The 144,179-nt window shown below is 36.6% G+C and overlaps 1 pseudogene; it reads left to right on the top strand.

Moving 5' to 3' along the window:
* Window positions 1-36,969: 36,969 nt before the first annotated feature.
* LOC118010787 lies at window positions 36,970-118,684 on the top strand (annotated as a pseudogene).
* Window positions 118,685-144,179: the final 25,495 nt, after the last annotated feature.

The raw sequence follows: 144,179 nt of genomic DNA, 5'->3' as shown, positions 1-144,179 counted from the left end.
TTGTGAAAATGCATTGTTTTTTTAAAATCAGTATTTGTCAATAACTTCATTATAATGCTAATAAAGGTATAATCTGATAGCTTAATACCAACTTGTTTATTTGAATTATAAATAGATTCTAACTCATGATTCTACTAGTTAGATTCTGCTTAGCCAAAATTCTGTCCTTATCTGTTATGCAGTCTTATTTGTTTTCAAATTTCCAGATATTTGCTCTCCTAGGAAAAACTATATCAAAAGACAAATAAATTAGTAGGTTACTGCTAATAGCACAGTACCTGTAAATTGCATTTGGTTTGCTCTTCCATTTTCTTGTTTCTTAAAATATTGCCAAAGCCTTCTCTATAATGGAGTTTCAAAAGTAAATAAACTCAATACCAATTAGCTCAACAATGCTAAAGGTCAATGCAGGGAATAGAAAATAAACAAATGCCATTTTAGTTCATAAATATAAAAATGTTCACCTAATAACATTTTAGTGGATTTTAAAAATACCTCTTGTACATATAGATTTGTTTTCCAAAATAAGGAATAAGCTACAAGGAAATGTTTCCATTTATTGTAAATTGTGAAACTGTAAATCAGAGAGAGGAGGAGCAAACATATAAGAAAGGTAAGTACTTCTCAATGCACACTACTCCCCATATTAATAAGCATTAAAAGTAAAGCAAACATTACAACAAGCAAATGTATTAGTAGTGCTTGGTTACAGAACTTTGAGCAATGCTATTTGTACTGAATTCCACAGATAGTAAAAAAAATCTTTTTCATTAAGGGTTAATATGGTATTATTAGACCTGAAAACATGTGACCAAAAAACCTTAAGTATCCTTACTTTTTAAGTACAGGACAAGACCTTCATTCACTATCTCTCTAGCCCTCATATTTATTCTCTGCTTTTGCTATAACCTTAAAGTAGCATTCTTTCTACAGCCTGTTCATAGGAAAAAAGATGGGTAAAAGAAGAGTGGGTTGCTGATAGTAAATGGAAGGGTAGGTAGGTATAAGGTCAGTATTAGAAGAGACAGAGGAGAGACAAGTTACAGACTTTGTCCAACTTCAATTTAGTGCACAATTGAGTACTCAGGATATTTCTAGTGTACGCTTAATAGGTGTTTGTTGAATGAACAAAGATATAATTTGTGGTGAAAGTCCTAAGATTGGGTATTTATGGGTTATCTACATCTTTAAGACCAACAGAGAGATCACAGCTGAAACTTCGAAGCCTGATTTCAATCCCCTTTGCATAAATAGTATTACATTAACTGGCATTCTATTAAAGTACACCAATCCTGACCACTGCCATTTTTGTTTTACTTCTGCCTTCCCTGTGGAGGAAAGTAAACTTTTTCCTTAAGTCAGATATATCAAGGTATGATTTCCATAAGGAAAAATTCAATCTTTTTAGGTGTTCAGAATTGAGTTGAATTCAATTCTATTGTAAAATGTGAATGAATTGTGAAAGATGGGTAAAGCTGAATAACCATGACCACAATCAACATATAGATTATTTCTGTTGCTTTCAGACTCTTTTTGTACATGCTTGTCGAGTTCCCTCCTCCATCACAAGCCCCTAGCAGCTACTGATCTGTTCTCGGTCCCTATAGTTCTGCTTTTATTTAGAACATCCTAAAAATGTAATCATATAATGTATAGCCTTTTTAAGTCTGGCTCTCTTCACTTAGCATAATGCTTTTGCGATTGATCCATGTAATTGCTTATTTCAGTAGGTCTTTCTTTTTATTGCTGAGCAGTATTCCTTTCTACAAATGTACCACACATTGTTCAGCCAGTTACCAGTTAATGAATAGTTGGGGCTATTTCTAGTTTTTTTTTTGTGATCGTGAATTAAGCTGTTACATATATTCATGTACAAGTTTTAGTGAGGACACTGTCTTCATTTCTATTGGGTAAATATCTAAGAGGAGGATTGCTGACTCATATGACAAGCATATGGCTAGCTTTATCAGAAACTATAAAACTATGTTCCCAAATGACGTTTTTAGTTTGCACTGAGTTCTAATTGCTCAGTATCCTTGCTACTATTACCTTTTCCCTCATTCCAACAGATGTATTTGTTGTTTCAATTTGCATTTCTCTAGCCACTAACGATGTTGATCATCTTTTCATGTGCTTATTTGCTATTTGTATCTCTGCTATAATGAAGGGTCCTTATCAAGGAAAATACTCTGTAACTGAAAAGGGAATGATGTATTTGGTGCATGTTGGGATTCCTGTGCAGCCTATTCTCCTCTTCTCTGAGACTACTCTCCTTGAAGCGATGGCTCCTGGCAGCACGTTTGCATTATGTGCTCTCACTCTTCTCTTATCACAGATGATTGGACCTAACTCAAGGGAAACCAATCCAATGGCTGGGCTGGATAAATCAGAGCAATCTGTAGGAGCTGGATCATTTAGCTACAGATGCTGAATTTGGAAGAGTGCTAAATACATTATTTTGAGACTGCTATTAGAGCCCATGTATAAATGGAGCCAGCCTGAAGAGAGACAGAGGGAAAATAAAAAACAGCTGCACAGGGAAAATCATAATCGAGACTATGTGGCCCCAGAAAGAGAGAGAGAGAGAGAGAGAGAGGGAGGGAGGGAGATGGTTTCTGGTAGCTTTTCAGTTTTAAAAAGTCTTTCATGTGTCTAGCTAGATTCACTTCCTATTGTTGATTCTCTGTGAGATAACCCTATATCCTTCCCATAAATTTCCCCTTTTGATTAAACTAACATAGATTAGCTTGGTTGTGTTTCTTTTCCTTGCCATCAAATGACCCTTGACTAAAATAACAAAATGATGGTTCTGAATGAATCAAAAGCAAAACCTAGAACAATTAAAATTCAAAAGAATTTCAAGTTTTATAGGTAATAAAGTGCTTATTAGACAAAAATGTTTCAAAGAATTAAAAGCTGCCTGGCCTACAACTCCTTTCTGAGCATTTCCCTGTATAATATGTTGCCCCACGGGCTTGCAACACTAAGCAACAGCTGGTTGGACCCAATACTGATGTCTAAAACAATGGCAACAATCTAAAAACTGGACAGCAATCTATAGGGTAGCTGTAATCATAAAATATGAACCAGTAAAGATTCACTAATGTTGTACAATGATTGGCTAAACTAATATGTTCATCTGGATAAGTCTAAATACGAAAACAGAAAGAAAGCTAGCTAAGAGCTGCAGGATCAGTGAAAGCAGAGACAGAATAGTTGAGTCACCATTATACTGAAACACTAGCATTTAGCTATAAATAATGTAATCTATAAGGCATGTTATTTTACCAACCTATGTGCGGGAAAAAAAGAGGGTATATTGAAATGACTCTAAGCTCAAATAACATAGTAATGGGAAGTGGTGTGCAAATTAAAAAAAAAAGAAAAAAGAAAAAACTTTTGTTACGTAAGATTGCATCCATAGAAAGATGGTGTGGAGAACCACGGAGGTAATGAGACTCCTTTACTCTAATTGGTCAGGATGGTTCAGGAGCACCGTTTTAAGCTCTGAATTATATATTTTAAGAAAACTCTTGACATATTTCAGGCATATTCAGAGAAAGATGACCAAAATTGGTGAATGATCAAGAAATCATGCACTTGAAAAAGAACTGAGGGGTGATTAGCTTGGGAAAGAGAAGCTTAGAAGAGTATAAGGCTGGTGTCTTCATATACATAAATAGAATATATTTGTTCTAGAATATTATTATAGAATAATTATAGAATATATATATGTTTGTATATATATGTATATATATGATAAAATATATTTCATATTCCTCCAGAGGAAAGAGGTCAGGTATAGATTAAAATTTTAAGTAGATTTCACATCAATAGAATGTATTTAATAACTAGAAGGGCTAAAAAATGGAACTGAAATGGCTTCTGATGTTATAACATTGCCAAACAACAAATCCCAAGAGAAGTCAGACAGGAATAAGTCCGACATATTTGGAAAAGAAATTTCCTTCCAGCCCTGACATCCTCATTTAAGTAAATATTACCCTTGGAACCAATTTTCTCTCCTCCTAGATGCTTAGCTCCTTGAGGGCAATAACTTGGCCTTTACTGTATATTAAAAAGTATCCAAATTCTGAATGTAATCCTTGTAAAAATATTCATTAACATCTTAAAATGACCTTTCATATTTGTGTCCTCTGTTTCCTCTTTCATCTACCAAACAAACACATCATATAAAAATGCCAATGAACAGCAAATACTGATATCTGTTCTTTTGAAAGAATACATTATTTCTGTCATATTTTCCTTGAGGGCTTCTTAACATTCTTGCTTCTTCAAAGAGGTCTAGTGAGAGCCTGTGGACCAATCAGTGGAATGTCATTGCTATAACACATCATAAGACATTCTGCTGGCAGGAGCAGGAGGTCAGGAACTGCCCTTTTCAAAAACTTTAATGAAAAATAATATACCAATCAACTTTATGTTAAACAGGCTCAGAGGCAAAGCTAGGTCCCCACCTATGAATGAAAGATTTTTTTGTTTTGATACCTCTACAAATCGGTGGAGGGAAGGAAGAAATCATCCGGAAATAAGCACAGGATTGGGAGTCAAGAGACTCTGGACTTAACCTCAGCAATGACTCTAAAATACAGGTGCCATTTCAGGCAAATTGCTTCATTTCTCTGCGCCTTAGTTTATTTATCAGCTAACGGCCCTCTAATACCTGATCTCACACACTGATAGATTCCCCAGTGCCACAACCTCCTAACTGTGAAAAAGAGGTTTCCCCCAAAAAAGAAACCCTGGTTCCATTTATAGAGACTCATCAACTCCTTTTTTAAAGATGTTATTTATTTATTTGAGAGAGAGAAAGAGTGAGCATGCACAAGTGGGTGGAGGGGCAGAGGGAGAAGGAGAAGCAGACTCCCTGCTGAGCAGGGAGCCCGATGCGGGGCTCCATCCCAGGACCCTGGGATCATGACCTGAGCCAAAGGTAGAGGCTTAACCAACTGAGCCACCCAGGCTCCCCTACCAACTCTTATCTCCTTTAGCAGTATTTCATTTCTTTCTTCTTGTCCACTATAATGCCCCATACCATACTATACTATACTATACACAGATTGGGCAAATAATAAGGCTTAATTAAAATCTAAAGGAACATCAACAAACTACATATCATAGAGGGCTAAAGGCTTATTCAAGCCATGTGCTGTTTGGCAATCCTATATTCAGCAATATAAATAACAGTTATTAAACACTTTTGCTGTCACATCCCTGGAGTCCCTGGAATTTTTACTGCCTCATTACAAGATCCTCTTAATTTCATACACATTAGCTGTGCAAGCTTTGGTAAATTATTTCACTTCCCTGACTCTCAGTTTGTTCTCTGTAAAATGGGTATACTAAGGCCCAATTCACAGGTATGTAAAATACCTAGCACAGGCTTTGGTACTTGATAGGTCCTCTCTGAGTGCTACTTCCATTCCCCTTCTCTTACCTTTGAGACCTTGGATCCTCTATGTACTGCTAGTCCTCTGTGACCCCTCTAAGGCCTTCTCGTCTTCCTCAGGCTTCTCTTCTTAAATACATTCCTAGCTTTACTATACCTCCTCCAGACTACTTTACCCTGGGCCTGGACTAGACAGCATTTTAATGCACTTTTTAAAGGCAGTCCTCTGAATTTCTAATTCCCTTTTAAGATCTTTGGGGGCCATTTAAAATTTTGAAATAAAAGACACATCCCAGAACCGCTCTACCAAGATTCAACATCAGTCCCTTGGGGGAAGAGAAACATGTTCTCCCAAGGAAAAATGCTACCTACCCTTCCAACACGAAAAGGCAGCTGTGAGGATACAAAAGGTAATAGAAGTGAAGCTTTGAATAACTTCCAGGAGTAGAGAAGAATTATTATTTAAAGGGAAAGATCTGCTCTTCAATCAACTGGGAAACTGTTTTTCTGACAATGAGTGTGAAACCTCATAGCAATTAAAATTATCTTTCTAGCTTGCCACATCAGTGTCCCTTCCATTGTACCTCTGTAAAGCTCATTCTGGTTATATTCACTATCAGCAGCTAGTGATTACCGAAGCAGTCACTGCAGGAGGAAACCCTTCCTAAGCTTCACAGGAATGTAATAGCATGTTCTTCGTTACACAGAGCAAATTCTGATCCTGAATAAGATAATACCACAGTGAAAATACATTTAATGGGGAAGAAACAACAGTGATTGCTCTGTCCTCTTTCTCTGCAGATATGGCTGTGACAGGATTTCAGGCAAGAGACAGTGGATGTTTGGTTCCTATTCCAATGAGGTACTCAAATAGGAATGATGATTATATCAGTGATAAACCGTTTTATTGCTAAAAACTGCCTTGCAAAGTGCCAGGGGATCTCATCACCCCACATTTAATATGCAGTACATATATGGAGATGCCCTTGCTAACTCAGTGACAGTAGGGTGTGCAGTTTGAGCACTATCTTCAGTTGTGACACTGGGCTGGTGAGCCATCAACCTACTCTGTCTCCAGTTTCATTCCTTACTTTAATGAATTTTCAGATCCCAGAATTAGGAAAGAGGGCAGTGGCAGAGAAAAAAAAAAGTGACAATCTCTGAGATGTAAAGTCACTTTGATTCTATTCATTCACCGCTCATCAAACTTATATTAAATACTTATTATGTGCTATGCTTTATACTAAATGTTAGGATACAAAGATGAACTTGGTACCCCCAAGATATCACTTCTTAAGGAAGATACAGACATTTAATCAGTTCGCTATGTGGTCTAAGTCTATAAACAACATTAATATACCTAAATATATAGAAAGTGCAATGAAAGTTCAAAAGGAGCAGCAACTAAGTTGGCACTATGAGAATCAGATGGGGCTTAAAAGAACAGAGAATTGTCGGGGTGCCTGGGTGACTCAGTTGGTTAAGTATCTGCCTTGAGCTCAGGTCATGATCCCAGAGTCCCGGGATTGAGCCCCATGTAGAGCCCCATGTCAGACTCCCTGCTCATCAGGGAGTCTGCTTCTCCCTTTCCCTCTGCCCCTTCCCCTGCTCATTCTCTCTCTCTCTCTCAAATAAGTAAATAAAATCTTTTTTTAAAAAAGAATAAAGAATTGTCAGGTAAGTATCTGGGACAGGAAGGAGGAGTAGATCATTTTAGCAGAGATGAAACAGAAAGTACAGAGGCAGGGAAGCCCAAGAAAACAGTGCATTTATGTAACTTTATATAGTTTCTATTCCCATAGTATCGCATGGTCCATGCTCTCACCAAACAAGTCAAATTAAGTATACATATATTGTCAGCCATGCAGAGTGATTCTGGCATGGTTCTTAGCTTTAAAAAGTTGGGTTCAGTTCAAATGAAATCCAACTACAGATGAAGAGGAATTTTAATGACTCTCAGACCTGAGAGAGCTCAGGCTACTGATGTTTACCTTCCACAGGTGCCCTGGCACTGCCATATCTATCAAGATGGAAACGAGTGGGTAAAACTGTTCAAAGATGGTTAGTAAGAAATAATACTTAAAGTTTCTTTTAGCCCTGAGAGTCTGTATGTTACAAAATGGAATTTTATGAATTTAAACCAAAAAAAAAAAAAAAAAATCATGGTCAAGAGATAGAAGAGAATGAAATCACAAAATTTAAATCTCAATTGAAAATGTCATTTCTCCTTCTCCAAAGGTATAAAGCTACCTCTTGGAAGCAAAGATAATGACTATTGAATCACTGTTAGGTACATTAGATATTTTCAGTTGTTTTTCTTTGGTAAGGTGCATTTGATAGGTTTGTTATCTCCACCATTTGTGGTCAACAGCAAATATTTACAGGGAAATATAAATTGAATTAAGTTCATTCTCTGTTAGGGTATGTATATTATGTATGTACGTATCATTTACTTCTCACAGTAACCCTAGGAGATAGATGCTACCATTTGCTTATTGTTGTTGTCAGTTGCGTGTGTGTGTGTGTGTGTGTGTGCGCTTTTGTTTTAGAAAATGGAGGCAGAGGGGAGGAGGAGCAAGATAGCGGAGGAATAGGAGATCTAAATTTTGTCTGGTCCCAGGAATTCAGCTAGATAGGGATCAAACCATTCTGAACACCTACAAACTCAACAGGAGATCAAAGAAACGAATAGCAACAACTCTCTGAACAGAAAAGCGACCACTTTCTGGAAGGTAGGATGTGCGGAGAAGTGAATCCGATCCCATATTCAGGAAGATAGATGGCGGGGGAGGGGGCCTCCGTCAGCTGCTACTGGCAAGTGATAGAGCCCCAGAGCACAAAATCGGAACTTTTAGAAGTCGGCTCTGCTGAGGGACGTCGCTCCGGTGGCTAAGTGGGGGGTGGAACCCTCATGGGACAGTGTGGTCTCAGGGCCCTCGGGGTCACAGGAAGACTGGGGGTGCCTGAGTGCGGCAGAGCTCCCAGGTATTGGAGCAGGGAAGCCGGCTGCAGAGACGGAGCCTAGGAGCGGGCTCTCAGCTCAGGGTTGCCATAAACCGTGATCCGCGTCACAGTCGGGCCACTGCTCCTCCAGCAGGGACCCAACAAGTGGCAGATCCGGGGAGACTCCCCTTCCTCCCCCAGGAAGAGTGGCGCGGTAGTGCACCACAGGGATCTGCTGGGTTTGGAGACTCCACATGGGGTCGGGCACCAGAGATAGAAATGTGCGGTCACAGGCCGGGTGAGCACGGAGTGCGGCTGGAGACTGGGGAGACGGGAGTGAGTGACTGCTTTTCTCTGGGGGCTCACTGAGGAGTGGGACCCCGAGTTCTCGGCCCCTCCAGAGCAGAGATTGGGAGGCCACCATTTCACTCTCATCCTCCAAAGCTGTATGGAAAGTTTGCAGGGAACAAAAGCTCCCGAGAGCAAACCCGAGCAGATTACTTAGCCGGACCCAGCAAGGCTGGGGCAATTCCACCTCCTTCAAAGACATTTGGGAACCATGGCAACAGGCCCTTCCCCCAGAAGATCAGCGAGAACAGCCAGCCAAGACCAAGTTTACCGATCAATGAGAATGGCAGAACTCCAGCGCTAGGGGAATACTGCACATAGAATTCATGGCTTTTGTCCCATGATTCTTTAGTCTTTCAAAGTTAATTTTTTTAAAACTTTCTTTCTTTTTTTTTTAAATTTTTCTTTTTCTTGTTTTCAACCAACATCTTATCAATCCCTTTTTTAAAAAATCTTTTTTTATTTTTCATTTTAGAGTCATATTCTATCCCTTCATAGTACTTACCCTTATTTTTGGCACATATATATAAGTTGTTCTCTCTTTAAATTTTTGGGATACAGTTTCTTCTAACAGACCAAAATATACCCTAAACCTCTAGTGTATGGCTTTGTTCTAGTCTCCTGCCTGATCACATTCTCTCCCTTTTTTTTTTAAATCCTCTTCTTTCTTTTTTCAAACAACTTCTTATCTTATCCATTCCTTTTATAAAATCTTTTATAATTTTCATCTTTTCAGTCATATTCCATCCCTTCATCATATTAACCCTTATTTTTGTACCTATATAAGTTTTTCTTTCTTTAAAATTTTGGGAGGCACTTTCTTCTAACAAACCAAAATACACCCCAAATCTAGTGTGTGGCACTGATCGATGCACCAGCCTGATCATATTTGATCATATTCTGGTGTTTTGGTTTTGTTTGTTTGTTTGTTTGTTTTTATCTTTATCTTTATCTTTTTCTTTTTTTTTTCTTTTTTCTTTCTTTCCCTTTCTTTTCCCCCAGTTTCAGGTTTCTTCTGATTTGTTTAGTGTATATTTTTCTGGGGATGTTGTTACCCTGTTAGCATTTTGTTCTCTCATTCATCTATTCTCCTCTGGACAAAATGACAAGATGGAAAAACTCACCTCAAAAAAAAGAACAAGAGGCAGTACCGACTGCCAGGGACCTAACCAATACTGACATTAGTAAGATGTCGGAACTAGAGTTCAGAATGATGATTTTAAACTTACTAGCTGGGCTTGAAAAAAGCATGGAAGATATTAGAGAAACCCTTTCTGGAGAAATAAAACAATTAAAATCTAACCAAGTTGAAATCAAAAAGGCTATTAATGAGGTGCAATAAGAAATGGAGGCTCTAACTGCTAGGATAAATGAAGCAGAAGAGAGAATTAGTGACATATAAGAGCAAATGATGGAAAATAAAGAAGCTGAGAAAAAGAGAGATAAACAACTACTGGATCACGAGGGCAGAATTCGAGAGATAAGCAATACCATAAGACAAAACAACATTAGAATAATTGGGATCCCAGAAGAAGAAGAAGAAAGAGAGAGAGGGGCAGAAGGTATAATGGAGCAAATTATAGCAGAGAACTTCCCTAATTTGGGGAAGGAAACAGGCATCAAAATCCAGGAGGCACAGAGAAAACACCTCAAAATCAATAAAAATAGGTCAACACCCTGACATCTAATAGTAAAACTTACGATCTCAGAGACAAAGAGAAAATCCTGAAAGCAGCTCGGGAGAAGACATATGTAACCTACAAGGGTAGAAACATTAGACTGGCAACAGAACTATCCACAGAGACCTGGCAGGCCAGAAAGGACTGGCAGGATATATTCAGAGCACTAAATGAGAAAAATATGCAGCCAAGAATACTGTATCCAGCTAGGCTGTCATTGAAAATAGAAGGAGAGATAAAAAGCTTCCAGGAAAAACAAAAACTAAAGGAATTTGCAAACACAAAACCAGCCCTACAAGAAATATTGAAAGGGGTCCTCTAAGCAAAGAGAGAGCCTAAAAGTAACATAGACCAGAAAGGAACACAGACAATATACAGTAACAGCCACCTTACAGGCAATACAATGGCACTAAATTCCTATCTTTCAATAGTTACTCTGAATGTAAATGGGCTAAATGCCCCAATCAAAAGACACAGGCTATCAGATTGGATAAAAAAACAAGACCCAGGGCGCCTGGGTGGCTCAGTTGGTTAAGCGACTGCCTTTGGCTCAGGTCATGATCCTGAAGTCCCGGGATCGAGTCCCGCATCGGGCTCCCTGCTCAGCGGGGAGTCTGCTTCTCCCTCTCCCACTCCCCGTTTGTGTTCCCTCTCTCGCTGTGTCTTTCTCTGTCAAATAAATAAATAAAATCCTTAAAAAAAAATAAGACCCATTGATATGCTATCTGCAAGAGACTCATTTTAGACCCAAAGACACCCCCAGATTGAAAGTGAGGGGGTGGAAAACCATTTACCATGCTCATGGACACCAAAAGAAAGCTGGGGTGGCAATCCTTATATCAGACAAATTAGATTTTAAACCAAAGATTGTAATAAGAGATGAGGAAGGACACTCTATCCTACTTAAAGGGTCTATCCAACAAGAAGATCTAACAATTGTAAATATCTATGTCCCTAACATGGGAGCAGCCAATTATATAAGCCAATTAATAACAAAAGCAAAGAAACACATCAACAACAATACAATAATAGTAGGGGACTTTAACACCCTCCTCACTGAAATGGACAGATCATCTAAGCAAAAGATCAACAAGGAAATAAAGACTTTAAATGAACACTGGACCCAATGTTCTTCACAGATATATTCAGAACATTCCATCCCAAAGCAACAGGATACACATTCTTCTCTAGTGCCCATGGAACATTCTCCAGAATAGATCACATCCTAGGTCACAAATCAGGTCTCAACAGGTACCAAAAGATTGGGATCATTCCTTGCCTATTTTCAGACCACAGTGCTTTGAAACTAGATCTCAAACACAAGAAGAAAGTCGGAAAGAACTCAAATACATGGAGGCTAAAGAGCATCTTATTAAAGAATGAATGGGTCAACCAGGAAATTAAAGAAGAATTTTAAAAAATTTCATGGAAACGAATGAAAATGAAAACACAACTGTTCAAAATCTTTGGGATGCAGCAAAGGCGGTCCTAAGAGGAAAGTATATAGCAATACAAGCCTTTCTCAAGAAACAAGAAAGGTCTCAAATACACAACTTAACCCTATACCTAAAGGAGCTGGAGAAAGAACAGCAAATAAAGCCTAAACCCAGCAGGAGAAGAGAAATAATAAAGATCAGAGCAGAAATCAATGAAATAGAAACCAAAAGAACAGTAGATCAGATCAACGAAACTAGGAGCTGGTTCTTTGAAAGAATTAACAAGATTGATCAACCCCTGGCCAGACTTCTTGAAAATAAAAGAGAAATGACCCAAATCAACAAAATCATGAATGAAAGAGGAGAGATCACAACCAACACCAAAGAAATAATACACCAAAGAAATACAAACAATTATAAGAACATATGATGAGCAACTCTATGCCAGCAAATTAGATAATCTGGAAGAAATGGATGCATTCCTAGAGATGTATCAACTACCAAAACTGAACCAGGAAGAAATAGAAAACCTGAACAGACCTATAACAACTAAGGAAATTGAAGCAGTCATCAAAAATCTCCCAAAAAACAAAAGCCCAGGGCCAGATGGCTTCCTAGGGGATTTCTACCAAACATTTCAAGAAGACTTAATACCTATTCTTCTGAAACTGTTCCAAAAAATAGAAATGGAAGGAAAACTTCCAAACTCATTTTATGAGGCCACCATCACCTTGATCCTAAAACCAGACAAAGACCCCATCAAAAAGGAGCATTACAGACCAATATCCCTGATGAACACAGATGCAAAAATTCTCATCAAAATACTAGCCAATAGGATCCAACAGTACATTAAAAGGATTATTCACCATGACCCAGTGGGATTTATCCCTGGGCTGCAAGGTTGTTTCAACATCCACAAATTAATCCATGTGATACAATACATTAACAAAAGAAAGAACAAGAACCCTATGATCCTCTCAATAGATGCAGAAAAAGCATTTGACAAAATACAGCATCCTTTCTTGATCAAAACTCTTCAGAGTATAGGCATAGAGGGTACATACCTCAATATCATAAAAGCCATCTGTGAAAAATCCACAGCGAATATCATTCTCAATGGGGAAAAACTGAGAGCTTGCCCTCTAAGTTCAGGAACGCAGCAGGGATGTCCACTATCACCACTGCTATTCAACATAGTATTAGAAGTCCTAGCCACAGTAATCAGACAACAAAAAGAAATAAAAGGCATCCTAATCAGCAAAGAAGAAGTCAAACTCTCACTCTTTGCAGATGATATGATACTTTATGTGGAAAACCCCAAAGACCCTACTCCAAAACTGCTAGAACTCATACAGGAATTCAGTCAAGTGGCAGGATATAAAATCAATGCACAGAAATCAGTGGCATTCCTATACATCAACAACAAAACAGAAGAAAGAGAAATTAAGGAGTTGATCCCATGTACAATTGCACCCAAAACCATAAGATACCTAGGAATAAATCTAACCAAAGAGGCAAAGAATCTGTACTCAGAAAACTATAAAATACTCATGAAAGAAATTGAGGAAGACACAAAGAAATGGAAAAACGTTCCATGCTCATGGATTGGAAGAACAAATATTGTGAAGATGTCAATGCTACCTAGAGCAATCTACACATTCAATGCAATCCCCATCAAAATACCATCCACTTTTTTCAAAGAAATGGAACAAATAATCCTAAAATTTGTATGGAACCCGAAAAGACCCCGAATAGACAGAGGAAGGTTGAAAAAGAAAAGCAAAGCTGGTGGCATCACCATTCCGGACTTCCAGCTCTATTACAAAGCTGTCATCATCAAGACAGTATGGTACTGGCATAGAAACAGACACATAAGTCAATGGAACAGAATAGAGAGCCCAGAAATGGACCCTCAACTCTACGGTCAACTAATCTTCGACAAAGCAGGAAAGAATGTCCAGTGGAAAAAAGACAGTCTCTTCAACAAATGGTGTTGGGAAAACTAGACAGCCACATGCAGAAGAATGAAACTGGACCATTTCCTTACACCACACACAAAAATAGACTCAAAATGGTTGAAAGACCTAAATGTGAGACAGGAATCCATCAAAATCCTAAAAGAGAACACAGGCAGCAACCTCTTCGACCTCAGCCGCAGCAACTTCTTCCTAGAAACATCACCAAAGGCAAGGGAAGCAGGGGCAAGAATGAACTATTGGGACTTCATCAAGATAAAAAGGTTTGCACAGCAAAAGAAACAGTCAACAAAACCAAAAGACAACCAACAGGATGGTAGGAGATATTTGCAAATGACATATCAGATAAAGGGCTAGTATCCACAATCTATAAAGAACTTATCAAACTCAACACCCAAAGAACAAATGATCCAATCAAGAAATGGGCAGAAGACATGAACAGACATTTTTCCAAAGAAGACATCCAAATGGCCAACAGACACATGAAAAAGTGCACAACATTGCTTGGCATCAGGGAAATCCAAATCAAAACCTCAATGAGATACCACCTCATACCAATCAGAATGGCTAAAATTAACAAGTCAGGAAACGACAGATGTTGGCAAGGATGCGGAGAAAGGGGAACCCTCCTACACTGTTGGTGGGAATGCAAGCTGGTGCAGCCAGTCTGGAAAACAGTATGGAGGTTCCTCAAAAAGTTGAAAAAAAAAAAAGTTGAAAATAGAGCTACCCTATGATCCAGCAATTGCACTACTGGGTATTTACCCCAAAGATACAAAGGTAGTGATCCGAAGGGGTACATGCGCCCCGATATTTATAGCAGCAATGTCCACAATAGCCAAACTATGGAAAGGGCCAAGATGTCCATCAACAGATGAATGGGTAAAGAAGAGGTGGTATATATATACAATGGAATATTATGCAGCAATCAAAAGGAATGAAATCTTGCCATTTGCAATGACATGGATGGAACTGAGTGAAATAAGTCAATCAGAGAAAGACATGTATCATATGACTTCACTGATATGAGGAATTGTTAATCTCAGGAAACAAACTGAAGGTTGCTCAAGTGGTGGGGGTGGGAGGGATGGGGTGGCTGGGTGATAGACATCGGGGAGGGTATGTGCTATGGTGAGTGCTGTGAATTGTGTAAGACTTGAATCACAAACCTGTACCTCTGAAACAAATAACACATTCTATGTTTAAAAAAAAATAGAAGAAGATAGTAGGAGGGGAAGAATGAAAGGGGGGAAATCGGAGGGGGAGACGAACCATGAGAGACTATGGACTCTGAGAAACAAACTGAGGGTTCTAGAGGGGAGGGGGGGGAGGCATTAGCCTGGTGATGGGTATTAAAGAGGGAACGTATTGAATGGAGCACTGGGTGTTATACGCAAACAATGTATCATGGAACACTACATCAAAAACTAATGATGTAATGTATGTGATTAACATAACATAATAATAATAAAAAAAAGAAAATCGAGGCAGAGAGAGGTTCAGTGACTCTAGTATTGAAGAATCAGAATTTAACTTTAAGGCTTGTGCTCTCACCTGACATATCATGCTATCAAGCTCTAATGAAAAAGAGAGTTGACCAGGATCAGGGATATAGACAACTTCTTTACATTAATGCTTCTGTGAGTCATATTCATTCAAAACATGACATGCATAGTCTTTGTTGTGTTTTTTTTTATTGCTCTGATCTGTTATATCTCCTCCATATAATCAACTTATCTAAGTAACATAAGTTCTTTAAATATGCCCTACGTCCTCCCAGAAATATTGAGTCAACCCAATCATCTCTTTGCCTTCAGAATTCTGGTAGCACTTATTTGTTGTCTGTGCTGCCAACTTGGCACTTACTATGTGTAAAGATACTTATCATATTATTTGTACAGACTGTATGTACATGTCTTGTATAATCTGCATTCCCTATGTCTAGTCTAGTCCAGTGATTTATAGAGGTAAATATTCAGCATGTTTTCTCATGATTATGGCAATTAGAGAATATTTAATTGGACATTGACTTCCTTAGCACCAGGTACTAATTTAGAAACAAAAACCTTTTACTCTAGTGTTTATTTCTTTATGTAGTTCTCAAAAATGATATGCCATACAAGTTTAATGTAGAACTACAATTAAGCACAAGAAAACAGCTTGAGGTATCAATGCTAAAATGTAAGTAAAACTGGCCCAAAGACAATAGTTTTAATTATTTTAGAATCACACTGAATTGTTATTTAACAGAGGGTTTATTTGCTTTTCCAGTTTCTTTTTGCATTTTCTTTGTTAACTTTTCTGACAATTTTGCAAAGGGGCTGAGGTCCAAATGTGGCAGATGCTGTGTGTCTGATTAGTTTGTTAGATGAGGAAAGGTATTCAGACTCTGTCTATAGATAGTACATGAACCAGACTGTGACATTGCTGGCATGTTCATTTAGACTGCCGACATGATGGATGCTGATGACCACAGCTAAATTCATTGAGAAAACTGCCAAACTGAAGTAATCACCAGGATCTGGGCCATTTGGAGGTCGTGGATGTTTACCTTTTTTTTGGTAGCTTTAGAGAATTTAGCTCTTCTTTTGGCTCTACCATTCTAACTTTTCCAGTTTGAGAACTCTCTTGATTACAAAACTCATGTAAATAGTCAGAATAATTAGTGTAAGGGGTAATATACAAATACATACATTTTTATATGTAGGAGTTGCTTTTCCTGAATGCTTTTATCAAAAGTGACTATTGACAGTCAGTTAATGAATCTAAGTCTATAGGAAAAGTTTCTCAAATATATGGCTTGACCAAAACTATTTTTCTCCTACTATGTCCCTTGCTTTATGTTAAAAAATGTTCTTAAAGAAAAGGCCAGATAAGAACTTGGCTTGTGGATAGCCAAACAACAGATTATTTTTCTTCTGTAAAACTTCCTTCATACAACAGGAGACAAAATGAAAAACATCTCACTTATAACATGATTTTCTCTAAATCCTGATTCAATTAAATCCTTACTCTCAAGTAGAGACAATAGTAAGCCTTCATATGGAACAGAAGTAGTTAACTTTTATTTCCAAGGATATCCCAGTCAGCCAGGGAGTGACAAGGCTCATCAACCTTTGTGCTTGACATGATTATAGGCTGTTTTGACAAGGCTATCTAGGCCCTAAACTTATATGAACTTCCCATACTTTAACTTGCTTGCTCCTTCTCAAGCCCAGATCTATACTCATGTGCAAACATGGCCTGCCTCAATTTTCTGGTTATTGCAACAGTTGATGTAATTTTTAAGCTTCAGGATTCCTCTAGCAGTTTTAGCAAATCTGCTTCCTCTTTCCCAGCCACCTATCCAATAGTCTGCTTATTTGCTTTCCTTGGCTTGGTCTTTGAGTATCTCCCTGCTGCAATAGTCCCCCCATCCCTATTGCAATAGACCCCATTTAATAAAGTCTTTCCTTACAAATGTCCAGAGCTCTGTGTGTGTGTATGTGCGTGTGCATGCGCGCGCAGACACGCAAGTGTGTAGGGGAAGTTTCGAGTTTGGGGAGGCAGAACTTAGACAAGAGAAACTACCATATTCTCGAATTTCTTAACAAATAATCATATAAACCAGGCCTCAGTTTCTCAACTCTAAAATGAGGATAATGATTTCTTCCTGTCCCTACCAGACATATTCAGGTGACACATGAGAAGTCATATTTTGCTATGAGCCATTTGAAAGTATGGTACTGTGTTATATAATTAGAAGTCCTTTGTATTATCCCCATTAATATCAATGATGTCTTTTTTTTTAATCCAGTGATTTTCCAAGTGTGGTCTTTGGAGGTTCTTGGTCCAGCAGCACCAGAATCACTTGGAAACTTATTAGAAATGCAAATACTTGATTCCCACTTCAGACCCATCAAATCAAAAATTCTGAGACTAAGGCCCAGTAATCGGTGTTTTAATAAGTCTTTCAGGTAATTAAGGAGCATGCTCAAATTTGAGAACTTAATAATCAAAATATATTAGTGAGTTTGAAAAAGAATACATTTTGCTGAGAGCTTTGAAGACATTTGTATAAGGCACCAGTTGCATTTATCCACACCTAAAAATAATGCCTAAATCCCTGGAAAGTCATTCATTTTCAAGCATTCATTATAAATATTCTTTCTGATGGACAATGTGGATGTTTGACTCATTTCTTATTCTTTATTCATTTCCTTGCTTCTTGAAGAAATGTGAATGAACACAAGAGGCAAATTGTGTAAAACAGGGCCCTAAAATTCCTCTCACATCCTCCTCTCATCATGATAAAAAATTCACTATTGATGAATGACTCCTGTACTCTGTGAGATATCAAGCCCTATTAGTCACTCATTTATGCCATTTAAATGCTGGATTTTGTTTTTCAGTGCTGCAGACCCATTACCAAAGAGGACCCAGCTGTTACTTTTTTGCTTCAGGGACATTCTCTGCAAATTCAATGGGTTTTGCTTCAATTCAGAAAATGGAAAGCATTAGGTTTGTAACAATAATTATATATCTCTCCAGGGCTCTTACACTATCAAGCCAGAGAGGAGAGTAGTAGTAATTGGTTAGATTCATCAAAAGAGCAAATTTATTCTTACATCTTTTTGCAGTGGGCAAGGGTCCATTGAACAGATGGGCCAACAGGCACAATGTTAGAATTCTATGGATATCTAATATTTGGGTGACACTGTTGAAAATACATTCAGTAACTATCTTTTCCATATTTATGTTCACAAAAACTCTTGGGTTAGGTAAGACTGGTGATCCAGAGTTTGAGCAAATAATATCCATTTCTTTTGACTCAGTATTTACCTCTTAGAGTAAAGGCAGTGGGAAGACTTACGCAATTGACAATGGAGAACAAATTCTCATCTTTTCTTCTTAAAGAGACAGTACTTCTTTGGCACATTTAATTCCTTCTAACACTTTTCTAAGCACTCTAACTTTTATTTTTAGCAAATGAGATTTTTCACTCCTCTTCAACTGCTCCAAGTCTACAGAATAGCTAGACTCCACTCCTACCATCAAGCAACGTGGCCTGACATGGTGTTAAAATAAGAACGTGGAGGAAATGTTTGCATATTAGGAGTAGATGGGGGATACCTAAGGGATAAAAGTACACTAGTCAAAATATGAAAAGGAAAGACAAGAGCTCAAAGCTCCTGGCCCTTTTTAATGTCTCAGTTTTGAACACTTTTTTTTTTACTTTTTAGAAGTCATACCTAACATTAAGGGGTAGTTCTCCAACTTTTTTTGCGGTTGTGGTAGGAGTTACTTTTTCTGAAAGCTTTAAGATCACTGAGGGATTTAGTGTGTGTGTATGGACAGGACTGGTGGGGCAGGTGAGAGGGCACATAACACCAACACCTATGGCTAAGAATAAAATTATTGACATCATGGGATGTGGATGCCGTTGCTGGCATGCTCCTTTTGGAAGCTGGCAAACTGGAGCATGAGTTGGGAGCAACATAAAGATACAGAGAATATCTATTAAATTATTTTTCTGAGGTAGGTTTATTTAGCAATTTCAACAAGAAGGCAGAGCCGATTGTTAAAAGGCAACAGACTTCTCTACAGAATTCAAACCTTTCAATAAGGAAGTCCATTAAGATATGGAGTCCATAACTTAATTGCTTGGACAAATCCATTGGGCATGCCACAGGAGACACATGATGTTTGAGCAAATGTGAAACCAACCAACAACCTTCCTGCCTTTCTCCAGGTAGCTATTGGGATTTTCTTTTCAACTTGCAATAGAGTCTGACATTTCCAAATGTCAAATAGTAGCTTAACAAGAAAAAAAAATTACATTTAAATGACTGAAGTTCAAGGCCAATTTCTCACAGTGTTAGGAAGCATTTAATGATGAATAATGTATACCTAAAGACATATTTTATCCAAGAAGTTCTAGTTTATTCTCACCTATTACTTTAAGCACAGTTCTTACAAGGGTAAAAAACCTGGCTTTACTGTTTAATTCCTTCCTTTGTTCTATGGCACACACTAAGCATCTTCTCTGAACTCACATAGCACACATCTCTGACACTTGGATCATCATTTTATCCTAGTGGTGAAGAGTTGAAAGACTATTGCTTACTACTCATGGTCAAGTTACTTAAACTCTCTGAGCCTCAGTTTCATTGTTTGAAAAAAGTGACTTAGAGTCAGATCAACCTAAACTCAAATCTTGGCTCTGCCTTTTTAGGGTGGAGAAAAAGGAACCTTTGTACATTGTTGGTGGGAAAGTAAATTGGTACAGCCACTGTGGAAGACAGTATGGAGTTTCCTCAAGAAATTAAAAATAGAAATACCATATGATCCAATAGTTCCACTACTGGGTATTTACCCAAAGAAAATGAAAACACCAATTTGGAAAGATATATGCACCCCTATGTCTATTGCAACATTATTTACAATAGCCAATGGAAGCAGCCTAAGCATCCAGCAATAGGCAAATGGATAAGGAAGATGTGGTGTGTACACACACACACAGGAATATTAAACAGCTATACAAAAGGATGAGATTGTGCCACTGAGACAACATGGAGGGACCTAGAGGGTATTATGCTAAGTGAAATAAGTCAGAGTGAATCACATGACTTTTATGAGCATCAGTTCATAATACCACCTACTATATATGGAGGATTTTTAAGATTAAATAAGATAATATACGTGACACACTTAGCACTTAGCATAAAATAAATGCTCATTTAATGTTAGTTGCTTCTATCATGCTGATTGATGGTAAAGATGATGATAAAAGATGATGAAGAGATGATTATGAGGATGATGATATGTGTCTTACTTACCTCACTAGAAAGTGGAATGCACTATGCAAAAATAAACGAGGGTCAGTAATGATTTGCCAAGCAGTATAGAAGCTCTTCCAATGGAAGAAGCCTATCTTTAACTTGGAGTAAAGATATTCTCACGCCTTCTATCGCTGGACTGGACACAAGGTATATGCTCATTGTGTAGCCAACTATATAACAATTATATAGCAAGTTATATGCTGCTGGGTAAAACCCATTAGAAAAGGAAGCTTATGGTGAAGGTGAGAAGTGCTGGATCCATGTCCTTAAATAGGGAAGAGGGAAGGGGATTTAATGTACAAATGGAGGCGGTGACCTCATCTAGAAGTACTGACAGTTTTTCTAGGCTAAAATGAGGGCAAATGGAGTATATGAACATAAATGCAACTAGGTGTGCAGATGTGACAGAGTGAGCCTACAGAAGTTGTCTTCTGGTGGCTTCACAGGAAGATTTAAAGATGATGGAGGAGGTTCAAATAGAGAGATGAAAATATGACATAATCTCCAATTAGGACTGAACCAACAACTGGAGTTGAATATCAAGTTCTGGGAAAATCCTGTTTTAGGATTATAAAGAGGGTTATTTCCATTTGTTGACACTCCAATGGGAACTGAAGAATGAATATTTGTTGAGAACCAAATAAATGGTCTGTGCACTGTACCCAATCGTATACTGAGTGAGAATCCCATCTCATGTTCCTCATTAAAGAAGTGAGAACAGTAAAGCCCAAAGGAAGCCTTTTTTTTTTTTTAAGATTTTATTTATTTATTTGACAGAGAGAGAGACAGCTAGGGAGGGAACACAAGCAGGGGGAGTGGGAGAGGGAGAGGGAGAAGCAGGCTTCCCGCGGAGCAAGGAGCCCTATGTGGGACTCAATCCCAGGACCCCCGGATCATGACCTGAGCTGAAGGCAGACACTTAACGACTGAGCCACCCAGGCGCCCTGGAAGCCTTTTACAAAGTGTTAATTTTACATAGTCTTTTTTCTAATGTTTATCTTCTCAGTGACACATGGCTTTTGAAAGGTTCTTGGAGGTTTCAACTTATTCAGCTTCTCTATTTTTTTTCCTTAGCAGGGGTGAGAAGGAAGGATGTAATACATCAAACAGTAGCTAAAACAAACTTATCCCATGCAACTTAAGCTATCGAGGTGATAGGAGGGATGCTGTCTGTGTGCAATGTTACGCTTCTGTGTTAGAAATTGGATTTTTGTTTCTGAAATGAAAATTGTGTTCTAGTTTCCCACCACTTAAAGAGGAAAATGGCCATCTGGGGTCAGTATATCAGACTGAGTGGTGATAGGGAGGAGAATAAAAATGTTTTCAGTGAAACAATATATGTACTTGTACTGTGACATAAAGAATTTATAAATGCCATGGCTTCAAAACATTTTATCCATTATAAGTTTTGGTTATACTGAACTGGGCAACAGTTTTATTAAGTGACTATTTCCTTATGCCATTATATTCACTCTTCATATAGGCATATTTTGTCATTATTTACCCATCTGGCTGTTTTTCACTAATATTGTTTTATATTTAATTTCAAAGTTTATCTTTATTAATATCTTCCTCTTTCTTTTGGTTCATTTTATTATTCTTTTACTTGTTTTTGAAGCTCAATATTTAGTTCATTGTGGTCAATCTTTGTTTTAAATAACTAAAATAGAAAAATAAATACTTTCCTCAGCTGACTCTGTATGCCACAGATTGATACAAAGTATCCCTATTTTAATCATTTTGTAAATAATTTATCATTTATGGTTTTTTACCTCAATTTAGAGCTTATTTAACAAAATGTTTTTAAATGTTTAAGGTTGGGAGTATCTCTCCTTAATGTTGACTTCTAAATTTATTAAATTGTGGTCGAGAGAATGATTTAATACAATCTCTATTCCATGAAATAGCTGTTCATAATAAATAGAATAATAATTTTTAATCATTATTATTATTAACATCTTTAAGGCCAAATGCCTGGGCAATTTCTTTCTATGTATCACGACTATTTGTATTCTCTATTTCTAGTGTTCAAAGTTGTATACCAAGCTTACTGAGGTTATATAAAAATTCCATTTTCTCTATTTTTTTAACTCATTTAGTAGACCAAAAACTGAAAGACATATACTAACACCTCTACTCTAACTATGGTTTTATCCATTTCTCCTTGCATAATATATTTTTCTATTTTGTTTTTTGTTACTATGTTTTTACATTAAATGGTTAAAACTGTCACATCTTCTTCATTATTTTTGTCCCACAGTCATTAATAAGGCCTCATAAAAGTCTCCCATTTGGATGAAAACTACATAATCACCTTAATTATACTATTATCATTCCACTCTTCATCTTACTTGCTGCATTTGATCTTAAATTCTAGTATCTCCAATATTAATACTGCCAATCTCATTCTTTTATTGTTTGCATTTGCCTGGTATCTTTTTGCCTTTGCCTTTATTTTTAACTTTTTTGTCACTTTATTTCATGAGCTTTTCTTATAGAACATACTTTTTACACAATCTGAAGGATTTTCTTTTTTTGCTATCACAATTGAGCACATTAACATCCAAATTAACAGGTGAGATATATCTTATACATTATTTTCAGTATCTGCTATATTTTGTAGATTCTTTCCCCTCTACTTCAGCTTCTTTAATTTGGTTGGATTGACCAAATTTCCTTTCAGTACGGCCCCCACACACCAACTGCCATAATAATTTAGAAGTTCTTTTATGAATCTTAAATATATACCTTCTAGCTCAGATGGGATTCTACACATGCTCACTGACTGCCTGCAAGTCCTTACAGGGTAAGAGGAATTTGCTGATGTCCAAATTGCTGGGTCTTTAACTGGCCCTGTAGTTAAAAACAACAACATCTCCAAATCTGCACATTCTTCTGGACTCACAGTCTCAGCTGTATCTGAACTCATCTGCCAGTCCCAACAATCAGACAGGGTTATTTTAGTGGTTAGCTATCTAAGCAGTGAGAGAGGAAGGGGAAAGTACTAGAAATATATTCTCAGGCTACCATTTTCTTTATTCATTTTAAGTTATATTGGATTGTCATGTCCTTAGACCTCCAGCACTGAAATTGTACATTTCAGCTTCCCCATGATCCAATTTCACAGAAAACAAAAATAGTGATTTCTTCTCAATTCTAAATGATGTGGAGGGACAGAAAATGGACTCAACTCTTTTCTGTGTCTTTGCTTTTTCAAAATCAAAACAATGTGGCCACTCCTATCAAGAAAACATTTTTATTCAGAATATCAAAATAATTTTAAGTCCCCGAATTTATATAATGGTCTATAGCGAGGTTTATAGACATTCATTATTTTAGTTGTGTTCTCAGAGTAACTCTGTGAGAAGAGAGAGAATCATCATCTCCACTTTACAGGTGATGAAACTAAGGCCGAGTGATATTAAACAACTTGTCCAAGTTCATATAACTAGCAAGAAGCAGGTCCTATTCGGGTATTGTTATGCTAAAGTTACTGCTCTTTTCTCGAGACAACCTGTACCCTTAAATATAAAGCCACTCAGGTCCAATGTCAGATTTACGGTTCATCACTCCCCACCCTTGTTTCTGAGAATCTAGAAAGAAAAGCAGAAAAAAGCAAAAAAGGGTAATAGCTGACTAGGATGGTTTAAGACGAAGCAATCAGACTTGCAATCTCTCTCAAACACGAACACTTGAAATAAGTCTTTTCTATGGGACACACATTATTTTCATACTAAGAAACTGACAACTGCATCTTACTTTACTCATTTCCTAATCATTTGTTTGTAAGATAGACACCATGTGAGTATCAACTGATTATTAAAGGCCCCAAGTCTTCCCAGGCTCACAAGACCCTTTGTTTTCAATTGGTAAAATCGTTTCTCCACAATTTGTTGCCTTCAAGAATATAACATATGTGGAAAGCACGAAGAAAGACAGTTTCACTGGAGGAATGTAGAAAATTTCAGAGCAAAATAAAACTTCCAGAGAGCATGTCATGGCCAAAAATGAGCTCAGGTAGGCTTGGGGAAATGACTAATTGACCTACATTTGCTATGGCACATCTTCCTACATTCCTCAGTCAGGCCCAATGTGATAGCTGCCACTACCTCTTACCCACAAGGCAGAACTAATGCCTAGCATTTATAAGATAATGGAACTCTTCTTAGCACATCCCCATATGTTAACTTACTTGAGACTCACAACAACCTTATGTGATATGCCAAATAATAATTACGCTAATTTTACAGCGGCACAAAGAAGTAATGTGATTTTCCAAAGTTGTGTAGTTACTTTAATGCCAAGGTTAAATGTCCAGTGATTTTTTCCGCTATGCTGCTTTCTGTGATTATAAAAACTTTATATTCAACAAGCGCAACATTTTAATGCATAATAAGGTTTTCAATACATATGAAAATAGCTAAAATTAAAATTCATGTTGATTTGTGGCCAATTTTAAAAAGAAAACACCTTTTTGAGGTATAATTGAATGCACAAAGTTTACATATTTAATGTATATGACTTAATGAGTTTGGGAATTGTGTACACCCTTGAAATCATCACCACAATCAATGCCATTAATTGTTATGGGAAGAGGTGGTGTCTGAAATATTCTCGTAGAATTCTACAGCTCAAATCCAGGCCTCCCCCAATATTTGACTCTAATTTGTTTATTAAAATATTTTGGAATATAAGTTCATGACGGTAGACATCTGTATTTCATTATTTTAGGTAGGAAAGCTAACAATGCATTCTCAGCTCTTCTCTGAAACTCTAGTTTCCTTAAATATCACTAAAAAGCTTAAAAATGCCTAAATTACTAGCTATCAAGGATTTCTGCATAATATACAGCAGTTAAAATACCAAATACATATTTGGAGGTGGAGGCTTTCGGGGTAATTAGGTTTACATGAGGTCATGAAAGTGGGATCCCCATGATGAGATTAGTGTCCTTATAGGAAGAGACCAGAAAGCTAGCTGTCTCTCCTTCTCTACCATGCGAGGGCACAGCATGAAGCAGGTCATCTGCAAGCCTAGATGAGGGCCTTTACCAAAAACTCAACCATGCTGGAAACTTGATCTTGGACTTCCTAGCTTCCAGAACTGTGAAAAATAAACATCTGTTGTCTGACCCCACCCTTAAATACTAAATACATAATCCTTTAATACTGGATGAACTCATTAGTGGGTGTGTTTTGGGCAATATCCCATGATATTGAACAGTATTCAATACTAATCACATTTCCTTCTACATTGCAAAGAACAGGTACTATGAGCCAACACTGGGACTGACAAAGGGTGAAACCCTCCAGGAATGGGTGGGAAGAGTTGAGATACTGTTGTAGTATATTCTGTATCCTCTGGACAGGACTCCTGTGCAAGGTAATCATTTTTGTTGGAGTACCTAAGAGATCCTAACAGTAAGTTTACACTTTAGGTAGTAAATTTTGAGTAGACATGTTTTGCAAATGACTAGACCGAATATTTAGATAGCGGGACTTCAAATATTGAGTGCTATGTATGTTGTAAATAGTATTTAACTGATTTGCTTTCTTCGCCTAACAGTGAATCTTGTTTTACTCATCTTTGTGTTCCCAGAAACTAACAGAGTTCCCAGTACATTCAATTTGTAATCAATACATGATGAATGAATGAAGAATGTGGTGATTTGACCAATTACTTCTGCACATGGCATACCTTCTGAATCTTTTGTCAAACTATTATGCTTACTTATTTGAATGTGTTTTCCAACACTTTTCAGTGTCAGTAGAGACAAGTCTATTCTCAGTTAAAACATTTAAAACACTGGTTATATGCAACGGATGAATCAATGAACTCTACCTCTGAAACTAATAAGACACTATATGTTAATTAATTGAATTTAAATTAAAAAAAGGAAAACAAAATACAATGAAACCAAAGTCCCTCTAAATTATAAAAATATATAAAACATTAATAAAATTGAGATGGAAGACCATGGAAATTTTTCTAAATATTCTCAGGTTAGCAGGAGAATGCACAAGAAATAAAATGGCTCAGTATTAAGTAATGAGAGCTACATTTTTATAGAACAAATCCTATTATAGATTAACATGTACCACAGTGAATATTTATAGAATATTTATTTCAGGACCATTAAAATCATCCCTACCTATGGTCGAATAGCTGTATATGAACTAAATAAGGAAAACAAAACCAAAAGGGAAGCATATCTACTAAACCAGTCTTCAAATATATCAAGAAAAGAAGAAGATTCAAGAAAATGTTGAAGAACAAGGGGCAGCTTGTGTTAGAGGAGAGTGGAAGGTTTCAAATACAGAGAGGAATCACTTAGGGAAAAAAAAAACAGGTAAAGATGACATTGGGAAACAAAATGAGGATCAATTCACAAGGCTTGCAGCTAACTACTTGGCTATATAAAGAATTGGTAAATATTAGAAAGCTGCTATTAATAATTTGAGATATCATTGAGTAGAAATGATCTTCAGGATTGGGAAAGAAAAACAAATGTGTACATAGCTAAAAGTTAAAGAAAAGACCCTTCAGGGGTGCCTGGGTGGCTCAGTTGTTTAAGCGACTGCCTTCGGCTCAGGTCATGATCTCAGGGTCCTGGGATCGAGCCCCGCATCGGGCTCCCTGCTCGGCAGGAAGCCTGCTTCTCCCTCTCCCACTCCCCCTGCTTGTGTTCCCTCTCTCGCTGTCTCTCTCTCTGTCAAATAAATAAATTAAAAATCTTTAAAAAAAAAAGACCCTTCAAATAATAGACTGATTACTTTTACATTGTTATTTTCAAAATATATTAGGAAAAGATGATCTAACAACCAGTTATAAAGCATATAGGAACAAACAATCATGAACAGCAATTAATGTAGATTTGGAAAAGGGAAATCATAGGCTTAGTGGGTTTCACCGACAAAAGGAAAACATATTTAATCAACTTAATTCATGCAAGGCCATTGATTCTTTCTCACGTGACATTTTCAAAATGAGAAGTACAGACTTGACTTTGGGGGCATTGATTGGACACCTCCCATGTGCTGAACATGAGCAAGGCACTATTATATAACTGTGTCAACACAATCCTCTGAATTATCATTATTAACCACATTCAACTAACGCATAAACTGAGGCATAAAGGTTTAAATAGCTTATCCAAAATTATACAATTATTAAAGAAATTGCCTTCAGATTCTATGTCTCTGGTTTTTCCAATTATTCTTTATTTATGAATTAATCATACATAGGGGAAGAGCCTGTGTTGGTTGGGCAACTTGCCATCTCCTCTCTGTCACCAGTTTTGACATCACTATTATGTCATCATCTCTGCCATTGTTATTGCTGTTGTAAGAATCCCTGCCAATAAGACTTTTACTCTGCTGCCCAAACTACCACTACAGAGCTGTTATCCCTATCCTCATCATACCAGGGAAGGCCAAGAAGGTTCTCTCTTTCACTGCTGGGGCCATGCTGGGAGATATTTGCTGCTCCTCTTTCTAAAGGAGCAGGAACAGGTTTCCATTGACTCCCAGTATTAATTAAAGTAGAGGTAGGAAAAGAGATGTGCCCTGAGTGTACTAAATGTATTTTTCTTAATACAGGTAAGTATTTAACTAACCATCTTTGTTTAAAAGGTGGTTAGGATTACAATACAATTAATAATATAGGTCAGCTACATTGTGGATTAAAGAGATTTTTTTTGTGGGCTAACATGGGACCTGATCTTCATTTGTAATGTTGTTCCTATAGGAAAATTCCTTCTGATTTCAAAATAACTTACTTTTAAATGAACTTCATTTTTACACACACAAAAAATAGTAAGTAGCAATATGCAAACCTATGACAGTATGTTTAATTTGCTGATTAAGATGAATATATAACACTCAGAATATTCTAATGCTATAATATTGATGCACAAATCAGTTTCAGTTCAAGTATAAAGTTTAAAAAAAGTATTAAAAATAGACATTGGGGAGGGTATGTGCTATGGTGAGCCCTGTGAATTGTGTAAGACTGTTGAATCACAGACCTGTACCTCTGAAACAAATAATACATTATATGTTAAAAAAAGAAGAAGATAGTAGGAAGGGGAAAATTAAGGGGGGAAATTGGAGGGGGAGACGAACCATGAGAGACTATGGACTCTGAGAAACAAAACAAACTGAGGGTTCTAGAGGGGAGGGGGGTGGGGGGATGGGTTAGCCTGGTGATGGGTATTAAGGAGGGCACGTACTGAATGGAGCACTGGGTGTTATATGCAAACAATGCATCATGGAACACTACATCAAAAACTAATGACTAATGGTGACTAACATAACATAATAAAATAAAAAATGCAAAAAAATAAATAAACTACAGCTACAATAATCTGTTAATGGATACACAACATACAAAGATGTAAAGTGTGACATCAGCGTCATAAAATGGGGGGGAGGAGTAAAAGTGTAGAGTTTTTGTACGTGATTCAAGTTAAATTGTTATCACCTTAAAATAGAGTGTTATAACTATAAGATGTTTTGCGTAACAAGAAAGAAAAAATGCTCTAACAGGAACACAAAAAATAAAGAGAAAGAAATCAAAGTATACCACTAAAAAAAGAAACTCAACAAATTACAAAGGAGAACACCAAAAGAGGAAGAAAGGAACAAAGGAACTAGAAAAGAGTCACAAAACAATTTAAAAATGGCAACAATAAATCCTTACCTATAATTAGTTTAAATTAAAATAGATTAAATTATCCAAACAAAAGACACAGTAACTGAATGAAGAAAAAGAAAAGAAAAGAAAAGAAAAGAAAAGAAAAGAAAAGAAAAGAAAAGAAAAAAGAAAATCCCTTAACTTTGAGCCTATGTGTATCCTTAAAGCTGAAGGCAGCATACTTTTGGATCGATCTTCTTTCCTTTTCTTTTTTAATAAAAAACCTCCTAACAAAGAAAATCCCAGGACCAGATGGCTTCGCTAGTAAATTCTTCCAAACATTAAAAAAAAAAAAAAAGAAAGAAAAAAAAAGAAAAAGAATTAATGCCAATCCTTTCAAACTCTTCCAAAAAAACTGAAGAGGAGGGAACACTTCCAATCTCCTTTTGAAGGCCAGGATTACCCTGATACCAAAAGCAGACAAGGACATTACAAAAAAATAAATAAATAACTATAAGCCAATATCCCTGAAGAACATAGATAGAAAAAATCCTAAAGAAATATTAGCAAACTGAATTCAACAGCACATTAAAAAGATCATACACAATGATCAAGTGGGATTTATCCCTGGCATGCAAGCATGGTTCAACACATACAAATCAATAAGCATAATATATCCCCTTAACAGAATAAAGGATAAAAATCACATGATCATCTCAATAGATGAAGAAAATTACAAGCAGTATGGAAAGTAGTAGTATGGAGGCTTCTCAACAAATTAAAAATTGAACTACCAGATGATCCAGCAATCCCACTAGTGGGTATATATCAGAAGGAAATAAAATCATTATCTCAAAGAGATACCTGTATCCCTGTGGTCACTGCAGCATTATTCACACTAACCAAGACATGGAAACAATCTAAATGTCCATCAACAGATGAATGGATTTTATATATATATATGGATAACATATTAGTCATAAAAAAGAAGAAAGTCCTGTCATTTTGGCAACATGAGTGGACCTGAGGATATTATGCTAAGTGAAAAAAGTCGGACCTAAGACAAATACTGTACAATCTCCCTTATATGGGGAGTCTAAAAAAAAAAATGAACCCACACAGAAACAGAACAGATTGATTGGTGGTTGCCAGAGGAGTGGGGTGGTCAAATGATGAAAGTGGTCAAAATTTTAAAAAGAAAAAAATAAGTAAAATTAACAAAACAGCCCCAACAAAATCTACATACAAAATTTTAAGTCAAACTCACAGAAGCAGAGAGTAGAATGGAGGTGGTTGGGGCTGGGGAAATGAGAAGATGTTTGTCAAACAGTACAAATTTTCAGTCATAAGACCAATAACATCTAGAGATCTAATGTAGAGCATAGTGACTATAGTTAATAATATATATTGTATACCTGAAAGTTGCTAAGAGAGTAGATCTTAGGTCTTCTCACTACACACCTACACAAATGGTAACTATGTGAGGTGATGGATGTGTTAAATAGCTTAATTGCCGTAATGATTTCGCAGTGTGTGTGTATGTGCATATATATATATATATATATATATATATATATATATATATACATAAAATCATCACATTGTACACTTTATTTTTTTTTAAAGATTTTTATTTATTTATTTATTTGACAGAGAGAGACACAACGAGAAAGGGAACACAAGCAGGGGGAGTGGGAGAGGGAGAAGCAGGCTTCCCGCGGAGCAGTGAGCCCGATGCGGTGCTCAATCCCAGGACCCTGGGATCATGACCTGAGCTGAAGGCAGACGCTTAACCATCTGAGCCACCCAGGTTCCCCACATTGCACACTTTAAATACAACATTTCTTTGTCAATACTACCTCAATAAAGCTGGGAAAAACCCAGTTCATATGGTAAATCTTAAAAAAAAAATACAAGACCTTCTTGATGGGGGGGAAAACACTGGACAATTCACTGGAGATTATACACATCATTGGTTTTCCACTCTTAAGCAGAGGACCAGACTTTGATGTAAATATCTTAGACATTAACCAGAGTGCAAAGAAGAAACCAGAATCAGTAATTTCTTAAGGTCTCCTCCAATTCTGGCATCCTGAATTTCTGTACTAAAACCATCTATTTGTCTGTTAGGACTTCTGGAATAGAATACCACAGGGTAGGTGGCCTAGACAACATAAATTTATTGTCTCACAGGTGCTGAAGCCTGGAAGTTTAAAATTTGGGCATCTGCAGGGTTGCTTCCTTCTGAGGGCTATGAGGGAAGGATCTCTCTCAGTCCTCCCTCCTTGGCTTGTAGATGTCCATCTTTTCCCTATGTGTCTTCACATTACCTTCTCTCTATGCATGTCTGCTTTCGGGCCAAATTTCTCAGTTTCATAAGGACGCCAGTCATATTGGATCAGGGCCCATCCTAGTGACCTCATTTTAACTTGATTACCTCTGTAAAAATCTATCTCCAAATAAGGTCATATCCTGAAGTATTGTGGGTAATGACTCCAACATATACTTTTTGTGTGTGTTTTAAAGATTTTATTTATTTATAAATAAATAAATAAATTTATAAATAAATAAATAAATAAATAAATAAATAAATTTATAAATAAATAAATGGAGCGAGCATGAGCAGGGGGGAGGGGCAGAGAGAGAGGGAGAAGCAGGCTCCTGGCTTAGCAGGGAGCCCAATGCGGAGCTCCATCCCTGGACCCTGGGATCATGACCTAAGCCGAAGGCAGATGCTTAGCTGACTGAGCCACCCAGGTGCCCAGGACTCCAACATATCTTTTTTGGAGGGACACACTTCAACCCATAACAAAGAGTCTCACATATGTACAGTTACATTGCCACTAACTAGTATTATCCAATGACACAGACTGTTATCCATAGAACTATAGATTTTCTTGTTTCTGGGGAACCTCGAACTGATCTTTAGTCTTATTTCACCTGTCACCTAGGCTTCTGAGGTAGAATGATGGATTCTAAGCAATTATACATGCTGCACTTTTACATAAAAATGGGAGAAAAGTTTCCTCTCCTCGCAATTTTGGCTTTTGCTGAGGTCTCAGATATGTTTGGAAGTTTTAAAATTAGAAGTTCACATTGCTCTCCTCATTCATAATGTGAATAACTGGGAACAAGGAGAAAATACCCTGCGTAGTTGCTAATATACCCCAGATAACCAAGTCCGCATTTTTTGCTATATGCCATATATTTTCATAAATCCAACAGCATCTATAAGACAGCAGGAAGGTAGACTTAGCCAAAAATACAATAGGGCCTGGTGGGTTAGGTTGGTCTCCCAGAATGTACAGCACTCTTTAATTTGGCAGAACATTAGTGTCTTGGGAAACTAAGTTTTTAGTTCAAGATTACATTGAGCCCAAAGAAGGAATTTGAACAGCTTCCTGAATTTGACAAGATTGATTCATTCAATGATTATGCACTGCGCACCTCTTTTGTGTTCTGTGCTCTGCTAGGCACTCTGAGGATATTCACTAAGGGATGCAGCTTCTATTCACAAGGAATTTAAGTTAACAGGGAAGATAAACAAGTACACAGCTAACCTGAAAGCAAAGCAACATGAAATAAGTACTTTAATAGAGCTAGAAACAGAGTGCCGTGGGGCCCAGAGAAGAGAGACATTGATCACGTCCGGATTTCTTCTTAGGAATGTACATTAACACCAGTGTTTGTGCTTTTGCTTTTACTTAAAAATCTGGAAGGTGAACTTGGGAAAACTTTGCAGTCACATTTTGAGAACTCATCCTTGAAACCAGAAGGGTAAAGCTGAATCCTGCTGCTGATAAACACAAAGTTATATATATGCGTCAAAGGAAAAAGCTGCTGCATTAGTTTGGCCGTTCAATCAAATGTACCTAATCCTACCTCAATCTAAATAGAACACAGCCATACCTTTTCCAGTCCAAGCATACAAATAAGCCCCCCAAAACCTGCCCAGAGGACGGAAAAGTGAAATTACTGCCGTTTCGTAAAATTTATGCTGCCAAAAATGCCATTTAACTTAAGCCGCTGCTAGAGAAAAACATACTTAATTAAATGCGTGGCAGAATCATCATGGTTTCCTTTGTGGGATGGAGAGGTGTTCACTCTATGCTACCCGTTATGGTTGCCAACAGTTCCTCTTGGTGAATAAAACATTTAAGATGAAAGCAAGAAAGAAAGAGAACATGATGCTTTTCCTCCTTGAAAAAGAGAAAATTATTCAAAAGTTAGGAAGATTCTAAAAGAAACTTCAACGTGCTTTTATGGTAATCAAAATCAGCAGCAGGTACTTATTATATATTCCAAAGCTCAAATGAACTTATACCTCCCACTGAAATTGTATAGTTACTAAAAAGAGGATTAGAATGCTTGTTATCTAAATCACATGAAGGGTTTCCTGAGTAAACACAAAATAAAATTCTGAATAACCTTAAAAATTATTAATTCTTACAATGTTTGATAGAAACAGAATTGAAAAGGATTGTAAAATTATTTAGCTCAAACCCATCATTTGACAGATCAGGAAAATGAGGTCCAGATGGCAGAAAATGACCTATCCAAGGTTCCTACAGCTAATGGAACTCAAATCAGCACCCAGGTCTACTTCCCAGTCTGTTTATCTTTCCAATAGACTATTTATCCCTTAAGAATACAGAATTAAAGATATTAACTCATGTTTTAGGCATAAAAACCAGGCTGACTATTATTCCAAGTTTAAATACATGGACTCTGGAAGCAGACTGCTTAGATTTAAGTCCTGGCATCTCCACTTACCAGTTGTCATGTTTAGTGAAGTACCAAATCGCCCTGCGTCTTATTTCCTCATCTGTAAAATGAAGATGATAGAATATCCTACCTCAGAGTTACTGCGAGCAATAAATAACAAGTGTGAAATGACTAGATATGTGCCTGAAACATAATGTGCTTTACTGTTATTATTTCAATAATCTAAATCAATGATGCGAACGTGTTTCCATGTTGCGAACGTTGCCTTCCACCAGCCTAATCGTAGCAAAATTTAGAAGCAGCTGAGTTTATCTCTTTTGTGCCCATTCTGTCTTGATGAGCTCCCTTTACTCATTTTTCTTTTGTGAACCCCCTATCTTTGGGTATCCACTGTCTGGACTACATTGCCTACATCCCATAACAGCTATTCCTTGCTTGGTTCTATCAACGTCTGGAGGAAATATCTGTACTCAAATTTGCCAACCATTTCCTCCTCACCAGAACTGCCTGGTTCCACTCCCTTGGGGTCCCATGAAGTAATATCTGAAATGTTAAAACATACTTGTTTAATATGTTGCCCTTTCTAAGAATATTGTGCTTTTAAGAGAAATTGTAGTATTGTCACCTGAACATTAAGATGACTATCTAATTAGGGAATTTTAGATATTGTGGTAGAATGGTAGGAAAGGGAAAAGGAATCAATGACTTTCAAGTATTTGTTGTTATTTCAGTTAATTCACAAACATGAAATATATTATTCTCTTCCATTTCAGAGATAAGGACACCAAGGCTCACAGAGAGGAGGTGACTTGCTTGAAACCATACAACTAATAAATCCAAGTAGTAGCTTGCAGACTCTAGTCTGTCTGGTTCCAAAGTCCACTCTCACTATTTTTGATAAAGAGTTCTGTAATCAGTGCTCCTTATATCACACCGTATGTGCAAATGGCTCTTGTGGAAGTCTTAAGAGTGGCTCTTTTTCCCTAGGAACTGCTGACCTGCCCTCAGGTTGGCATCATGATTCAAAATATATCCAGAACACTTGCTATACTATACTATAATAGATAGAATATTGAGGTACAAAATAAAAGGCATAATGTGCCTCACATAGCAATTTTTGAATATACTATAGAGCAAACACTCATGTCTGTTACACATGTGAGCTCTCTGTTTGTCTATCATGAAACAAAAGGATAAGGCAGAAATAAAATAGGTTCAATGGACATGTTTTCAACATGTCAGTGGACCTAATTGAATAGTTATTCCACAGAAGAAAGTGCAACATGGTGCTTATATTAAACCAAACAAGTACATTTTGCAGGAAATGAGGAACCAATAATTGTTGACAGGAAAGAAAAAAAAATATTACATGAAAGCATAAATACACAATGACTTTGCATTAAATCTGGGATATATTGGTTGCTAAGGTGGAAGAGCCCAGACATATGAAATAATCTGCAAGCACATGAATTAGCATAAATATGTCATGAGATTGTCAAACTCTACTCAGAAGGGCTTAGAGTTTTATATCTGGAAAAAGCATTTTTATCATAACTTATTCTTTGCTGAATCACCTCATCTTATAGTTCTAAGAGAAGAAAAGCCAGTTAGAGGGTTTACGTTGATTTATTAACTTCTCCAGAGTGTTTCTTTGATAAATGTATCTTCTTAGAGCTTCTCAGAATGACCTCTGAAAGGGACATATTAAACCTTCCTTTTATTTCCATGGTTCATTGCATATTTTCAGTCAATAAAGTAAACATAATATACACAAAACAATTTGCTAGATATGGAGAACACAATGATAGTATGGAGCTTAGATGGTACATAGGAAGAAAACCCATCAATTTAAGGAAATAACAGTTAAAACCACATAAGCTAAGTAGTATGAACAATGAGTGCTCTAGAACAGGTGAATGTTTCTGCCAGCTAGAGTATCAGAATGAAAATGTGCCAGCCTTCATAGTTGAGTTTATTGCACATAATTTAAGTCTTTTTTGGGGCGCCTGGGTGGCTCAGTTGGTTAAGCGACTGCCTTCGGCTCAGGTCATGATCCTGGAGTCCTGGGATCGAGTCCCACATTGGGCTCCCTGCTCAGCAGGGAGTCTGCTTCTCCCTCTGACCCTCCCCCTTCTCATGCTCGCTCTATCTCATTCTCTCTCTCAAATAAATAAATAAAATCTTTTAAAAAAAATTTAAGTCTTTTTTAAAAAAGGATTTATTTATTTATTTGAGAGAGAGAGAAAGGGGGAGAGAGGAGAGTGGGGCTTAAGGGCAGAGGGAGAGGGAGAGAGAAACTTACGCAGACTCTGGTGCTGAGTGCAGAGCCCAAGGTGGGGCTTGATCTCACGACCCTGAGCCCAAACCAAGAGTTGGTTGCTTAGTTGACTGTACCATCCAGGTGCTCCCCCTCTTTTATTTTTTTGCACATAATTTATGTCTTACCCAAACTATGTTCTGTCTGTCCTCATGAATGCATAAGGAAAGGCATATGTATTTCCTCAAAAAAAAAAAAAATAGGTAACAAGACTAAGGAAAAACTGATTATATAGTACAATGGGTCAACTCTGTGAAAGTAATCTAATAACTTGTAGTTTTAAAGCTTAGATGCTATAAAATATTTTATTGGATGCTAAGATATAATGTGACACAAAATACAATCAACCAAAGCAGCAGAAAGCCAACTGAAAATGATAACCATTAATACACACAGACTTTCCTCCACCTTGCTACTGCAGAAGGGAGTATACTATGGTACCAGAACACCTCATTCTTTGGATATATGGCAAGGTCATGAGTATCAGTGAATAAGAGAGAAGGCCTATGAGTCAGCATCACAAATGTCGAGACAAAGTATAAAAGTGGAAGAATAAATAAAAATAATAGTCCAGCCATAAATTATGTCTAAAACCCAGATGATAAGAAAGTGATATAAGAAATTTGAACAAGTAGGCAAGGGCCAGGGATCACATAGAAATAAGATATTTAGGTGGAGTAATGGATCAAAGCCAACAAAGCAATAAGAAGAATGAAGTAAATAGAATGTTCAGAGAAGAAGAAGGTGAGATGACTGAAAGAAAGCCTAGTAGGCCACCTTTATTAGACTTGGCTAGCCCTAGGCATGAATCCTGAAAAGCTGCTACAGTCTTAAAACTTTACATACCTGAAAGATCTTGTCCTTTATTCTTCCAAGTGAGAAATGCAGTTAAGAATGATACATGAGGGGTGCTTGGGTGGCTCAGTCAGTTGAGCATCCAGCTCTTGGTTTTGGCTTAGGTCGTGATCTCAGGGTCATGAGATGGAGCCCTGCGTGGGGCTCCATGCTCAGCAGGGAGACTGCTTAAGTTTCTCTCCCCCTTTGCTTCTGCCCCTCCCCCACTCTCTCAAATAAATAAATAAATCTTAAAAAAAGAAGGATACATTATATGGGGGCTGTAGAATCCTTACTTCATTGCAAAAAAAAAGAGAGTTACCTTGTTACTGAATTGTTAAGCTAAAATAATGGAGAAAATCGTGTTTAGAGTCAGACCTTTGCCCCAGCTTATATGTAAGTGTTAGAAAGAACATTTTATTCCTATTGAAAGTTTTTGTGAAGATTCATTCGAGAAGCTATATAAGCCCTGAGTACAACTAAAAGAATTGTAAATGCCTTCCATATTTGTAAAGCAGAAAAAGAATGGGTACTAAAACGGTTTCAAACTTGGAGTGTGGGCAAAAGATCCTACTTATGGTTGAGGCAAATGCTTTTAGAAATGCGTTCTCTGAATTCAACTCGAGCATGGTTTAATCTATTACCTAATTCACTGTCATGTTATTATTGTCATATTTAGAAATAGTCCCACCAAAACACAGACCTGAAATGTTCACCACACATCACATGGTTTTGTTGCTGTAGTGACTTTTTTGCTTTACGAAGACAGTATTTCTAGGAATAATTTCAAAACAGAGCAGCTGAATTGGATTTGTAAGAAGATAATGTGAGTTTCTCTTAAGGAATATGTCAGCACTTGGGAACCTTCACTTATCTTTAGTATACTCTATTTGCACTTTTGTCAGGCATGGAGAAATAAAGCATAAAGCATTCATAGAGGATGGTATAAAAAAGAATACTACCATACCCTTACCTTATAGGAGCTTACAACACTAGAAAAAAATAGGAAGAAACCCAATTAAAATCATTTCAATATAAGTTAAAAGAGTAACAAGGTACTGTTTCATTCACTTTGCTATCTACCGTCTAGGAAGCACAGAGCCAAAATAAAGTTTGACCAATTTAAATAAATGTCAGCTTTAGTTACATACAGGAACAAGTTGTTTTATTTGCTTAGCTCTATTGTGTTTTACAGATGTAGTAGATTTTCACTATTTATTTATTTATTTGCAAATTGAAGGTTAGTGGCAGCCCTGCATCCAGCAAGTCTATCAGCACCATTTTTGCCGACAGAATTTGCTCATTTCACATCTCTGTGCCACATTTTGGTAATTCTCACAATACTCCAAAACTTTTCATGATTCTTCTATTTGTTAAGGTGATCTGTGATCATTGATCTTTGATGGTACCATTGTAATTGTTTTGGGAGTGCCACAAACTACACCCATATGACAGTGGGCTTAATTGATAAATTCTGTATATGAACTGACTCCTCCACCAACTGGCTGCCCCCCATCTTTTTCCCTCTCTTGGGCCTCCCTATTCCCTGAGACACAGCAATATTGAAACTAGTCCAATTAACAACCCTACAATGGCCTCTAAGTGTTTAAATGAAAGGAGGAGTTGCATGTCTCTCACTTTAAATCAAAAGCTAGAAATGATGAAGCTTAGTGAGAAAGGCATGAAACAGTTAGCCAAATTGTAAATGCAAAGGAAAAGTTCTTGAAGCAAATTAAAAGTGCTACTCCAGTGAACACACAAACGATAAGAAAGTGAAATAGCCTTACTTTCTGCTGATAGGCAGAAAGTTTGAGTGGTCTGGATAGAGGTTCAAACCAGCCACAACATTCCCTCAGGCCAAAGCCTAATCCAGAGCAAGGCCCTGATTCTCTTCAATTCTGTGAAGGCTGAGAGAGGTGAGGAAGCTGCAGAAGAAAAGTTTGAAACTAGTGGAGGTTGGTTCATGAGGTTTAAGGAAATAAACCATCTCCATAGCATGAAAGTGCAAGGGGAAGCAGCAAGTGCTGATGTAGAAGCTGCAGCAGGTTCTCCAGAAGATCTAGCTAAGATAATTAATGAAGGTGGCCATACTAAACAACAGATTGTCAATGTAGAAAAAACAGTCTTCTACTAAAAGAAGATGCCATCTAGGACTTTCTTAGCTAGAAAGTAAGTCAATGCCTGGCTTCAAAGCTTCAAATGGCAGGCTGACCTTCTTGTTAGGGACCAATTCAGCTGGTGACTTTTAGTTGAAGCCAATGCTAATTCACCATTCTGAAAATCCTAGGGCCCTTAAGAAGTATGTTAAAACTACTCTGCCTATGTTCTATGAATGGAACAACACAAGCCTGGATGATAGCACATCTGTCTACAACATGGTTTACTGAATATTTTAAGTCCACTGTTAAGACTTACTGCTCAGAAAAAAAAAAAAAAAGATTCCTTTCAAAATATTACTGCTCATGAACAATGAATCTGGTCACTCATGAGCTCTGCTGGAGATGTATGAGATTCATGTTGTTTTCATGCCTGCTAACACAATATCCATTCTGCAGCCCATGGATCAATGAGTAATTTTGACTTTCAAGTCTTATTATTTAAGAAATACATTTTGTAAGAATATAGGTACCATAGATAGTGATCCTCTGAAGGATCTGGGCAACATAATTTAAAAAATTTCTGGAAAGAATTCACCATTCTAGATGTCATTAAGAACATTTGCAATTCATGGGAAAAGGTCAAAATATCAACATTAACAGGAGTTTGAAAGAAGTTGATTCCTTCCTTCCACTGAAGGAAGTAACTGCAGATGAGGTGTAAATAGCAAGAGAATGAGAATTAGAAGGGGAGCCTGAAGATGGGACTGAATTGCTGCAGTCTCATGCTAAAACTTTTAATGACTGAGGAGTTGCTTCTTATGGATGATCAAAGGAAGTGGTTTCTTGAGATGGAATCTACTCTTGGTGAAAATGCTGTGAAGACTGTTGAAATGACAACAAGGATTTAGAACATTATATCAACTTATTTGATAAAATAGTAGTAGGGTTTGAGAGGATCGACTCTGATTTTGAGAAGTTCTACTGTGCATAAAATGCTATCAAATAGCACCACATGCTACAGAGAAATCATTCATGGAAGAAAGAGTCAACTGATGCATCAAAATTCATTGTCTTATTTTAAGAAATTGCCACAACCACCCTAACCTTCAGTAACCACCACCCTGATGAGTCAGCAGCCATCAATACCAAGACGAGATCCTCCACCAGCAAGATTATGATTTGCTGAAAGCTGAAATGATGATTTGCATTTTTTTTAGCAATAAAGTATTTTAATTAAGGTATACACGTTCTTTAAACATAATGCTATTGCACACTTAAGGTACTACAGTATAGCATAAACATAAGTTTTACATGCACTGGGAAACTCAAAAAATCATTTGACTTGCTTTATTGTGGTGGTCTGGAACCAAACCTATAATATCTCTGAGATATGCTTATATTCCCGTTTTTTTCACCTCAGGATGAGGGTCATACTTAATCAAGGGATTTACTGCCACTTCAAAGAGGCAGAGTAAGAAGTGTTCAAGTCCTTCGATCCTTCCTGAGGCTAAGAAATAAGTATTGGTTATATACATTCTGAGAAAAAGGAAGTAGATATACTTAAGGGGAAATGTATTTTCATCACCAGAGTTAGAAACTGGTGGGCCTCATCCTGCCTTAAGGTAAATAAAATAAAATATAATTCCTCCTGAGATGGAATTATACTTCCATCAGATGAGCTCTTGACTTTGATGAGAAAGCATATTCACTCTTTACCACCAAATAAAACTAAGTCCATTAAGTTTTGACTTGGGAAGAACACAGGTATAATTTAGTTTTGCAAAAATTACCCACGTAACTTCTGTCTATATATAGGATGAAGTCTGTAAAAGAGAAAAAAGGGACATCCAAGACTTCCTAATATACCATTTAGTTTAGTAGCTTCCTCAACTGAGTTACTCAGATGATATGCTATATTTTGTCTTGTACTTTAGAAAATCAAGTCTCCCCTATGTACCATATTCTGAGCAAATTACAATCTTAGGATCAACAGTCCTATTCTTAACACTATTCCTTTATGCCTCCAGAACATGGATAACTTGGCTCAAAGCAGTAACTTTCCATCCCAATATACTGAAGTACTTGTTATCAAAATCCAGTTAATCAGAGTAGGGCTCTAAAACATTAGTTTTTAAACTATTTGTGATAAAGGACTAGTTCCTCCTCCCCCAACACTGCTATAAAGTTTTCTAAATGCTTACTCTCAACTTCTGTAGTCATCTACAGACTATATTTTGAGTAGCACTGCTGTAAACGAAAAAGCTAACAGGAAGGTAGACATTTTGACAAGATAAAGGGGAAGTAAAGGTTTATGTTAAAGACTTAATTGCTGTCTGACAAAAAGAGGCAGATTCAAGGAGGATGCCAAAATGGAATCAAATACTGGGGAGGACATTAAAAATACCTTGCTTGTTAATGATTTGAAGGAGCACATGCACCCCAATGTTTATAGCAGCAATGTCCACAATAGCCAAAATATGGAAGGAGCCCAGATGTCCATCGACAGATGAATGGATAAAGAAGTAGTGTGTATGTGTGTGTGTGTGTGAACACTGGGTGTTATATGCAACTGATGAATCACCAAATTCTACCTCTGAAACTAATAATACACTATATGTTAATTAATTGATTTTAAATAAAATAAAATAAAATAAAATAAGTACCTTGTTTGTTTCATAGTCTGGTAGAAAAGACAGCCCCTAAAATGGGAGGCATCGCATGGAAGTTTAGTAACTAAGAAACAAAGTGAATCTCAGGAAGATGATTCTCTGAGCATCTTTAAAATTCTGCAAGTCTAGGATGCAAAAAGTTAAGAACAACTTTTGATGTAGTCAAAGATACCAATTATAACTCTTCCAAAGTAATTAGTGGGAAGCAGAAATACTAGTTATCCAACTTTATAACTTCTTTTTTAAACTCTTGAGCAGCTGTTATAAAATTTTAAAATCTCATAACACCTTTGGGCTATAATCTTGCTAGGTTTCAAAAACTGAGCAGAATTAGGCTTAGACAGAAACTAAATGAAAACAACAGAAAGAAATCCTCACATGCTGGTGTATAAGAAGTATTTTGGGGAGATTCAATTACTGAGTTTCTGGTTTCTGCACTAAAAGATAAATCAGCTTTAGGGAGATAATATTCTCCAATAAGAAAGAGATGTTTGGTTTTGAAAGAAAGGATGATTTAAATTTTAGTGACCATATGGTATCTTCAGATGAGTGACACGTTATCTTGATAATCTCAGAAAATCATCCAGTGGGCAAATCTGATGCAGCTTTCTAATGAGAGTCCAAAATGGCATAATTTTACCACAGGTATTAGGTAACCCGTCCAAATCCAAAACCCAATGAGAAGTAAAAAAGAAGACAAAATGAAAATTGCATTGTTGCTTGGTGTAGACAACCTTAGATGGAATATTTTCATAGAGAGGTTCTCAAAGCCAGGGCTAGGAGGTCAAAAGGTAAAAGAAGACCCAAGACAAAAGTAGGTGCTACCAAGGACCAACTTATATTCCTTCAATGTCTTGCCTGATGGAAGGTCTGATTTTTGTTTATAACTGTGACTCCCATGAGTACCGTTAGTTTATTTCAAAATAACCTAAAGGATACTGTTTTTTTTTTTGTTTTCTATTGAGATATAATTGATACATAACATTATTATTAGTTCCAGGTGTACATGATTTGATATTTGTAGATATTGTAAAATGATCACTATAATAAGTCAACATGCATCACCACAAATACTACCATTTACTGTGTGTGATAAGGACTTTTAAGATCTATTCTCTTAGCAACTTTCAAATATATAATACAATATTATTAACAATGTCAATAATGATTACTCTTAATATTCATGCAGGGCATGCTTTTAATTTTTGACTCAATATATTGTTTCAGAGGTTAATTTTGTGTGGATAGTGTGTACTGTATTGCATATGAAGTGAATCTATTTATGTTGAAAATTGCTCATTACTCAGGCAAGAAAAAAAATAGTATCAAGGATTGAGGGTTAATTATATATACTATCTGGCCATTATAAATTTTATTTGTTTTCTCCTATTATGTATTTTGCCATACATGTAGTTCACAAAAGCTAAATGTATAGTAAATGCCTGATCCCCACTGTGATTTACGGTAAGGCTATAATTATGCAGTAAAAGAGTATAAGAGGGGCACCTGGGTGGTTCAGTCAGTTAAGCATCTGCCTGCAGCTCAGGTCATGATCTCTGGGTCCTCAGATAGAGCCCGGAGTTGGGCTCCCTGCTTAGCAGGGAGTCTGCTTGTCCCTTTCCCTCTGCCCCTCCCCCCTCTCATACTCTCTCTCTCTCATGCTCCCTCTCACTCACATGCCCCCACCCCCTCAAATAAATAAATAAATAAATAAATAAATAAATAAATAAACATCTTTAAAAAAGCGTATAAGGATTTCAAATGGTTAAATTCACATGTCTGTTGGTCAAAGGAGGGTGTTTTTTTCAGCTCAAATATAAACTAGAAATTTTTTTGTGGGGAGAGGGAGCAGGGAAGACACATAAAGTAGCACTCAACACCCTTTCATTTTTCACCAAGAAATCAAGTAAAATTTTAGTGTTAACTGTAATTTCTACCCAGAATATTATTTCAGAAATTCCAACTTCCATATAGGTTTACAATATCTTCCGTTTAATTAAATCTTATCTCTTAAAGTAGGTATGCATTTTTTCTTTGTATTTGTGAATGGAAGGGACAATACATGTGCTAATTCACTACAGTCTTCTTTGCATTTCCATCAGCATGGAAACCATTTGTCTGAAGTAAGTTCTTCTTGGTTCAAGGTTATTAGTGTCTTAGAGAAGACGCATAAAGAATTTGAAAACAAGGTGAATTTTATAAGACATATATTTGCTAGCAGAAACCTAAAGTCTTTTTTTTCTTTTCATGATTTAACAGTGGGATTCAAAGCCCTGAGTTTTATTAAGTTCCCACATGAAAATATCACACAAGGCTACCTATTGGACCCTAATATATATGCATTTTTAATCTTTTTCTCTACATAGACATTAGCTATTTTAGACGGTACCAGGCAGAATAAATGCCATTATAGAGTTTCAGAAGAGACCCCCTATATATGGTGGCCTAATAAGTGTAACTATTGGGAATGAAAAAAAAATTCTTCCATGGAATTTGGGTCAACTAATACAGCAGATAGACTAAAGGCTATGTCATTCCCATGTAGCCCGCTGATGCTATTCTTACTGACAATGGTAGTGTAAAGAACTCAGTCCCTCTCCCACCCCCTACTACACACACACACACACACACACACACACACACACTGAACTCTATTTCCTTTAAAATGCTCCAAACAAATCAAATATACTTGTGAAAAATGGATGTAGATTGTGATGTGCAATTATTTCTCAGACCTATTAAAATCAGTCTTGTTATTTAATTCCAACTCAATCTTGACCTATGTGATCTGCTTGATATCACTTAAGTGAACAACCCCAAAAATGCCTATAAAATCTCATTCACTAATCCCTTCTATTCTGTCCTATTTGACATTCAATAAGCAATAGGGATAAACTGCCCAGATTCATAACTACAGTTCAAAAATATTGCTTATTTTGGGCGCCTGGGTGGCTCAGTTGGTTAAGCGACTGCCTTCGGCTCAGGTCATGATCCTGGAGTCCCTGGATCGAGTCCCACATCGGGCTCCCTGCTCAGCAGGGAGTCTGCTTCTCCCTCTGACCCTCCCCCCTCTCATGTGCTCTCTCTCATTCTCTCTCAAATAAATAAATAAAATCTTTAAAAAAAAAATATTGCTTATTTTGTAAGAGGATATTTCTTTCTAATAATATCTTATATCCAGATATGGCTACATAATTTGTGGACCCTTTGTTCAAAAATTATTGAAGACAGGGGCACCTGGGTGGCTCAGTCGTTAAGTGTCTGCCTTCGGCTCAGGTCATGATCCCAGGGTCCCGGGATCGAGCCCCACATCGGGCTCCCTGCTCGGCAGGAAGCCTGCTTCTCTCTCTCTCACTTTCCCTGCTTGTGTTCCCTCTCTGTCTCTCTCTCTCTCTCTGTCAAATAAATAAATAAAATCTTTAAAAAAAAATTACTGAAGACAATGACAATAGGTCATTAAACCAAGTGTGGGGCTAAGTATGGGACCTTGTACAAGTGTGCAGACTACATGCCCATAAAACCGATTACATTTAGTATACTACTTTTGTAGTTAATACACACATATTACCTCATTTGGTTCTCAAAACCACTTGTGAGATAGGCAGAGCAGTTAATATTGGTCTCAATTTTTCCCTGTGACATTTATACAATTTATACAAGTTCTTTGTATGACCACCTAACTTGTAAGTGACAAAGCTGGAATCATAACCCTGGCCTCCTGACTTTTGAGTCTAGTGTTCTTTCCACTCTACTAATTGTTTCTTTGTGAAAATAACAGCACAAAATGTACCTGCCTGCTAATTAGCTATATATTAATAGGGCCTCGATAGAATGCAATTCCAGAAATAATAAAAAGCATGCATAGTCACAAATTGGTATCTGTTTGAAAATCTGTCATTAATTCAACTGTTATTCAATCACAAACTGAGAGTTGGTATTCTTTTTTCCAACCAAGAAACAAAGCAAAACGAACTAGTAAAAATTGCATTACTTTTTTTCACCAAGAGTGGTTTCAGGCAAAGAAAACCTTTGCGCCCTTTGCCTGTCCACAGCCCTCAGCAAGCCCCTGACAACCTCAACACTAACCATCATTATAGTGCTTTCTCCTTCAACCTGTATTATTGAGGGTTACTAATGGCAGAACTCAGCCAAGAAAACAGCGTTTTATTGTAGTAGCTGGTCCCTCTCCTGAAAGAGAACTCCCTTGCTAATCTAACTGAAAACCATAAATTGCCTTTTCTATCTACCTATTCATTTCCAGAACAGGAAAAAAAAAAAAAAGAAGAAAACGATGGTGCTTCTTTCCCCTCTCTTCATCCCCAGTTTGTGTAAAATCTGTTCTTGACCCTCCTATGGTTTCTTTCCAATCAGAAAAGAGATTACCATGGCAACCAATTTACTAACTCAGATGACTTTGCCCAGCTTTTTCTGAATGCTTAATCAACACAGATTGTTTCATTTATCCAGAACATTGTTTGAGCCCCTACTATATATGAGACACCTGATCCAGTCTCTTGTCAGAAATAAGATTTGCAGGACCAAAAAAGAAAACTGCTAGGCTGACATCAAAGAACTAATGATGTGAAATCACACACACAGACATAGACACACACACATTTATATTCTACATAATGAACAAAATTTTTATATTATGTATACTTATATAAAATATCCTCATTTTATACATTATATATAATTATTTGTGAGATCCCTTTGATTTGAGGTATTGTGTACTGATGATTTAAAATTAGGGACTTTGGGTGAGATTTTGTTTCCTTGGAATACCCAGGATGGGAAAGGAGTCTGGCTCACATAATTCAAGAGTAATTGCTTCTTGAAACCATGACAAAAGAATTGTTAATAATTTAACTTAACTCAGGTTCCTTTCAGTGCACAGTATAGTCTAGTTCATTCATTATAGAGAGCAATTATTACAGGGACAAAAACCAAAGAAAGCCCTTATGAAGGCATAGTTATTGTGTAGAATGTATTATACTCAGATCAACAAACTTTTGTTTAAATAATAATAGTAATTATTTTTGTAATCCCTTGCATTTGCATAACACTTTCTACTTTGTGAAATGCCCTCCAGATCTTGCAATCTTTTTTTATTAAGATTTTATTTATTTGTCAGAGAGAGAGAGAGCACAAGCAGGGGGAGCGGCAGGCAGAGGGAGAAGCAGGCTTCTTGCTGAGCAAGGAGCCTGATGCAGGACTCCATCCCAGGACCCTGGGATCAGGACCTGCGCCAAAGGCAGATGCTTAACTGACTGAGCCACCAACGCGTCCCAGGATCTTGTAATCTTGTATAACTTTTCCAAATCTTATAGGTCATAGGAATGAGCTCCTGCAAAACCACATTTCAGAGGAGCTTATTTTGGGCTCTAAGAAAGCATTTATTTTCCTACCCTGAGAATAAGTTATATTTATATCATTGCTAGAGGATAGAACCTCCAAACTCCCATCCTTTTTGTTGGCTAGGGAAGAGAGAGATAGATATTTTAGGGATGAGGGTGAGGATATCAACATGCACTGCCCTGAAAGATAGCAATTTGAATTGTAGTACTCCTCTCTTGGGATAGCATGGACGACTGGAGTAAGATGTTCACTCTTATATTCCCTTCCAGGCCAAGCATCTGGCTCACATTCTATTATCAATTTTTTATATTTGTGCATTTGATTTCTCCATAAGTTTTAAGATGTTTTCTATAATTTTCAAGATTCTTGACTGTGAGGACTATGCTCATCATATTTTTGTGTATTTTGCATAGTCTATCACATAAAGGGTGAGGGTACACAATATTTGTTGCTTTTTTTCCATTGAATTCCATAGAAGTATATACACACATACACATTTATTTGCTTATATAAAATATCCCTGGCTTCCTCGCTTTAAGCAGTTGAGGCTAGATGGCTTGCCTCTTTCTTATCAATTCCTGCTATCCCACAAGAGTGTCAGGATCCTTTAGAGCAGGTTCAATCCCCTGGGTCCCAAGCAAAATTTTATACCCCTTATTCCCTGTACTGGCCGAGATCATCTTTATCATATTCTTTGGGAATACCTTAAAATAGCAGAAAGAACCCAATTTCCAGTTCTAACCCTATTCCAATTTAGTTTTGCAACCTTGGGAAAATAATTAACCTGGGCCTCAGTATCCTTAATGTCAAAAGAGGCTAAATAGGACTACCTTGACCCCCCCCCCTTTTTTTTTTTTGGTTTGTGGCATCTATCAAATTAATGAAGAACATCAAATGATGAAATGATGTCACTGCTGGAACAGACCTTAGAAATCATCTAAAGCAGTCCTGCATTTTAGAGGGTCACTTTTATGAATGCTTGCCCAAACTCACACAGTAGGAAAGCCAAGGCTATGTTTCAGGTTCATATTCCAGGACTATTTGCACTACTTTCTATTAAGATTCTGAAAGCATTAGGAAAGGTACAAATGCAAAATGTTATGATTAGTATTCACTCTATGACTCCTTCAAGCCCTGCAAGGTCTACTGAGGATGGTAAAGTGCAAGACAGCAATGCTTTTTTCAGTGGTCATGATAAGAAACAGATACCTCAGCTGCCAAGGAAGGGATAGGAAATCAGTCAATGTCCTTAATAAAATAAAGCCTAGGTCTTCCAAGATGATAATGAAAGGAGAGTCTATGCATATAAAGGGTGGCTAAATCAGTCGACCTGCCTTTTGTTCCCCTTGACTCCTCTCCCTCTTAGAGGTGTTACTAATCCGTCTTGCCATCTCCATGCAGGCCACAAAATTGTGATGATTAGTGGGGGAGACACTGTTCCCCCTTTATCTCCATGGACAAATTAGATATAACAATATATTCATTTTAATTTTCTGCTACATAGCTGAAACCAGGCTTTTATTTTTATATAAGATGAATTAACACCTGGGGACAGTAGAAGGGAAACAAACTTGAAGAGCGACCTACGACTAGATAGTATTGCTTCTAAAACCCAAGATACTCATCCTAGTTAGTAATCTTACAAAGGGTATGTTCAGACCAAGCTCCCAGAATGCCTCCACGTGGCCATTATAATCACTGTTAACTAGAAAACTCAATTATGTAAGGGTTCTCTTAGATCTAAAAAAAAAAAAGGAATGCCCTAGAGGATTATATTTTCCCTGTTGCTTAAGACTCACCTTATAAATTTTACTTTCCTGTCTGAGGATTTGCTTCTTCCCCCAACTGACTGACTCTAGCATTCTATTCCCTTTAAGAGTGACCTATTGCTGGGTGCCTGAGTGGCTCAGTGGGTTAAGCGTCTGCCTTTGGCTAGGGCCATGATCCCGGGGTCCTGGGATTGAGTTCCACATTGGGCTCCCTGATCAGTGGGGAGTCTGCTTCCCCCTCTGCCCCTCCCTCCTGCTCAAGATCGATTTCTCTCTCTCGCTCTTTCGTCCTCCCTCTCTCTCAAATAAATAAATAAAATCTTAAAAATAAAAAAGAGTGACCTATTGCTTACCAGTTCCAACTTTTTCAGTGGGACCAGCAAAAGCCTTGGTTGAGACTGCCCCATAGATCACTCCCACTCCTTACACAGTCCTACTTCCTTCACTTCCTCACATGTGTTGATCCCAAGATCACCCCCTATAAACTTCCTGCATGCAAATCTCTGCTTCAGGGTCTGTTTCCTAGGTAACTCTATCAAAGAGGGATGGTTCCAGGAATAGTCAAAGAAAGCAGACTCTAAAATGGGATTTTGAAGTGGGATATCTTGCTCACCAGCTAGCAGTTGGGGTCCTCATCATTAGGTGTAAGTGAAGCACTCATAACCCTGGCATGGGTATAATTATTAAAATCTTAACAGGTAGTAAAGTAAGATGGGATACTGATAGGAGGGAATAGAAGATACAACATTTCAGGGTTTTGAAAGGTTTCAGTAGAGTACTAGTGATAAGGACAATGTAATCAAATGGTTTTTGCTGAGTGCCATTGATTCATTATAGAAAAACAAGGAAAGGCTAAGGGTAATTCATCACCATTTGAAGATGAAGTGTGAAAGTCATAAGCACTCTTTGGGAGCATATAAACAGAATGTTATCTCCTGAGTTTAAAGGTCAGAAAAAGCTTTGGATTACATCAAGGACTTAATTGTAAGAGTAACAGAGGTCCTGAGAAAATGGAATGCACATCCCTGGAATGTTTGCTTGCCAAGGTCAGGACCTTAGTTATGAAGGATGGGGCCCTGATATTGGGGAATGGGAACAGTTGCATTGACCCTTCAAAAACCTTGAAATCTTAGATTTCCCCTGAAGTGGCTCATTCCTCCCTGTTGGACACTGTCACTCCCCTTTACCTAAAGACTGTGCACAAGCCTCTACCTTGCAAGTCAATTTGTACCTGTATCTAAGATCTATTCCCACCTCCCCTCCTGGCCCACTAGGCCAAAACCTAGGGTCAATTTAAAAAAACAAAAGCTAGCTGGGGAAGTTCTGGGTCTGTTAAGGATAAAAAGGTACTACATTCCAAAAGGAGGTACAGGACCTGGGCAGCATGCAATAGCAGAAGTTGAGAGAATATATATGGTACTGGATCATAAAGGTACTGGTCGGATCAAGGAAAAGCAGAAGATAGGGTTGAATAAGGGTGAGAGCACTCTTCCATGATATAGAATTTAATTCCCTGACATGAACTCCTGCTTCATTCATCTTTCACTCATACCTCATAATCATTAATACTGGGACTCTTTTTCCTGGGACTCTTTTTTCAGTTCTATGTACACTCTTATATACTTCACCAAACTACTAAACTGTTGCTCATGTTATGTCCACTCTCTGCTTAGAATTCCATTACCATCTTTCTTTACTTGATTATCTCCAGCTCATCCTTCATGATTTAGCTTACCTCCAAATCCCCAGCTTGGGTTAAGTGTCTCTTCTTAATTTTCATAAGCCCTTTGCAGACCTCTTATATGGTGAATTTATTTAACGAACTCTCCCCCCCCCCTTCATTCTCAGGACCAAGAACTAAGTGTTATACATCTTTGTATTCTCTATATCCATCATGGCTCCTTTTACATAGAGGCATACAAGAGATATTTGACTGAATTGCATGAAACTCACTAACAATTGTCACCTTGAGAATGAGAATCTTTCTTGAATCATAAGCAAAGGTCTGCTCATAGCCATAGTCACTATTATCAAGTTGAAGATTGAGGTTACTGCTTTATGGAGTGGTTGTAAATGAGTTTTAAAGTTTTATACAAATATAGTTTCATATATGATATATACACACACACATATTCTGTGAAAATAACTCATTTCTGAACATGTATGGAAAGTTGATTTCTAAATGGAGAAATAGGGCAGAGTCAGTCAACTGGGTAAATTAGTTTCTCAATTATGCTCTATCTAGCCCCTTCCTTCATACAACACATTGCAAGTGACCAATTCTGGGATGTCTGGGTGGCTCAGTTGGTTAAGCATCTACCTTCAGCTCAGGTCATAATTCTGGGGTCCTGGGATCAAGTCCTGAATCGGGCTCCTTGCTCAATGGGGAGCCTCTTCTCCCTCTGCCTGCTGCTACCCCTACTTGTGCTCACATTCTTTTACTCTCTCTCTTTGTCAAATAAATAAATAAAATCTTAAAAAAGGGAAAGTGATCCAAATTCTATCTGCTTCAAATATTTTAGCTACAGAGAGATCAATTTCCTTTTAATTAATAAGAGTCTTGGTGGCATCAAAAATTGATTCAAAACTCACCCATTTCAAAAAATGAAGCTAAAACTTGCAGTTTAAAAAAATAAATATAGAAGGATTGCAGGATTTTTCTCCTCCTAATATTGGTAAAAGCAAACTTCAAAACTCTAGAATGCTATGCTCTGCTATTTTAACTTTTTAAATTGAAGTTAACTAATTTGACATTCTATATTTCTCAGCCTGATAGAGGAGGATCTGGGGATTAGAATCATGCATAAATAAAGAGGGTGGCATCCCTCTTACTAGGAATTTATTGTGTCAAGAAGACCACTCACACCAAAACACTGCCACTCATTGAAGCTTAAAATTTTATGTAAATTCTTGTATCACATAGGCGTAGCATAGCTATCTGCCTGTAGATTCTACTTATGCGTTTGTTGAGTATATATATGCCAGGCACAAGGCAAATTCTCCTGAGAGGCAACACTTTTGCATGAATGAACTTATCATGTCAATCTGAAGGAGAGAAGAAGTGGCACTTGTAAAGAAGAGAGTGGCACCAAAAAGAAGGAAAATATGGAGACTGAAGGTTGATGCTGCAGAGACTAACTTAGCTATCTTGTAATTTAGCTGAAAGCTTTTTCTGATTGAGAAGGTATATATATAATGGAGCCCTGCTACTGTTAGGTTCTTATGGTGTTCATTGCCCATAAACTCTAAGGAATGGGAGGAAGGTCCTGTAGGAATATCTTTAGAAGCATATCACTCATATTGTTAGGAATTTTAGAGGATCTAGTATTATGATAGTCAAGGGACTTTCAAGTAGCAAGGAGTGAACATAATCATACAGTAATTGATAACCCTTTAGAAAGCAAGAGGATGCATAATTAAGCAAGGTATGTGTAGGAACAGCACAAAACTTTTAGAGTTAGAATGTACAATGTCTATTTGGGATACTGGAATCAGTCTAAAGAGGTAAGACTTAAATGTCTTATTAATGAGTTTATCATTTATCAAATTATTTTGAGCAGAGATATGACACCATATCCATAGTTGTAAAAATAATTTCCAAGTGGTATGTAGAAAGGGATAAAGAGAGAAGAGCATGGAAGTCCAGGCAAATAGAGTTGTGATGCAAGGATCATCTACATCAGAATTACCTGGAAGAAAGGGGAAAATGCTTGTTAAAATTCCAATTCTGTTTCCATCCTCAAATCTGCAGAATTAGAATCTCTAACAGCAAAGCCCTGATAATCTACTTTTTCTAAGATATTCCCAAGAAGATGTTAGACCCACTAAATTCTGCTCTAAAGAACTAGGTTCTCATACTTTAATACTAATTATTATCACCTATGCATAACAGTGTAGTTTCCTGGCTCCTGCCCATAGAGATTCTAATTTTATACATCTATAGCCCAGGAATCTTCAAAAACGCTCCTCCAGTGATTCTGATCATTTATGAAGTTTGAGAACTATAAAGGTAAGGAATTGATATTAAAAATTAAAGGAAAAGAACATTTTTTTCAGAAGATATTTTCATAATATAATAGATAAAATATTATGTCAGGTTTTAATGTTGAAAGTGAGGAAAAAAAGATAGATTGATATAATGGAAAGAACATTGCACTAGGACTCTGGAGCCCTTACTTCCCACCTTGATTCTGTTCCTATTAGCTGTGTGACCTTGGGCACATTATTTCCCCACCTCTGAATTCTTTAAAATGTAAAATAAATGAGTTAAATTTGATATGGGTTCTCAAATATGTTCCACAGGTTTTTCATAAATGTGATACACATGGACGATAATGGTTCAATGACCAAATATGTTTGGAAAATCATGATGTTAACCAATGAAACAATTTGTTTACAGGGTAACATCTCAGAGCACTTAATATGTTGTGTTCTATGAACCTATAAAAAGAGAGTTGAAATTGCAGTGTTTCACAAACTTATTTGACCATGAAACAATTGTAGGATTATTTTACTGACTTAATGTTTTGTAGAACATACTTTAAGAAATACCAGCCTAAAACACATTTATATTAGCACTTCAAAAAATAAAATCTAACAAAATATGTACCAACTCTATATGAGGAAAACTATAAAAATTCTGGTAAAATAAAAAAAAATGAGTAAATAAATGGAGGGATATTCTGTTTACAGATTAGAAGACTCGATATTGTCAAGTTATCAGTTCTTCCTAACCTGATCTATAGATTCAGTGCAATCCCAAACAAAATCCCAGCAAGTTATTTTATAAACTGATTTTAAAGTTTATATAAAGAGGCAAAAGGCCCAAATAGCCAACACAATATTGAAGAAGAACAAAGCTGAGGGACTGACACTACCCAAATTCAAAATTTACTATATAGCTACAGTAATCAAGACAGCATCGTAGCAGCAAAATAATACACAAGTAGAACAACAAGAGAACAGATAGCCCAAAATAGACCCACATAAATATAGTCAATTGATCTTTGACAAAGAAGCTAAGGCAACACAATGGAGCAAGGATAGTCTTTTCAACAAATAGTGCTGAAACCACAGGACAACCACATGCAAAAAAAAAAAAAAAAAAGGAATCTAAACACAGACCTTATGCCCCTTCACAAAAACTAACTCAAAATGGACCATGGACCTAAATGTAAAACATAAAATTATAAAACTCCTTGAAGACAACATAGGAGAAAACCTAGATGATCTTGGGTAAATTGCTAACTTTTTGGATATAACACAGAGGCCGAACCACAAAAAAAATAACTTTTGCTCTGTGAAAGACAATGTCAACAGAATAAGGAGATAGGCCATAGACTGAGGGAAAATATTTGCAAAAGGCACATCTGATAAAGATTATCCAAAATATACAAAGAACTCATAAAACTCAACAAGAAGAAAACAACCTGATTTAAAAATGGACCGAAGATCTTAATAGACCCCTCACCAAAGAAGATATACCAATGACAAATAAGCATATGAAAAGATGTTCCATATCATGTCATCAGGAAAACACAAATTAAAACAATGAGATACCACTACACACCTATTAGAATGGCCAAAATCCAAAACACTGACAAGACCAAATGGTGGTGAGGATGTGGAGCAATGGGTACTTTCAGTCATTGCTGATGAGAATGCAAAATAGTACATCTACTTTGAGACAGGTTGGCAGTTTCTTACAAAATTAAACATACTCTTACCATACCACCTAGCAATCACACTGCTTGGTATTTACCTAAAGGAGCTGAAAACTTGTGTCCACATAAAAACCTGCACACAGAGGTTTCTAGCATTTTTATTCATAATCAACAAAACTTGGAAGCAACCAAGATGTTGTTCAGTAGATGAATGGATAAATAAACTGTGGTACATCCAAACAATAAAATATTATTCAGTTTGAAAAAGAAAAAAAGCTATCAAGCCATGAAAACACATAGAGAAAGCCTAAATGAATATTTCTAAGTGAAAGAAGCCAATCTGAAAAGGCTACATACTGTATGATTCCAGTTATATGACATTCTGGAAAAGACAAAACTATAGACAATAAAAAGATCAGTGGTTGCCAGGGATTGGGGTGGGGGGGAGTACTGATGAATAAGCAGAGCACAGAGGATTTTCAGGACAGTGAAAACACTATATTAGATGATATAATTATGGATACATGTCATTATACATTTGTCCAAACCCTTAGAATATACACCACCAAGAACGAACCTTAACATACACTATGATTCTGAGGTGATTATGGTGTGTTAATGTAGATTCATCAGTTGTAACAAATATACTATTCTTGTGGGGGATGTTGATAATGGGGGAGGCTATGTGTGTGGGGGAGAATGAGGTAATGGGGAACCTTTGTACCTTCCCCACAATTTTACTGTGAACCTAAAATTGCTTTAGTTTTAGAAAAGAAATTCTTATTGTGAGAGAGAGATAGGAACAAGGATAAGTGATTTTTAATCATCAAGACAGTATAGTACTGGCACAAAAACAGGCACATAGATCAGTGGAACACAATACAGAGCCCAGAAATGGACCCTCAACTCTATGGTCAACTAATCTTTGACAAAGCAGGAAAGAATGTCCAATGGAAAACAGACAGTCTCTTCAACAAATGGTGTTGGGAAAATTGGACAGCCACATGCAGAAGAATGAAACTGGACCATTTCCTTACACCACACACAAAAATAGACTTAAAATGGTTGAAAGACCTAAATGTGAGACAGGAATCCATCAAAATCCTAGAGGAGAACACAGGCAGCAACGTCAGCCTCAGCAACTTCTTCCTAGAAACATCACCAAAGGCAAAGGAAGCAAGGGCAAAAATGAACTATTGGGACTTCATCAAGATAAAAAGTTTTTGCACAGCAAAGGAAACAGTCAACAAAACCAAAAGACAACCGACAGATTGGGAGAAGATATTTGCAAATGACATATCAGATAAAGGGCTAGTATCCACAATCTATAAAGAACTTATCAAACTCAACACCCAAAGAACAAAGAATCCAATCAAGAAATGGGCAGAAGGCATGAACAGACATTTTTCCAAAGAAGCCATCCAAATGGCCAACAGACACATGAAAAAGTGTGCAACATCACTTGGGATCAGGAAAATCCAAATCAAAACCTCAATGAGATACCACCTCACACCAGTCAGAATGGCTAAAATTAACAAGTCAGGAAACGACAGATGTTGGCAACGATGCGGAGAAAGGGGAACCCTCCTACACTGTTGGTGGGAGTGCAAGCTGGTACAGCCACTCTGGAAAACAGTATGGGGGTTCCTCAAAAAGTTGAAAATCAAGCTACCCTATGACCCAGCAATTGCACTATTGGGTATTTACCCCAAAGATACAAAGGTAGTGATCTGAGGGGGTATGTGTACCCCAATGTTTATAGCAGTAATGTCCACAATAGCCAAACCATGGAAAGAGCCCAGATGTCCATCAACAGATGAATGGATAAAGAAGATGTGGTATATATACACAATGGAATATTATGCAGCCATCAAAAAACCCGAAATCTTGCCATTTGTAACGACGTGGATGGAACTAGAGGGTATTACGCTAAGCAAAATCAGTCAGAGAAAGACAAGTATCATATGAACTCATTGATATGAGGAATTCTTAATCTCAGGAAACAAACTGAGGGCTGCTGGAGTGGTGGGGGTGGGAGGGATGGGGTGGCTGGGTGATGGACATTGGGGAGGGTATGTGCTATGGTGAGCGCTGTGAATTGTGTAAGACTGATGAATCACAGACCTGTACCTCTGAAACAAGTAATACATTATATGTTAAAAAAAAAAAAAAAAGAAGATAGTAGGAAGGGAAAAATGAAGGGGGGGATCAGAAGGGGAGACGAACCATGAGACTATGGGCTCTGAGAAACAAACTTAGGGTTTTAGAGTGGAGAGGGGTGGGGGAATGGGTTAGCCCAGTGATGGGTATTAAGGAGGGCACGTACTGAATGGAGCACTGGGTGTTATATGCAAACAATGAATCATGGAACACTACATCAAAAACTAATGATGTAATGTGTGGTGATTAACATAACAAAAAAAACCCTAATGATGTGATGTACGGTGACTAAGATAACATAGTAAAATAAAATTTAAAAAGAAAGAATAAATGATTTTTAAGCTATTCTTTCTAATTACAAAGTGCTTTGAGTCCTGCATGTCTACCTAAGGTGAGTAGGACAATGGGGAAGCCATTAAGTAGGGTAGGGATTGCAATAAAAGGCACAAGGAAACATGCACTTTGGGGCCCATTGAGTCTGAAATGCCTTGGTTCATTTATGAGAGCATTTTGTGTAAATAATGATGGAATTGTAGATCCCTCTAGAATATTTAATAACTTTTAAGAGGCATCAAAGATGAAGCATTAGCAATGTGCATTTAGAATTTAGTGTTGTCCAGGTGGTTTATCTTGTCTTCATGTTTATCATGGTTTAAAATTGCTGCTCTTAGTTTTGAAAATTCATAATCTAAAATCATGCTCCTTGCTCTACTTCTCCGTCACTTTTTTCTCTTTCTGTGCTTTGGTTAGACATTTCCAACACCAATTAAATACAAGGGATTGACTAGCACACCAGGTCCTCTACTTTCCTTTTTGTTTCCCATCCATAGATTTTTTTTCTGTCACACCAGGTTTAGTTGCCTCAATCCATTTCTGACTCATTATCTGATTGCAAGTGTATCACTTAATCTTTTAGCAGATCAATTTCTCTCTTTATAGAACAAGAATGATATTCTTATCTCCTGCTGAACTTGGATGGATGGTGAAAGGATTAATGTAGTGAACCCCCAAAAAGCAGTTGAAATCCTTAAGGGAGAGGAATCCTAGAAGTAGAATCCGTTTTCCTCATTTTTATGTTTTGGTTCTATTATAAAATAAGCCAGCATTCACATATTGCAACCAGATACCTTAGCACAGGTAGGAACTATAATCATTTTAAAAGTACATATGTTTGAAATGTGGTTTAGCTATTTTTTCCACAGAGACACAAAACTGTATTCCCCCAAAAAATGTCTTTACAAGTATTTGCTTCTTTTATAGAGTTCTGAAATATGTTCATGAACTGTGTTTTTGAAGCTATCTTTCCACACTTTGTTGAAATGATGGAGAGGTTATTTTACAATTATGTTAGGTTTTCAGGTCTTAGTATTAAGTAAATCAATACCAACACTGATCTTTCTTATCTAAGATGGGAAGAGATGTTATGTGCAACTAAAGTTTTAGGAAGAAATTCTGAGTCTAGGCTTTTATTATTTTGGCATAATGTATAAATCAAATAAAATTCTTGACATTACTGATAGGTGCCTTCCTAAAGAAGGAGAAGAAAGCTGTTCTGAGTTTTCATATGTCTGTTTATAAATCTGAGTAAAGAAACAGACCAAAAGAAAGAAGAGTTTGGCAAGACTATGGATCCAGAAGGGTAGATTTAGAATTTGTGAAAAGATGTTTTAATTGTGTAACTTAATTATAGATTTGCTCACTTCAAAATATTTATTGAGTACTTACTGTGTGTCACCATCTAAACTTTGCTTTGTTTAGTGAAGTGAATTTTGTATAGGACTATTGCTGTTTCAGCACCTAGCATCAAGTTGTTGGAACTGAATGTCAAGCTAGTTGAAATTGCTAATGAGCAAAAACAGGTTGTGCAACAGAAGATATTTAGCTCAATTTCCTTGTTTTAGATCTGTTCATTCTGTTTGGAAACAGAAGAAAAGAAGCCAATGGTATTAAATGTTAAAAATGTAATCAAATGACATTAAGAAATATTATATCGGTACATGCAAATCACAGTAACTATCTCACTTTCTATATGAGATACACTTATACTGCCAAGCCAGAATATGTCAAGAAATCTCAGGCTGAAAAAAAAAAATTCCTTTAAGAGCATTTCTGAACTTTTGACTTTGCTGCCAATTTTGCATACTATTTTGTTCACAGAATATTAGTTACAAAATGTTTTTAGACACATAACATTTAAAACATTTGTTTTTCTTAAACTTATTGAACACATTAAAGAGCTTTTTGATAAATAAATGAGCAATACAACAAAGAGATGGTATTTACAAGACACTTTGGGCTCCCTTCAATGGTTTCCATGACAATAGCGTCATTCCCCTTAGTGTAATCACTGAATTATGTTTGCCTTAAAATCTTTTCTTTATTCTCAAGTTGGCAGCTCTGATTTTGAGCAAGTGTACTCTTGTCGTTCAGCACACGGAATTCATTATTAGCTTGGCTTATAGTTGCACAGTTCCACCTACCTTCATATAACTTTGTGAATGAAAGAAAGTCAAGTGACCAGGTTTCCCCTTGGAAAATTTGCAATCTGTGTGTGATTTAGAAAACATATTTTAAAGTGTTCTTCTAAGGATTATCCCCCCCCTTTTGGGGAGTGGGTTTTCTAATTTTAATTTTTTCTTACATAGGGATGGGCTTAGGAGAAGATAGCTGTGCTAATTTTCCACTCTGCCAAATTCATGTTGGCCAAATGGCTTATTTCCTGTAGCTGTTTTGTAGTTTGAATCACCTTAATCTATAATTAGCTTTCACTTATCTTGTCTCTCTAATCAGGTTCTTCACAGGTTCTGAAACACAGCTGGTGTCACTTTAAAGCCAGTAGAGGCAGTGAGATCACTAGGAAGTTAAAAAGGAAATAACAGGATAAATATAACTTTCTGACCATATTAAGCGCTATTGGATTTAAAAAAATATGGATCACTGTTTCCCTCATAAGAACAATTATAGGCAAGTAGTATATAGGAGTTTCCTTCAAAGTGCTTATGTAAGAATTTCTTGTGGAATTTTAGTGGTCTTATTATACAACTTCACTATGATCTAATGAATTCCTTTGATATTTCATCCCTCATTCAATAATTATTTTGGAATTTTCATAGGGGTGGCTGTTTTCTTATTTGTATTGGGTTTGTGATAAAAACGTGGTATTGATTGAGTGGCTCATATATAATGAGGTTTGAAATAGAAAAAAGGGAAATTAGTTTCAATTCAGCAATGTGTGAACTTGGTATGTAAATATTGGACATTTGGACACTCACTTGTGTTCATTTATTTTAGTAAGGAAAGCCTATATCAATTGCTAATATAAACAAATAAAAAAATGAAAATAAGCAAATAAAATTAGCTTTATATGTAAGTAAGATATGCTGTGATCTGAAGGTTGTCAGGAATATGACTTGATGCCAAATATCTTCCTGTAACACCTTTAATTGCTCCAGGAATATTTATTTCATTAGATTTAACCATCACTTGTCCATTGTAGCTCAGAGTTCACTTTGAAGAGGAAGTCAATGATTCTTTTTTAAAAATTTTTATTGTTATATTAATCACCATACATCATTAGTTTTTGATGTAGCGTTCCATGATTCATTGTTTGCGTATAACACCCAGTGCTCCATGCAGAACGTGCCCTCTTTAATACCCATCACCAGGCTAACCCATCCCCCCACCCCCTCCCCTCTAGAACCCTCAGTTTGTTTCTCAGAGTCCATAGTCTCTCATGGTTCGTCTCCCCCTCTGATTCCCCCCCTTCATTTTTCCCTTCCTACCATCTTCTTTTTTTTTAACATACAATGTATTATTTGTTTCAGAGGTACAGGTCTGTGATTCTTTAGGATGAACGAGACTATCAGACTATTTATTATCACAGATAGAGCTAAGAGAACATGAGAATAGTGAATGCCTGTGGATGGAAAGAATATTTTTAAAAGGAGAAAAAGAGAGCATCTAGGGAAAAATACCTATTTTGCATGTTGTTTTGTCACATGTTCTTTAACCTTCAACGTTCCTTCAGAAATTTATGCTCTAGTATTAGTTCAGAATTGTATGACTATTTATAAGGTGATTATAGGTCAAATGAGAAACAAATCGGAAGTCCAAATTTCCCGAATGCCTTGACAAAATCACATATTATGAGTTTATTCACTTTTCTTCTATCTTTATATAAATGATTCATAGAACTATGTCACTTGGTGATGCTTTTTGTGAAGTTACTGATTGTTGGCTATGCCACTGATATCCTAATGGTCAAAACAAATATATTATGTGGCTATTTGAAATAACTCAGCAGGTGTTTTATTGGCCTTGACAGCTAGAGTCAATCTGGTGCAGCAAACAAACCCACAATACAATTTCTATTTCCATATTTTTGATAATCATTTGTTTAGTGTTTCAACAAGGCACAGTTCTATCCCTTTATATACAAGAGAACTGAAATATGATGGCTTAGCTCTACTATTTCACATTACTAGGTAGAGACCCCATTAACTTCCCATTTGCTTCCATAATCCATCAGAGTACCATATTGCTTATATAAAGTAACCTTCCAAATGTTAAAGACAGCTCTTTAAGACTGGTAATATCCTCAAAAGTAAACTCTTATAAGTGAGCATCTGCCATTATTTTAGCTAAGTCTCAGGTATAATTTTGATCAATCATATCTCTTGAAGTATAAGTACCCTAAGAGTATCAGAATGTAAGTGGACATTTCAGCAAAGTTTTGATTGACTAATCATATATTAAGGGCTTTAAAAAGATTTTAGGATTCATTAAGTCTTCAAAATAGTCCTTTCAAATAGAGTACAGCCTCTGAGATGGGCATGGGTGAACAAAAATACAGAATTTGCCTTTTATATAAAAGATTCCCTAGATACATATATCAACAACCATTTGGTTTGCTAGTAAATATGCAATTCAAAGTTTCCTCTCTAGAATTTCTAATTGATGAAAATAGTAAGAGAAAATTAATCACCTGGAGGCCACAAACCTCCTCTCTAACTAAGGATCTACCCATAAAAAAAGGACATGGGGAGGTTAGTACTAAACGTTCCAGAAATTGGGAAATATGAGGTCCTGTGGATGCTAAACCACCTCAATGTAGAGGAATTAAATGCTGTAACATTTTGATATCTTATAAAATGGAGAAGTTATTACAAAAGAACAGAGATATAACCTCTACTGGGACTAGTTCCCACCAGACACTTTGAGAGGATGCTTCTCTTTGTCCCAAATAGGGAGAGATTGGAAATTTAAAATCTTGTTAAGGGTTTCACTAACCTCACAAAGTGGAAAGAGACAAAGAATAGTGTATTTGATTTGAGTTAGATCAGAAAATCAGAGTCACTCTATGTATTCACAGTATGAAAGTTTTCACTGGTGGCATTAGAAGTTATTAAATTTTTGGAAAGAAGAGCAGGAGCAGAAGTCAGGAAGTATGACCAATTACCTCAGTCTTCAGTACTAAAGCAGGTGGTTCTCCCAAGTTCATACCCAAACCACAGAAAATCCCAAGAACATTTAGAAGGTTTCCCAAGTATTTCAGTATGCAACAGTGAAATTAGTCATTCTCAGGAATGCTTCCTGAAGCTTCTGTGAAGGCCAGAAATGTCTGGAGTATTCTCACCAACTACCAGGTATGGACCATGGATCCAAGTGATTTTTAAGTTCTCCTTGCAAGTTTCTTCAGATCTCATGTCTGCCCGCTTGTTTGCGAGCAGCTGCTTCCAAAGAGTAATGACCTCTCTTTCTCTTCTGCTTTCCAAATCTCATGTATCTTTAATTAACAAAATTTAACCAAGAAACAAATGGAAAGGGAATTCTGGAAATTCTCTGCTCCTCCTCTGTATGGCATTGGAGACTTTATGAGGGTTGTTAGTGTGGAGTTAAAAATAAAAACATAGCATACCTACTGAGTTGTAGGTAATGATTTTTTTTTTTTTTCTATCAGCATAAGGAGCAGCAGTGACAATAGTCAGAGAGGCCCAGAATAAGAGGGTAGGAATTTCTGGGTGCTACAAGAGAGGCAGTATTCAATTAAGTGGGAAATGGATCACTGTGGTATTTGTTACCAAAGAGACTCCCTTTGGCATTGGTGACATCCTAGCATGCTATCACGCTAAGGTATGTTTAACTTAGTGCATGTGGCAGGTAGAGGCAACTTCAAGTAAAACAAGATCTTTAAGGACAAGAGACAAAATGAAAGAAGGCAGTAAACCTAAGCTTTAGAAGAAATTCCTATATATCTGGGTAAGATTTTTATATCCTCTGTGTCTCGACCAACATAATGGATGGAACCAGAAGAGGAAGTTAGTTGTTCTGACTGGTGGTTTGAAAAAAAATCCCCTGATCAAAGGTTTGACTTTCTAAGATTAAAGTAAAATGTACTCATTCTATTTTTCTTTTCTTTCATAAACTAGAAGTAACCTGTTGACTTGTGCAGAGGGGCAGATTTTTACTACACTTGGCTCCACTCTCTTTGGTGTGGGTCTCTTCCTTTTAAATGCACAAAAGAGAAGAGCAATATTGTTGACAGGGAAATGGTTTAGGAGAATGTGTATAGTTGTCACAGTTGTTGAGGCTTAAAGGAAATGTTTTGTTTTGGTTTTTCTACACTGCTGCTGGCAATCACAGGGCATATCCTCAAATGCTGATTACAGTATTATTTGGAAATTTTATGGTTACAGTATAAAATTTAGAAGTATTACCCAATGTTTTCTAATTTTCTATAATGTCCTTTTACCTTGAAGCTTTCCCCCTTTCAGATGAGACTTTGACATTCACTGCCTCAGGACATAAAGGTTATGGAAGAAATGAAAAGGAAAAAAATCAATGTAAAGTCTATTTTGAAACTAGTGGCAGAGAAACTGGTTAGAGAGGAAACTATTTTTGGCTTCCAAAAGCCCAGGCATTGAGAATTAGAAGCCAAAGTCATAAGATATTTATTTGGAAGAATGTATGATTGATATACAAGCAAATTCTCCAACACCAACAGAAATAAAAGGTTCTCTGAACTGGAGGAAAACCAAAAAGATAAAAAGGAGAAATAAGACAATGAAACCCTGTTTAGTACCTATGAGAACTGATTCTGAGAATTCCTTTCTCTAAGTTGTGTCCCTGGCATGAAGTAGGGGGAATAGAAACTGCAGATAGGTTCAGGGATCTGAGGGAAGAGACGACTGATGCTTTATACTTCAGATGAAGCCCAGAACTTGAAAAATACTGTGTTGCCACCCTGGTTCAGCAGCAGTACCACAGAAATGGTGATACAGTATGTCTAGGATACAGGGCCAAAAACTGGGCCAATGATTTCCTGAGGCCCAAGAGAGAGAGATGAGAGAGCATTCAAATATTTCCTGTTTCCCATGAGTGGAGAGCATGATAGTAGAGAAAGTGATGACAGACCTAAAGATACTGTGGATACAATGCCTGTCATATACTATTAACTGGATATCATATAGATTTCAACAGATGCCAGAAGGAATATTTGCCAAGAATCAAAAAACAGACACTCCTTTCCAAACAATAGAATGGCATTACAGGAACACTTGAAACTTTGATGTAGTAGTGGAGAGAATACAAGGTATGAGGAGGAAACATAATTTAACCTGCTAAAGCTTATATTCATTGAGTTTAGTTTAAATCATATAAGATGAAGTGTTCAACCACAGAGAATGTGGCCTCTTAAAATGAATTACATTCTGTTTTAGGGAAACAAATTATCTTGTATACTGCAATTTGTGTTTTATGAACTTTATCCTGACTGCATCATATTCTCCTTTATGAACAGAGGACCTATATGACACATAAAATATGAGGGAGCATAAAGATGACTTAATCTAAACCATTAAGTATTGTGGAATTAATAAAAACATTATCAATGAAATCCAAGTAAACAGTGAAAGATATGAGCCACATTTTCTATTTCAAAGGACAGTAGATATAGCACATTAATGGATACCTAATGGGCCCTTTTTTTGCCCACTGCCTCAGAAATGAGGCTATAATGTGATACGACTTACCCGATTTCTCAACATGGATTTCTTCTTTATTTTATTTATTTATTTATTTATTAAAGATTTTATTTATTTATTTGACAGAGAGAGACACAAGGAGAGAGGGAACACAAGCTGGGGGAGTGGGAGAGGGAGAAGCAGGCTCTCCACTGAGCAGGGAGCCCGATGTGCACCTCGATCCCAGGACCCTGGGATCATGACTTGAGCCAAAGACAGACGCTTAATGACTGAGCCACCCAGGTGCCCCTGGATTTCTTTAAAATGTAACAGAATGTGACTTAGTGTTTTAAAGATAATTTATGTAAATATTAAAGATTACAAATTGAAATGGAACCTTTGAGAATATTTACCTGATATATGTATATGTAGTTTTTATTTAATAAGAAATCATATAATTGAATATTATATCTACCTTTTTCATCATAATTTGTACAACTTATATTTCCTACAATTTTGGCCAAGTGGCCCCAGAGTCTCTCATATGGCTCATTCAGAGACCAGGCAATTGCCCTGCTATACCTCAGGAGCAGAAAATGAGCTGTGAGCTTTGGTCAAGGTTAGCTTAGAAATGTAAACATTTTATTCTATTACTTTTGTATATTATGTTTATTTCTAAGACTTCAATGTGATTAATGTATTTCTTACAAAATTTTTTGTATTATTGAAATGTGAATTAAGTTGTGACTGTGTAAATTGTTGGGGAGGGACATTTTATATTTTTGGTTAGTATAGCAAGAGTTATAATAAGCCTTGCTATCTGTAGATTTTTCAAGGACTCTTAGATATTCATGTAAGTGACCAGGAGCTTCATTTGCAAGAGTACCTTAGGTCCCATGGAAGAAAATGTGAAGGGGATTTTAGTAGTATATTTACGAGGTCCCTGAACCCTCCAAATTAAGAACCTTGTACAAAAGAAGAAGGCTTTCAGGATCTTGAGCCACACAACAGGCACGGGTCTTGAAAATTCACGGAATTATTTCTATATTAAAAATAGAAAGAAAGAGGGGCACCTGGGTGGCTCAGTCGTTAAGCGTCTGTCTTTGGCTCGGGTCATGGTCCTGGGGTCTTGGGATTGAGCCCCGCATGGGGCTCCCTGCTAGGCAGGAAGCCTGCTTCTCCCTCTCCTGCTCCCCCTGCTTGTGTTCCCTCTCTCGCTGTCTCATTCTCTGTTAAATAAATAAATAAAATCTTTAAAAAAAAATAGAAAGAAAGAAAAAGAAACAACAGTAGAATTTTGTGATACAGTTTCAGATTTGGTTAAGAAATGTTAAAGTAATTGCACAGTTTCTAGATTTGACAGACACTTCCCAACAGAGGGAGCTGTAAACCTGAAAGAGGAAGGCTAACTTTCAGGGTGCAAAAGAACTGTGAGTTCTTAGAAGCTGGGTCCTCTATGGTTGACTGGAAAAATTTCTTCTGTCCAGCACAGAAATCACTGTGACTCTCAGTTCAGCATTTGGAGTTTGGTGCAAAATGCAGAAGTTGCTGTATAACACAACTAAGGCTACAGCGGGTGCAGGGAGAAGTGGCCACACTATGACCAAGCTCCTTCAGGAAAACAGAGACCTGTCTCCTTTCTGATGAATTCCTTGTTTTCAGGGGAAAGTAAAAGGTAGGGACAGGGGGCAGAAAATTTCCCCAGTCAAAAGTCCAGTACAATTTAAATTGGATAGTATCAAGGACCAAATACATCTGTGACTGTAATTCATATCCTGATCTTTTTCTGTAATAAATATGACCTTGGAAATCAATTTATATTTTAAAAAATATCAAAGAAATCAGTTTCATAATATGAAACAAAAAAAAAATCTGTGCAAAATGGATGCTTCGGAGAGGGTAGGGTTGGAGAATGCCAGCAGAATTTGCTCAGCAAATTCTTTCATGTGCTCATGGTTTAAAACAAGAAATAAAATCCAAACATAACAATTAGTATCATTCCCTCATTAGGCATGGATTGAGCACCTTTGTTGCATGTGTACCATGCTAGGTGCTAAGAATACACAAATGATTTAGATGCTTTTTTCTGCCTCTAAAAAGAAAACTGAATCTTGATATTAACTGTTCTCATTGTAGCCGTTACCTGAAGTTTGATCTGTAGTTAAGACATACATTATGTGTGCAAGTTTTTCCTGTTTTTATTTGTATTTTTAAGATGTGACAGACACCAGGGAAATATTGCCACCAGAGATGTTTTATGTGTTTTAGAAAATTCTGTCCCAAACACTCATATACACCACCAGAGAAAATTGAGGGAATTTTGGTTAAAGACTCACAAATGGTAAAACTGAGTCTCAGCTTTCCAAGTTTGTATATCGCCCCATTTTTTTACTGGGAACACATGCATTTGTTCTCTAAAGCAGATGATTGAGTTTTGTATGTTAGGGTAGAGGGGAGAAAGGTGGTGTCCCATTACTTGCTTGTCTAGTACCAAACATTTATCTTGGTAATTAATAAAATTTCATTATTTCCAATGTATTCACCTCTTGAAAGTACAATACGAAAAAAAAAATATTCTTCCAACATAAACAAATTAAATAGCATGGCAGAAGTTAAAAAAGCACCTTTTTCAGACCTACTTTAGAGCCCCATGTTGAGAACAAAAGGCTAATTTATAATGACATATCTCAAGTGATGGCTAATTCTAGAGATAATCCCCAACCTGTACAACAAATCTCTGTTCATATTCTTAGGTATTTAAGTGAATGGAAATCCCTATACTAGTGATTGGATTGGAATGTTAATCTCCTGTCACCCTAATCCATTTTGAGAAAACTAAACTCAAGAATAACAAAAAGCACTCAGCCCTACCCTTCTGATTTTTTAACCTCTAGAGAAATTGCAGAGATGTAAAGTAAGAATGATGGAAATGTTTACTGCGGTTTTTCTTTGTCACTTCAATTTGTATTTTTCTCAGCCTGGCAAATCTGTCCAAATGGGGAATTTTCTGTAATCTCCAAACCTCACAGTGGTTTCATCACCAGAAGGAGCATGTACACTTAGATGGGGTTGTTTAATCTCATATCCTGCATGCAGAGTTACACCTTGGGTAAGGACTCACCAAACAAATAAGATTTACTTCAAAAATTCACACTCTTTCACATAGTAACAAGTACATCATCTAGAGAGCGAGCTAATGAAGAGTATTTTAATTGGTTTTTCACTTCCTAGCTTAGACGATAGGTTTCAGAAGATGCATAAACTACAGAAGTAAAATGTAAGAAAAGTCCCAAAATAATTGTCACATCTTGAAAAATTTCACCTTTTTGATTCAATAGAGCTATGGTGGTGGCCAGAAATAAGATGATGGCAGTGGTCAAAAGAAACAAAGGCAGATTAGAGAGATTTTGGAGATAGGCTGCTTTTGCTTTCCTTTGGTGGTCTCTCCTCCTCTTCAGGACCACTGGATATTGGAGTGTCACAGTGCTCAGTTCTGGCTTCTCTCTATACATACGCTTTCTTTGATTGCTCTCAGTCTTATGGCAACAAACACTATCTATAGCCCCAATTTCCCATATTGCTATATTCATCCCTGACCTATCCCTGGAATTTCTGGATTTATATTCCTTTTGCTTACTTGACATCTCTACTTGGATGTCTCGTGAGCATCTCAAATTTAACTTTACCACCTACCCCACACACATTTTCTGTTTCAATCCTGCAGATCTCAGTAAATGGCAGTAAAATCCACCTAGTTTCTCAAACTAGAAGCCTTAGAGTTTCCTTAATATTTTCGTCCCTACTACCTCACATGCATAATCCATCAATAAGTACTGCTATTTATAATTTCTAAATATATATATCAAACACATTCATTTCTCCTTATCTCCACTATAACCAACATTGTTTAGACTACCATCATGTGTCTTGGAGGCCACTGCTAGAGCTTACTGAATGGCCTTTGTACTTCTTTCCCCCTCTAATCATTGTTACACATGGAAGTCAGAGAGGTCTTTTAAAAATATAAAATTCTATTGCATTGCTCTATTGATTAAGCCCTTTCCTGGCTTTTCTACACACTTAGGATAAAATCTAAATTAAAACCCATGGCCAGGGCACATGGGTGGCTCAGTTGGTTAAGCGTCTGCCTTTGGCTCTGGTCATGATCCCAGGATCCTGGGCTTGAGCCCCACATCCCCACATTGGGTTCTCTGCTCAGTGGGGAGTCTACTTCTCTCTCTAATTCTGCCCCTTCCCCTGCTCATGCTTGTACACATGCTCTCTCTCTCTGAAATAAATAAATAAAATCTTAAAAAAATAAAATAAAATCCATGGCCTACAAGGCTTTAAATAGTCTCTAACTTGCTGTCAGCCACTCTCGTCATCACTCACTTTTCTCCAGTTATACAGGCCTCCCTTCAGTTCACTGAAGATGCCAGGCTCTTCCCCATTTGGGTCTTTCATATATGCTCATCCTTCCATCTAGAATATGCTTCCCATTCTTGTCTGCATGAGTGAGTTATTATCATTCTTTAGGACTCCCCTTAAATGTTAACTCCTCAGACACACCTTCCCTGATATCATAGCATAACATCAGGCCCTCACAATATTAATTTCCTTCATAGAACTTATTGATTTTAATTATACAATTCTTGGATTCTTTATTTTCTGTCTCTCCTACCAAAATGTAAACTCCATAAACTGAGGCACCATATTTGCTTTATTCATCAATATATATTCATAACCTAATAGGTTCTTAATAACTATTAAGAAACAAATGAATAAACCAGGACTAGGCTTCAATCCAGAATTCTTTCTACTGTATTATTTATATTCAGTACAGTCTAGGTTCATAGCCTGGGCACTTAACTACCACACCATACTCTTTAAATGTAAATATTATAATAGCTATAGGACTTGTAGTTATCACTATGGTCCAGAGTATTCAAGAATAATTTCCTTAAAGTTTGAAGTTGTTCTATCTGGGCCACTTGGGATGAACTTCATTCCACTATAGCTAAGTCATCTTCCTTAAGGTTTTGTTTGTTCTCTTCATTATAAACCTCTTCTTGGTAGGAAGCCATGACTGTGTACTCATATCTAGAACAAGATATAGGTGTTCATTATTTTTATCCTGTGGAAGGGTGAAGCAAAGACCAATGAAACTTTTCTGATACTAATAGCATGAGTAGTTAGTATCTTAAATGAGTCACATGACTGGCAGTGATCACACAATATAACTGTTTGCTTCCCCTATTTTAAAAATATTTTGGGCACCTGGGTGGCTCAGTCAGTTAAACATCTGCCTTTGGCTCAGGTCGTATCCTGGGGTCCTGGGATCGAACCCTGCATCAGGCTCCCTGCTCAGCAGGGAATCTACTTCTCCCTCTCCCTCTGCTCCCCTCTACTTGTTCTCTCTTTCTCTCTCTCTCTTAAATAAAGTCTTTAAAAAAACTATTTTCATCTTTGTACTTTGAGCTCCCAGCAAAGGGCTTGACATCTAATAAAATTAAAAACCATAGTAATAATAAATAACATTGATAATTTTTATGTATTTTAAGTATTACATGTATTGTTTAACCCTCACAAAAACCACATGCTTTTCTAAATTAAAAAAAAAAAAAAAAACTAAGACATGGAGATGTTAAATTACATGCACTACATGGTCAAACTGCAGGAAATGGAACAAATATTTGAACATAGGTAATCTCGCTCCACAGCCTGGGGACTTAATTACCACACTATACTCTCTAAATATAGATTTCATAATAGTCCTTACTTGGGTGAGGGACCCTAAACTCTCAAGCTGGACTTCCCAGGACAACAGCACCCACATTGGTATACACAGATCATTCATAATAACTAGTATGTTAGATTTCCATAGTTCTCAATAGTTGCTAATGAACAAGTAGAATGATTGGGTTTGACCCACAGCATGGAGTCAAAGGATATGACAAGAGAAAGGAGGCATTGGTTTTACATTCCAGGCTTACAACAGGGAGTTGAAAGACTTCAATATAGGAAACACTCATGAGAACAAGTACCTCCTTTGCCCATCAAATTAGTTTGACTGTCAAGTTCTGGTTTAAAGTCAAAATCTGAGTTGAAGATATAGCAGGTGAAGGAAAAGGTGATATATTTAGAGAGAAGAAAAGGAAGTATAAGGCATTATTGACTTTGGGGCAATTTAATTTTTGGATGTGCCAGTCCAAAGAGCTGTGCAGTATGTAAGTGGAATTTAGCATAATTTGTAGCAAGGCTAGATTTGAAATCCTCAGGGTACTGTATTATGCTGAGAATGATATAACAGACTTTCAATGACTTGAAACTTTCTCTTCACATTGCACCATTAGTTTCTCAATGATGTGCAACTATTTGCCCTCCAGAATAAACTAGGAGAATTGGTCCTAGTTAAGAACTCTGTATGTTAGATCTTTTACTTTATTTCTAAGCTTAAGCAGAGTTTAGTACATTTATAAACAGAAACTATGGTGCATGTTTGAACAGAGAGAGACAATATCTTCAAAGACTAGCACTATAGTATGTAGGAAATCATTTGACTCGAAAAGTTTTAAAGTTTTTTGTCCTAAAGTTCAAGAAACATGCATTGTTTAGCTACAAGTACCAAATATTGTGATAGAGCTGATACACCACGGAGAGTAGAACAAAGCCATCCACATAGAAAATACCCAATAAATGCCAGCCATTTTCTGCTTGCATCAATGTTTTCTTTCCCTCCAGGACTTCTTACAAAACCCTAGCTGGCTCTTAGCAAAATGTAAAGAGTTTTCAGTATATTTTTATCACCTCCACATACCACATTCACATCCAGAATTATGCAACTTTATAGCTGCCTAATTGCTACCCAGAATTCCCTAATGCATGCCTGGTATCACCTTTATAAATCCTGCTTCATGTTCTCTACATTGTTTTTACGTTTCCATCAAACTTTACCTTCGTAAGATTCACCTAACTAAACCACTTCAAAGCAATCTGACAAATTAAGATCCTTTTTTACAATAACCTTTTTTTAACTGAAAACATTTGGAAATACAAAGGAATAACTTTTCTGATAATGGAATTTCAGATATAATGGGAAAGATCAGGACAGACTGACATCAGTGAGATAAAAAAACAGTTTTCTACTGTCATTCCCACATAAAACATCAATTTTGACATATTTACCCATGGATAAGAGTATCTGAATGACAGTGAGGTGGCTTGAGACATTGTTGGAGAAAAAAATCTGAAATTGGACTCTTATGTCATCCCTCCCCCAAAGTGGATGATAAAGAATATTGAAGTTTCCAATTCACATATCAATCAATGTGATACATCACATTAACAAGAGGAAGAATAGAGTAAAAATAGCAGAGTAGTAGGAGGACCCTATGCTTGCCTCATCCCTGGAACACAGCTAGATAAATATCAAATCATTCTGAACACCCAAGAAATCAATCTGAGGACTGACAAAACAAACTGCACAACTAGAGGGACAGAAGAGGCCACATCGTGGAAGGTAGGAGATGTGGAGATGGGATTTGGGAGAGAAAAGGATCACAGGTGTTATGGAGGAAAGAGAGCCCTGATCATGGAGAGAGGCGAGATGGGGGGTGGTGGTGAGGAAGAGCAGGAGAGAGAGAGAGAGAAAGAGACAGCAGGGGATCCCATAAGGAAAACACTCTCCCAAAGCCACTGACTGGGAAAACAAGAGGGGCTGTCATTCAGAATAGAAGGAGAGATAAAGAAGTTCCCAGACCAACAAAAACTAAAGGAGTTTGTGACCACTACATCAGCCCTGCAAGAAATATTAAAGGGGACTCTTTGGCTAAGAAAGAAAAACATAAAGTGACAAAGACTAGAAATGAACAGAGAAAATCTTCAGAAACAATGACTTATAGAGTAATACAATGGCACTAAATTTGTATCTATCAATAATCACTCTGAATGTAAAGGGAGTAAATGTTCCAATCAAAAGACATAGGGTATCAGAATGGATAAAAAAAACAAGACCCACTGGGGCACCTGGGTGGCTCAGTCAGTTAAGCATCTGCTTTCGGCTCAGGTCATGATCTCAGGGTGCTGGGATCAAGCCCTGTGTCCAGCCCCTAAAGAGGAGAATTATGGGCCAATATCCCTCATGAACAGGGATGCAAAAATTCTCAATAAAATACTAGCAAATCGAATCCAACAGTACATCAAAAGAATCATTCACCACAATCAAGTGGGAATTATTTCTGGGCTGTAGGGGTTGTTCCATAATCACAAATCAATCAATGTGATATATCACATTAATAAAAGAAAGGATAAAAACCATGACCCTCTCAATAGATGGAGAAAATGCAAAATAGATGCATTTGACAAAATAGAGCATCCATTCTTGATAAAAACTTTCAACAAAGTAGAGATAGAGGGAACATACCTCGACATCATAAAGGCCATATATGAAAGACCCACAGCTAATATCATCCTCAATGGGGAAAAATTGAGAGCCTTCCCTCTACAGTCTGGAAAAAAATAGGGATGTCCATTCTCCATTGTTATTTAACATAGTACTGGAAGTCCTAGCCTCAACAATCAGAAAACAAAAAGAAATAAAAGGCATCAAATCAGCAAGGAAGAAATTAAATTTTCACTATTTATAGATGATATGATACTTTATGTAGAAAATCCAAAAAAAAATGCTAAAACTGATACACAAATTTAGTAAAGTTTCAGGTTACAAAATCAATGTACAGAAATCTGTTGCATTTATATACACCAGTAATGAAGCAGCAGAAAGAGAAATCAAGTAATCCATCCCATTTACAACTGCACCAAAACCAATAAGATATACATAGGAATAAGCCTAACCAAAGAGATAAAAGATTTGTACTTCGAAAACTTTAGAACTGATGAGAGAAATTGAAGGGGGAACAAAGAAATGGAAAAACATTCCATGGTCATGGATTGGAAGAACAAATACTGTTAAAATGTCCATACTACCCAAAGCAATCTACACATTTAATGCAATCCCCATCAAAATACCAACAGCATTCTTCACAGAGCTAGAACAAACAATCCTAGAATTTGTGTGGAACCACGAAAGAAACCAAATAGCCAAAGTGACCTTGAGAAAGGAAAGCAAAGCTGGAGGCTTCACAATTCCTGACTCCAAAGTATATTACAAAGCTGTAGTGATCAAGACAGTATGGTACTGGTACAAAAACAGACACATAAACTGATGCATCACTATATCATGATGAACACTGAGTAATGTATAGAACTGATGAATCACTATATTGTGTACCTGAAACTAACATAAAACTGTATGTTAACTGTATGTAATTAAAATTTTAAAAATCTTAAGAAAATAATATTCAGCCATAAAAAAGAAGGAAATCCTGACCTTTGTGACAACATGGATGAACATGGAGGACATTATGGTAAGGGAAATATGGCAGAGAAAGAAAAATATAGTATGATCTCACTTACATGTTGAATCTAAAAATGTTTTTCTAAGTCCAGCTCATAGAAACAGAGAGTAGAATGGTGGTTGATAGGGGCTGGGTGTGGGTCATGGAAACAGGCAGATATTTGTCAAAGGGTACAAACTTCTGTTTATGAGAAGATGTGGTCCATATATACAATGGAATATTACTCAGCCATTAGAAAGGATGAATACCCAACTTTTGTATCAACATGGATGGAACTGGAGGAGATTATGCTAAGTGAAATAAGTCAAGCAGAGAAAGTCAATTATCATATGGTTTCACTTATTTGTAGAACATAAGGAATACCATGGAGGACATTAGGAGAAGGAAGGGAAAAATGAAGGGGAGGGAAATCGGAGGGGGAGACAAACCATGAAAGACTATGGACTCCAGGAATCAAACTGAGGGTTTTAGAGGGGAGGGGGTTGGGGGGATGGGGTAATTGGGTGATGAGAACCTAGAAGATGGAAATGTGTTTCAAATCCAAAAGAATGTATATCTAATGATATAATATTAAACATTATACAAATGTGTGTGTGTGTGTGTGTGTACTCTTGAGAATCTGAGCCCCTCAAATTTGACCACCTAGTAGCTTTTGTCCATCTATAATGCCAGCTTTATACAAGTCAAGAACTACAAAATATGCAATGTGAAATTTAGGGGTAATTTTTCTACAGAAAATACTACATAAGTACTTCTTGCTATTTAAACAGTATGCATGTACCTTTGGAGATATTTGGGGTAGAGTTTTCAATTTTGTCACTGAAAATTCCTACAATACTAGGAAACAAAGAGACATGAGAGTACCCACAAATGGACTACAGGAATAAGGCTAAGAGAAACAGGAAACAGCTTCTCTTATGATTTTTTTCTATTAATTTATATTTTAATCTTTGTACTGTGTACCTAGAGGCTTTTCAGATATAAATTAATAAGAGGATTTGATAACAGATCATAGTTCTTCTATGAGGAAAATTGGGGTTGGGTAAGGAAGAGAAGAAATGAACACAAAAAGGGACATTTTTATAAAAGGCTTTTTTTTTCTTTTAATCAACAGCAAATACTTTTTTCAAGTTCTCTTTTGTGAAGTGGTGTTTGGAAAGCAGGAAGGAAAATGAAAAAAACTATAGTCACCTGAGACCAACCCATCCAATTGCATTATTCCCTAAACTATTATACGCAAATATGTTAGCTGGTAGAGAGGACAGTTGAAATCTCTTCCTGCATCACATCTTCCAACTGCTTAAAATGGATTGGTACACTCAAAAGGTACATTTAAGAAAAGAAAATTGCCAGACATGAAATTCCTGGTAATCCCTGTTGTCTATGGTATACTCTTCTTTTGGCATCAAGTACACAATTCAACAGGAATTGAAGGACCTTCTATGGATAGTTAATGCAGGTGGTGGTAACCCCAGAAGATTCTGCCTATTTCACTATAAAGAATACTTTCTGTGGGTATGTGAACATAAAAATCGCATCTACTGAATACACCCTGTCATTCAACTGAACAGGGCTGGATAGACAGAGAGTTTAGTCTTACTGTTTGGATTTGCTTTTCCTAAACTCTGCAGACATCTCTACTGCCAGAGTTTTACAGCAATATGTGTTATAAGTGGATGGATACTTATTTCTATTTTACTCACCTTGATGAGCTGGAGTGACAGTGGTGAAGATCAAGTTCTGGGAGAAATCCCAGCAAAAATAACATTTACAATTCATTTCACATAGTAGAGGACTTCTGCATATGACCAATCAAATATATTTCATGTTGATCCTAGTCATTTTAAGGTTCGGAGGAAGATAGTTTTCTGACTTTCTCTCATAACTTTGGAGCTATACCCTAATTACATTCTGTAACCCCTGTCGTTAATAATTAATCAGCCAGTCAACATTTAAGCAGGTGTTTCGAGCTGTATATTCAGTGATGAGAACTGATTTTCATTTAGAATCTGCCATAGTCTTTGTCCAAGTTCTTTTAGACAGCTAGATGTGGTTACAGTGAAATCAGTGGCCCTATAAGATAATGCAGCTAGCTAGCCTTGTTATGGCAGGCTTCTGAAAATCATTAATCACCAAAATAATCAGACCACAATGAAATCACTGACTTAGATTTCACAAATGATTAGATTTTATTTTTTTTTTAATTTTTTTTAAAGATTTTATTTATTTATTTGACAGAGAGAGACAGAGCGAGAGAGGGAACACAAGCAGGGGGAGTGGGAGAGGGAGAAGCAGGCTTCCCGCCGAGCAGGGAGCCCGATGTGGGACTTGATCCCAGGACCCTGGGATCATGACCTGAGCCGAAGGCAGACGCTTAAACGACTGAGCCACCCAGGCACCCCACAAATGATTAGATTTTAAATTTGTAATCCCTGAATATTGAGTGAACATCTGTACAACTGGCAGGACAATGTTATTTATCCCTTGTATCTGCACTTCCACCTATTGGCTTATGATAGCAGTAGAAACAGAACAGATTATTCTTAGGAAATCTGAATCAATTCAGTTCATAACCAGTCTTTTTTAAAAAGATGTTTATTTATTTATTTGATAGAGAGAGGACACAAGCAGGGGAAGCAGCAGGCAGAGGGAGAAGCAGGCTCCCCACTGAGCAAGGAGCCTGATGTGGGACTCGATCCCAGGACCCTGGGATCATGACCTGAGCTGAAGGCAGACACTTAACCAACTGAGCCACCCAGGCATCCCAATTTTTTAAAATTTTGAAATTTAAATTACCACTTAATTGGCTTAATTGGTCAAGCATCCAACTCTTGGTTTTGGCTCAGGTCTGATCTTGGGGTTGTGGGATCTATCCCTGCACTGGGCTCCCACTCCAGGTGGAGTCTGCTTGAGATTCCCTCTCCCTCTACCTCTGCTCTCCCCACTCATGTGTGCACTCACTCTCTTTCCCTCTAAAAACAACAAACAAAACAAAAAAACAAACAAAAAAACCCCATTAAATATAGGGGCATATTAAAGTGACAGGTTTAGTTCAAAGGCCAGTAGATAGATATAAGCAATTTTTCAAAATCTTTCTAACACAGTGATATTATAATGTTTGGTCATCACCACCATCAAGAAACATTCCAAATAGTTATTTGCTGATACAATAATATTGACACTTGTCAGGCAGGGACAGTGACAAAATGGCTACAATCTGTTTTTCACAACATGAAACTATGTTGAATGCCAAAACATTAAAGTAAAACAAATGGCAGCTTTCTAGTTCTAATGTGTCCTTAAAAAAATGATCTTGTATCAGGATTATATACCACCTGGTGGACTAATGCCCTAAATGATGATTGAGTGGTTATTTATCAACAAATGTGCAAAAACATGTTACTGGGGAGTGTCTGGTAGGAATAAATTGGCGATTATAGTTTGACAATCATAAGTTGGTTCACTGGTTGATAGCACCTACCAGCCAATGTACTTGAATTTATATTTGCTGGTTTTTAAAATTAGTTACAGAGTTTTCATGGTGGAGAACCGAGTTTGAAAAATGACAGTAATTTCCTTGCTCTTGCAACTGAATAATCATTTGCTTTTTAATATTTACGAAAATTATCAATACTTATTCTTGTGAATATAAACACATTTGAGAAGTTGGATTAAGCCTACACCATTTCAGAAGTATAATTTTATTTTAATTTTATATAATACAGTAAAATATAATTTACTGCCATTTACTTTGCATCTTGATAAATGCAAATCCAATAGTGCAATCATATAAGAACTGCTTTAAAGGCAAAGTCAGGCTACGAGAAGATTAAAATCTGTATTGCATTTTGGATAGGGTTTTTGCTTGTTTGTTTATGTTCAATAGCTATCTGAAATATATACATTATAAGGGGAGTTAACAGTGTGTGGTCCTAAAAATTCCAACTTATATATTTGAAGCAAAGTTTTGAGAGGTAAAGCAGAGGTTGAGATATCCAAAAAGGATGTTGGTAAATGAAGGGGAAGGTGACCTAATAATCTCAAAGAGCTACGGGCAAACATGAGGAAGACTGACTTCTAGTCCAGATTACTGTCGCCAAATACTTGACCTGGCTTTATTCATCAGTTAAATGAGAAACTTAGATTAGGTAATTTCTAATATAATTTCAGTAAATATATTCTATATTTCTATTGTTAGGATTTTTTTTTCTGATGGCCCATATTTTCTAAAGGTGAGGTCTAGAAAATCATGTAGATGGTATTTTAAGGCTCTATGAACTGACAGAGCTACCTGGGGGGTGGGGTGGGAATGCTTTTGTTTTAGATAAGAAAATGACCAATATACATAGAAAGGTCTTAACAGAAGCCAGAATTTATAATGTAGAATAAGACAGAAAGAACTACAGATCCCAAAGAGAAGGGCATACATAATTTTTTTATTTGAAATATAATAAATGCATATATATATAATGTGTATATGGTTATACAGAAATAATGGATACATATATTATTTTTAGCGTAGTTATGTTTTATTTGCCTAATATGAAGAAAATCACTTCAGATTTGGAAACGATAATCTAGATCTTATTTCTAGTTGCACTAGAGCTCAGGCAAGCAAATGTCATTTTTTTGCATTATAAAAGGGGTACTTCAAACTCTACATGTTGTATACATATTATATATTCAAACATATAAGATATCAGACTCAAAACTTACTCTGTATCATACTTTAACTTCTATTTCAATTCATCTTTGCATATGTCCATAATAGAGGTTTGTTGCAACAACTTATGAACCATGTTGACGTTAACACCAATTTTGAACTCTGTATAGATTTACTTGTGTGAAGAATGGGAGCAGTTTTCAGGTTCTGAGTAAAATACTCATAAAATAAAATAATATCTTCTCCATTATCAGTGTATGTAAATACATACAAAAATGGAACATTATATTTATTATAAGGCTATATATTAAGTACACTTAGGCATCTCATGTGTATAATTTTTCTGAAGTAAAATATCATTTTAAAACTGTAGCCAGAGAATTCTGGGAAGGTTTGTGTAGCACTGGCAAAATTTTCAATCACCCCAAATCGGCCCCACAAATATAGAAAAACTACATTAACAAAATAAATACCTCATAACTAACATTTACTATATATAAAAATTGATAATGCATCCCTTTAAATCCAAAACACACTTCAGAGACAAATCAAGAAGTGGAACCAGATTGATTGGTATTATCAAATACGAGGAAGAAGTGATACTAAGGTAATGGAACTTCTGATGGCTGGAAGAGCCAGGACACTGAAAATCAAATTGACAACAGGTACCAACTCTAAAATGAAGGGTTAACACTAGGCATGGGAAGCTTGATGGCCAATCCAAGAACAGCATTAAAACTGGGAGGAAACTATACAAGCTCTAGTTTTCTAGCAAGTTCAAAAGGGACCATGTAAGAGTCTGTTGATGAAGAGTACTCTCTGCCTCTATGAACTCAAATTAAATCAACCATATTTCAGCCCTCCCCACATGGAGGAGAAACTACTGGGAGTCTAATTTAATCTGAACAGGTCATGGAAATTTAGGGCAAAATAAATTGAGGTTGAGATCAATATGAGGGAAAAGAGCAGAGAAGGCATATCTTAGGGTATCTTAGTCCATTTGAGTTGCTATAACCAGATACCACAGACTGGGTAGATTATAAATGAAAGAAATCTATTTCTCACTGTTCTGGAGGCTGGAAGTCCCAGATCAGAGTACCAGCATGGTTGAGTGAGAGCCCTTTTCTGGGTGGCAGATTTCTTATTGTGCCCTGTGGAAGGGGCTAGGGAGCTCTGTAAGGTCTCTTTCACAAGGGCACTAATCCTAATCACTAGGGCTTTGGTCTCATAACTTAATTACCTCCCAATGGCCCTATCTACTAATGTCAATATCTTTGAGGGTTAGGATTTCAACATATGAATGGGGGGGGAGAGATATAAACATCCAGACTTTAGCAGAGAGGGGGAAAAGCTACATTATTTTAACAGTTCCTGGAAACAACAACAAAGGAATCTAAGAGTTGAGAAGCTAAGAAAGCTTCTATCTTTCTCTTTTTAAGAGTACAGAAAAATTATCTCACAGACAAATACAATGACAGCAGCAGACTTCCCTTGGGGAAAATATGGGGTAGAAAGCTGTACAGCTACATCTTTAAAGTAGTAAAAGATTTTAAAAAACTGAAAACCTGAAATTCTATAACTAGTGAAAATATCTTTCAAAAAAGATTAACTTCTTTTTCAGACATACAAAGGGTGAAAGATTTCATCATGAGGAGACAAACATTGTAAGAAATGACAAAAGGAGTCCTTTAGGCAAAAGGAAAATGAAATCAGGTAGAAATCTGAATCTATAAAAAGGAATGAAAAGCATGGAAATGGTAAATTTGTGAATATATGTAACACATTTTTCTCTAAATATCTACTTAAAAATAATTGATTATTTTAAGCAAAATAATAACAATGTATTATGGGGATTATAAGAAATGAAGAAGTAAAATGTATGACAGCAATTGCCCAAAGACCACACAAGAAAACAGAAATATACTCTTATAAGGTTCTTATACTATATACAAGGTAGTAAAATATCACTTGAAGATAGACCCCAAATTTTAGAAGTATATTGTAAACTCTGAAAGAACCACAAAAAACAATAAAATGAATAATTGGATATCTTTATGCCTATAGCTTTTGCCTCACACCATACACAAAAATTTACCATATGATCCAATAATCCCACTATTGGGTATTTACCCAAAGAAAATAAAAACACTAATTTGAAAAGATATGTGCACTTCTATGCTTATTGCAGCATTATTTACAATAGCCAAGATATGGAAGCAACTTAAGTATACATCAATAGACAAGTGGATAAGGAAAATGTGGTATATATATATATATATATACACACACACACACACACACACACACACACACACTGGAATATTACATAGCCATAAAAGAGAATGAGATCGTGCCATTTAAGACAACATGGATGGACCTAGACGGTATTACACTAAGTGAAGTAAGTCAGACTGAGAAAGACAAATACCATATGATTTCACTCATAAGTAGAGTCTAAAAAAATAACAAACAAAAAACAGAATCAGACCTATAAATACAGAGAATAAACTGATGGTTGCCAGAGGGAAAGAGGTGGGGGGTTGGATAAAACTGGTGAAGGGGAATGGGAGGTACAGGCTTCCAGTTATGGAATGAAGAAGTCATGGGAATAAAAGGCACAGCATAAGGAACATAGTGAATGATACTGTAATAGCAATGTAGGGGGACAGATCATAGCTATATTTGTGGTGAACACAGCATAATGTGTAATATTGTGGAATCACTACATTGTATACCTAAAACTAATGTAACATTGGAAAGGACATTCAAAAAAATCTAAAAATAAATGCATCATAGATCTGAATATAGACTTCTTAAGATATAACAAACAAAAAGCCCCACAAACTATAAAAGATAAAAGAATTGGACATTTTCAAAATTAGGAAAAATTTATTGTTCAAAAGTAACATAAAAAATTTTAGAGTAGGAGAAATATTTGCAAAATTATATCTGACAAAGGACATATATCTAGAATATATAAAGAACTTCAACTCAGTAACAAGAAGCCAAACAACTTAATTAAAAACAGGCTAAAGATTTTAATAGGCTGTTAATCAGAGAAGATATATGGATGGCAAGTAAGATATTTAATGTGATAAGTCATTTAGGAAATGCAAAATTAAATATACAAGGAGGAAACATTATACTCTAATTTGAATGGCTTATATTTATTTATTTATTTAATTAATTTTTTAAAAGATTTTATTTATTTATTTGAGACAGAGAGAATGAGAGAGAACACATGAGAGGGGATAGGGTCAGAGGGCAAAGCAGACTCCCTGGCTAGCAGGGAGCCCGATGCGGGACTCGATCCAGGGACTCCAGGATCATGACCTGAGCCGAAGGCAGTCGCTTAACCAACTGAGCCACCCAGGTGCCCTGAATGGCTTATACTTAAAAGCGTGACTGTAGTAAGAGTTAGCAAGGATGTGGAGCAACTAGAACACTCCTACAATGCTGGTAGAAATGTAAATTGCTACAAACACTTTAGAAGATAATTTGGTAGTTCTTAAATATTTTAATATAAACCTACCATAAATCTTAGTCATTTCATTCCTATGTATCTACCCAAGAAAGAAGTAATTCTACAAAAAGATAAAATTTTGTTCTGTTATGAATGAAAAACCAGGTGTAAAAATAAGCAACAATCAACTAAAAATAGAATACCAAATAAATAAATAAATAAATAAATAAACAAATAAATAAATAAATTTGGAGTATCACATACGTAAAATTGAAATATTGTACAACACTAGCACAGTTATTTGGAGAGTAGTAAATGGTATTATACTCTTCTGAGTTTCTTACATTATATGTGAAATGGCATGATAAGAATTTAATGTATACTGAAGTAAGTTGAGGATGCATACTGTAATTAATAAAGCAAACATAAGAGTTGTAACTAAAAACCAACATAGCAGTTAAAATTGAATTTAAGAAAACCTAAATAAAATGAAGAGATATAATATTTTCATGGATGAAAAAATTCATATTTTAAGGTATCATTCTCCCTGCATTTGTCAGTAGATTCAATATACTCTCCCCAAAATTCCTGCAGGTTTCTTTATTTTTTTTCATTTTTTTCTTCCAAATTTTTATTCAAATTCCAGTTAATTAACATATAGTGTAATATTAGTTTCAGGTGTAGAATTTAGTAATTCATCACTTACATACAACACCCAGTTCTTATCACAAGTGCCCTCCTTAATACCCATCACCAACTTAACCCACCCCCCCACCCACCTCCCCTCTAGCAACCTTCAGTTTGTTTTTTATAGTTAAGAGTCTCTTTACGGTTTGCCTCTCTTTTTTCCCCCATATTCATCTGTTTTGTTTCTTAATTCCACGCATGAGTGAAATCATATGGTATTTGTCTCTGACTGACTTATTTCGCTTAGTGTAACACACTCTAGCTTCTTCCACATCATCGTAAATGGCAAGATTTCATTCTTTTTTATGGCTGAGTAATGTTCCACTGTGTATATGTACCACATCTTCTTTATCCATTCATCAGTTAATGGACATTTGGGCTGTTGCCATAATTTGCCTATTGTAGATAATGCTCTATAAACATTGGGATGCATGTATCTCTTTGAGTCAGTATTCTTGTATCCTGTGGGTAAATACCTAGTAGTGCAATTGCTGGATCATAGGGTAGTGTTATTTTTAACTTTTCAAGGAACCTCCATACTATTTTCCCACTGTGGCTGCACCAGTTTTCATTCCTACCAACAGTATAAGAAGGTTCCCCTTTCTCCACATCCTTACCAACATCTGTTGTTTCTTGTGTTGTTAATTGTAGCCATTCTGACAGATGTGAAGTGTTATCTCATTGTAGTTTTGATCTGTAGTTCCCTGATGATGAGTGATATTGAACATCTTTTCATGTGTCTGTTAGCCATCTGGATGTCTTCTGTGGAAAAGTGCCATTCATATTTTCTGCACATTTCTTAACTGGATTATTTGTTTTTTGGGTGTTGAGTTTGATAAGTTCTTTAGATTTTGGATACTAACCCTTTATCAGATATGTCATTTGCAAATATCTTCTCCCATTCTGTAGGCTGCCTTTTAGTTTTGTTGTTTCCTTCACTGTGCAGAAGCTTTTTATGTTGATGAAGTCCCAACAGTTCATTTTTGCTTTTGTTTCCCTTGCCTCTGGAGATATGTCTAGTAAGAAGTTGCTACAGCTGAGATCAAAGAGGTCACTGCCTGTGTTCTCTCCTGAGATTTTGATGGATTCCTGTCTCACATTAGGTCTTTCATCCATTTTGACTTTATTTTTGTGTATGGTATAAGAAAGTGGTCCAGTTTCATTCCTCTGCATGTTGCTGTCCAGTTTTCCCAACACAATTTGTTGAAGAGACTGTCTTTTTTCCATTGGGTATTCTTTCCTGCTTTGTCAAAGATTAGTTGACCATATAGGTGTGGGTCCATTTCTGGGTTTTCTATTCTATTCCATTGATCTATGTGTTGGTGACTGGATTCTAAAGTTTATAAAGAAATGCAAATGATCAAAAAAATACTGTGTAAAAGTGCAAAGTTCAATGACCCAGCACTGTTTTCAAGGTATCTATAAAGCTATAATAATGAGGACATTGTGGGATTGTATAGACACTTGGAGCAAAAGAATAGAATAGAATGTCACAAATAAATTTATACATATCACCTGATTTTTCAGTTAAGTACCAATACAACTCAATGGGGAAATAAAATGTTTTGCTACAATTTGTATTGCAACAGGATATCCACACAGAAAAGAAGGGAACCCCATCTTTGGGATCTACATACCAAAATTATTTTGATGTCAATTATTATATAATTAAATGTAAAAATATAATATTTTAATGCTTTTAGAATAGGACATAGAGATAAAGCTTTCCATTATAAGATATAAGAATGGATATTAAACACATTAAAAGTTCTCATCACCATTACTCATCAAGAAAATACAAATTAAAATAAAGTGAGATACCACAACTCACATACTAGAATTTCAAAATTAAAAAGACTGAACAAGGCAAGGTTGTTGAGTTCTCACTACTCTTATTTAACAAAAGTACTGAAAGTCCTTGCCATGGCAATAAGGTAAGAAAAGACATACAGATTAGAAAGAACAAAATAAAAATGACCTTATTTATAGTTAATACAATTGTCTATGAAAAAAATCTCATGGATACTACAAAATACTTCTAGAACTAATAAGTGAGTTTAGCAAAGTCTCAGGATATAAGATTAATACACAGAAATATATCTTATTTCTCGGTCTTAGCAATGAACATATGAAAACTAAAATTAGAAACACAATACCATTTACAACTGATCTAAAAAATTAAATACTTTGGTATAAATCTAACAAAGTATGGGAATGGTATGCTATAAATAACAAAATAATGATTTACAAAATTAGAGATTTAAATAAATGGAGTATATAGCGTGTCCCTGGATTGGAGAATCAACAGAGTAAAGATATCAATTTCCCCAAAACTGATATGTAGGTTTGATGCAATCCTTATCAAAATACCATCAAGATTTGGGGCAGATATTGTCAAGCCATATAAAATTTATATGGAGGGTCACCTGGGTGGCTCAGTCGGTTAAGCATCTGACTCTTGGTTTTAGCTCGGGTCATGATCTCACGGGTCATAGGATTGAGCCCTGCAGCTGGCTCCGAGCTCAGCAGGGAGTCTGCTTAAAGGGTCTCTCCCTCTGCCCCTCCCCCTACTAGCATATGTGCCCTCTCTCTCTCTCTAAAATAAACAAATCTTTTAAAAAATAAAAAATAAAATAAAATGTATATGGAAAGGCAAAAGATTTAGTGGAACTAAAACAATTTTGAAAAGACTAATAAAGTAAGATGAATCACTCCATCCAATGTTAAAACTTACTATATAGCTGTAGAATCAAGAGTGTGTTATTGGCTGAGGGATAGATACACAGATCAGTGCGACAGAATAGAGAGCCCAGAAATAGATCCATATAAATACCCCCAGCTGATTTTTGCCAAAATTGCAAAAGCAATTCAATGGAGTAAAGACAGTCTTTTCAACAAATGTAATGGAAGTAATTAGATATCCATAGGCAAAATATGAGCCTCAACCTAAAGCTCTCACATTATACACAGATTGTTTCAAAATCTGTGTATTAAGTTATGAATTTAAATGTAAAATGTAAAACTATAAAACATTTAGAAGAATTCTTACAAGAAAAACTTTGGAAGCTAAAACTAAATGATAAGTTCTTAGACATGATACTGAAAGTACAATCTATACAAAGGACAAATGATAAGTTGGACTTTATCAAAATTTAAAACTTTTGCTCTGAAAAAGATTCTTTTAAGAGGATGAAAAGACAAACTCCAGATTCAAGGAAATATCTGCAAACCACATATCCAACAAAGGACCTGTAGCTAGATCTAGGATATATAAAGGGCTCTAAAAACTCAGAAATAAGACAAAAAGATCCAATTAGAAAATGTGCAAAAGGTACGAAAAGACATTTCACTAAAGAAAATATATAGATGGCAAATAAGCATATGAAAAAATGTTCAACATCACCTATTAGCACAGGTACAGTAAAATAACAAAAAATAGTTACCAATGCAGAGAAACAATCATGCATACATTGTTGGTGGGAATGTAAAATGGTACAGCCACTCTGAAAATTTGTTTGGCAGTCTCTTATGAAACTAAAAATGAAGTCCCTATACAAACCAGCAATTGAATGCTTGGACATTTATTCCAGGGAAATGGAACTAAATTCAACATTCATACAGAAATCTACACATGAAATTTCACAGCACCTCTATTTACAGGAGATAAAAACTGGAAGAAGCCCAGATATCCTTCAACAGTAGAATGGTGTACAGAAAGCAAACTTTTACCTCTACCCTCTTATGGTTTTTTGGCTAGGCTTAAGAATTAAACTGACATAAGACAGGTTAACAGAAGAAAAGTATACAAATTAATATAAGATTTATATAACATGAGAGCCTTTTATAAAGAATGAAGACCCAAAGAGATTAGGGAACCTGCATGCTTTCATATTGGGTTGAATAAAAAGAGGCAACAGTGGAAAAGTAATGAAACTAAGTGGGGGTGCTAAAGGAATATAAGAAATGTCTTAACAAGGGTCTGTACAGAATTTTCTTGGCTTTGATCCCCTGTCAAAGACTGTTTCTTTTCTCCTGGAATAGGAAGGGCATCTTTCACATGGGAATTTTTATCTCCTGCTTTTAGGAAGAAAAAGAGAGATTAGATTGCTTTTCTTGCATCTCCTTTTCAAAGTCTTTCAAGTGACTTTAGTTCAAAATAATCCTTATGCCAAAGTGGCATATTTCAGGGTAGCACAAACTCTGGTATATCTATATTATGGAATACTATTCAGCAATAAAATGAAACAAATTATTGATACATGCAACAATTTGGATGAATCTCAGGGGCATTATGCTCAGTGAAAAAGCCAATATCAAAAGATCACCATCACCATTTACATATTTGAAATGACAAAAATTATAGAGATTGAGAATTGATTAGTGGCTGCCAGGGCTCAGTTATAGGGTATGGAGAAGCATACAACTGAAAAAGGGTAGCACATGGGAATTCCTTAGTTCCTCTGTTATGGGGCAGTTCTGTATCTTGATTGTGGTGATACTTACACACAAGATATAATACACAGAACACACGCACACACACTCAATGAGTGCCTGTAAAACTGGTGGAAACAATAAGTTCTGTAGTCTATCAAACAGTATTGTACCTATGTCCATTTCCAATTTTGATATTATTACTATAGTTATGTAAGATATCATCATTTAAGGAAGCTGGGCAAAAGGTTCATAGTACTGTATGTACTCTTGCAACTATGTATGAGTCTATAATTATTTCAAAATGAAAATTTAAAGGAAAAAAGACTGAGAAAGCCCATATTAGTAAGTATGTGGAGCATGTAGAACTCTCAATCCTTGCCAGTGATATTAAGAATGGCAAAAACCCATTGGAATAAAACATTGGCAGCTTCTAAAAAAGTTAAATAATTAACTACCTTTGACAGTAATTCTACTCAAAGAGAAATGAAAACACATATATGCAAAAAAGATTTTTACAATGGTGTTCAAAGCAGCCTTGTTCTTAATAGCCAAAAACTAGAAAACAACTATCAGCAGGAGAATGCCAATGTGTGAATACACATTGGAATACTATTCAGCAATGAAAAGGAATTAACTATTGATACACACAACAGCATACATTAATCTCCAATATATTTTGGGTATAAAAAGCTAGACAAAATGGAACATAAACTGTATGAGTCTATTTATATGAAATCTGAAGGCAAGCAAAACTAATATATGATGGGAAAAAATCAGAACAATGGTCGACTGTGGGTGGGGAATTTTAATTTTAAAAGGGTACAAGGGAACTTTCAAGAAAATGGAAATGCCCTTTATCTTGTTTTGGTTGATGGTTACATGAGTGAATATTATCAAAACTCAGTGAACTGTGTAATTGGGATCTATGCATGTTACTGTACCAAGCATAAAACCATAATCATGAAAAAGTAAAAAGAAAAAGTATTGGTTCATATTGTAGTAACATTGAAAATGATTTTTATTTTAAAATTAAGTAGAAAAAAGGACAAACTTTTTTATCTAGTATGTTTATAAATACTTAGAAACAAGAAAACATACTTAAAGTAACTGAAAGGAAATATGTCAAAATATTTACAAAATGTTGAACCATAGGTATCTTTTTTCCTTTCTACCTATTTGTGAATCTAATTTATTTTTGATCAACATATATTATTATAAACACTAAAATGCATTTAAAGATGATTATCTTTTAAAAGAAAATGCAGAAATTAAATATAATTAAGTATAAGACTTTTCATTAAAAATTAATTCACAAATCAAAACACAAATACTTAAATCCATGTGTCAGATCATATATTCGGATTGTTTTCCTTAATTGCTTGTTGAATGGCAAGGATTCAATCAATAGGTTATAAACAGAAACCAACTTAATTATTTTTTTCTATTGACCCTTAAAACCTGCTCTGGTATTATTACTTTTTTCCAATCCTGGTTGAAAACTCACACATATCCCAGAGGGTTTGTTGTTGTTATTGTTCCTCTTTGATCATAAGCAAATATTCTTTGTTTTAACATTAAGGGGCTAATCCGATATAATAGCTACATTATTTCATTTCAATCCAGTGGAATACTTAAAACTCTAAATTGTAATTTAATTTAAAGTTTCTTCTGTCTCCCAAGTGAAGCCTAAGCCAAACACAAAGCCTAGAGCTGGGGAGGAAGGGTAAATCAATTCTCTATTTTCTAATCTACCTCTTCCTTACCCACTAGCCAAGATTTCTGTTCCCTACAAAGCTTTAGTGAAGAAACATAAGGTACAGGAAAATGGTAAACTAGTATTGTGGTCCTCTGAATATGGAGAATGTAATATTATTGGTTCTTCTTTATGGTGTTCTTCTCGGAGGTTCCATTATAGGGACCTCCCCCCGTAGATCTCTTAATGAGAAAATGTCTCTTTTTTAACTGGCTTCTTAAAATATCCTCATTTATCTGATGAGGTTTGGGTTTTATTGCAGTACTGGAGTCAGATCATTCCTTGTAAGACTCCCCAGGCTGGTTTTCTTTAAATAGGTCCACATTTGCTTCTCAAAAACATGTACCTTTGCCCCAGGTTCAGTGGAACTTCAGCCTGCTGTTAACAGAGCCCTCTGTTTTATTGCCTTAGGACAATGATACTAGTTAGTCTCTCACCTTTAGTTTTCTCAAACAAGTGTCAGTCCTAGGTTTCATGAATTTCATATATTTTCAAACACTCCCAGGAGTACTCTAAAGTCTCTCTCTAACTTGCTTAAGATAAGACTTAAGAATCTTCCTCTGACCATGATAGAGTAGGAACAAGATAATGCAATTGTTTTTGAAGACAGATTAATCCCCCTATCCATTTCATAACAAGTATTAAATACTTTCCAAGTAGATGAGTACATACATTGACACAACCAGTTTAATAATCTCATAGAATGTGAATAGGAGGTCTGGTTCCAGAGCCACCACATCTAATCTGGAAAGTTGTCCTGCTGCACAAACCAAACCAAAACAAAACAAAAAACAACAACAAAAATAAAACAAGCAGAGGGGTTGTTTGGCTTACCTTGCACTAACCCCCCAGACTGGGTGGGGTGCCCTTCCTTTGTGCTTTCATTGCACAGTATCCGTTCCTCTTACCTTGATACTACCATAGTACCATTTTTTTATTTTACATATTTCTCTTCCTCACTAGACAGTGATCCACTTGACAGCAGGGTCTGTCTTTTCTCTCTGTATTTATAGTACTTGACAATGTTTGACATTTTATTAGATGATCAATAAGTGTTTGCTAGATAAATATACAAACCTATCTTTGTCTTATAAACTAATGAGAAAATAAACTCCAGTGCCCTGTTCCACCATGTCACCCATTTTTGGATTACTGCTTTACTATTTGACATCTCTCGTGCACTGACAACACAGCAAGGACTTTGAAGATGGGAAATTAATACATGGCCTCAGAGGAGAAGGCATACAAATTAATTGAGCTCATTTTGTTGTAAAACGCAGAATAAATATAAATTTCGAGTTGGTCACAATCATTGCATTAAGGGAGTCTTTAAAATGATTTCCACAGAGTTAATTAAAAATGTCTCTTTTTATGAAGGTTCTTAATTGGTTTAAACTGTTTCTTAGTGAGAAACTTCACGAGAGACTCAGCAGACAAATACTGAATAAATTAGCATATGTTAAGCAAAAATGTGTAAATGTTCTGAAGTGAACAAGTTGATGGTAAAGACAGTTAAAAAGGAACATGGACTTTGCAATGGAATCTTTTAAACAGAGCTCAGAGACCCTTTCCAGTTTTTTATGATTTGCTGAGCACAGATGGTTGCATATAAGGCCTAGTACTAACAAAAAATAGATTATTTCCTTCTCAATATGTAAGTTCCACATAATTAAAATTTAATAGATTTCTAGTGAAACATGATAGAGATTGCAAAAATGGTTTTGCTATACAAATTTTACATTTTAATTGTCTTATAAATAGAGCACAATAATAAACATACTGTTTAGAAATATTATTCTCTTCTACCTGGAAATGACAGATACTAGAATTAGTACTTCTTAAATTTTTCCATTTTGATAAATACATTGCAATAAGAGTTGATTAAATTTGAATAGTGTTAACAATTTTTCCTTAACATAGGGTGGTAACATTCATATATCATATCATTATGAATGTTACATATCATTTTAACAAAATGAAAAATGTCAAAATAAATACATTTTCATAGGCACACTACCATCTTTTTATATATTAACAACAAACAGTAGTTAGGAATTTCTGGGTTCTCATAGGATAAATTCAGCTACCAAAATCTAAGTCTTTACATTATCAGCAGAAAATCATATAAAGGAGGGAAACCAAACTCTCTATATCTCATGTCTATAACTTAACTAAGATATAGAGATTGGTACGAATTTTAAAGTACTTATAGGTGGAACTAAGCATGCCAAACCAGTCAACTATATCACAGCCCAACCCATAATAAAATATCAGCTAGACTATATGGAGAACAGGAGAATGGAGCTAGGAACTAAGAGAGGCAGGACCTGAAAAACATCACTTCTGGGAAAAGAAGAATCCTCTTTAAGAGAGGATTTGTCAAGAAAAATCTGAAAACTGATGGATCAGAGAACTAGATAGTGGTGAATTTCAAGGAATGGCCATAGAGGCATGCAATCAGGAGTGGCAATCTTGAAAAGACACCACTTTTTCAAGAAAAAGAGGCAACTTGAAAGAGGAACACCTTCTTCAGATGCTTGATGGAAAGAAGAGAAAATGAAACAGAGAGAAGGGGAAAATAAACAGAGGAGGGGAATTTAAGGGTCCCAGAGAAAGAAAGGTGAATGACAAAATCAAACCCTTCTACCTACATAAAAATGTTCCGATGATTAAAAAAAAACCTCTCTTTCAAATGAGTTCATAACCAAAATACCTTAAAGCTACCAAATATTGCTGGTCCCAAAGAAGTAAGACATTTAAACACAAACACAAGTATGTCCATATAAAACTATTCTGAAAATTAAAAAAATGAAAATCAAACTATTTCAACAAAAATTATCCAAAACAAACAAACAAAAAACCCATGATGCACTGAAAAACTATAATGAGTATTCTAACATGAATTAGTATTCAGAAAAAATAATTTTTAAATATAAAATAAAACATCTAATCAGAAATTCAAAACCTCAGCTTCAAACAAACATACAAACCAAAAGAAATGTGAGATGATCCAACTCAGGAATGAAATTGAAGGAAAAAGAATAATAAATGAAGATTATTTTACAAGGTACATAAGGGAGAATAGATTCAAATAAATATCTGATAGAAAAAAATAAAATGATCAAATACCTGATAATGATTAAGAACATCTCCCATAAATAAAAACTGTAAGTTCTGAACCTAAAGTCACAGTAAACAAAAGTAGGAAGATTTTGCTAGAGGGTACATGAACTAAGGCCAATGTAGAGTGTGAATTCCCTGCTCTCACAACTTCTGTAGTGGCACAGCTGTGCTTTATAGGAAAGACTTCAGGCTTTCTGACCTAGGGGACAAGACAATTCAGTCTGGAACAACCATGAACACTGGAAAAAGAGAGAAAACCAAGAGAGCAAAGAACCAGAGAGATCTTTATATTTCCTAATGTGTCTGGCTGATGCTACAACCACAAATTTGCAGAACATAACTCAAAGCAGCTCAGCTAAGAACAAATATCTGAACTCCTCTGCTAAGCAAGAAACAGACTTTTCAGTTTAAACCCAGTGAACTCAATTGCCTATTAAAAGAAAACACTCAAAAAATAAAAATAAAAGAATACAGTCTCCAGAACTTAGCATTCATAATATGCTGGATAAAATTCAAAATAATTTGAGATATGGAGAACTAGGAAAACGTAATTCCTTTTCTTGTTTTTATAAAGATTTTATTTATTTATTTGACAGAGAGAGAGATTGCCAGAGAGGGAACCCAAGCAGGGGGAGAGGGAGAAGCAGGCTTCCCGCCGAGCAGGGAGCCCGATGTGGGGCTCGATCCCAGGACCCTGGGATCATGACCTGAGCCGAAGGCAGATGCTTAACGACTGAGCCACCCAGGCGCCCCACGTAATTCCTTTTCAAGAGAAAAACACAATTAGTTGGCACAAACCCCAAGATCTACCAATGACAGAATTCGTAAACAAAGATTTTGAAGCAGCTATTGTAAGTGTCCCTAACAATGTAAAACTACATACTCACAAATAATAAAAAGATACTAAATCTTAATAAAATAGAAAAAAAATTTTTTTAAAGATTCTATTTATTTATTTGACAGAGAGATAGCGAGAGCAGGAACACAAGCAAGGGGAGTGGGAGAGGGAGAAGCAGGCTTCCTGCTGAGCAGGGAGCCCGATGTGGGGCTCGATCCCAGGACCCCGAGATCATGACCTGAGCCAAAGGCAGACACCCAACGACTGAGCCACCCAGGCGCCCCAAAATAGAAATTTTTTTTAAAAAAAAATTTTTAAATAGAGTTTTTAAGTGGCAATTGCAGAGTAAAAAAATATCAGAGATTAAAAACATATTTACCGGATGGATTTAGCAGAATGGGAGTGACAAAGGAATCTGTGAACTTGAAGATAAACCAATAGAAATTATATGATCTGAAGGACAGGGGAAAGGATTTTTTAAAATGAACACAAGAGAATGAGAAGATAAATCACACACTGGAAGGAGATATTTGCAAAAGATATATCTGATAATCACTGTTATCCAACATATACAAAGAACTCCTACAACTCACAATAAAAAAGATTAAAAGAAATAAAAAATGGGTCAAAGACCTTAATAGACAATTCACCAAAGAAGATATACAGATGGAAAATAAGCATATGAAAAGATTCTCTACATCATATGTCATCAGGGAAATGAAAATTTAAAAAACAATGAAATACCACTACATACCAAGTAGAATAGAGCCAAAATCTGCACACAAATGTTTATAGCAGTTTTATTCATAACTGCCAAAACTTGGAAGCAATCACTCCATGATGTCTTCCACTAGGTGAATGAATAAATAAACTGTGGTACATCCAGAAAATGAAATATTATTCAGCGCTAAAAAGAAATGAGTTACCAAGTCATGAAGAGACATGGAAGAACCTTAAATGTGTATTACTAAGTGAAAGAAGCCAATCCAAAAAGGCTACATACTGTATTATTCTAAGAGTATGATATTCTGTAAAATGTAAAACTATATAGAAAGTAAAAAGATCAGTGGTTTCCAGGGTTCGAGGGGGAAGGAGGGATGAATAGGTGAAACACAGAGGAGTTTTATGGCAGTGAAACTATTCTGGATGATACTATATTAGTGGATACATGTCATTATATATTTGTCCAAACTGATAGAATGTACAACACCAAGAGTGAACCCTAATGTAAACACCAAGAGTGAACCCTAATGTAAACTATGGACTTGGGTGGTAATGTCAATGTAGGGTCATTGATAGTAACAAATGTACCATGCTCAGGTTGTTGGTAGTTGGTGCATTGTTTACATCTCTTATTATCTGTATATTCTGATGTTTGGAAACCTTAAAAACTTTTCTCAGAGGAGATTGCCACTCCCTGAGCTAGCCAACCAGGAACATGCTATTGGTATGCAAAGTAACCAATCCAAAGCCAGTCCTTTTCTATTTCACCTGTATACCCCACGAGGTGATATTCCCCTGCCTTAATCATCCCAGGGACAGGTACCAGGCAATGAGGCATCATCTCTGTGGCTTAGAGCCTGCTGCAATTATTCAAATTAGCCAATCCTAAATTGTTTACTTTGTCTGTTTGCTTTTCCTGTGGAAACTCCAATAAAGCCCGTGGCTTAGTCTCTCCCCTCACTCTTGTACTTTGTGTCTCCTGGCCAATGACGGTGTTTTCTTATGTGGCCCTGTGTGCTATGCTATGTCTCCTGTTTCTAGGACCTGTGAGTATAGTAAACTTTGTTTTCCTGAGCTTCTCCTCTATTTTCTCTTGTGCCACAGTTGACTGGCTATCACACAAAAGAACAAAGAATAATCAGGGAGGCTATACATGTGTGGAGGCAGGGGATATATGGGAATTCTATATTTTCCACTCAATTTTGCTATGAACCAAACACTGCTCTACAAAACAAACAAAAAGAAGTTTAAAAAATGAACAGATTCTCAGAGACTGGATAGTTAATAAGTTGACTAAAGTACATGTAATTGGGGTCCCAGAAGGAGAAGAAAGAAAATAGGGCAGGAAATAAATTTGAACAATAATGTCTATAACAATTCTAAGTTTGATGAAACATGTAGATTTATAGAATCTGGATGTTCAAGGAACTCCAATCAGAATAAACATTTAAGCAGTCTCTGTTGGGGCATTTCATCATCAAACAGTTGAATGTGAAATAAAGAAAATCTTGAAAGCAGCAACTAGAAAATGGCATATTGTATACAGGAGAACCATGATTCCGTTAATAGTTAGCTATTCATCAGGATGTCTAGAGGCCAGAAGAAAATGAAGCAACATCTTTAAAATGCTGAATGCAAAATTAAACCTGTCAACAATATTTTCTTTTTCCAATAAAATATCCTTCAATAATGAAGGGAAAATGATGACATTTTCAAATAAAAGTAAAACAAAGGGATGTGTTACCATTAAGCCTACATTATAGGAAGTAGTAAAGGAAGTTATTCAGGCAGAAGGAAGTTGGTACCAGATGGAAACTTGGATCCTCCAAAAGGAATAAAGAGCACGATAAATGGTAAATGTAAAAAGATAATTTTTTCCCCTTTAAATTCCTTCAAAACACATATTACAGTTTAAAACAAACTTATAACATCTTTTAGGTTGTATAATCTATGGTAACATATACATATAATAACTGTAGCATAAAAGATGAGAAGGAGATCAATTGACCTTTATGGGTGCACATTTCTACATTTTATTTGAAGTCATGCAACGTTAACTCAAAGTAGATTGTGAAGTGTTAAGACTGTAGCTATAATATTTTAATATGGCTTTTAAAATGCAATCTTGGCCCACTTTTGAGACCCTGGTTAAAGGTAGGTCAGTTTCCCTTCTTGAGTAGCCAATTAAGTTCACACTCCCAGCCACATCTCTTATCAAGTTCTCACACTTGGGGCAACTATATATCTGCCCTGAATGCCCCAGGTCCAAATACCAGACAACCAGGGACAGGCCCTATGACCCAGAGTGCACTGAAATTATTCAAACTAGCCAGTCCTAAGCTTGCTTGTCTTGCCTCACCATTTCATTCCATAGAAACCATAATAAAGGTGTTTGCCCACAGTTGCCCTCTCTCCCTCTGCCTCTAGTGCTTGCCCTGTGTGGCTGTGGATAATGCACTGTGTTCTCCCCAGGGAATCGTAACTATAACAAACTGTAAAACTGTTTCTGGTTTTTCTCTCTTGATGTGTGTCTGGACTTGCCATACCTCACCCAAGGTAATATGGTTAAAATAAATCCCTAGAGAAGTCACTGAAAAAGGGAAGCAAATTAGTATAGCAAAAAAGCCAATAAAAATGTTTAAATGGAATACTAAAATTTAGTCAAATAATATTTAAAAAGACAGGAAAAAGGAAAAGAGGGATGAAAAGCAGAAAGAATAAATTAAACACAAATATTAAAATGGTAAACATGAACCAATATCAATAATTATATTAAACTTTAATGAACTAAACACTACAATAAAAAGGCAGATATTATAAGAATGCATAAAAAAGCAAGAACCAACTACATGCTGTGTACAAAAAGCACATTTCACATATAAAAACACAGATATGATGAAAGTAAATGGATTAAAATGTATATCATACAAGCAGAATGCATAAAAAGACTAAAGTATTTAATATAAAACATATTGATGACAATGAGTAGTATCAAAATAAAATGAGACATTTCATAATGATTAAGGGGACAATTCATCATAAGACTTAACTCTTAAAAAATATATCTATGCTAATAATAGCTATGGAGTATATAAAGCAAAAATTGATAGAACTAGAGAGAGACAATCCTACATCATAGTAGGAGATACTGTCAAGAGTAGGAAGATCCAGCTACCAATCCCAAGTGAAGATTCCTACCACATGGAGGACATCAGAGATCATAATAATGCTAACACCTAGAAGTAGGAGTCCACAGACCTCCACCCACTCTATCTTCTGTGGGTTTGGATTTGCCAAGGAAGACTCAACACCTAAAGCACTGGCTGGAACAACAATTTGTTCACAAAAGAGTCACAGCAAGATCAAGGTCTGTAATGTACACTGGTCTCCCATGGCTAGTTGATCCCTCCCAATACCTGACACAGGATGATGGACTGCACCCATCCCTTTCATACTTTAGGCCAAGAGCCCATTTCCTTACAGTGGGGGTGAGGCTGGCCGGGTACCATGACACACATGCTTAAGCAATAAAAAGAAGTTCACTGCATACCCAGGACAGAGGAAGGTTTTTCCCAAATAAGAAAGAAGACTATAGGACCAAGCAACAACTTCATCGCCCATGTTTCTGTATAGGGCAATGTTTTAGGCCCAGGGCACTGATCGTGCAGTCCCAGAGAGGGGTGGCAGGTCATGTGATGGTTGTTTCCCAAAGACAAAGTATATATTCCAACAAGAACAAAAAGCTGCCCCTTCTGTGATGAATGCAGACCACTTTAATCAACCTGCCATCAGGCAGCCGGCTGATCACCCTGAGCAATGGTGTCATACTGTGGACTTAGTGTTTTCTGCTGCTGGCAGATTGGGCATTCAGGTGGCCATAGCCATAGCAGGTCACAGGATGGCTGCTTCCCCCAACAGATGCTAAGATTGTTCTCTCAGCAATTGATAAAACAACTAGATAAAATCAGCAAAGACATAGAAAACCTGAAAAACACTATCAACCACTTTAAACTATAGCCAACAACCCATAGGATATACATTATTTTTATGTTCACATAATGTAATTATTAATCTAAAGTACACAGGCATAAAGTCATATCAGTAAATTTAAAATGATTGACATAGTACAGAGTATGCTTTCTAACCAGAGTAGAAATAAATTAGAAATCAAAAGCAATAAGATATATCTATAAGAAAACTCCAAATTTTGTAAGTTAAAAACAGCACACTTCTAAATAATACTGAGTGAAAGAAAAAAAAAAAAAGGAAAATTAGGAAATATTTTAAATTGAATGTAATAAAAATATGACATATGGAAATTTGTGAGATGCATTTAAAGAAGTACTTAGGGGAAATGTTATAGTTTTAAATGCATATATTAAAAATAAAAAAGATCCAAAACCCATGATCTAAGGACTTACCTAAAGAAACCAGGCAAAGAAGAACAAAGTTAAACCAAAGGAAATAACCATAAGGGCAAATATCAAGTGAACAGAAAATAAGCCAAAATTAGAGAAAATAAATGAAACTAAAACCTGGTTCTCAGAAAAGATCAAGACAAAAAGAGAAAATATGCTAATTACTAGCATCATAAATAAAAGAGGGGAAATAACTACAGATACTACAGATAGTAAAAGGCTAATAAGGGAATATGACAAATACTTTTCTGCCCAGAAATTTGATAATTTACATATACTGTCAATTAATTAAAAGACACAAATTACCAAAATTGACATAAGAAAAAATAAAAGAACACCCAGGTGGCTTTATTGGTGAATATCATCAAACATTTAAAGAGAAATAATTGCAATCCTACATAAACACTTTCAGAATATTAGAAAAAGGAACATTTATCAACTCAAAGAAGATGATCATTACTTCATAAACACTAAAATCACATACAGACACCACAACAAAAGAAAACTGCAGATCAATATTCCAATGAATATAGATACAAAAATTTTTCAGAAAATATTATGAAACAAATCCAACAACCACAGCAGGTTTGACACTAGGACTTCAAACTTCATTTATCATCTAAAAAAATCAAGTCAACTCAAATCACCATATTTTTTTTTTTTAAGATTTTATGTATTTATTTGACAGAGATAGCAAGAGCAGGAACACAAGCAGGGGGAGCGGGAGAGGGAGAAGCAGGCTTCCTGCTGAGCAGGGAGCCCGATGTGGGACTCGATCCCAGGACCCTGGGATCATGACCTGAGCTGAAGGCAGACGTTTAACGACTGAGCCACCCAGGTACCCCAAATCACCATATTAATAGAATAAAAGACAAGAAAACATGATAATTTTAGTAGATGAAAGTAAAGCACCGTACAAAACCCAACAGTCACTAATGAAAAAACTCTCAGAAAAATAGAACTAGAAACATTCTTAAATTATTAAAGGTGATATAAAATTACCAATTACCAAGAGCTATCGATGATGAAAAACAAAATGCTCTCACCTGAAGATGGCGAACAAGGCAGAGATGTCTGCTCTCAGCAATGCTATTCAACATTATATGAAGGGTCTCAGTAACTGGAATAAAGTAAGAAAAGAAATAAAAGACATTGGCAAGGAAGAATAAAACTATCTGTGTTCATAAAAGACATGATTGTTGGAAGTGTATCTCATCCCTTGAACACAGCTAGTTATCAAATTATTCTGAACACCCAAGAAGTCAATCAGAGGTTGAGAGGACAAAAACTGCAAGTCTACAAGTAGAAAATGGACCACCTTTGGAAGGTGGGAGGTGCAGAAGTTCACTTGGGGAAGACATAGCTATGGATGTGGCTACAGGGAAGGAGCCTGCTTACAGAGGCTGCTGCAACGTATTAGAAGGGGTGGAGTGCAAAATCTGAACTTTTAAGTCCACTACTATGGGGGATGCACCTGGATTAAAGGTGCTCAGGTGGCAAAGAGGGCCAGAATCTCAGGAGTGACAGGGTGGTCTGAGGATATCCTGGGTTGCAGGAAGAACAGGAGGTGCCAAAGTGCTGTGCTCTTCCCAAGGATAGGAGTCGCGAAGCTGGCAAGGGCATCAGGTCTTGGTGCTGGTTTTCAGTTATAAACTGTGAATCGCCATGTGGTCACACAACCACTTTCCTGGGATGGCCAGGCAAGTATGGTGACACCCTTCTCTGAGCAACAGTGTGGGTCCATGCCTTGGGCATCCCTGAAATTTGGAGTTTTGAAACTCGGTCATGCACCTGAGATAAAAAGGCTTCCACAAGGGCAGGGTGAACATAGGGTTCAGACGAAAACCAGGGAAACAAATAGGGTGATTGATTGCTTTTCTGCAAGGACTCACTGAAGAGTAGAGTGTGCAAACTTTCAGCTCAGAGGCTAGAGAGCAGGGCACAGCCATTTTCATCCTGCCCATCAGTGCTGAAAGCCTTCAGGGAGCAAAACAACACCACCTAGTGGAGGACAGAGTGACATACACCAAACCCCACCTCCCTGCCCCTGGAGAAGCATTTCCACTGAAACAAGTCGGCCTGAGAATCAGGGCAGCAGGCCCCTCTCAGAAGACCAACACAAACAACTCGCTTGCACCAAGTCTCCTGATCATAGAGTACTACAAAGCTTCAGCTCTAGGGGAAATAGGATCTAGCTTCCTTTTTACTTTTAGTCTTTTTTTTATATTTTTATTATTTTTTCATTTATTTTCTTATATTTCCTGATTCCTTTTTAAAAAATTTTTATTATTAATTTTTTAAAATTTACATATATACTTTTCATATTTTTTAATTTTTTGCCTTATTTTATTTTATTTCTTTGAGCTCTATAATCTTTTAATAAGCAGACCAAACCACATCCAGTATCTAGGTTTTTGTTTTGTTTTGTTTTCCTGTTTTGTGTTTTTGTTTTTCTTGTTTTTTGTTTTTTTTTTTTTTCTTTGTTTTTCACTTTGTTTTGGAGGTTTTTTTTCTTTGTTTTTGTTTTTGTTGTTCTTTTTTCTCTTTCTTCTTTTCTTTTCTGGACAAAATGACCAGACAGAGGTATTCACCCCAAAAGAAAGACACAAGGTAGAACTCACAGCCAGGGATTTAATCAATACAGACATAAGTAAGATATCTGAACTAGAATTTAAAACAATGATTATAAGGATACTAGCTGGGCTTGAGAAAAGCATAGAAGACACTAGAGAATCCTTTACTGCAGAGACAAAAGAACTAAAATCTAGTCAGGCCAAAATTAAAAATTCTATTATCAAGATGCAAACACAAATGGAGGCCATAAAAAAGAGGATGGACAAAGCAGAGAAGTGAATCAGTAATATAGAAGATAAAATTATGGAAAATAAGCAGAAAAGAAGAGGGAAAAAAGGTAATGGACCACAAAGGTAGACTAAGAGAAGTCAGCAACTTATTAAAACATTCGTATCATTGGAGTCCCAGAAGATGAAGAGAAAGAGAAAGTGGCAGAAGGTTTCTTTGAACAAATTATAGTTGAAAACTTCCCTAATCTGGGGAAGGATACAGACATCAAAAATCCAAGAAGCACAGAGAACTCCCATTAAATTCAGCAAAATCTGGCCATTACCAACATGTATCATAGTCAAATTCACAAAATACACAGACGAGGAAAGAATCCTGAAAGCAGCAAGGAAAAAAAGGTCCTTAACACACAATGGAAGACAGATCAGGTTCACAGTGGATCTGTACACAGAAATTTGCAGTCCAGAAAGGAGTGGAAGGAAATATTCAATGTGCTGAATGGGAAAAATATACAGCCAAGAATTATTTATCCAGCAAGGCTGTCATTCTATGAGATAAAAAGTTTTCCAGACAAACAAAATGAAAGGAGATCATGACCACTAAACTGGCCCTGCAAAAAATTGTAAGGGGGATTCTTTGAGTGGAGAAAAAAAGACCAAAGCAACAAAGACTAGAAAAGACCAGAGAACATCACCAGAAACACCAACTCTACATGTAACACAATGGCACAAATTTCATATCTCTCAATAATCACCCTGAAGATAAATGGACTAACTACACCAATCAAAAGACGTAGGGTATCAGAATGGATTAAAAAAATAAGATCCATCATATGCTGCCTATAAGAGACTCATTTTAGATTTAAGGACACCTGCATACTGAAAGTGAGCTGATGGAGGAGGCGGAGCAAGATGGCAGAGGAGTAGGAGATCTGGATTTCGTCTCCTCTCAGGAATTCAGCTAGATAGGGATCAAACCATTCTGAACACCTACTAACTCAACAGGAGATCGAAGAAAAGAAGAGCAGCAACTCTGAACAGAAAAGCGACCACTTTCTGGAAGGTAGGACGTGTGGAGAAGTGAATCCGAGGCAATATTCGGGAGGATAGACAGCGGGGGAGGGGCCTCCCTCGGCCGCTTCTGGCAAGTGATAGAGTCACGGAGCACAAAATTGGAACTTTTAGAAGTCTGCTCCGCTGAGGGACGTCACTCCGGTGGCTAAGCGGGGGGTGGAACCCTCGTGGGACAGTGTGGTCTCAGGACCCTCGGGGTCACAGAAAGACCGGGGGTGCCTGAGTGTGGCAGAGTTCTCAGGTATCTCCGGCTGCAGAGACGGAGCCGAGGAGTGGGCTCTCAGCTCGGGGTTGCCATAAACCGTGATCCGTGGCACAGTCGGGCCACTGCTCCTCCAGCAGGGACCCAACAAGCAGCAGATCTGGGGAGACTCCCCTTCTTCCCCCGGGAGGAGAGGTGCAGGAGCGCACCACAGGGAACTGTGGGGTTTGGAGACTCCACACAGGGTCGGGTGCCAGAGATAGAAATGCTCGGTCACAGGCCAGGTGAGCATGGAGTGCGGCTGGAGACCAGGGAGACAGGAGTGACTGACTACTTTTCTCTGAGGGCACACTGAGGAGCGGGGCCCTGAATTCCCGGCTCCTCCGAGGCGGAGATTGGGAGGCCACCATTTTCATTCTCTGCCTCCAAAGCTGTACGGAAAGCTTGCAGGGAACAAAAGCTCTGGAGAGCAAACCCGAGCAGGTTACTTAGGCCGGACGGGGCAAGGGTGGGGCAATTCCGCCTCCGGCAAAGACTTTTGGAAATCACGGCAACAGGCCCCTCCCCCAGAAGATCAGCAAGAACAGCCAGCCAAGACCAAGTTTACCAATCAGTGAGAACGGCAGAGCTCCAGCGCTAGGGGAACAATGCACATAGAATACATGGATTTTTTTACCATGATTCTTTAGTCTTTCAAAGTTAATTTTTTTTTAACTGCCTTTTTGGGGGGGGGATTTTTCTTTTTCCCTTTTTCAACCAACATCTTATCAATCCCTATTTAAAAAAAATATATATATTTTTCATTTTTATTTTTCATTTTTAGAGTCATATTCTATCCCTTCATAGTAGTTACCTGTATTTTTGGCATCTATATATAAGTTGTTCTCTCTTTAAAATTTTGAGATAGTTTCTTCTAACAGATCAAAATATACCATAAATCTCTAGTGTATGGTTTTTTCTACTCCCCTGCCTGATCACATTCTTTCCCATTTTTTTTTAAATACTCTTCTTTCTTTTTTCAAACAACTTCTTATCAATTCCTTTTATAAAATTTTTTATAATTTCCATCTTTACAGTTATATTCCATCCCTTCATCATATCAACCCTTATTTTTGTACATATATAAGTTTTTCTTTCTTTAAAATTTTGGGAGGCACTGTCTTCTAACAGACCAAAATAGACTCAAAATCTAGTGTGTGGCACTGATCTATATACCAGCCTGATCATATTTGATCACATTCTGGGTTTTTTGTTTGTTTGTTTTGTTCTGTTTTTGTTTGTTTTTATCTTTATCTTTGTCTTTTTTTTTTCTTTTTTCTCTCTTTCCATTTCTTTTTCCACTGCTTCAGGTCTTTTCTGATTTGTTTAGAGTATATTTTCTGGGGACGTTGTTACCCTGTTAGCATTTTGTTCTCTCATTCATCTATTCTCCTCTGGACAAAATGACAAGAAGGGAAAAATCACATCAACAAAAGGAACAAGAGGTAGTACCAACTGCCAGGGACCTACTCAATACGGACATTAGTATGATGTTGGATCTAGAGTTCAGAATCATCACTTTAAAGATACTAGCTGGGCTTGAAAAAAGCATGGAAGTTATTAGAGAAACCTTTTCTGGAGAAGTAAAAGAACTAAAATCTAACCAATTCAAAATCAAAAAGGCTATTAATGAGGTACAATCAAATATGGGGGCGCTAACTGCTAGGATAAATGAGGCAGAAGAGAGAATCAGTAATATAGAAGACCAAATGATGGAAAATAAAGAAGCTGAGAAAGAGAGATAAACAACTACTGGATCATGAGGGCAGAATTCGAGAGATAAGCGGTACCATAAGATGAAATAACATAAGAATAATTGGGATCCCAGAAGAAGAAGAAAGAAAGAGCGGGGCAGAAGGTATACTGGAGCAAATTATAGCAGAGAACTTCCCTAATTTGGGGAAGGAAACAGGCATCAAAATCCAGGAAGCACAGAGAACCCTCTCAAAATCAATAAAAATAGGTCATCACCCCGACATCTAATAGTAAAACTTACCAGTCTCAGAGACAAAGAGAAAATCCTGAAAGCAGCTCAGGAGAAGAGATCTCTAACCTACAAGGGTAGAAACATTAGATTGGAAACAGACCTATCTACAGAGACCTGGCAGGCCAGAAAGGACTGGCATGATATATTCAGAGCACTAAATGAGAAAAATATGCAGCCAAGAATACTATATCCAGCTAGACTGTCACTGAAAATAGAAGGAGAGATAAAAAGCTTCCAGAAAAACAAAAACTAAAGGAATTTGCAAACACAAAACCAGCCCTACAAGAAATATTGAAAGGGGTCCTCTAAGCAAAGAGAGACCCTAAAAGCAACATAGACCAGAAAGGAACACAGACAATATACAGTAACAGTCACCTTACAGGCAACACAATGGCACTAAATTCCTATCTTTCAATAGTTACCCTGAATGTAAATGGGCTAAATGCCCCAATCAAAAGACACAGGCTATCAGATTGGATTAAAAAACAAGACCCATCGATATGCTGTCTGCAAGAGACTCATTTTAAACCCAAAGACACCCCCAGATTGAAAGTGAGGGGGTGGAAAACCATTTACCATGCTAATGGACACCAAAAGAAAGCTGGGGTGGCAATCCTTATATCAGACAAATTAGATTTTAAACCAAAGACTGTAATAAGAGATGAGGAAGGACACTATATCCTACTTAAAGGGTCTATCCAACAAGAAGATCTAACAATTGTAAATATCTATGTCCCTAACAAGGGAGCAGCCAATTATATAAGGCAATTAATAACAAAAGCAAAGAAACACATTGACAACATTACAATAATAGTGGGGGACTTTAACACCCCCCCTTACTGAAATGGACAGATTGTCTAAGCAAAAGATCAACAAGGATATAAAGACCTTAAATGACACAGTGGACCAAATGGACTTCACAGATATATTCAGAACATTCCATCCTAAAGCAGTGGAATACACATTCTTCTCTAGTGCCCATGGAACATTCTCCAGAAGAGATCACATCCTAGGTCATAAATCAGGTCTCAACTGGTACCAAAAGATTGGGATCATTCCCTGCCTATTTTCAGACCACAATGCTTTGAAAGTAGAACTGAAACACAAGAAGAAAGTCAGAAAGAACTCAAATACATGGAGGCTAAAGAGCATCTTATTAAAGAATGAATGGGTCAACCAGGAAATTAAAGAAGAATTTAAAAAAATTTCATGGAAACAAATGAAAATGAAAACACAACTGTTCAAAATCTTTGGGATGCAGCAAAGGCGGTCCTAAGAGGAAAGTATATAGCAATACAAGCCTTTCTCAAGAAACAAGAAAGGTCTCAAGTACACAACCTAACCCTACACCTAAAGGAGCTGGAGAAAGAACAGCAAATAAAGCCTAAACCCAGCAAGAGAAGAGAAATAATAAAGATCAGAGCAGAAATCAATGAAATAGAAACCAAAAGAACAGTAGAACAGAACAACGAAACTAGAAGCTGGTTCTTTGAAAGAATTAACAGGATTGATAAACCCCTGGCCAGACTTATCAAAAAGAAAAGAGAAATGACCCAAATCAACAAAATCATGAATGAAAGAGGAGAGATCACAACCAACACCAAAGAAATACAAACAATTATAAGAACATATGATGAGCAACTCTATGCCAGCAAATTAGATAACCTGGAAGAAATGGATGCATTCCTAGAGATGTATCAACTACCAAAACTGAACCAGGAAGAAATAGAAAACCTGAACAGACCTATAACCACTAAGGAAATTGAAGCAGTCATCAAAAATCTCCCAAAAAACAACAGCCCAGGGCCAGACGGCTTCCCAGGGGAATTCTACCAAACATTTCAAGAAGACTTAATACCTATTCTTCTGAAACTGTTCCAAAAAATGGAAATGGAAGGAAAACATCCAAACTCGTTTTATGAGGCCAGCATTACCTTGATCCCAAAACCAGACAAAGACCCCATCAAAAAGGAGAATTACAGACCAATATCCCTGATGAACATGGATGCAAAAATTCTCACCAAAATACTAGCCAATAGGATCCAACAGTACATTAAAAGGATTATTCACCACAACCAAGTGGGATTTATCCCTGGGCTGCAAGGTTGGTTCAACATCCACAAATCAATCAACGTGATACAATACATTAACAAAAGAAAGAACAAGAATCATATGATCCTCTCAATAGATGCAGAAAAAGCATTTGACAAAGTACAGCATCCTTTCTTGATCAAAACTCTTCAGAGTATAGGATAGAGGGTACATACCTCAATATCATAAAAGCCATCTATGAAAAATCCACAGCGAATATCATTCTCAATGGGGAAAAACTGAGAGCTTTTGGCCTAAGGTCAGGAACGCAGCAGGGATGCCCACTATCACCACTGCTATTCAACATAGTATTAGAAGTCCTAGCCACAGCAATCAGACAACAAAAAGAAATCAAAGGCATCCAAATCAGCAAAGAAGATGTCAAACTCTCACTGTTTGCAGATGATATGATACTTTATGTGGAAAACCCCAAAGACTCCACCCCAAAACTGCTAGAACTCATACAGGAATTCAGTCAAGTGACAGGATATAAAATCAATGCACAGAAGTCAGTGGCATTCAACAAGACAGAAGAAAGAGAAATTAAGGAGTCGATTCCATGTACAATTGCACCCAAAACCATAAGATACCTAGGCATAAATCTAACCGAAGAGGCAAAGGATCTGTACTCAGAAAACTATAAAATACTCATGAAAGAAATTGAGGAAGACACAAAGAAATGGAAAAACGTTCCATGCTCATCGATAGGAAGAACAAATATTGTGAAGATGTCAATGCTACCTAGAGCAATCTACACATTCAATGCAATCCCCATCAAAATACCATCCACTTTTTTCAAAGAAATGGAACAAATAATCCTAAAATTTGTATGCAACCAGAAAAGACCCCGAGTAGCCAGAGGAATGTTGAAAAAGAAGAGCAAAGCTGGCGGCATCACCATTCCGGACTTCCAGCTCTATTACAAAGCTGTCATCATCAAGACAGTATGGTACACAAAACAGACACCTAGATCAATGGAACAGAATAGAGAGCCCAGAAATGGACCCTCAACTCTATGGTCAAATAATCCTTGACAAAGCAGGAAAGAATGTCCAATGGAAAAAAGACAGTCTCTTCAACAAATGGTGTTGGGAAAATTGGATAGCCACATGCAGAAGAATGAAACTGGACCATTTCCTTACACCACACACAAATATAGACTCCAAATGGTTGAAAGACCTCAGTGTGAGACAGGAGTCCATCAAAATCCTAAAGGAGAACACAGGCAGCAACCTCTTCAAACTCAGCCACAGCAACTTCTTCCTAGAAACATCGCCTAAGGCAAGGGAAGCAAGCGCAAAAATGAACTATTGGGACTTCATCAAGATAAAAAGCTTTTGCAAAGCAAAGGAAACAGTCAACAAAACCAAAAGACAACCGACAGAATGGGAGAAGACATTTGCAAATGACATATCAGATAAAGGGCTAGTATCCAAAATCTATAAAGAACTTATCAAACTCAACACCCAAAGAACAAAGAAGCCAATCAAGAAATGGGCAGAAGACATGAACAGACATTTTTCCAAAGAAGACATCCAAATGGCCAACAGACGCATGAAAAAGTACTCAATATCGCTCGGCATCAGGGAAATCCAAATCAAAACCTCAATGAGATACCACCTCACACCAGTCAGAATGGCTAAAATTAACAAGTCAGGAAATGACAGATGTTGGCGGGGATGCAGAGAAAGGGGAACCCTCCTACACTGTTCGTGGGAATGCAAGCTGGTGCAGCCACTCTGGAAAACAGTATGGAGGTTCCTCAAAAAGTTAAAAATAAAGCTACCCTATGATCCAGCAATTGCACTACTGGGTATTTACCCCAAAGGTACAAAATTAGGGATCTGAAAGGGTACGTGCACCCCGATGTTTATAGCAGCAATGTCCACAATAGCCAAACTGTGGAAAGAGCCAAGATGTCCATCGACAGATGAATGGATAAAGAAGAGGTGGTATATATATACAATGGAATATTATGCAGCCATCAAAAGGAATGAGATCTTGCCATTTGCAACGACGTGGATGGAACTGGAGGGTATTATGTTGAGCGAAATAAGTCAATCAGAGAAAGACATGTATCATATGACTTCACTGATATGAGGAATTCTTAATCTCAGGAAACAAACTGAGGGTTGCTGGAGTGGGGGGTGGGGTGGGAGGGATGGGGTGACTGAGTGATAGACACCAGGGAGGGTATGTGCTTTGGTAAGCACTGTGAATTGTGCAAGACTGTTGAATCTCAGATCTGTACCTCTGAAACAAATAATGCAATATATGTTAAGAAAAAAAAAAAAGAAGAAGATAGCAGGAGGGGAAGAATGAAGGGGGGAAATCAGAGGGGTAGACGAACCATGAGAGACGATGGACTCTATAAAACAAACTGAGGGTTCTAGAGGGGAGGGGGGTGGGAGGATGGGTTAGCCTGGTGATGGGTATTGAGGAGGGCACGTTCTGCATGGAGCACTAGGTGTTATGCACAAACAATGAATCATGGAACACTACATCTAAAACTAATGATGTAATGTATGGGGATTAACATAACAATAAAAATTTTTAAAAAAAAGAAAGTGAGCTCATGGAAAACCATCTACCATGCTAATGGACATCAATAGAAAGCCAGAGTAACTGTACTTATGTCAGACAAACTAGATTTTTATTTATTTATTTATTTTAAAGATTTTATTTATTTATTTGAGACAGAGAGAATGAGAGAGAATACATGAGAGGGGATAGGGTCAGAGGGCAGAGCAGACTCCCTGCCGAGCAGGGAGCCCGATGCGGGACTCGATCCAGGGACTCCAGGATCATGACCTGAGCCGAAGGCAGTCGCTTAACCAACTGAGCCACCCAGGCGCCCCGACAAACTAGATTTTTAAAACAAAGACTGTAACAAGAGATGAAGAAGGGCATTATATCATAATTAAGGAGTCTATTCATCAAGAAGATCTAACAATTGTAAATATTTATGCCCCCAATTTGGGAGCACACAAATATATAAATCAATTAATAACAAACACAAAGAAACTCATTGATAATAATACAATAATAGTATGGGACTTTAACACCGCACTTAGAGCAATGGACAGATCATCTAAGCAGAAAATCAACAAGGAAACAATGGCTTTGAATGACACCCTGGACCAGATTGACTTAACAGATATATTCAGAACATTTCGTCTTAAAGTCTAAGAATACACATTCTTCTCGAGCGCACATAAGCATTCTCCAGAATAAATCAAATACTGGGTCACAAATCAATCCTCAACAAGTACAAGAAGATCAAGATTATACCATGCATATTTTCAGACAACAATGCTATGAAACTGGAAGTCACAAGAAAAAATTTGAAAATATTTCAAATACCTGGAGGTTAAAGAACATATCACTAAAGAATGAATGGGTTGACCAAGAAATTAAAGAATTTTATAAATACACGGAAACAAATGAAAATGAAAGCATGACAGTGCAAAACCTTTGGGATGCAGCAAAGGGGTTCCTAAGAGGGAAGTACATTGCAGTACAGGCCTACATCAAGAAGCAAGAAAAGTCTCAAATACACAACTAACCTTACACTTAAAGGATCTATAAAAGGAATAGTAAATAAAGGCTAAAACCAGCAGAAGGGAAATAATAAAGATTAGAGCAGAAATAAATAATATAGAAACAAACAAATAAATAAACAAACAAAACCAGTAGAATGGATTAATGAAACTAAGAGCTGATTCTTCAAAAGAATTAATAAAATTGATAAACCCCTAGCCAGACATCAAAAAGAAAAGAGGAAGAACCCAATTAAATCACAAATGAGAGAGGAGAGATCACAACCAACACCACAGAAATACAAACAATTATAAGAGAAAATTATGAAAAATTATATGCCAACAATTTAGAAAATCTGGAAGAAATGCATAAATTCCTAGAAACTTACAAACTACCAAAACTGAAACAGGAAGAAAGAGAAAATTTGAACAGACCCATAACCAGCAAAGAAATTGAATCAGTCATCAAAAATCTACCAACAAACAAAAGTCCAAGGCCAGATGGCTTGCCAGGGGAATTCTACCAGACATTTAAAGAAGAGTTAATACCTATTCTTCTCAAACTGTTCCCAAAAATAGAAATGGAAGGAAAACTTCCAAACTCATTCTATGAAGCCAGCATGACCTTGATTCCAAAACCAGACAAAGACTCCACTAAAAAGGAGAATTACAGACCAATGTCCCTAATGAACAGGGATGCAAAAATTCTCAATAAAATAGTAACAAATTGAAGTCAACAGTACATTAAAAGAATTATTCACCATGATCAAGTAGGATTTATTCCTGGACTGCAGAAGTGGTTTAATAATCACAAAAAAATCAACATGATACACCATATTAATAAAAGAAAGGATAAGAACCATATGATCCTTTCAATAGTGACAGAAAAAGCACTTGACAAAATAGGACATCCATTCTTGATTAAAAACCCTCAACAAAATAGGGATAGAGGGAACATACCTCAACTTCATAAAGGCCATATATGAAAAACCCACAGCTAATATCCTCAATGGGGAAAAACTGAGAGCTTTTCCTCTGTAGTCAGGAATACAACAGGGATGTCTACTCTCACTATTGTTATTTAACATAGTACTAGAAGTCCTAGCCTCAGCAGTCAGATAACAAAAAGAAATAAAAGGCATACAAATCAGCAAAGAAGAATTCAAACTTTCATTATTTGTAGACAGCATGATACTCAAAGTAGAAAACACTAAAGACTCCACAAAAAAAATTGCTAGAGCTCACATGTGAATTCAGCAATGTCTCAGGATATAAAATCAATGTGCAGAAACTTGTTGGATTTCTATACAACAATAACGAAGCAGCAGAAAAAGAAATCAAGGAATTGGTCCCATTTGCAATTGCACCAAAAACAATAGGATACCTAGGAACAAATCTAACTACAGAAATAACAGATCTATACTCTGAAAACTATGCAACACTGATGAAAGAAATTGAAGAAGACACAAAGAAATGGAAAAACGTTCCATGGTCATGGATTGGAAGAACAAATGTTGTTAAAATGTCTATGCTACCCAAAGCAATCTACACATTTAATGAAATCCCCATCAAAATACTACCAGCATTTTTCAAAGAGCTAGAACAAATAATCCTAAAATTTGTATGGAACCACAAAAGACTCTGAATGGCCAAAGCAATTCTGAAAGAAAAACAAAACTGGAGGCATCACAATTCCGGATTTCAAGCTATATTAAACAGCTGTAATCATCAAGACAATATGGTACTAGAGCAAAAGCAGACACATAGATCAATGGAACAGAATAGTTAACCCAGAAATGGACCCACAACTATATGGTCAACTAATTTTCAACAAAGCAAGAAAGAATATCCAATGGAAAAAAGTTTCTTCAACAAATGGTGTTCAAAAAACTGGACAGCAACATGCAGAAGAATGAAACTGGACCACTTTCTTACATCATACACAAAAATAAAATCAAAATGGATGAAAGACCTAAATGTGAGACAGGAAACCATCAAAATCCTAGGGGAGAACACAGGCAGTAACCTCTCTGACCTCAGCCATTCTAGATACACTAGACACATCACCACAGGCAAGGAAAACAAAAGCAAAAATGAACTATTGGGACTTCATCAAGGTAAAGAGCTTTTGCACAGCAAAGAAAATAATCAACAAAACTAAAAGGCAACAGACAGAATGGGAGAAGATATTTGCAAATGACATATCTGATAAAGGGTTAATATCTAAAATCTACATAGAACTTATAAAACTCAACACCCCCAAAACAAATAACCCAGTTAAGAAATGGGCAGAAGACATAAATAGACATTTTTTCCACAGAAGATGTCCAGATGGTTAACAGACACATGAAAAGATGTTCAACTTCTCTCATCATCAGGGAAATATAAATCAAAACCACAATGAGATACCATCTCACACCTCTCAGGATGGTTATTATCAAAAAGACAAGAAATAGTAAGTGTTGGCAAGGATATGGAGAAAGGGTATCCCTCCTGTACTATTGGTAGGAATGAAAACTAGTGCAGACACTCTGGAGAACAGTATGGAGGTTCCTCAAAATGTTAAAAATAGAACTATCCTACAGTCCAGCAATTGCACTACTAGGTATTTAACCAAAAGATACAAAAATACAGATTTGAACGGATACATGCACCCTGATGTTTATGTTTATAGCAGCATTATCAACAATAACCAAATTATAGAAAGCCCAACTGTCCATTGATTGATGAATGGATAAAGAAAAAGTGGCACACACACATACATACACACACACACACACACTGGAACATGAAATCTTGTCATTTGCAATGACATGGATGGAGCTAGAGTGTATTATGTTAAGTGAAATAAATCAGAGAAAGAAATACCAGATGAACTCACTCATATGTGGAATTTTAGAAAGAAGACAGTTGAACATACGGGAAGGGGGAAAAGAAAAAAAAGGAGAGAGGGAAACAAGCCATAGGAGACTCTTAACAGTAGAGAACAAACTGAGGGTTGATGGAGGGAGGTGGGTGGGGGATGGGCTAGATGGGTGATGGGTATTAAGGAGGCCCTTGTTATGATGAGCACTGGGTATTGTATGTAAGTGATTAATCACTGAATTCTACTTCTGAAACCAATATTGCATTGTATGTTAACTACCTAAAATTTAAATTAAAAAAAGACACGACTGTTTACATAGAAATCCCTAAGGATTATACATGAAATGATCACGTGAATTGAAAATCTTAAGGAAATTACAATACAGCTACTAGAACTTATAATTTAATTTAGCAAGATCACAGGATACAAGGTCAATATACCCACTACCAAACTTAAGGATCTTTGTTCTTTGAAAGACGTAATGAAGAAAATAAAATGTCAAGCCATGGATTTGGAGAAAATGTTTGCAGACTTATCTCTGACAAAGGCTTGTAAGTGGAATATATAAAGAAAATATTTTTTATTGAAGTATAATTAACTTACAGTGTTATATTATCTTCAGGTGTACAATTTAATGAATAAACAATTCAGTGTTCATCAAGATAAGTATATTCTTGATCTCCTTTATTTATTTCGCCCATCTCTCCACCTACGTCCCCTCTGGCAACCACCAGCTTGTTATGTGTATTTAAGAGTCTGTTTTTTGTTTGTCTCCTTTTTGTTTTAAGAGAAATAAACTGAAAGGAATCTATTCAAAGTCCCCCCTGCACCTCCAGCCAAACTTACAGACAAAACTCACAGGTGTCTGCACTTGGCCCTAACTCTGTTTTTCTAGGTCACAGTGCCCTCCATTCTCAGAAAGTGGACCCCAGCCACAAAACATATTCTCTAGCCTGACCACAACTCACATCCCAGACAAGCCCGGGACAGAGCCCCTCGAAAAACCTGCCACCTCCTGCTCTACCTGGCCAAAATTGACCCCTCCCACACCCCCTCCCCTCATGGACACAGCTGCAACCCTCTCACATCCTTCAAAACCCCTTAAAAAGCCCAGCTTGACAGAAACTCAGGGCCAACATCTCTCTTGATGTCTGGCCCCTCTCCTCCTTTGGAGAATGAATAAACTCTGTCCTGTTTGTTGCTCTACTCTTTGTGCAATTCTTTGCTGCCTGAGTCACCAGCCACCCTATCATCAACCAATTAAAAATTGGCAAACTATTTTAATAGATACTTCAGCCAAGAAGATATATGAATAGCTAATGGGTACATTTAGACATCACCACTAGGCCTCCAGGAAATATAAATTAACAGCATAATGTTAAATTACTACACAGGCACTAGAATGGCTAAAATTTAAGACTGACAAAACTTAGCATTGACAAAGATGTGAAGGAACTAGTAGAGGAATTGCAAAATGGTAAAATCTCACTGGATAAAACTTTGGTAATTCTTTATGAAGTTAAATGTGCATTTACTATATAATTCAGCAATCCCATTCCTAGGTATTTACTCAAGAGAAATAAATACATAAATCCACAAAAGACTTACACGTGAATTGACTGCATTATTCACAGCTGCATTATTCATAATATCCAAACATTTGAAACAACCTCTATGTCCATCAACCGGTGAATAGATTTTTAAAAATAGAATAAATCTGTGCTATTGACATCTACTCAACAATAACAAGGAATGAACCACCAATACATGGAACAATATGAAATGAATCTTAAAAACATTCTGAGGAAAAAACATATCCATTTGCATGGAATTGTATAGAAGGCAAAAATATAGTATCAGAAAGCATATTAGTATATTAGCTGTTACCTGGGGCTGTGGCTTTGGGGATGAGATTTAATACAAACAGGAATGATGTCATTTTATGGCATGATGGTAATATTCTATATTTTGATTTGAGTCATTGGTCATTATATGGTTGTATACAACTGTATTGCTAAAAATATTGTAATTTATTTTATAATTTGTTTTATGTAGGTTATGCCTCCATAAAGATGAATGAAAAAAGCAGTCAAGAAGATGAAAACATAATAATGAAGAGATAAAAATTATTGGTGACTTGATATAGCAAATAAGCAAAGAAAATATAACATAATTTGGTCCTTAAAGAAGAAAATAAAAACAATGAAATATAAATGATATTCAAAACTATAATCAAAGAAAGCTTTTCCATGAATAAAAAGATATGAATCTAAATACTTAAAGGACTTATTTAAGTGATACCTGAGTTGCCTACACTAGGATATCCTAATAAAGCTACTAAAACTGTCATTCAGTTTTAAAGGCTGTACAAAAACAGTTTCATCACTGAAGTATTCAGATAATATTGCATTCATTCATGCATCTTTTCAGATAAATCTAGTAGAAGACTAGCTTTATCCAGTTGAAATATGGCTGGGGATACTTAGGCAAAAAAACTAATTGTGACTATTGAATATTTTCAATTATACAACTAAGGCTATAAAGTGGAAAGAAGCATGGAAGATTAGCATGTTTGTGTTCTATGTTCTGATAGGTAGAAATAACATCTAAAAATGAGAAGAGATAAGAGAGATAAATGAAAATAGATAAATCTCATGAATTGTTACAAAAGTAATACATGGGAGGCAAAGGGTCTTATTTATATTTATTTATTAGATTTATTTATTTATTTTAGAGAGAGAGAGTGGGGGTGGGGCAGAGGGAGAGAATCTTCAAACAGACTCCCCACTGAGTGTGGAGCCTGACGCGGGGATTGATTCCACAACCCATGAGATCATGACCTGAGCTGAAACCAAGAGCTGGATGCTTACCCAACTGATTCACCCAGGCACCTCTCAAAGGGTCTTATTTAAAGATTATTTTAAAATGTCAGAAGCCAAATTTAAAAAGGGTATACCCTTGGGGCTCTTGGGTGGCTCAGTCGTTAAGCATCTGCCTTCGGCTCAGGTCATGATCCCAGGGTCCTGGGATCGAGCCCCACATCAGGCTCTCTGCTCAGTGGGAAGCCTCCTTCTCCCTCTCCCACTCCCCCTGCTTGTGTTCCCTCTCTCGCTCTGTCTCTCTCTGTCAAATAAATAAATAAAATCTTTTAAAGAAAAGGGTATACCCTTTATATTATAGAATGTGTTTGATTAAACATAACCATGAGAAAAAATATATATATATATAGTAAATAGTATATATATACCCCTAAATAGCAAAAGAGAGCAAGGAAAACAGACCACATAGAGAAGAGATCTAGAAAATACAAAATAATACAAATTAATACAACATAAATGGTAGGAAACAATTTTATTTATATAATGGTAAAAGGAAAACTCCTGTATTAAAAAAAAGAATTTGAGATTGGCTCATAAAGCAAAACTGACACTTGACTAGTTAAAAGACACATCTAAATAAAAATAATTTAGAAAAGCAAAAATGATGAACACATACAACAGAAATGCAGGATGTAAATAGGTGTTAGCATCCTGATATTATAAAAAATGAATGCAGCCCAAAATACATTAAATTATGAATTACAAAGTTTCTGGCTCTGGCTTTTAGGAACAGGATCTATTTCTGGCTCTGTGTGACCCTGAGAGATTAATGCTTCTAATTTTTCTGTTATTTCTTCCAAAGCCTCAGGTAGTTCCCTCACATACCTGTGATTATCAATATTCTACCAGAGGGAGACTTTATGCAGATCTCTGGAATTTTCTCTTTTTATAGTTCTCTCTTCTCCAGAATCTGTCCTGAGAATCCAATTGCCTCACACTCCCTGGCTCTCAGTTCCATCTTATCAATACAAGGAGGCTGTCAGGTTACATGTGAATTCTTCTGCCAATGTGCTGTGACCTCAGAACTCTCTCTAGGAACTAAGCTGGAGCAATCAAAAAGCTCCCTGTGCTCATTTCTTATGTCTCAGTGTCACTACCTTCCACTCCCTGAAGCCCAATACCTTGAATACCATCATTTCATGTATTTCATTGATTTTTAAAAACCATTTCAGGTGGGGGAGGGGCAAATCCAATGTCATGAAGGTATTTTAAAATAATTTTAATTTATAAAATGTGACTGTTTTATATATTTAAACATTAAAATAAAAAAAAATTAGGGGAAAAAAAGCCAAGACTTAAAATTAAATGCACACAGAGATAAATGATAAATGAAAAAAACTATATAAAATTGATAATCACAGGAGCTTCCGAATGTGATCATATTTGGTATATTTCACAAAAACAGGGTTTGCTAGCTAAATATTTATTAAGTGCAGGGAAAAAGATAACTAGGCTTTTTAACTGTGACACAGATTTGCCATATTCTTTGTGGAGGCTGAAGACATTAGATGACCATGAAGCAGAAATGGGGATTAAGCAGAAAGAAGCAAGGATGTACATTTTTACCTGTTTAGATGATATGGCCCAGGTGAACTTGACAAGAGATTTAAAAGGGAGTGACATGTTGGTGGAAAAGGCAGACTGGTGGGAGTTCATCAACCTGTCAAAGAACATACTCACCATAGATGCTGAGAATCACTAGGATTGAAATCCTAAACCACCCTTCTGTCACCATGACACACCTACTTGATTTTTCCCATAATACACAAATAAAATCATATTTTCAGATCATGGAGGTTTGCAAACATTGGGTGAATATGTATGACACTGTGAACCCAAGCAAAACTGCCTTCATCATGCATATTGCCCCCAGCACATCCACCAACTAGACTATGACCTTCAACAACCACCCGAACACTGTCCACAACCAGGCTCCCACCTCTACCAGTGCCACTATTTCCTAATCCAACCTTGAAGTCTCCTAAACTACCAGTCTACACTCTACCAGTCCTCAGAGGCATCCATGGCTGCAGTGGCCCAGCAGAGCATGCCCCTGTACACAGTAGCAGCCCAGATCTATGCCTGGCCTGACTCCTAGCAAGCTCTCATCATGTGTCCACCCAGATTCTTATGGTTCCAAAGGTCTCCCTCTAAGTATGCTGGCAACTTCATATGAATAAAGAATGTAGTTACCATTGTCACTCAAGCCCCAGAAGCTCAGTATCTTCAGATCCAACCAGGTCTAGTTGCCCAGGAGGCCTGGCCAAGTAGGACCCAGAAAATCTTATTTTCTCTAGCATGGTAGCAGCTGACTGGAGCAGCCACCCACATGACAGTGCAGCATGTGATTGTGATTTCTGAGACCACGGCAGGTATCCAGCAGCTGGCCAACTGGAGGAACATGAATACTCAATCCCATCATGCAGCAGTCTGTGCTACTGACTACTCATGTGACCCTTCCAGCAGCCCAGTCCTTAAATATGGGTGTGACCCATGTGGTACGGCAGCAACCAACCAGCACCACCTCCTCCCAGAAGAGTAAGTCCCACCAGTCCTCTGTGAGACCTGTCTCCACCTGTGAGGTCTCCTTTCAGGCCTTCGGCTCCCCTCAGAGGTCCAAGAGGAACAAGAACACACATCCCTGCTGCACCCTGGTGCAGAGCAGCCCAGCCTGCATCTCTTCCATCACATGTAGGTGGAGTGATAGGGGCCTCCAGCACCACCAGGAAGGAGCGGTGGCAAACAATTATCATTCCTCACAACCCCAGCCCCCAAGTCAGTGTCATCACTGTTAGCAGGGACAGGGACACAGGAAAAAGGAGGAGGAACACACCCCCAACAGGTGAGGCCATGCCACCTTCAGACTTCCAGGAAGGAACAGGATAGGGCATATGCTGTGTGCTGCCAGTTCACATAGAATGAGAGTTATCCAGGGATCTGGGCCACTTTCCATCATCAGACATGACAATTTGCTATGTCCTAGAGTCCTAAAGCAGTTTCAGGGGAAGGTCCTAAAAATTTGCCATAATTGTTCAAACCCAATATATTTTGAATCACTTTGGTCTTAAACATAGTTATAGGCCCTATATATCTGTGGGATTTGATACCATAAAAATCAGGCTCACAATACCAGTGTATTTCAACCCCTGTATGCTTAAAACTCCCTGCCCTGGTCTACTAAATTTATTCCCAGTTGGTCAGGATATTTCTCTAACATCTCTTTGGCTCTCTCAGAATTTGAAGTAATTGTCAAACTTATCAGAAATTTGCCTGTGTCTGACCTAACAGAGTGTCACTAAATCTCTAGAACTAGATGGCATTTCCTAGAACTTTCAGAGAAATGCCAAAGTAAAATTATTATTCCTGACCCCCAATATGTGTCACTGTCAGTTTCCAGAGCAAATGGATGGTCAGCAACTCCAACTTGTGAGGACTCCAGAGCACGATGGGGCACTCTGGGAGTGAGCAAATTAAAGGGGAGAGAAAGAATGACAAACATTCACAAAATGGTTTTTTTTCCACAAAGTGTTTTCATTTGCACTATTTTGTGTATCATTTGACAGGGTATGCAAAGCAAGTAGTTCTAGTGCCATTTGATAGATAAGGAAACTGAGTGATTCACCTGAATTGATAAAGGTTCTAAGTAGCAGAACTGGGATTTGGGTCGCCTGCTACTGAAGAAATGGTGATCTTAATTATTGACAAAAATAACTGATTTCTCTTCAGTCATTAATTCAACAAATATAAATTCTATCCTGCCCCTCCTCTCATCATCACCATGCCCACACACATGGTTGCATCCACTGTATGAAAGGCATCAGGTCAAGGCTGTGGGATGTCCAGACTATGTTCACAGAGCCATGACTGAGTGCTATAGCTCTAACAGCAAAAAGGGCAGAAGACAGATCTTCTAATTCTTTGAGAAGATTTTTCAAAGTGAGGACGCAAGAAATAACCAGCAGCCTGCTTTTTCTCAGTGATTTCCTTTTTTAAAATTTATTCATTTGAGACACAGAGATACAGAGAGAGAAAAGCATGAGCAGGGGGAGAGGCAGAGGGAGAGGGAGAAGCAGGCTCCCTGCTGAGCCAGGAGCCTGATGCGGGGCTCGATCCCAGGACCCTGAGCCGAAGGCAGACACTTAACCATCTGAGCCATCCAGGTGCCCCACAGTGAGTTCCTTTTGAGCAAGGGGGTTCTGTGGGCATGGCTAATCTGTGGGCATGATTAGTCTAAAGACAGAAAACAAACCAAACATATTTTTCTGGGTCACCCAAGATTAAGTAAGTAGAACCCGTCTTATTTTATTTTTTATTTTATTTTTTTTTAATTCCAGTACAGTTAACATACAGTGTTGTGTTAGTACAATATAGGTGTATAATTCAGGTGTACAACTGATTCAGCAGTTCCATATTTCACCCAGTGCTCATCATGACATCATCTATTTCACCCATCTCCTCACCCCCCAACCCCTCTGGTAACCATCAATTTGTTCTCTATAGTTAAGGGTCTGTTTCTTAGCTTATCTCTCCTCTCTTTTTTTTCCCTTGCTCTTTGTTTTATTTCTTAAACTCTATCTATGAGTGAAATCATATGGTATTTGTCTTTCTTTGACTGGCTTATTTCACTTAGCATTATACTCTTAGTTCTATCCATGTCATTGCAAATGGCAAGATTTCATTCTTTCATTATGCCTGAATACTATTCCATTGTATATGTATACCACATCTTCTTTATCTATTCATCTATAGAAGACCACGTGGGCAGCATCCATAATTTGGTAATTGCAAATAATACTGCTATAAACAGAGGGATGCCTGTATCCCTTTGAATTAGTTTTTGGGTTTTTTGGGGTTTTTTGTAGTTTTTAGGTAAAAATCCAGTAGTGCAATTACTGGGTCATATGGTAGTTTTTAACTTTTTGAGGAACATCCATACTGTTTTCCAAAGTAGCTGCACCAGTTTGCATTCCCACCAACAATGCATGACAGTTCCTTTCCCTCTACATCCTCACTAACACTAGTTATTTCTTGTGTTTTGGATTTTAGCCATTCTGACAGGTGTAAGGTAATATCTCATTGTAGTTTTAATTTACATTTTCCTGATGATGAGTGATGCTGAGCATCTTTTCATGTGTCTGTTGGCCAAATGTCTGTTCATGTCTTCTGCCCATTTTTAATCAGATTATTTGTTTGTTGGGTGTTGACTTGTATCAGTTCTTTATACATTTTGGATACTAACCTTTTATCAGGTATGTCATTTGCAAACATCTTCTCCCATTCAGTAGGTTGCCTTTAGTTTTGTTGATTGTTTCCTTCACTGTGTAGAAGCTTTTTATTTTGATGTTGTCCCAGTAATTTGTCTTTGCTTTTGTTTCCCTTGCCTCAGGAGACATATCTTTAAAAAATGTTGCTATGGCTGATGTCAGAGACATTACTGTTTGTGTTCTTTTCTAGGATTTTTATGGTTTCATGTCTTACATTGAGGTCTTTAATCCATTTTGAATTTATTTTTACATATGGTGTAAGAAAGTGGTCCAGTTTCATTCTTTTGCCTGTGGCTGTCCAGTTTTCCCAACACCATTTATTGAAGGGACTGTCTGTTTCCCATTGGATATTCTTTCTTGCTTTGTTGAAGATTAGTTTACCATACAATTGTGGGTTTATTTCTGGGTTTTCTATTCTGCCCCATTGATCTATGTGCCTATTTTTATGCCAGTACCAAACTGTTTTGGTCACTATAGCTTTATAATGTAACTTGAAGTCTGGAACTGTGATGCCTCTAGCTTTGCTTTTCTTTTTCAAGGTTGCTTTGGCTGTTCAAGGTCTTTTGTGGTTCCATAAAAACTTTGGGATTGTTTGTTCTAGCTCTGTGGAAAACACTGGTGGTATTTTGATAGGGACTGCATTAAATGTGTAGATAGCTTTGGGTAGTACAGACATGTTAACAATATTTGTTCTTCTAGTTCATAAGCATGAAACATCTTTCCATTTCTTTGTGTTGTCTTTGATTTATCCATCAATGTTTTATAGTTTTCAGAGTGCAAGTCTTTCACCTCTTTGGTTAGATTTATTCCTAGGTACCTGATTATTTTTGGTGCAATTGTAAATGGGATTGTTTTCTTAATTTCTCTTTCTGATGCTTTATTATTAATGCCTAGAAATGAGGCAGAAATCAATGTGTAGAACTTATTATAAATATTTATAAATGATTTTGATTAGAGGAGCATTTGACTGTCTATATGTGCTCTATAATCCATCTTTCCTCCTTGAAATTACCTTGGATAAATTTAAAAAAAACTGATAACCACAGAGAAAACAATAAATCTCTCAACTTTTGAAAGTCTTCTCTGTAAACTCATAAAAGGGTATATTCTAAACACCAAAATAACTAATTCTAAGCACCAAAATAACTAAAGAAATCCTGGGGACTTACAGGGAAGATTGCAGAATAGGAGGAGGCTGGGCTCACCTTATCCCACAGATACAACTAGATAACACTTATATCAGTGCAAATAACCTGGAATACAACCCAAAGACTGACAGAACAGATTCTCCAGAGTAAGTGTAGAGGAGAGGCCACAGTGAGGAGGGAAGAAAGGGCAGAGACATGGATGGGAGCCAAATGGACACACAGAACTGCCTGCGAGAGGGAGGGATGCAGCAGTCACAGAGAAAGGAGAGGAGCAGACCCATGCCAGGCATCCCAGGCATGAGGGATCCACATTGTGAAGGTGAATCCCCATAATATTTGGCTTTGAAAACCAGAGGGGCCTGGCTTCAAGAGATCTTACAATTAGTGGGGCTTAACCCCGGGAACTTTAGAAATCAGTGTGCTCTACTTGGGAGAGCTAGAGAGCAATAGGAAACTAAGTCCCCACCCTTAAAAAGACAGCACAACAAACAGCCCCACTGAGGTACAGCAGAGCAGCAGTTTAAAAAATGCCTGGGGTGTACAGGAAGGAGATTTATTTACTAATCTCAGAGGTTATGCTGGAGGGGCAGGGATCTTTAGGAGAACTCCCCAAGAGCAAAGGAGCTGGTGGGCACCATTTCCCTCCCTGATCCCCTAGCCTAAATATAGAGACATCTGCTGTGACCCATGCAGTGTGAACACCTTCCACCTAACAGTGCACCCTGCCCTCATGTGCTTATGTGCATCCACATCCTCCAACACCACCAGCCTGGGCAGTTTTTTCAGGTGGCTGCAGGTCCCTTCCTGCAGTGGACCAACATGGGCCTGCTGGCACTGTGTACCCTGACTGAATTCTCAGGTGAACCCCCATCCACCAACACACCCTTGGGAGATGTCATCCAAAGCTGTGCTGCAAGCCTGGTAATATGCAAGCAACCCCGACAGGGGCCCGTACCACTCCAAAGTGACTCCTGCTCAGGGGAGAGGGGAAGATAACCACACAAACCAGTCTGAATATGGCCCCAGCAGTGGGCTGGGGCAGACATCTGGTTGGATTGTGTCGGTCCTACCCACCAAAGAAAGCTTCTTGGAGCCAACATAAGAAGAGTGTCCTGCAGTTTGGTATTACCACAGCTCTGGCAAATGCCTGGTCTGACTCAATCCAGTGTGGCTCTAGACTGGCCCATTAACAACACAGGGACCAAACCCTGCCCACAACAGGCAAAGAGAGACATTGCAGATGACTGAACTGAAGGCAAACACAGCTCAGCAACAAAATAGGGTACATGCAACACACATAGGAGACAGCACTGAAATGCCAGTTTCTGATGAACAAGGGACATTGCACTGCAGGGACTGTAGGACCTCTTCTTCATAGGGTCATTGCTTTCAACATCATGAGACATAGCTGACTTCCCTAACACATAGAAACATATACAGTTAGACAAAATGCTAGTGCTTCTAGAATGGGTTCAAATTTAATTAACCATCAACTTAATATAGACTGCTATATACATAGGATAATATATATAAACTTAATAGTAACCACAAATCAAAAACCAGTAATAGATATGCAAAAAATAAAGAGAAAGGAATCCAAGTATATGACTAAAGAAAGCCAGCACCATGAGAGAAGAGAGCAAGATAAGAAAGGAACAAAGAAGAACTATGAAAACAACCACAGAACAAGTAACAAAATGATAATAAGTACATACCTATCAATAATTACTTTGAATGTAAATGGACTAAACACTCCAATTAAAAGACATAGGGTGACAGATTAAAAAGCAAGATCCATCTATATGCTGCCTACAAGAGACTCATTTCAGACCTAAGGACACATGCTGATTGAAAGTGAAGGGATGGGAAAGCATTTATAATGCAAATGGAAGTGAAAGAAAGCTGGATTAGCAATACTTATATTGGACAAAATAGACTTAAAGACTCTAGAAAGAAACATAGAAGGGCACGAAATAATCATAAAGGGAATAATCCAACAAGAAGATACAACAATTGTAAATATTTATGCACCCAATATGGGAGCTCTCAAATACACAAAGCCGCTAAGAACAAACATAAAGGAAGTAATCCATAGTAATACAATAATAGTAGAGGAATTTAACATTCCACTTACATCAATGGATAGATCATTGAAACAAAATCAGCAAGAAAACAGTGGCTTTGAATGACACATTGGACCAAATGGATCTAACAGATGCATTCAGAACATACCACCCCAAAACAGCAGAATATGCATTCTTTTCAAGTGCACATGGAACATTCTCCAGAATAGACACACGTTAGACCACAAAACCAATATCAACTAATTGAAAAAGACTGAAGTCATACCGTGCATCTTTTCTGACCACAACACTATGAAACTAGAAGTCAACCACAAGAAAAAGTCTGGAAAGACCACAAATCGTGAAGGTTTAATAACATGCTACGAATCAATGAATAGGTCAACCAGGAAAATCAAGGAGGAAATAAAAAAAAATCCATGGAGACAAATGGTAATGAAAACACAAAGATCCAAACCTTTGGGTTGCAGCAAAGGCTGTTGTAAGAGGAAAGCTTAGAGCAATACAGGCCTACCTCAAGAAGAAGAAAAAAAAACTCTCAAATAAGCAACCTAACCTTACGCGTAAAGGAGTTAAAAAAAATAGCAAACAAAACCCAAAATCAGTAGAATTAAGGAAATAGTAAAGTTTAGAGGAGAAATAAAGAAAATAGAAACTAAAACAATAGAGAGAGCAGATCAATGAAACCAGGAGCTGGTTCTTTGAAAAGATAAACAAAATTGATAAACTTTAGCCATAATCATGGGGAGGGGACTCAAACAAATTCAGAGATGAAAGAGGAGAAGTAACAACTGACATTACAGAAATATAAAGGACTATAAGAGAATATTATGAAAAATTATATGCCAACAAAGTGGGTAACCTAGAATAAATGGATAAATTCCTATAAATATGTAACGTACCAAAATTGAAGCAGGAAGAAATAGAAAATTTAAACAGACCAATTACCAGCAACCAAATTGAATCAATAATCAAGAAACTCCCAACAAACAAAAGTCCAGGACCAGAGGGCTTGACAGACAAATTCTAGCAAACATTTAAAGAATGTTAAACATTTAAATAATACCTATTCTCAAACTATTCCAAAAAGTAAAAGAGGAAGCAAAGCTTTCAAATTCATTCTATGAGACCAGCACTACCTTCATACCAAAACCAGATAAAGACACTGCAGAAAAAGAGAACTATAGGCCAATATCTCTGATGAACACAGATGTGAAAAACCTCACAAAATATTAGCAAAATGAACCCAACAATACATTAAAAACAAATCACTCACCACAATCAAGTGGGATTTACACCTCAGATACAAGGGTGGTTCAGTATTTGTAAATCAGTCAATGTGATATATCACATCAACAAGAGAAGGATAAAAACCATATGATCATTTCAAAGATGCAGAAAATTACGTTGACAAAGTATAACATCCATTCATGATAAAAATCCTCAACAAAATAGGTTTAGAAGGAACATAACTCAGTATAATAAAGGTCATATATGGAAAAACTGTAGATAACATCATAGTTATGAAAAACTGAGAACATTTCCTCTAAGGTCAGGAACTGGACAAGGATGTTACCAATTTTACTTAACATAGTACTGGAATTCCTGGTCACAGCAATCAGACAAGAAAAAGGAATAAAGGCATCCAAATTTGTAAGGAAGAAATAAAACTTTCACTATCTGCAGATGACATGATACTATATATAGAAAACTCTTAAGACGTCACCAAAAAAACTACTAGAACTGATAAATGAATTCAGTAAGGTCACAGGATACAAAATCAATATTCAGAAATCTGTTGCATTTCTATACACTAATGATGAAGCAGCAGAAAGAGAAAGTAAGAAAACAATCCCATTTGCAATTGCACCAAAAATAATAAAATACCTAGGAATAAACTTAACCAAGGAGGTAAAAGACTTGTAGTCTGAAAACTATAAAACACTGATGAAAGAAATTGAAGATGACACACCCAAATGGAAAGATATTTCATTCTTATGGATTAGAAGAATAAATATTATCAAGATATTCATACTACCCAAAGTAATCTACAGATTTAAAGCAATTCCTATCAAAATACCAGCAGCATTTTTCACAGAGTTAGAACAAATAATCCCAAAATTTGTATGGAATTACAGAAGACCCCAAATAGCCATACCAATCTTGAAAAAGAACAAAAGTGGTGGTATCACAACACCAGATTTCAAGATATATTGCAAAGCTGTAGTAATTAAAACAATATGGTACTGGCACAAAAATAGACACATAAATCAATGGAACAGAATAGACATCCCAGAAATAAACCCAGGATTATATGGTCAATTAATCTTTGACAAAGGAGGTAACAGTATGCAATGGGAAAAAGATGGTCTTTTCAACAAATGATGTTGGAAAACTGGATAGTTACATGCAAAAGAATGAAACTGGGCCACTTTCTTACACCATACATAAAAATAAACTCAAAATGGATTAAAGACCTAAATGTGAGACCTGAAACCATAAAAATCCTAAAAGACAGCACAGGCAGTAATTTCTGTGACATCGGCCATAGCAACATTTTTCTAGCTATGTCTCCCTAGGCAAGGGAAAAAAAGCAAAAGTAAACTGGGACTACATCAAAATAAAAAGCTTCTTCACAGTGAAGGAAACAATCAACAAAACTAAAAGACAACCTACTGAATGTGAAGATATATTTATAAATGACATATCTGATAAAAGCTTAGTATCTAAAATATATAAATAACTTGTATAATTCAACACCAAAAATATTAAATAATCCAATTAGAAAATGGGCAGAAGACATGAAGAGACATTTCTCCAAAGAAGACATGCAGAAGGTCAACGGACATATGAAAAGATGCTCAATATCACTCATCATCACAGAAATGCAAATCCAAACCACAATGAGATGTCACCTCACACCGTCAGAATGGCTAAAATCTAAAACACAAGAAACAAGGGTGGGTGAGGATGTGGAGAAAAAGGAACACTCATGCACAGTTGTTGGGAATGCAAACTGGAGCAATCACTGTAGAAAACATTATGGAGGTTCTTCAAAAAATTAAAAATAGAACTACCTTATAAACCAGTAATTCCCCTACTGGGTATTTACCCAAAGAATATGATAACACTAATTTGAAAAGATATATGCACCCTGATATTTATTACAGCATTGTTTACAATAGCCACATTATGGAAACTCAAGTGTCTGCCCATAAATGTATGTATAAAGATGATGCAGTATATATACACAATGTAATATTTCCATAAAAAAGAATGAAATCTTGTCATTTGAAGCAACATGGATTGATCTAGAGGGTATAATCCTATTTGAAATTTGTCAAGTCAGAGAAAGAATATCCCATAGGATTTCATTTTATGTGGAATTTAAGAAATAAATAAAGAAAAAAAAAGAGAAAACCCAAAAAACAGAGTCTTACCTATAGAGAACAAACTGATGGTTACCACAGGGGAGGTGAGTGGGGGATGGGTAAAATAGGAAAGGGGATTAAAAGTACATATATCATAATAAGTACTGAGGAATATATAGAATTACTGCAGCACTATATTGTATATCTGAAACTATTTTAACATTGTATATTAATTATATTGGAATTAAAATAATAAATAAATCAAATAGAAATCTTAGACATTTTATTAGCTTTATTGTTAGTATCAGTATTGGAGAATAATTTTTCAAGTGAGAAAATATATTTAAGTTGTTGTGAACCAGGGTTCTCACAGTATGAGAGGGGAGATACAAAAACAATATGGAACTCTTTTCTACTTATACAGAGAAAAATATAGTTTATAAAAGTCATATATTTAACAAAAGAAGACAACCATCAAGTCTACATTCTGTGTTATTTTCATCCTACTTTAATTTTTCTATATTGACTTTTTTATATTCTTCGTATTTTGTACTTTTACAGATTCAATAATTTCAAAAATTCCACTTGATTCAATTATTTATAATTATTATTATTTTTAGATGCTCAAATGATCACAAGCTAGCCAGTTGAAGGCATTATTTTTTTAAGTAGGTATCATGCCCAGTGTGGAGTCCAAACCAGGGTGTGAATCAATGACCCTGAGATCAAGACCTGAACTGAGATCAAGAGCTGGACATTTAACTGACTGAGCCACCCAGGCATCCCAAGTTCAAGGCATGTTAATCTGGGTCCTTTGCACTAACCTAGACACTTAAATCACTCTTGCTTTCTAAAATACATTAGACCTGCAGGACCATATTTGATTTTTCATTACTCAAGACATAGAATCAGCAACTTACTTCATTCCTTTTAGTGGAAAACTGCATTTGGAACCAAAATTTGGTCAGTTACTTACCGATGAGATGTTTCCAGACATGCACTGGTGGTGGGCAAGGTGAGAACATTGCAGGCTACTGACGTGGTGGAGATGGAAAATAAGTTATTTTTAAGGTTATGAGTTCCTATCGATTTCTCAATTTAAATCTAATGTTATCTTGTGCCTTCAAGTTTTCTTCCTATATAAAAAATAAATTATTTCCTTTATAACTTGGCTGTTTGGATTTTCAGCCCTTCATCTAATCTATAATCATATCCCATTCTTGTTAAAAGTCCTTGCTATAGACTGTGTCCCCCCAAAATTCACATGTTGAAATCTAATCTCCAATGTGGTAGTGGTATTTTGAGGTAGCATCTGGGAATTGATTAGGTATTAAGAGTGGAGCTGTCATGATTGGCATTGTCATGAAAGCCTGAGAGAGTTCCCTCATACTTTTTGCCATGTGAGAACACAGCAAGAAGACACCTGTCTATAATGCAGGAAGTTAGTTGGCTTTCACCAGACACTGAATGTGCCAGTACCTTGATCTTGGACTTCTCAGCCTCCAGGACTAAGAGAAATAATTTTTTGTTGTTGATAAGCCACTGAATATATGGTACTTGTTGTAGCAGCCCAAATGGACTAAGACAGTCTTTTGGCTCATCAATCACTTTTTTCTAATCATTTTATTGACTCTTATTTTAGATATAATACTATATCCCTATATTATATTGGCTTTCTAACAGACCTTCATTTTTCCAGTTTACTTTGTACAACTTTATAACAACAACAACAACAACACCTGCAATGTTAATTGTATCAGGTAGGGTTCCAACAGAGAACAGCCATAGTCAAGGAGGGAATTAAGGAAAATTTAATAAAGAGATTATTTACACAGACATGGGCAAGTTTTAAAGGGAACCAGCTAGAGATGGTACTGTATTTTGTGGTGGCAATAGGAGAAAGCTTTTACAACTCCTAGAACAGAAAGAAAAAGGAGAGTATAAATAGCAAAATTCAGAGAAAGAGAGAAAGAGCTATAACTTATGGCAGAGATCACTGGGGAGAGAAGGGTGGATTTGAACAGAGGAATAGAGACAGGCCATGGCCTTACAGGGAGGGATCAGGGGAATAAATATCCAAACACACCTTTCCATCGTCCTCATATCTCCTGCTGATTCCCCACATTGGCTAACTCCAAGGGTAAGATGAGGGCAAGAGAATCCAGTGATGTAGTCCATAAATCTCAGCTTCCTGGAGCAAGAGCTAGGCAGAGAAGGAATTTGAAAAGGGAAATGGGAAATGTCTATCTCCCCTGCAAAAAGCCACCTCTTTCTAAGCTCCAAATCATTTCTCTAACTGCCAGTTCCACTTAGTTCATGCTATTTCAAATCTATTTTCTCTGAAACAATTTATTTTCAGAACTCCACCCAAAATCAGTTTTTCCTCTCCTACTGGATAAATGAAGTCATCATCCAACCATGAGATCAAGCCAGAATGTGACTATCACTCTTGACTTATTTTTCCTTTCTAACACAATCATCCTTCAGGCAACATAATCTGGAAATTATACCTTTAAAATATCTTTAAACTCTTTCTTCTTTTTAGTTCTGATTGTCATAGTCTTAATTCAGGTACTAAGCATTTTCTCCATGGACTACTGTAATAAATTCCTGGCTGGTCCTATTGTCTTGCCTCTTTCTAGGACTAGTTGAAGAGCCTACTAATTTGTCTTTTCAGTACTACTATTGCTCTGCTCAAATCAGTCAACATTATATTATACCCTGGTCATGTTTTTCATCTGATAATTATATAAAGGTCAAACTCCTCAACTTGGTATTAAGGCTCTTTTGTAATCTATCACCAACCTACCTTTTTAGCTTCATTCTCACCCCCACCCCCTTCACTTTAACCTTATGGTCTATTCAGACCAAAGTATTTATAGCATGCCATACACAAGATTTCTTTCGCAATAAACATTTATTGATTGCCTACAATATGCCAGACACTGAGCTACATGCTGTGCCTAAAAGGATGGATGACATTAAGTCCATGACCTCAATAATTTCCTTTAATCATAATATTTCTGCTATCTGCAATACATTTCCCATTTTGTTAGACTGGAAAACTCTATTCATCAATCTAGTTTCAGCTTAAACATGGCTTCCTCCGTGAAGCTGACACAGTTTTTGAATATAGGTGAGGTTTGGTGGGGTCCAGAGCCTAGAGCCAAGAAAGAATTCTTGAGATGTCTGTGATGCAAAATGGTGGTTTTATTAAAGCATGGGGACAGGACCCCTGGGCAGAAAGAGCTGCTGCTCCCTGCTGCCCCAGGATCATGAGGAACAACTGATTATATACTTTGGGGTGGGGGGAAATAAAGATAAGGGAAATTCCAAAAAGATTTTCATATGCTATTCATATGCTATGACTCACCAGGTATAGGAGGACTTGCTATTGTCAAACTAAGGTTGTTTTCCCCTCTAGCAAGGCATTTATATTAACACAGTTAGGAGCTTCCCAGAGGAACATTATACTCCGCCTGCCTCAAGTATTTGTCAATGGGCTGCATGTTATAGGGACATTTAATTTTATCTACATTTCCTTCTGTCTTTGTTTCCCACATTAAAGCCTTTCCTGATTATACCAATTAGAGATAGTCATTTCTTCAGTGTCCACTAATATCATATGCATATTTTTATTTTAGCACTTAATATCCCACCGATTTCATTTACTTAAAAGTCTTGCTCTCTGACTAGACCGAGTTATATTATCATACTTTGCAAATCTTTGTATCAACTAGGGTTTAACAGCAATCTCAATAAATATTTGTAAACTAAAGAATGAATGATGGAGTTAGTGAATTAGAATAAGGAAGCTAAGGTGAGAGAAGTGGAAACCAGAGAAGAGAGTAGAGGAGAGGGGGAAAACAAAACAAAAATCCTCTACTACACTCTGAATCTGTTTGAGGGCCATAATATTTTCAAGGTTAAGACAAAAGGCAGGAAACTAAGGTTTTTGTTTTGTCATTTCTAAATACTTTACCCTGAGCAATTATCTTTATAGTAGGCTTCATTCCAAGGACTATATTTTGTGGCTATATTTTAATTAACCAAAAATGATTCCACATGTCAAAGATTAGAAAGCTTACAAAGTGACCTCATTATAGACAATGAGAAAGGTTATGAAAAGCAATACTCACATGTGCAATCATACATGCAAGGATCCCAAGTTATAAATCGTATTTATCAACATTCAGTGTTATTACGTACAGTTGTCTGTGTAAATTCATTGTTCAGAAAAAAATTTAACTTCTGAAATTAACTAGAAGGTGTTTGGTTTCCAGATGAATTATTTAGGATGTTTCTTTTACAGGACTTATTCTGGGAATCACAGTTTTGTTTTGCTAATTTTCTCAATGTAGTATGCCTTTCTTTCCTATTTATATGACTTTTGTTATAATTTTAAGAATGCAAAAACAACTATAAATATATTTACATTTAACCTGAGGTTAAATGTCTTTCCAATAGGATTTTGTTTATATTTAAAAATTATTATTATTCAAAATACAGTAACAAAGAAAAGAAGGACTTGGAGTAGTGGAAAATGCTTGGATGGGGCTTTAGGTGATCTAGGCTCCAACTCTTACTTTTTTAGCTGATCAAACAGGTTGGTCTTGGGCTAAGTCACTTTCTTTCTTGACTCCAGTTTTCTCTTCTGGAAAAATCTGTGCTCAACTGATAAGAGATGGCAAACTAGAACATCACAGTTTGAATTCTGTATCAGATGGGTTTTACAAAAAAGTGTTGGTCACTATAGCGTTTTAAAGAGTTAGAAAGATTCAGGTAGGCTTTCAATCCCAGATTTGTCAAAGTCCCTCTCCCCTCCCCTCACCCGTAAACTGCTCATTAGCAGAGCAGGCCCAAAGAAGGATAATGAAGGCTCTGAGAACTGAATTATAATATAAACACTGTCCAAGACACAGATCAAAACCCGCTCTGGTAACCACCCCCAAACTTTCTATTGTCGTATACCAGTGCCAGTTAATAGCTGTCATGCACTCACAGACATGAGAGAAATTAATGTGTGGCTTTAAGATAAATGATCATTAAACTGCCCTCTTCATTAAAATGTGAATTTTTCAGAGAAGTTTAGACATACCTAGTAGGAAGGATATTTAGTCTGTCTCTGGGAAAGTCTCTCACAAGTGATGTAGTTTTGGAATATAGGTGAGGTTTGGTGGGGTGAGGTCTGGAGCCGACAGCCAAGAAAGAATTCCTGAGACGTCTTTGGGGCAAAATACTGGTTTTATTAAAGCATGGGAACAGGACCCATGGGCAAAAAGAGTTGCTGCACTGGGGTTGTGAGGGGCTGATTATATACTTGGGAATTGGGGGACCTAAGGAAAAGGGAGGTTTTCAAAAGAACTTTTGTATGCTAAAGAGGACATACAAGATATTAGAGGCCTTGCAATTGTCAAGTTAAGGTTGTTTTTCCCTCTAGTAAAGCATTAACATTAGACAGTTGGGACTTTCCCTCTGGAAGTTAGGTTATTGATAAGAATTTTTTTTTTTTCTTGTAAGTCACTGAGACATTTGTAAACTGAGAGAGACACAGGTCTTGCTGGACTGTGATTTCTATTAGTTAACCATTTGTTTTTCCTTCCTTTAGCTTTAGGGCTGCCAGGAGCGCCTGAGGAATGTCACACATATCCCACCTGGGAGGGGGGTTGGTTTGCAGTGTGTCAGCTTGTACACTGTCCTCAGCTTGCCTTCTGCTCCCTCATCACAAGTGTGTATTGCTTGAACTAGGCTAATGAAGGCAGTTCTGTTATGGCCATTGATTTGAGGATTAGCTGTCTGACTGCTTCTGGGATATTAGTATTTTTTAAATGTTTCCTGAAAAAAGAACCCTGTGAAATTATATTTTATATTCTTGAGTGTAGTTTTTATATTCTTGACTATAATCTCATATGACACATAGTACATGGTCAATAATATTTTGAATGAATAAATCTGCAACAAGATACAAGGTAGAGCTAAAGCTGCCAGTAAGCAGAACTTAATTATGAGCCGAATTTTGGAGAACTTTAAACGTACAAATATTCATGTAACTTCTTTAAGTTCAAAGATACAGGATATTTAAAAAGCTAAATCTTAAAAAAAATGAAAAACGGTCAATCCAATTGGAAACCAAAGGAAAGAAAACTTTTCTGATTAATCAATTTAGATCACTTTACAATTATATATTTCCAATTCCCTGAAGAAATGACTTTTCTGAATTTTAATATTTTTCCTTCTGCTTTATTTCTGGAGTGGAGGCAAATTAAATAAATTGTCTTTGAGGAATATTAGTATCTTCTATAAGACAGGGATTGGAGGCTGCCTTTTACTTTGTCTGACACCTCTCATATATTAGCCAGTCAATAATTATTCATAGTTTAGTTTCAGCTTTGTTTTTTTAACTGTGAATTTTATACTTTCCTTTTAATTAAAATTGGTAAATTACATAATTATTTTGGCAGGAGTTTGGAGTTGAATTTAAAAAACAAATAGAGGATTAATTAGTTACTTTTGTTTACATTTTTAAGTGAAATTTTAAGTGCATTTAAGTACATTTTAAGTGCAATTTTCTTTAAAATATAGCAAATTTTAACTTAAAATCTTGCATGATCATGATTGCAGGTTAGACAAATGGGACATAATGTGGGTTTTATTGGGATACTCACTTGAATTAAATGTATTTACTAAAATGGACTCATTAATTTCTATAAACCAGTGTGCAGTGAAAAAGAATCCAGGCTTATTATATATTTTCACTTTCAGGGTTACTAAAGAAAATGTTTACTAGTCTCTGATGAACGTCAAAACCTAGAGGCATACAGGTTTGATGGTATGACTATTTGCAGAAATTGCTTGCTAAGAAAAAAATGTATGTACTTATGTTTTGAAAATAAGAATATAATTACCTGTTATTCTGAGTATCTGAAATTTCACTATGTCTGCTGAGGTATAGCTTTTCCATTATGAGATCTCCAGCTTAAAAGAAATTGCATCATGTCTCCTAGTCTCCTCAGATCATTGAGGATACATTGTATAAACAATTGTTTAGAAAAGTATTTTTCTTTGTAAAATTGACCATAACCAGGCAGCTGAAAAATCACAACTAACTTTGTTTGGAAACAAATTATCAGAACTTTCTTCTCCTTCCTGGACTAGTCTGTTGACTCTGATTTATCTTAGAATAAAAAATCTTATTTTCTTTTGGATTCAGTTTAAGATAAAATGAAGCATGATTTCTCATTTAAAAGGGAAACTAAAGAGTAGAATGAAAAGTAGAGTTGATATAATTTCTCCATCCTTCAATTTTAGGTATTGATGATTTTTACTAATGGATTACTGGTGGTAAAAATAATTAGATTTCATTCACAAAATATTAATTTAGGGAAAAGGGTCAGGTTTTGACATTTGTTGCTGTTTCATGTTGTTGTTTGTAGAGTTAACCTATCAAATAACCTTACCACTTAAAACTAAGAATATTAAAAAAAACACTGGTTCCAGCCACAATGAGTAAGCCTACTACATTACACTGATCTAAAAACTTGGCAAAATGCAAAAAGCAAAATAAAACACACCTACCTGAGAACTCTAAAAAGTAAAAAAAAAAAAAAAAAAAAAAAAAGGGCAGACTGGGATAGGAAATCAAAACTTGAAGAAAGACCAATATGGAGAAGGTGTTGTTTCTTGTCTGATGGTTTCTTTTTAACTTCTTTTATCTTCTGGCTTTAACTTCAGGGCAGACCAAATCAGTAACTGCTTAGCAGTCAGGTCAGTAAATATTCCAAGAGAAGCCTGTCTTTCAGTGCCAGACAAATATCTATTTTTATTTACTTTCTTTTTTTTCTCTTAGCCCTGGCTTAAGTAAGCCCTATTTGAGGTACAGGAGTTACAGCATAATCACCTATTACCTTGAGAGAAAGCCCATCTCTCTGAATAGAGAAACTGGGCAAGAGCCCCTGTCATGCAGAGTGTGGGGGAAACCTCATTATTTGTATATCCCTTTTCTCTTGCCACTTCACCTCAAGTGCAGCCCAAGTGGCATGGACCCGCACAGTACTGTGGGAAGCTAAAACTTTGAGAGAATTCCATCTTTCTGGCCAGAAAAATGGGGAAATGAACCCTTTTTACCTGGAGAATGTGGGGGGAATCTCCAAGCGAAGAATGAAGAGAAAGGGGCACTGATTCTGCATCTGAACCAACAAAAGCTCAGGGCTCACTCCCAAGCTGTGCATGCATGGAATACACCCAGAAAAGATAAACAGAGCATTTGAAAACCGAGCTACTATACAAAAGTTGCCTGAGGGACAGACTAAACCCCCGAGTGTCATATGCAAGGGACAAACACAAACAGTATTGAAAAGCCTTTGAAAAATGAACTGACTTTGGAACCACCTTCCTGACTTTGGAAGGCAAGAAAGAACTTGGAATCTGAACTTTACCAGGTTGATTGCCTATTAAAACAACAGCAGCAGCAGCAATAACAACAACAAAAACAACAGGAACAACAAATCAGCATTCTCCAAAGGATTTTAAAAGGAACAAGAGCTTGATTACAATATTCAAAATGTCCAGGATACAATACAAAATTACTCAACATACCAAGAAACATGAAAATCAGACAAAATCTCAGAAGAAAAGACAATCAACAATCTGAAATAGAGGTAATAATTGTAAACAAATACCTTAAAAGCCATTTTAAGTGCCATTAAGTAAAAATGAGCACTCTTAAAACAAATGTAAAGAGATTAAATCCTTAGCAAAGAAATAGAAACTATATGAACAAAACCAAAAATTTTGAACTTAAAAATATAATATTTGATATGAAAAATATACTTAATAGGCTCAGTAACAGAATGGAAGTGACAAAGAGTCAGTAAACCTGAAATTACACCCATGGAAAATTTCTAAATTGTAAGAACAGAAAGAATGAAAAAAAAATGAAAAAACTGATCAGAACTTCAGGGATTTCTAGAATGACATCAAAACATCTAATACTCATGTCACTGGAGACCCTGAAAGAAAGAATAAAATTAGTGCAGAAAATATTTAAATAAACTAATGATGAAAACTTAAAAGATTTGGCAAAATATATAAAATAACATACTTATAAAGCTCTGTGAATCACAAACTAGATAAACTCAAAGAAAACCATGCTCAGACACATCATAAGCTGATGAACACCAAAAATAAATATATATATATTTCCTACATAAAAGGAAACAACAATTGCAGATTTCTCATCAGAAATCATAGAGGCTATAAGACTCTGGAATATCTTTAAAACACTAAAAAGATTCTCAATGCAGAATTGTTTGGTGAAAATTATCTTCAGGAATGAAGGCAAAATAAAGGCATTTTTAGATGAAGGAAAACTAAGAGAATTCATGACAAACATACCTTACCCTAAAAGAATGTCAAAGAATCTTCTTCAAGCTGAAAGGAAATGATACCAGATGTAAACTTAGAACGTGAGTACCAAAAGAAAAGTAACAGGCATGATAAATATCTGAGTAAGTAAGATAGATGATCTTTCTAACAGTCTTTACAATATATATGACTACCGAATGAAAAATTATAAGATTTTCTGGGGAGCATTTCAATGTTTATAGATATAATACATATGAGAACTGTAATATAAAGGGAAGAGATAAAATAAACCTATATGGTTATAAGACACTTTACATACTCTATGTAGACTGTGGGAATATATATTATAATGTATAGTGTAACATTGTAAAAGATACAAAGAGATAACACATGAAAGACAAAGACAAAATAAAATGGAATATGAACATATATTCAAATAAACAAATATAACACTAATTAATCAAGACTCTGTTTTAGGGGACAATTAGACACACAGATCAATGCCACAAATGTAAAGTCCAGATATAAGCATATACGTATATACTCCATTATTTTTGCCAAAATGCAAAAGGAATTCAGTGGAGCAAGGAGTCTTTTCATTCCAACACAAAAAAGAAAAAAAAAAAAATGAACCATGATCTATATTTCATTCTTTATACAGAAATTAATTCAAAATGGATGATAGACCAAAAGATAATAATTAAAATTATAAAACTTCTAGAAGAAAATGAAGGAGGAAATTTTGTGGCCTTGAAGTAGACAAACATTTCTTACATATGATGTTAAAAGCACAACCCATTAAAGAAAAACTGATGAAGTGGACTCCATCAAAATTTAAAATTTTGTTGTGTGAAAGAAACCCTAAAGAGAATATAAAGTCAAACTATGAACATGGAGAAAACATTTTTAAATTACATATCAACAAAAGAGTTTTACCCAAATAAATGAAGAACACTCAAAACTCAATTATAAGAAAACAACCCAATAAAAAATGGACAAATTGGGCGTCTGGGTGGCTCAGTTGTTTAAGCGACTGCCTTCGGCTCAGGTCATGATCCTGGAGTCCCAGGATCAAGTCCCACATCGGGCTCCCTGCTCAGCAGGGAGTCTGCTTCTCCCTCTGACCCTCCCCCCTCTCATGTGCTCTCTCTCTCTCTCTCTCTCATTCTCTCTCTCAAATAAATAAATAAAATCTTAAAAAAAAATGGACAAATGACCTGAACTTACTCGAATCTTAGATACTTTATCCAACTATATTCTAGACATCTGCCTCTCAGTGTTAAATATGGAAAATGAACACTTAACTTACTCACCAAAATTAGTTCCTTAGAACTCACATCTTAGAAAATGATATCCCCATTATACCATTTATTCATGCCAATTCTGGTGTGATTCTTGACTTTTTCTTTTACACCCCATGCACTGCTTTCAGCAAATTCCATTGATTCTGCCTTTAAAATATATTCAAAATACAGCTGTTTGTAGGTATTTTAACCTTAACTAAATTTTTTGCTAGTCTATGAAATGTATATTGTATTTATGCTCATTTTTTAGATCTTATACACATAATATTAAGACTACACTATGTCATCAAATCTTCAGTGAAATTGGTCTATTTTGAAAAAAAGGTACCTGTTAGAATATCCAACAGAAAGGAAAGCATGGGGGGAGGAGTTAAGATGGCAGAGTAGTAGGGGGACTCTATGCTTGCCTTGTCTCTCAAACACAGCTAGATAAATATCAAATCATTCTGAACACCCAAGAAATCGATCTAAGGACTGAGAGAACAAACTGCACAGTTAGAGGGAGAAAGAAGGCCACATCATGGAAGGTAGGAGGTTCTGAGAAGTAATTTGGGGAACAAAAGAATTGCAAGTGCTGTGGAGGGGAGGGAGCCTGATCACAGAGAGAGGAGAGACAGAAAGAGAGAAATCAGCACGCAGGGGATTGCACAAGAAAAGTACTTCCCCAAAACCATTGACTGGGAAAACAAGAGGAGCTGATTATTGCAAGTCTTTACAAGCAGTGGAGCTCAAATTCTGAAGTTTTAGAAGTCCACACCATCCCCCCAGTAGAACTTAGTGGGCATAGCAGTGCACCTGTGGAGGAGAGCAGAGGCCCAGGAGCAGACAGCATGGTCTGGAGGATCCCCTGGGTTGCACTGGGAGAGACAGTTCCCTCTCTTGGCGTGCATTTGGGAGAGGTGGCACTGCCTCTCCGGGGAAAAAGAACTGGCAGGTGCCACTGAACTGCCCCATTCATTAGAATACAAGCAGAGATTCCTGCTGAGGGTAGCTAACCTGGACACCAGCTTTTTGCTATGCTCCAAAACCCTGTGTGGTTGTGTGACTGCCTTTCTGGGACAAACCAGCACTAGCCTCAGTGTGGCAAGACTCTCCCCCACAGGATAAGCATGGGTCCACACCACACTAGGTCCCTAAAATTTGGAATTTTGAAACCCAGCCACATGCCTGATAATAAAACATAGGAGCACTGCATTGCTACCAAGTGGGCAGACAGCTTGGACACAGACAGGGTGAAGGCAGGGATCTGACAGAAGCCTAGGACACAAGAGAGAAGATTGTTCACTCTTCTGTGAGGGCTTCCTAAACAGTGGCAGGTAAACTCCCCTCTCTGGGAATGATAGGGGGAGGATGCCATTTCTCACCACTCCCATCAGCACAGATGGACTCCAGAGAGTCACAATGCCCGCATTGGAGGCTTGAGCCTACACCAAGCCCCACCCCCTGTACTCTGCCAGTGTTCTGTTTTGTTTTGTTTTGTTTTGTTCACTACAGGCAAGCGTACTTGAGAGCCAAAGTAGCAGTCCCTCCACCAAAAGATCAGCACAACCCTCCAGGATGCACCAAATCTACTCACCATAGAGTGCTGAAAAGCTTCAGCTCTAGGGGAAATAGGATCTACTCTTTTTTAACAAGTAGACCAAAACACACCTACTTAAAACTCACCACACACTAGACAAGGTCCAAACACTCCTCATTGCAGACAAAGGAGAAACCCTGAGGAGGACTGATCTGAGGGAAAAAGCAGCCAAAAAACACAACAACAGAGTGCACACAGCATACACCAAAAACACTTCCTGAAGCGCCAGGACCAGGACAGTATATGACCCCTTCTTAATACAGCCATTACTCTTAGGAGCAGGAAACATAATAGGCTTTCCAAACACACAGAAAACAGAGATCTAGACAAAATGCCAAGACAGAGGAATTTATCCCAAAAGAAAGAACAAGGAGAGGTCATGGTCAGGGAGCTAATCAAAACATAATATAAGTAATATGCCTAAACCAGAATTTAATAAAACAATCATGAGGATACTATCTGGGCTTGAGAAAATCACAGACAACACTAGGGAGTTCTTTACTGCAGATATAAAAGACCCAAAAAATAGCCAGGCTGAAATGAAAAATGCTATACCCAAAATGCAAAACAGACTGGATATAATGACCACAAGGATGGAAGAAGTAGAGGAATGAATAAGTGATATAGAAGATAAAATTATGGAAAATAAAGAAGCAAAAAGAAGAAAAAAATAAAAATATTGGATCACAAATGTAGACTTAGGGAAATCAGAGTCTCCATAAAGTATAACAACATTCGTATCATAGGAGTCCAGAAGAAGAAGAGAGGAAAAAGGGGGCAGAAGGCTTATTTGAGGAAACTATAGCTGAAAGCTTCCCTAATCTGGGGAAGGAAACAGAAATCTAAATCCAGGAGGCAGAGAATTCCCATCAAAATCAACGAAAGCAGGCCTACACCAAGACATACTGTAGTAAAACTTACAAAATACAGAGATAAGGGGAAATAATCCTAAAAGCAGCAAGGGAAAAGAAATCCCTAACTTAAAAGGGGAGACCCATAGGCCAGCTGCAGACTTACCAACAGAAAATTGGCAGTCCAGGAAGAAAGTGGCATGATATATTCAACGTGCTGAATGGGAAAAATATGCAGCCAAGAATACTTTATCCAACAAGCTGTCATTCAGAATAGGAGGAGAGATAAAGAGTTTCCTGATAAACAAAAACTAAAGGAGTTCATGACCACTAACTAGCCCTGCAAAAAATATTAAAGGGGACTCTTTGAGTGGGAAAGAAAGACCAATGGCACTAAATTTATATCTATCAATAATCACTCTGAAGGTAAATGGACTAAATGCTCCAATCAAAAGACACAGGGTATCAGAATGGATTAAAAAAAAAAAAAAGACCCAGCTATATCTGCCTACAAGAGACTCATTTTAGACCTAAAGACACCTGCAGAATCAAAGTAAAGGGATGGAGAACCATTCATCATGCTAATAGATGTCAAAAGAAAGCCAGAATAGTTATACTTACATCAGACAAACTAGATTTTAAACCAAAGACTGTAACAAGAGATGAAGGAGGGCACTATATCATAATAAATGGGTCTATCCAACAAGAAGATCTAACAATTGTAAATATTTATGCCCCCAACTTGGGAGCATACAAATATATGAAATAATTAATAAAAAACATAAACTCATTGATAATAAGACAATAATAGTAGGGAATTTTCACACCTCACTTAGAGCAATGGACAAAGTAAGCAGAACATCAACAAGGAAAAAAGGGCTTTGAATGACACACTGGACCTGATGGATTTAACGGATATCTTTAGAAAATTTCATCCTAAAGCAGCAGAATACACATTCTTTTTGAGTAAACATGGGACATTCTCCAGAATAGATCATATACTGCGTCACAAATCAGCCCTCAACAAGTACGAAAAGATCAAGATCATACCATGCATATTTTCAGACCATAATGCTATGAAACTGGAAGTCATCCACAAGAAAAAAATTGAAAATATCTCAAATACCTGGAGGTTAAGGAACATCCTACTAAAGAATGAATGGGTTAACCAGCAAATTAAAGAATTTTTAAAAATACACGGAATTCGGACAGCTCAAAACCTTTGAGAGGCAGCAAAGGTGGTTCTAAGAGGGAAGTACACTGCAGTACAGGCCTACCTCAAGAATCAAGAAAAGTCTCAAATACATAACCTAATTCTACACCTAAAGGAACTATTAAAGGAACAGTAAATAAAACCTAAAGCCAGCAGAAGGGAAATAATAAAGATTAGAGCAGAAATAAATGACATAAGAACAACAACAACAAAAAAAAAACAAAACAGTAGAAGGAATTAATGAAACTAAGAGCTGATTCTTCAAAAGAATTAATAAAATTGATAAACCCCTCGCCAGACTTATCAAAAAGAAAAGAGAAAGCCTGAAATAGATAAAATCACAAATGAAAGAGATCACAACAAACACCAGAGAAATACAAACAATTATAAGAGAAATTATGAAAAATTATATTCCAACAAACTGGGTAGTCTGGAAGAAATTGATAAATTCCTAGAAACAAACTACCAAAACTGAGACAGGAAGAAATAGAAAATTTGAATAGGCCCATAACCAGCAAAGAAATTGAATCAGTCATCAAAAATCTCCCAACAAATGAAAGTCCAGGGCCAGATGGCTTCCCAGGGGATTTCTACCAGACATTTAAAGAAGAGTTAATGCCCATTCTTCTCAAGCTGTTCCAAAAAAAATAGAAATGGAAGGAAAACTTCCACACTCATTCTATGAGGTCACATGACCTTGATTCCAAAACCAGACAAAGACCCCACTAAAAAGGAGAATTACAGACCAATATCCCTGATGAACAGGGATGAAAAATTTTTCAACAAGATACTAGCAAATCAAATCCTACTGTACATTAAAAAAATCATTCACCATAATCAAGTAGGATTTATTCCTGGGCTGCAGGAGTGGTTCAATATTCACAAATCAATCAACATGATATGCCATATTAATAAAAGACAGGATAAGAACCATATTATTCTCTCAATAGATGCAGAAAAAGCATTTGACAAAATAGGGCATCCATTCTTGATTAAAACCCTTAACAAAGTAGGCAGAGGGAACATACCTCAACATCATAAAGGTGATATACAAAAGACCTACAGCTAATATCATCCTCAATGGGGAAAAACTGAGAGCTTTTCCTCTATAGTCAGGAATACGACAGGGATGTCCACTCTCACCATTGTTATTTAACATAGTACTAGACGTCCTAGCCTCAGCAATCAGATAACAAAAAGAAATAAAAGACATCCAAATTGGCAAAGAACTATTCAAACTTTCATTATTTGCAGACGACATTATACTTTCTGTAAAAAACCCAAAAGATACCACAAAAAAATCACTAAAACTGGTATATGAACTCAGTAAAGTCACAGGATACAAAATCAATGTACAGAAATCTGTTGCATTTCTATACACCAATAATGAAGTAGCAGAAAAAGAAATCAAGGACTCAATCCTATTTACCATTGCACCAAAAACCATAAGATACCTAGGAATAATCCTAATCAAATAACTAGAGATCTGTATTCTGAAAACTATACAACACTGATGAAAGAAATTAAAGAAGACACAAAGAAACGGAAAAAACTATCCATGGTCATGGATGGGAAGAACAAATATTGTTAAAATATCTATACTACCCAAAGCAATCTACACATTTAGTGCAATCCCCATCAAAATGCCACCAGCATTTTTCAAAGAGCTAGAAGAAACCATCCTAAAATTTGTATGGAACCAGAAAAGATCCCAAATAGCTAATGCAATCTTGAAAAAGAAAAGTAATGCTGGAGGCATTGCAATTCTGGGCTTCAAAAGCTATATTAAAGAGCTGTAGTGACCAAGACAGTATGGTACTAGAGCAAAAACAGACACATAGATCAATGGAACAGAATAGAAAGCCCAGAAATGGATGCACAACTATATGGTCAACTAATCTTTGACAAAGCAGGAAAGAGTATTCAATGGAAAAAGGACAGTCTCTTCAATAAATGGTGTTGGAAAACTGGACAGCAACATGCAGAAGAATGAAACTAGACCACTTTCTTATGCCATACACAAAAATAAATTCAAAATGGATAAAAGACCTAAATGTGAGACAGGAATCCATCAAAATCCTAGAGGAGAACACAGGCAGCAACATCTTGGACCTTAGCCCCAGCAACTTCTCCAGAGGCAAGGGAAACAAAAGCAAAAATGAACTGTTGGGACTTCATCAACATAAAAAAGTTTCTGCACAGCAAAG

The sequence above is a fragment of the Mirounga leonina genome, unplaced genomic scaffold, assembly GCF_011800145.1.
Source record: "Mirounga leonina isolate KUSES-001 unplaced genomic scaffold, KU_Mleo_1.0 Mir_101664, whole genome shotgun sequence".
In the NCBI taxonomy this organism is placed as follows: Eukaryota; Metazoa; Chordata; class Mammalia; order Carnivora; family Phocidae; genus Mirounga; species Mirounga leonina.
The sequence above is the reverse complement of the archived record's forward strand: the minus strand, read 5'-3'. Positions and strand labels throughout refer to the sequence as shown.